The sequence below is a fragment of the Amblyomma maculatum genome, chromosome 1 (genome assembly GCF_055883805.1).
Source record: "Amblyomma maculatum isolate TAMU_Amacu chromosome 1, ASM5588380v1, whole genome shotgun sequence".
Classification (NCBI taxonomy): Eukaryota; Metazoa; Arthropoda; class Arachnida; order Ixodida; family Ixodidae; genus Amblyomma; species Amblyomma maculatum.
The window spans coordinates 114,316,809-114,460,987 of NC_139344.1; the positions used below are offsets into that span (position 1 = coordinate 114,316,809).

Consider the following 144,179-nt stretch of genomic DNA (forward strand, 5'->3'; position numbering starts at 1 on the left):
CTCGTACTAGGTGTTCTTACTGGTAGCCTCTCGCTCTTGCGCTTGAAATCTCCACCTTTGCCATCGATCATTCGTTCATTCCTCGCCGATGACGTGATGCTTAACGTTCTGAAGCACTCATCATATGAGGGGCGTCGCAGTGAAGGGCTACGGGTAAATTTAGAACCTCTGGGATACCCTTTAGTCTGCGCAGATATTGAGCGCGCTGAAGAGCACTAAAAAGGAAACGGCTGAACATTGCGGCAGAAAAACACCAAAAGTGGCGAAGAAAACCGAACGTGCTGTCCAGCTACAAAAAAACGGCTGCACAGCGGAGGCTTCTCAAGCCATGAAGACGGTCATGGAGGCCACGCACTATAGGTCCAAAAAACAGGAACGGCCGAAACAAAACAGAAAGGTAGAGAAGGGGGGGTTCGTGTTCAGTAATCGAAGGACCTGGTCAATATACGAGGGCTGCTACCCCCCTTTATGCGCAGTGCTAGAATTGCAACGCATTTTTAACATTGCATTTCACGCTTACATATACTATTGACGGCGAAGGAGACTCCATTTTTTTTTTGTGTGTGTGAGTGGGCGGAAGGTGGAAACAACCACCGCTCGTTGCGCTTCGCTTCGTCTTACTGAAGGATGCGCCAAATCGAAGTTGCTGCCTTTGTTACCATGCACCACTGTTATCTTAGAAGATCTGTAAACGTAACTAATTCAGCCACCTGCGGCAGTGCCATACAGAGGCAGGAAAGAAGATATTTGCCCGAAGACTATGAATGATGAAACTGTCAGACGCAGCTCTACAAGTCGAGTCCAGATTCCCAGTTTTGTCCATTTAGCCTTGCGGGACTTTGTTTTAGTTTGTCAGGTGCTTGCAAAAACGAAGCTTAACAGGGCGTTTTGGGACGTGGGAAGCGTCAACTAAGCGCTAACCGCTTGTTGCGATAGCGCACGGTGACGCGCCTCTCGATGGCATCGCGCGACGAGCTGAAGGCCACGGAATTGAGTATCCTGTCGCCATGCCGTTGCCCACCGCGTCACTCAGTTTCTTTGTTTGCCGGAAATTTCGCTCATCATCCGGAAGCAGCTCGTGAGACAAGTAAATAGCAGAACGCTCGACCGGTACATAATTTCCTATCCATAGTTTTCGCGAGGTAAATTTTGATTTTATTGCGCGGCTTCAGCGAAGAAGCTGCCAATGCGCGCTTTGTTCGCGCAAAGGGGTCTCATTAGTTAAATGAAAGCTTGGTAGGAGTAATGGAACAAGAGAGGCTGTTCTTGCGTATATATTGCTAATTATTATGGAAAAGAGTGGGAAAGAAACGTCCTCTTCGCAGCACCGCAGAATGTCGTTTGGCGCCACGGCGGTGTGTCCCTTTTAAAAGCAATCAATTACTGCAACAAATCTCATATTATCGTGCCTATAATGATGTTTTGTCTTAAAAACGGGGTACTGGCACAGTTATATTTCACTGATTACGCTAAAGGTCGAAAAAAACGACAAAACCCCGTGAAATATGGGATAAAATATTCTTTAGTTATGCGGTAACGTCATACTTTTCTAATGTTTCTTAGTGACTTTCTGTAGTTCTGTAGATTTTTGAGTAATGTTATGTAGTTTGTAGTTGTGTAGTACCTTTCTGTTGCAAGAACACAAAATTCTGATGCTATTAGAGAATTTTCAGTCGTCACTACAGGTTCACTGTCAAAAACCGTACAGAAGTTCTATTGTAACAACAGAAAGATTTCTGTAGTTTTTCTGACTGGGTACGTGTCAGAACCGTAAGAAGTCGGCAACAAAGCAGCGCTGAAAACGCGCCGCTCTCGGCTGTCGCCATCGCGCATCTCGTCGCCAGGAGCATCGCTTCGTAGAGCTACTTCTCTATCAATCACATTCTTGTGTTCTAAGCTTTTTTATTTCGAAAGCAATACTATGCCAGGTTTCGGCCCGTCGCGTAGTCCGTGACCGCAGTCACGAATGACCTTAAACAGCCGCGAAGAAGATGAAAAAGAAGAAGAACGCTCGGTCCCCCGCAGCTAATGCTTTCGCTCCATATTCGGTTCAGCAGCGTTGAACCCTTCTCAGTTGTTTTTTAATTACTTACTCATTTCATAGCTGTTCTTGCTCTCTCAAGCTAATATTTAGCAACACAATGGTTATATACGTTCTTTCATGGGCGTCTATTGCTCCAAAAGGGTACCACACATCCATCAATCCTCTCATGCTTGTGAGACATCAATAAACAAGGTCTAGTATCAGTAGCTGTTTCGGTCAAGGTTCCCAGCAAACGCCTAACAGTCTTGCTCGCCAAAAAGCGTCCGAGATCCCGTGAATAAAACTCGGTGCCGCGTGCTTGATCCGATGGGGCGCGCGGTAGCGTCAAGACGGCGCACTGAAACGGCGCTCAAGATTGGAGTCTGAAATTAGTGCGCAAGGCGGCTGCGCGCCTGCGCAGTAGCAACCGCAGCGATAACGACCAAGCCCCTATGCAGCGACTTGGAACGTCAGTCGCTTTCTGGCTTTGCGGGAGGGAAATGCGTGCCGCTCAGAGAGTGCGTCGTGCTTTCTACATATCTTTGCTGGAGGCCACAGCTACAAACGTGTTGCGAATCTCTCGGGACGCTGATCGCAAACGCGCTTGTCTACAGGATGCTCAAGACCCTGCCAACACTCCTTGCACACCATGAAGCGATCATTGTAACCCTTGCTAAACAGCAACGCAGTCGTTATCCACTCATGCATGGCAGCAGCCTTCTAAGCAAATGCATTAGTTTCTCCGCATTGCAAAATAAGAATGCGGACAAGCTGTAACGCTCATCGTCCGCATTATATATACAAGGGGCGCAACCGCCGTTTCATTTACCCATTGCTCTTATAATTATATATCATTCTTAGTTAGGACATCCTGGATCCCCGAATTTATTCCTGGTCTATGTTTGGCTGTACACAGAATTACGTTTTGTTTTTTTTTTTTTCTTTTGTCGTAGAAATTTTTTTTTTTTTCTTTTCATGTTCAAGCTCCTGTTACTCTGTCCTGATGTGTACCTGTCAGACATTGATATTTACTCCCGATAATAAAATTATATGACGAGACTGGAACCTCGTGCCACTCCCGTCATTTTAATGGGGCCAGACACGACGGCGGTACCGCACATTCGGATTCCGTGTGGGCTCGCACAACGGGATGCGCACAGTTGGCCTGCGCACAAGCAAGTTTAGTGTCCAAACTACAGTGTTTAGCGGAGGTCTTGTTTCTTTTTTTTTTTTTTTTTTCTGGGTCGAATTCGCGCAATGGCTACCATTTCCGGAACAATCTTCCGTTTCTCGCTCAAAGTCCAGCTATACTGCCCGCTTTTGTCGTGGCGGGCCCCGTTCGTCTTTCAACAAGAAGCCTGCGTTTGTATAGGCACGAACAACAAAGACTGTTCTTGGAAGAAAGGAGAACAGGGAGCGAATAAAAGGAAACAAAAATACATCCGTAAAGATTCACGTGCCCAGCAAGAAGGGAAGCGCGCTTTCTTCCAGCCTGTATCGGTAATGTGCCGTGCTGAAAAAAAAAAAAATGCGAGGTTTCTACTGGGATGCGCATGATATGGACAGCGCGCTGACCGGGCCTGTCGTCGCTGTGCGCGTGGGCCTGCCTACCTCCAGCCAGCCGCATCGCAATGATACGGCGGCAGGTGTTAATCACTGCGGCCGCGCGTCCGGCAAATGCTTCCCAGACACGACTCGTTGTTGGCTGCAGCTGTCGGGAGGTCACGGTCTGAGGCCACCGCTATACCTCCACCGTCATTGCACTTTTTGGGCCTAAGCGAGGAGACGCCGCAACAAAGTTTGCACTCGGCTTCCCGCCGCTTCTTTTTAACGTTGTCTCGCGCGAAGAGACAGACTCAGATGACGCGCTGTATTTGCTCGCTCTTGCGTGTGCCTCGTTCTTCAGCGTATGTTGAGTACGTAATGTAAGGAGAAAGCGAACAGGCAGTTGGCTTTGCTGGGAGGAAGCAATGCGTTTAGCGATAACTGCAGTGCACGGTCAGTGCACCGTCTCCACGCCTCCCTCGTCTCTTTTTTTTTTTTTCTTCTCTCAGCCAAAGAAAAAAATAGCAAGGAATTGCTTATGAACAAGCCCACTGCGCTCTGGAGAAAAGGATTCAACAAACGTATAACCGGCTGGTTTCTGGTTTTTCTGCAAATCCTCTCGTACGTTGTCCTTTGCGGCAGAATATTTCCCAAGCGGTCGTAAGCACCCTATTATTGAGGTGACGTGGCCGGGAATATGCTTACTGCTTCGCTCTTTCTCTTTTCCAACATTTTTGGTCTACTATTTCTTTGTCTTTATTTCATGATCACCCATGACTCAGATAATCTGCGCTCTGCCTTTACTACACTGGTTCTTTGAACCAGGATGGAGGCGTGTGTCGACGTAACCACCTGAGCAAGTTTATTTTCGCGGAAATGGCTTTTGTGCCGATCTTTATTCCAATTTAAAATCTGCGTAAAGATCCGTTACCATTCTAGCTTTTGGAATGGTTTAGTACTGCCGCTCCTTTCATATCGTCGCTTTAAAAAATAGATGAAACTTCTATACGGGGCTTTTTTGTTGTTGTTTCTATGCACGGCAACATGCCACCCAGGTGGTCCTCAAAGCTCGTGAGGACGTGGTAAGTGCGAAGCGCTGAGTTATGTCAAGAAATGCGCACCTGGCAGCCTCCATTGTATGCATCGCAGTGCATTGTTTTTATAAAAACGTAGAAACTTTACTTCGCAGCTTGCTAACTATGCTATTGAAAAAATCAGGGGTACAATGCATTGTCACCGAATAAAGGCTCGTAGTTGGCGAAAGGAATAAAATAGCGTAAATGTTTGCATGCTTACGGCCTATTTGCACGATTACACTGTTGTTCATTAGGTAATTTAAAATAAAGTAGATACCTGTGAAATATTTATTAAAGTCATCGCCATTAAAATCGGGGCAACCTTACACTTCAACCAACCAGAACAGGCAGGCTTTCATAAATACTACAGAAGAAAAAATCATATCATCCCTGTCAACCATACAATACATAAATCCGCAGAATATAAAAAATAACAATTAGTCATGCAGGCTAGATGAGCCGAATGGGAACTTATTGGAAGATGTGTGGCTGCAATTCAATCATAGTACTTCATAAATTAAGTAATAAAATGTCAATACTGAACGAATTTGGGCAAATAGACATGATCTCTAAAATGTTATTCACCGCTCTCTTACATAAGGTCTCCAAAGGCCCAGATTGCGATCAGTTTAGTGACCGCATCCGAACCACAGGAGCGAAATAACTAGAAGAATAGGAATTGGTTGGAGCGCATTTAGTAGGCATTATCAGATAATGAATGGCCGTTTATCAGTATTCCTCAAGAGAAACCATCTAACAGCCGTATCTTACCAATGATCACCTATTGGGCAGAAACGTAGAGGCAAGGAAATAAAGGTTCAAGTGAAATTGAGGACACCGCAGAGAGCTATGGAAAGAGAAATGATAGGTGCGAGGTTAATGGAGTACAGACACCTAATTTTTGGGTTCGTTTTTTGTCATTTGTAATGATGCGTAAGAGCTTACCGTACTTAGATCACCACGTGATATTCGCCTACGACCGCTGAAAAATTTATAACTGAATTTCTTTTCTCACCAGTTTTCTCTTTCTTTTTTTTTTTCACCAGGCGAAACCTACGCGGGGATTCATATACAGGAAGGTTTACGCATCATTAGCAACAACAAAAAAAGATGCCCCCAAAATTTTGTGTCGATACTCATTTAGGAGATAGGAAGTGCGCAATGTGGGTACAGGAACCAACGTGAGCTACTGATATTCTAGTCGAAATCGAGAAGAAATGAGCATTGACAGGAGATGTGATACGAAGGCAAAGTAAGCGACAATCTCTAAGTGGGGCTGCATTGCAAGCGAAGGCAAATAAGTTTAGCAGGCGGCGGCAGAAGGTTAGGTGGGCGGATGAGATTTGGAAGTTTTCTTGGATTAGGTGGTCACAGCTGGCACAGGACCGAGTAAACTGGAGGCATATAAAAGAAGCATTCCCCTCCGGTGGGTGTAGTCAGAGAAATCAAGTCATCATCACTGTAAATAATGATGATAACATGATTCTTTTACGATAACTGTCCTTGTTGACTCCCTTAACCAGCCATACAATGACTTTGCGACGGAAGTCTTTTTGGATGTAAGGTTATGTGATAGTGATTATAAGAAAGGTTTTTCTAATTTTTAGGCTAATTATTTCGGCAGAATGATTAGCATGTATCTCTTAACTATCAATCTGTAACAGGCTGTATCTTTTGAATTCCAGTAAAGGTGTTGTAGGAGGGAGTCGTTCACTACTCCTTCTCCAACTAGTAATCTTGACACCCATATTAATGTGCTTAATTGTATCCACCCTTCGAGGTGGCGCAGTGGTTACGGCGCTTGACTACTGTGTTCCCAAGGCCGCAGGATCGAATCCCGGCCTCAGCGGCCGCTTTTCAATGGAGGCGAAAAGCAAGGCGCCCGTGTGCTGTGCGATGTCAGTGCACGTTAAAGAACCCCAGGTGGTCGAAATTTCCGGAGTCCTCTACTAAGGCGTCTCTCATAGGCTGAGTCGCTTTGGGACGTTAAACCCCACAAAACCAAAACCAAAACCTTCCTAGCCGCATAAACTATATATCCCCTTATAAATAGCCAATGTTAAAGTCTGGCTCTATCGAAGAGGGGTCCGTATTGGTTCGAGCACAGATGGAGGAGAAAATCAAAACATAGAGAGAGAGAAAGCTGCTGACGGCTAGCTTTGCGCATCGTTTTATACAAAGGGGAAAATTCATTTTTAAATGTGGTTTTGTTCAATTTATGACAGACGCCTGAAAAAAGCAACTCCCACGCTCTGCCAGTGTTCCCTATTGTATCTGACGTAAAGCAGCTTAATATTTAACAAAACGTCGACAATTGTAATGTATGAATAATATTGGCAAAGCCACTGCAGTACCTTTTGAAATCCTGCAGGACAAAGCTGACGTTTGCTAACAGACCCGACGGGCCGGGGCCAAGGAGATTCTTGTAAAATGAAAGAAATGTAAACAAAATGTTTTCAAAGAAATGTTGGTCGAATAAAAGTCTTTTACTTGCATTACTACTACTACTACTACTACTACTGCTACTACTACTACTACTACTACTACTACTACTACTACTACTACTACTACTACTACTACTACTAAACTTTGTTTATTACGTAGCTCATTTTGTTTGACTTACCTGCACTTCAGTAACCGTTATATTTAAGTGTGAAGTATGTAGCACGTCACGACATACTGAAGATTGTTTTCTGGTCACCATCCCTCGAGCACCACAGTAATAGAACTGCCTTCCTGAAGCCATCTGTGGGGTGTCCATCAGTATTTCCGCACGGAGTATTTGAACGTTGTTTACTGTAAATCATTAATCAAGCGTTTGCTTGAATTTCTGTTTTTAATGCAAAAGCATTGGTGCCCACATTCTTGAATTTTGCCGAGGTATCGGTAAAGCCTACTCCGAGCAACCAGTCAGGAAGAAGAAAAAGAAACTCACCGACTGTGGTTTTACAATCCAGACTGAGGTAAAGACATCAGCTTCACTGGCCGCTGTGTTATTACCTATTATTTAAGATAATAGAAGTCAAGACACTAATGAAATGATGAATGTAATGAAGTTTCATTTCACACTCTTCGCCATGCCACCCTCACTCGTCTGCTGCATGCAACGGGAGAGCACGTCCAGGCACGCCTAGTGTTCTCCAGCGGTAACTATTACAATCTTCGTTGAGATCGGCAGGGATTGCTGCAGCAGCTACCACTGGGGGCAGCGCTTTGAGCAGCTTTCTGCTTCGGCTTTAGCGGGGAGCGCTAAATCCTTCGCGACGCGCTCCCACGGGAAGCGAGAGCGTCTTCGGTCGCCGTCAGCATGCCACAGCCGGAAGGAGGAGCGCCTCGAAAAGGAGCCCCATGCGCGGAGGCGAGAGCCCTGCGGCCGAGATCTCGCTTTTCCCACGTCGCATTGCCGCGGCGCTTGTCAGCCTCCTCAGGCACTTGCCATTGCTTTGTACTAAGTATTCGCGACGAAGGGACTGCGTTCCAGCCGTCCAGTGCAGGCCGCGTGAACTGTTTGCCCCCCGCACTTCCTTCACAAGGAAAGTGAGAGACGGGCAGAGTGAACGGAAGCTGTTCTTTCTGACGATGGAAGACCCCTTATTAGGTGGATTTTTTTAAGAACACTGTGACTTCCTACGGTGCTTGCCCTTGTATAGCTATCGGATAACATTAATCATTTTTATTACATGCGACAAAAAAGGAAAGAAAAGAAATCTGTGATCTTGAGCTAGCTTTAGCTCACGCGAAGTGATGTTCTCGATGGAATAAGTACGCTCGCAGCCATGCCAGCCACAAACTGAATGACGATAACTCTATATGCTACTTGCAATTGTCCTTCGGTGGTGCTGCAAGGCTGGTTTCGGCACTCCGTCAACGACGTGACATTCTGAGCATATCAAAGTGACAGCATCTAGGTTGGTCTAGTTCTAACAAAGGGGCTACAAAAGAAAAAAAAAAAGCAGTCGAAGCGGCGTATTGTTTCTCAATCCGTTAGGCTTGAAGTCTCCTCCGCCACACAGTGGATACCACCGTGAAAGTGGCCATGTGGATGCACCAGTGAAGCCCTTTAAGGGTCAGGGATGACAACTGCCTGCAAACGTTGTTCTCTCCAGAAGTTGATTACTTGATTATTTCTGAGTACGTTAACGTTTGTCCAGTGGCAGAAAACGTATTTACAGCTGAGAAAATTGAATTGAAATACATTTCCGCTGATCTGTTCACACTCGCGACGTCCTATACTGGAAAAGGCTGGTTGCCGCCATATTGAAGTAAATGGCGGTGCAGCGCAGTCGTTCGGTTCCATGCATAATAATCGGCGTCGAAGTATGCATTTTCTTTTCGAAGTCGTACGCTGATTGCGACGCCTGGGTGCCGTTTTTTGTTTTAGCTTATAGCAACTTCATTTTTGTTGGTAGTGATTCCTTTGAGATTACAAAACGGTATCATGTCGATGCAGGTCAAGTGCAGTCGGTCCTCAGTGTTCCTTAAAAAATGTTGCTTTTCAACAAGAAACTCCTCCCGGGGCTTTCACGCCAGAATTTTACTGTTGAGTCTCCGCGCTGTCACAACTACTCGGCTGGCAGAACGCCTATGTCTTCATGAGCGTACACAGCACACATGGCCACGTAGGCAGAAGGATGAGCTGTTCATGTCATCGGTGCGGTCAAGTTGGAAGCATACAAATATGAGAAAGATATGATAGACAAACTCAGTAGAATTCATATTTTTCGTAGACGCTCGATGGGAATAAATTTATTTCTCTAACACTCTGTCTTTTTATTTTCTTAGTACAAAGATTAGTTTGGAAACGCTGACTGCACTATTGCACCGTGTTCACTCAGTAATTCCGTTTCCTAATATCAGGTGACCTTGTTTCATTTATCCCTTATGCTTCTCTCCATAGTCAATAAACAGAGCTCCGCAAAGCACACTGCCACAGCATGTGATCGAAAAATACTATTGACAACAAAGCAAGGCTATGCAGCCATTTTTATTTTGCCCTCTAATGGTGAGGAAGCGATCAGGTTTACTGAGTGATCCGACTCTTCCAGCTCAGTGGGCTTTTTGCTCTTTCATTTTTCATTTTTTTTTTTCAAGGCTTTAAGAGCACGGTTCGAGGAGCTTTCTCGCGCGCAGCTTGAACATTTCTGTACTACACTTTTCCAGAATCTAAACTCTGATGGACTTTGTTCTTACCCAAAAGCGGCGTAACAAGATGCTCCCAGGTTTGCTGACTAAAAATTTTGTTTCCGTTGCACAGGTCGATGCTTCCTTTTTCCGTTGCGTGGCCGCCTCCATTTTGTAACACAAGAGAGGCGGATGGTGCTTCGCTTGCTGCCTATTTGCTTGCGGCTAAAAAGGGTAAGGGTATGGAGGTTGCTTTCGATGGTTGTTTCTTCAGAAAAGTTTGGCTAATGCCCGCTTACTGATAACCGAAGACTGACATGCGCCGTGCTCTCATCAGGTCCTTAGCGCTCGCAAGCGTTAATCCTCCAGAGTCGATTACATGTGCAAACACTTCGCCTGCAATGCATGTGCGAAAGTATGTAAGCACAGATTCATGCATATCGTCCTCCTGGCTAAGTGTAAAGGGAAGAGATGCAACTTTGTAAAGCAGCACCTCGGATCCCCCCCCCCCCCCAAAAAAAAAAAAAAAAAATGGTTTACTTCATGTACTGAGACTAAGAGTGAGACGAATGACTGCGATTAGGGACCCCCTTACCGTCTTCCAACGAGAGTAGCACAGGCAGGAAGACACAGGCATCAGTAAACATAAAAAAAAACATCTCTTGCACTTTCCTTGGTTTCAATGGCAATTATCTTCTTTCAAATGTATATCTCAAAGAGCCCTCTTTTCCCTACCCTTGTCCGCTCAGTAGCTGAACCAGGGCCTCGGTTCTGGCAGTAGTGATGTCACAGGGGCCATAAAAGGCTCAGCGACGATTCCGTCCGGCCCTTTCGATCGTGTTTCACGTGGCACCCGCAAGAACACAGGAAGTTCCATGTTCGCCACTTTCATTAAGGTTTGGTTTACACGTGCAACAAAAGCCCTCGAAAACAAGGTCACACACCCGCCGCCCTAGCTGAGTGAGCGGCGTACGCTACATTTGGAGGCCGTGGGTTCTGAGCCCATCTACGGCACTTGTTTGCTTTTACGGTGACAGCTATTAAGCGTCCGTTTCGAGAGATTAGCGCCATAACGGGAGGGTTGTTGCCACTGGAACCGTCTGGATGGTAGTTACTGTGGAACGTGGTGGGGGGCATATCGGAATTAAGCAAGTGTGGCTAGAGCGGAGGAATGCCCACTCGGAGGGTAGTAGCAGAAAAGTTTAATTTACAGTAACAGTTGTTATGCGCCGGCTCCCTGGGATCACGTCACTGCACTGTAGTGGTAATAGTATCAGTAGTCGCAATAGTAGCAGTAAGTAGTGGAAACCTGAAAAGAATGGTTTAATAACTATACATAAAAGAATTTTAGGGGGGCACTTTGTATCACTAATCTGCGAGAGGCGAAAGTCTCTATCGCGCGGTGGTCCGACGCCCTCCCCTACGGCACCTCTTCCTCTCTGTTTTCACTCCCACCTTCGTGATGACGCGGTAGCGTAAGCTACCAGCCAACATATAAAGCCCCGCTTTAACCGAGCCTCATGAAGGTGCCTGCGTGACCTAGGGATAACGTGAATGCAATGGCTTTAGCAGACTGATTCTGATATCACCCTCTCATATGAAAGGAGAGACCCAAGTTGGCAGCTCCTGCCAAACGTAATGTCAGGAAGCCCTACGTTCGGCCATATCAGCTGCCAGCTACCGTCTCCCACGTCGTCTTCTTGTTCTTCTTACTTTTCTTCTTCGTGATTCTTCTTCGTGACTTTGGATGTAACGTACAGACGGTCACCGCGAGTATGAGCGCATGTCGCACTAAACTTCTGTACCTAGATATATCGCGCAGCGAAACTACCCGCAAGCTGAAGCTGAATCTCGCGGTACGCAGGCGCGGCTGTCCTTTGATACTTTTCATCTGCTTCCCAATCAATTATTTTTCAGGCGTAGTATGGTTGCATAGGTAATTTGTCACTGCTCGACCCCCTAATTTAAATGAAACGATTTCTTCTTGTTTTATTTGGTTCCGGTGGCCGTTGGCTGATTTCATATGTACGTCTTAACGAGCTCCTTACTTCGACACCTTTGAGTTATCAAAACTATTTTCCTTTCATATTAAGGCTTTTTTTTTTCTATAACACTATAGTGAATACCGTAATTTAGCAACAATGCAAATAAGATAAAAATTGTGCAGAAGATCCACAAAAAATTGCAGCGCTCTAAACATTATTCAAGGAAGCAAAGCGATCAGGAGCACAGTCAAGAGGCCAGTGAGAACAAATATGACTTTAATTGTACAAGGGGCGGGTACAGGTGCGGAAATAAGTAAACGGAGCACGCTTTTAAATTCAAATTAAAATCGCGTCTACAGCACTGGAGATAAGAAAACGATATTTATCCATGTGAAAGGGTACTGGTGTCTATTGCAGGTTCGCACATAGTACGGCTGTAAGTTACAATTAGGCAACACGTGAAAAATTTTAGAAGGAAATAGAGTGCTCTGGAGTGCTCCGGAAATAGAGTGATCCAAAGCGCTCCAGAAAATAGGTCATACTAAAATAAAACAACCGTAAAGAATACCGAATGGCTCTAAAATCACTTAAGGTTGTTCTCAGAAGAACAAAAAAGAGCATGACAGTGTTGATTAGAAAATACATCCACGTAAAAAGAAAAAAAATGGTCCCCAACCTCTTTAAACCTGTCTGAGCCGGAACCGAATACAACTCTGAAAGAGAACCTGGAACTGAACCCGAAAAGCGTGAAATCTAACGAACTCCGAGAAAATTAGTTTGACAACAGTGAGACTGCTTTGCCAATAGTAGGAGGAAGCGGTCAGCCTACCACTAAATCCCGCTGAAATGATCATTTCTAAGGGACAGGCGCAGAGCTACGCTGAACGCTGCCAAATCGTCGTCGTTATAAATAATAATAATAATAATAATAATAATAATAATAATAATAATAATAATAATAATAATAATAATAATAATAATAATAATAATCAATCAATCAATCAATCTTTATTTAATGTGCGCAGGAACAACCATGTGGTCTTTGTGCTGCAGCACAAATAAAAAAAAAAGAAACAAAAATGAAAAAGCACAAACATGTTTACACACACAGAGAGAACACAAAAAAAAAAAAAAATAATAATAATAATAATAATAATAATAATAATAATAATAATAATAATAATAATAATAATAATAATAATAATAATAATAATAATAATAATAATAATAATAATAATAATAATAATAATAATAATAATAATAATAATAATAATAACGGTAACAGTAGTAATAATAGTAATAAATCTTTATTTAATGTGCGCAGGAACAACCATGTGGCCCTCGTGCTGCAGCACAAAAATAAATTTCACACAAAAGTTTTACACACGCAGAACACAAAAGAAACAAATAACACATGCAATGAAACTAAGACGAAATGAGTCACGGAAAGAAATCAATGAGTAGCATGTCTTGTATACACGGTGAGAGAATTGTAGAGCACATAACGAAAAAACGAAAAAAAAAATACAATAGATAGAGGAAAAAACAAATAACGTTCATCTACTATAGTAATATAGAGATATACATAAAACGCAACTAGTGTGTGGTGTCTAAAACACAGGCTAGAAATACAGGTAAATTCAATAAAGAAATAGAGCTGAACGAGGGACAATAAGATCTGAATATAAAGTTTAAAGTTAAAATATAAATAAGAAACGGATAAAAAGCAGTTCAAGATACAAACAGCATTGAATAGGAGAAAAAGTAACAAGTGAAGTAAATACAATATTTAGGCTAGAAAGTGGAAGTTATATGTGAGCTCTTGATCACGGAGGAAACGTCATTAATAAAAACAGAGAAGAGACGCGGGCCTAATAGAGAGCCTTGAGGAACTCCACTGGTTGCAGGGTAAACGAAGGAGGTCTGTCCATTGACACTGACAAAGCAGAAGCGACCAAGGAGATAGTTACGTATACAGGAGGGCTACGATTGAGACTTCGACGCATGAGAGTCGAAGCTTTTCCAGAAGTAATGAGTGAACAACAACTTCGAAAGCTTTGTTCAAATCACAGTACACAGTGTCAACCTGACCTCTTTGAAGGACTGCTGCAGAGGCACTTCACAAACGTAACTAGGTTGGTTGACGTAGAGCGACCCGATATGAAGCCATGTTGATTTGATATGATGACGTGTTTGAGATGGAAGGAAAGTACGTTGTGCAAAGCTAATTCGAAAAGCTTAGAGGTTGCACATAAATGAGAAATCGGACGATAATTGGAAACATCAGATTTGTTTCCTTACCTAAAGACAGGAAACACGCGTGAAATTTTCCACACGCGAGGAAAGGCAGAATTTTTCCAACCGTTATTAAATATAGCAGTCAGTACTGGTACAAAGATAAAACTGAAGGCTTTTATTATGGTGGCTGGAATGCCATCAGGTCCAGGAGACAAAGATGGTCTCAGACGCTTAAGACTCGCAGTTATTAACTTCTTGTCAAAGAGATCGGAATTAGATGGTGCAGCAGGTCGGAGGCATACGGAATCGCAGTGTGGAGGTTTGTATACAGAGGAAACATTTTGGGCAAAACTGTCGGCAACATCCCAAATTTCCGACCCCTGAGAGTCAATTTAGTTGATACTGGAATCCGATTTAAAGAAACGCTTGCGAACGTATCGCCAGAACTGACTAGGGCGATTTCAGGCACTCCTTTCTAAAGACTCAAAATAAGAGTCGTGGTCCCGCTTGTATAAGCGTTTGCAAAGAGAACGCAAGCGGCGAAACTCATGTGCCCAATTGTCAAACCCGGGGCGCTTCGCTTTACTGTTGGCCCGTTCAACTCCGGGGTTTTTTTGACATTCGAATATTGCAGTGAAACGTTTACCACAGGTTCTCCTCTCCGTCCTGACGCATTCTACAAAATTTGGGCGCCATACGATAATCCGTTCACGTGCAATACGGCTTTAAAATATGCCATTTTCATGGCTTAATTTGAGAGTATTTCTGCGGGGAACACTGAGTTTCTGACGTCACACACAGTATACAGGCGTTAATGTCCACTTCCCGCGTGATTATGAAATTGTGAGGTTTATATTGAACTACCTCAGACATTTTATGCAGTGCGTCATGATTGCCATACTTTATTTTCACCATCCAACGCACGTACGAGTGTTTTTCTAAATCTGAGTGTGACGTCACCATTTCGTCGACCGGGACGCCGTTTCTGGCCGTGAAAGCAGTTTCGGTTTCGGTTTGCTGTTTTTCTTTTTTTAAAATACTTCTAATTGGAATTTTGAAAAATGTTTTTTTTTTTTTTTTGGAGCGAGGACGTGCCGAGGAATGTAATTCAAATAAAGACACAAACTGATAAAAAAACCACCGGAGTTGCCCTTTAAGTTTTAACGCCGTTCTCAGTTCCATTGAAAACCAGAAAGGAAACTTCCTACGAGGAAGAGTATGCGGTGGTATGTACTGACGCATACCATCAAGAACTATTTCAGTGAAGCGACGACTTGTCCGTTGGCATCACTATATAATGTCATTTAAAAGGGACCAGTCGACAGAAGAGAAGAAATTGAAGAGAACGACGTAATCACCACGTACATACGCGAAACGGGGCGAATTCCCCGCCCGATCTGAATTAGTAGAAGGTGAGGCAGAGACAGAAGTAGTAACTAGAAGTGGAGGGTGAAATTTGTCACCGCGAGTCAGCGGTATGGCGGAACTCGAGACTCGAACACTTTCAGAATTCGATAGACAGATATCAAAAATATTACCACAGCCCCCCCCCCCCCCCTCCCCCTCCACTTTCGGCGCACTATTGCCGCTAGCGCAGTTCGCTCCAGTGCCAGATCTTGCAACCAGTAAAATGAAGTCGGAATGGTGGAGTTATCGCTGCTATGCTCTTATTCAGGATGTGATGATAAGACTTGATGCTCTTTATTTTTCCCCGACGCAGTGGCTGAATGGGTGCGTTTCCATGGAGGCAAACATTGATGGTCTTCCTTGAGTCACCCTAACAGTGGAATGTGACAGCATTAGAAGCAGCGTTGCTGCTACATGTTGCTTTCGTTGTAACCTAATGTGCTCGCTTGCCGATGGCCACATACTTCCTTGTCTTCCCAGTCGCACGGGTGTTGCCTCTGCAAAAGTATTTGTGAGCGCGTGTGTCCTTCCCACAGGTGCAGAGAGATAGTAGGTTGTGTATCCAACGCAGCAACTTCGAGTTGTTTAATAGCTTTTAATTGGCGCTTCATGGTACGTCACGTGACCTTGCGAAGCTGCAGTCCAATACGCCCGATGTATAGCGTGTTTCTTTCACTGCAACCCGACGTGCTCACTTTCGCATTTTTTTATTTATTTTATTTCAATTTTTAGCACCTGTAGCAGGCGGTATAGATCCAGCGACCTCGGGTTCTTTTGCGTTCCGGTGGCGTTGATAATGGCTCCATTCTAACCTGATACGCGGAGCCGTCTAGATACGGCTGCACACGATTAAACGCGGCCGCCAGATGGCGCACCGGGCCCGCCACCCTATGTGAACCTGCCAAGCAACGTATCCGAAAAATCGGCCATGTCACGTGATCTCGTGACGTCATCAACCTTGTGGTTAATGATGCAATTGCCTGTCACCGCGCGCCACCGGGTTTTTCTGCTCATGCGAACTCTACGATGGGCTCTGCCATGTGAGTGCGCGACTAAGAACGCTGAGATCGAAATTAATTCGGAGCCCTTGATTAAGTCATCTAGCATAGCTTGTGCGAAGATTCGGGGCCACGCGCCATGCCATATCATCCTAGCCATACCGCAGCAGGTCATTTTTAACGCAGCAGTTTGTTTAACGGCTGCAATTTCTGTTCTCTTTGTCCGTAGAGTTTTGCCATTTCGTCCGCACCATAACGAAAACAGGAAATAAAACACACGTGGAACTACATAGGTGGGAGTCGGATTCGAACCCATGGATCCGAGCAAGGCTCCTTACCGGCAAGTTCCTTACAAACGTTGCAGCTTTTTCATAGCGACAGCTGCTTCTGCGCCATCCCTCGAAAATACGCGGGCGTCCCTGGAGGCAGGCCGCGTCGCGTGCATTGTGCAAGTTCTATAGTATATGTCATCGAGTGCACGCGCAGTCGATGTTGTCAAACATGCATAAAAGTTTCTGGTGCGCTTTTTGCGTAGGAGCTTCGGGAAGGAGTTAAAGTCGTGGGGAGGGGCGCCCGGTCTTTAGACGCCACCAAACACCTAGAAATGCTTTCAGTGTGGTCCGCTCTTCAAGGAAGCGCGCACTAAAAAGCGCGACATGTCCGCAGGGATAGGGCTCACGACGGGGTCCGCTGGCCATAAGGCGCAGCCGCCGTGTCGAAATCTAGCGGGCACTTCGTTGTAATCTTCTGCCACAGCTCCACAGATAAGCTCGACAGATCGGGTGCATAAAGGTTTCTTTACTGACAATGTTCTGCGTCTAAGTATGTCAGCAAAGCACGGCGCAGTACGTACAGACGGCAAAACACTTGTACAGAACGAGTGAGCTGAGTACTCCGGTTTGCGAAAGTGAGTACAAAAACTTGGGAGGTAGTATTTAAGCTCCGCCCTTAAGGGTATAACGCAATAGCACTAATGGCTCCCTTTTTTCGGCTACTCCTCGTTGACGTCCATTTACTTTGATACTAGCTTAATCATGGTAGTCTTTTATTTGTGCTGCCGCGATTATCCCACATGTCTATTAGCAGGCAGCCGTGAGATACCATATTCCGTGGATAGACCACCCGAGATAAATATAAATCCCCGCTTTGATCAAACCATACGAACCTCCCTCCTCGATCTAGAAGAGGCGTGTCTAATATACCGGTTTCCATTGGGCGAACAGGACCAAGAGCAATGAGCAGCCAGAGCAGCGCACGAGAGCGCTGGGGACGCGCGTTCTCGTCTCCCCAACGGAACATTCACGCTGCTCGGAGAGCAGCGTAGCGAGGGGGAGCGCGTGACGTCAGGCGTCATGTGATAAAACTTTTCCCGCGCTCGCGTTGCCCGTATCCGCTGGCCGAAAGCCACCACTGCCGTCTTCCGCCATTTTTGCTCGGCCGCCCTGCCCGGGCTCCGGGCGAATAACCAGTGACGTCAAAAAGGTCACGTGACTTCCTCCGTTCTCCCTGTACTCCGCCGCTGGCGACCAAGGAGGTTATATAGAACTTATGTAAAGGTTCTATATAACCTCCTTGCTGGCGACGGAGCACCGAGTACTGCTCGGCAGCTCTCGGAACCTCAAAAACGCACCTCCTCTGCCAATGGAACACAACGCTACTGCTCCTGTTCGACCACTGGTAGGCGCCGAAACTCGCGGGAGCACTTTTAGTGCAGCTAAAAGTGCTCCTGTTCGCCCGATGGAAACCGGTATAACTCGAGATCCGAAAGTTCCGAAAAGCTGGATACCGTTCCCACTCTCCCATGCACATCTCAAGTGCTGTGCGATGTCAGTGCACGTTAAAGAACCCCAGGTGGTCGAAATTTCCCAAGTCCTCCACTACGGCGTCTCTCACAGCCTGAGTCACTTTGGGACGTTAAAACCCACAAACCAAACCAAACCAAACCAAATGCGAAATCCGAGTAACTCGACCATTTTATGTGGTATCGTGACGTCATACAACGCGACGACCGGTCAGTGCCTGGCCATGTCACCTGCCAGCTACCGCCTGCCAGAACTATACCCGTGACTTTTCGCTCATAACGCCGACATCGCCGATGCCCGATTAATGTTATCGCTTTAAAAATGCACTGCCCAGCAAGGAAAGAAAGGACGATCGATGCAATCCGATGAATTTATTTGAGCATGGTTGCATCCAGAAAGTTTCATGCAAGGCATTATATAAGCGTTTTGCCCTCTGTACTATCGGTAGCAAACTTTTTCGGGGCGTTGAACAGAAAACAAATTACAGCACAGCGCGCCGTGGTGGTGCAGTGGTTAGGGCGCTCGATGACTGTGCCCAAGGATGATCGAATCCAGGCCGCGGCGGCCACTTTTCGATGGAGGAGAAAAGCGATCGGCTCCCGTGTGCTCTGTGATGTCAGTGCACGTTAAGGAACCTCCAGATGGTCTGAATTTCCGGAGCCCTCCACTACGGCGTCTCTCAGAGCCTGAGTCGTTTTGGGACTTCAAACCCCACAAACCAAACCAACCAAATTACAAGACTGCGCTTAAGTCTGCTAAGAGCGGAAATGGCGGAGACCACTTTACAGGACTGTTCTCACGAACTGCATCGTCATTGTCGTCACTAATATTATCATCATCATTATCACCAATTGCAGTGTCATTGTCATCGCTACTATCATCCTCACGCTAGAAAGGCGAATTACGATCTCTTTCTCACGAGCTCGGCATGGATGTGCGCTCGGCTGGGGATAGGAGTGAGAGAGGTTGGATTACCGGTGCAGATTTTTTTATTGTGTCAACTGTTGCGGAAATTTCGCTCGACAGTTCCAATAAGCAGAGCCTTAAAAACTTATTTCAGCGCTATCACATAACGAAGGCGTCTGAAATGTGCCAAGGTATGAGGGAACATGCACACACATTATCCGCTCGTACACGACGTGGCTCCGAGATAAGGTCAGAACAAGTTTTTCTCCGAGAACCCGCGTCCCGTAAACTTCTGTTGCCGGTAGCGTATTCATTCCTTCCAGGCGTAGCACTGGGTAGAGCGCACTTTTTTTTTTTTTGTCATAATTTGAAGACAACGTGCCTCCGCTTCTTCGTGCATGTCATTAACGAGCAGTACGCGACAGCTGCGCAGTATCCAATGGGGTGTGTGAATCGAAGGATGCGGCGTGCATTCGCGCAAGGTCTGCGCCGTGAGTGCGCGGAGGCGGCTTGAGGCTCGCGCAAAGGCCGCGCGATCCGTCAGGCATCCCCCTCCCCCGCCGGCCGAGGAGCGCCAGTGGCGCGTGCAGGCGACACGCCTGGATATGGGTCGCGTCGCTGCATCTGTGGAAGGTACCGGGCATCAGCCGATGCCACGGGTGTGCGAGCTGCGCGCGCCTCGCGGTGTTCTTCCACAGCCTGCGCAACTGGAGGAAACAGACTGTGGCGCGACAAGTCTTCTTGGCGGTCTCGATGTTTTCGTCGTGAGGATGCCAGAGTTGAAACGGGGCGGAAGATGGGAGGGCGTTTCTTTTGATTGTTCGCCTCTCTTGCGTCCTCACGTGCTGCTGCTTCCCCTTTTCAATGGGAGCTTTTTACGAGCTATGAGATCTGTGGCTTTTGCACTTGTCGCTGTGCTATTCGGCATGCACAGCCCACGCGGCGACCTGTATTCGGAGCAAGGAGACCGAAAGAGGCGTTAAAGTTGCACAGAAATTTACTGGAATTGTAGACGGAACCAAGTAAATAACTGCCCAGGTTAGCTTTGTATCTTCATAGTCCGTTAACCTTAGAACGCCACTGCGTACGATACGCGTGAAACATCTTTTTTTTTTTCATTCTTTTTTTTTCAGAAAAAAAAAAGGAGTGTCGGTGTGCCATAAACACTAAACTACGAGTACTATGTGTACCCTCGCAAACATCATCTGAATTTGCCCTTCACTGCCCACCTAACAGCAAGCTGAAAGCCTAGCAGTCGAGAGACGTACAATCATGAGCAAAAATGGTATACAACACTCAGTCAGTGACAGTGCTCGGGAAAACTGCATCGAAATGCCATCTAGCGAAGCGTATAAGGGACAGCGACATCGGCACATCCATGTAGATAAAATGAGCACCGCCACTATTGTCTCGATCTTAGAGATGAAGTTGGCATGCAGATTTGTCGACCTCCGCCACCGGATGAGTGCTGTAAACAACTTCTGCTCACGACTGTACATAACATAACAGAACTCTACTTAACCTGGATAATAAACTAATTGTAATAACTTACTTAAATTAAATTTCTATGGTATTCGTGGTATTGCTTTAGATTTAACAAGGTCCCACCTGTTTCAATGGTGTCAATTTGGGCAAATTAATATAATTTCATCCTAAGTTAAACCTGTTCAGCCCCGCCGGGGTGGCGCAGTGGTTACGGCGCTCGGCTACTGTTCCCAAGGGTGCGGGATCGAATCCCGGCCTCGGCGGCTGCTTTTCCATGGAGGCGAAAAGGAGGGCGCCCGTGTGCTGTGCGATGTCAGCGCACGTTAAAGAACCCCAGGTGGTCGAAATTTCCGGAGTCCTCTACTACGGCGTCTCTCATAGCCTGAGTTGCTTTGGGACGTTAAACCCTACAAACCAACCAACCAACCTAAACCTGTTCATATTGGCGTTCTGCAGGGTAGCATCTTAGGCCCTCATCTGTTTAATGTCTTTATCAATTACATTTATAATGTAGACCAAGATAAGACATTTATTTTACATGCTGAAGACGCAGAAGCGTTGTTTTCTTCGAGTAATGCTGTAGCGCCGGTTACAGCTGCGAACTGCGCCCTCAAAAATTGATTACTTTGTCTGAGAATGGGTTGACGATTAACACCGTAAGGACAATTAACACTGTAAATAAATTAAGTTGCAGGTAAATAATAAGAACGTTTTTCTTAGTAACGATATTACATTTGGTTGTTCTAAAATCACACTTGTTAGTTATATTGAGACATTAGGTGTTTTCTTTAATCACTACATGTCCTGGAATTGTCATACTAACTATATAACAGGCAAGCTCTCTCAAGTTTCTGGTCTTCTTTTATTAAACACCTTCCCCACAAAGTAAAACTTCTACTCTATAACCGGTTTTTTTTTTTTTTTTTTTTTTTTTTTTTTTTTTTTTTTTTTTTTTACCCGAGCTATGGTTGTCTTGTTTGGGCACAGCATCTCCCACCAATATTATCCGCGTTTTTCTTCTGAAAAGACGGCTATTCGTGCTGGGTGTAAATTGCCATTTGACTTTCCAACTAACTCATTATTTAAAGACTTAAGTATGCATAAAGTGCCCGACCTCTTCAATTTTCGCCCAGCATTAACTTTTGTTAAAGAGAACAAAAAACAAAATGTGAATCTTATCAGGTCTATATAAAAACCTCACAAAATAGAAGTCGTTATGCTACCAGATTCCCGGAATATTGGTTTGTACTAGACCCCCGTACTAACTCTGAGAAACAAATACTTTCGTACAATTTGCCAACACTTGTGAACAAGCTGATTCATGATGGTATCGATATATTTTCATGCAGCAAGAACTCACTGCTAAGATATTTGGTGCTTATTAGTCTTTAACTTGTGTATAAGTATTTTCAATCTATTAGATCGCGTGTTTTTGATAACTAATGATGTATGAATACTTGTATCAAACAGCTTTTCTTCCTTTGTTCTTTTCTTCGTTTTTTTTTTTTTTTTGTTTGCTACACAAAACGTTTCTCTCTTTTTTTTTCGGCTACTGCTGAAATGTTTTAAGGACTAGTCAAGTTGCTCTTTTGCAACTTGTTTTCTTATATCCTCCATAACCTTGTATATTTATAAAAATAAAGCATTTATCTATTAATCTACACCCCGTTCCATTTTTGATATTTTTATTATTTATTTTTTTCGGAGCATCAACTCTGGCTGAAGAGACTCCCCACCGCCGTTATATCTCTGGGGAGTTGCTAGACGGCATGGCGGAAAGTGGACGTGGTATATTGGTTCAAATTAATGAAATCTTACAAAACGTTTGCCTTAAATTCTATTCACCCCCCCCCCCCCCCCCCATTTGCTATGCAAAAACAATGAAACGAATACGTACTTGCACCATCGTACCGCCTCATGAAGCGGTAATTGAGTCGGTCGTTGGCACGGTTCCGGTTCCATCGTGGTGGCCACTCGACGCGCCGGTGCGCAATGCGGCGATTGCACGAATCTCCCATGACGCACTGCAGACTTTCCGCCAGCGCCGTGGGTATACCGCGGGAATTGCGGACGTGGTCCATTGGTTCGACGAAAAGAATTCTGCATTCATTCGTGCGAATTAATCTGTGCGGTGTACTGACGTTTTCTTTTACTGTAATAGCGGCAAGGTTCAGCGTACGCTGCGGTACGAAGGGCTAATTCGAAGGGGCGGGTAGGGTTCGAAAGAACCGGGCTGATTGCATGAAAACCAGAGGGCCCTTACGTCGACGTCATTACGTGAACTTCATCTGGCTAACGATGATGATGATGACGATGATTATGAGGTTTTCAGTGCTGGTGATAGAACTGTTGCTTTCAAGTCAGCAAAAGTCGTCCTCCTTCGATTAAGCGCGGCACAATACAAAGATGATTCGTTCGGTTTGACACAAGTTAATGTCCCTTCCTTTGCGATGAGACTGAAGGCTCGAGGCGTCCAAGAGGTTCGAGGTGCTTTTTTTGTGAGGCTCAGTGACGCTGGTAAGGGCTTCCTCGCCTGCGATGTCATTTTCACCATTAGGTGAGCAGCATGTGGGCGCGTTTAGTCCATGGGGCGCAGAACGTGCTTTCTCTTCGGTTTCGGCGCGCCGCATTTGAGACATCGGCGGTCACATTGGCCGGATGAAAGCGAGGCGTGATGAAATCTATTCGTGTTTAAGAAAGTTCCCGTTAATTTTGCTAAGAGAAGTGCGAAGTGCGTCTGAAATATAACGGAATTATGAACCTATTAAATCGGGTGGGAACGACCAAACGAAACGATGGTTGACCCATTTCACGATATATTTTCGTACTCACACTGCTACTGCAAGTGTTCTACGCTGTGTGACAACATCGAGTAAATGCAGCGCAATACACCCATTTCGAGTGCTGAAAAACTAGGTGCACACGTTAAAATATTTGAGGTATTTCAGAACTCGATCCAGAGCGCTGCTGTCCTATAGAGTCTCTATGAGAGACAAGAAGGGTATGGAAGGGCGTTTCACAGTTTGTTACGGCCGAAATGGGAACTGCAGCTGGCGCTGGCAAAATAGAGGGAAGACCTATGATACCCACCGGAGCTCCATAACGATGTATGACTGGCCGATTTTACTGCTATCGGAAGCCTAGCTTGCCAAGGAGATGTAGCAGTCGTTGGTGTAATATACGTGCTGTGATGGTTCCTTTATAATTTTCCAGACGCCAGCTGCAGATTGCACTCTAGTGCCGTTTTGAGTTTAAAGCTACCAATTGGTTCGGAGGATACAATATGGCAAAATAGCAGCTCCGATTATGCAACTAATTAGCCGGACAATGACAATTGTTATAAATATGGTTTAAGGGGTTTGACGTCTCAAAGCAAATCAGGTTATGAGAGACGCCGTAGTGGAGGACTCCAGAAATTTCGACCACCTGGGGTTCTTTAACGGGCACTGACATCGCACAGCACACGGGCGCCTAGCTTTTCGCCTCCATCGAAAAGCGGCCGCACAAGCCGGGATTCGATCTCGTATCCTTGGGAAGCGAACCACTGTGCCATCCCGGCTAGGCTGTTGTTATAGTTAGATTTAGTGGCGCTCAACCGCGGGACTGAGGGGTCGGCTATATGCTTGGCTTCAAGGCTAGCACCCTGAAGCCTGAAACATTTTTATATCGTAGTGCTCAAGTTGAAAGCCAGCGCATCCAGCCGTATAGCACGCACCCGGTGATTTTGTGTTTACAGTGCTTAGTCATAAAAATACGTATCAAGGACTTCGAGAAATTCCGGAGTTGTCTCAACAGAACTTGTTTTGCGTTTGTTCTCATCGAAATCAGCTTAACAATTGGAAGCGAGTTATGCTCAAGACTTGTACGTCATTTCATTTTTTTTTTTTTTTTTTTTTTTTTTTTTTTTTAATGACAGGAGGGTGAAGACACCTCTCTGCTGTTGTGCCGAGTGCTTTGCCGGTTGGGTGCAGCCCGCATATGGGCGTCTCGCAGGCCCGTTTTGGCGTCTCACTCACCAGGGGCTACCTGACTGGGTGAATTACATTCCTCTTTTGGCTGTTCACATGTGACTTCCTGGTTGAACGCGGCCGCAGAACGAAGTGCATTTGTGAGCAGGTGCCGTAATTAATTGACGTGGTTTTCGTCTGGGGCCTTTGTAGGGCGAAGAGGGGCGGCATTCGACCGCACTGGAGGCTCGCAGCGCGTCGACCAAGTAGCCGTTTGGACGCTTACAACTCTTCGGAGTGCGCCGTTGAGGTGGCCGCCTTTATCCAAAGAGGGCACGTGAGAAAAAGAGCAAAGCCTCCATCTGCGTTCCCTGCGGATAGCTAATCAGGTATCACTAGTTAATGTGATAAACTACTAAGCTGAGCTCAACCACTTTTGTTTACTATGATTCATTTTATGCTGCATGTTTTAGTCGCAGTCTTGAAGGTTCCACTGATATGAGACTAATGCAACTTACGAAACTTGCCGTAGTGCAATAGGTATTGAGATATTTATGAATTAGTTTCATGCTTTTTCTTGCCTCAGTCGGAAGATATACGCTCAGCGGGCGTAGAAAAGCACTTCATCTGCTGCAATTAGGCAAATTCTGTAAATTACGTTCATTTCGAATCAGCACTTTAAGGACTGCGAGCATAAAGTGAATGATAAAATATAAGTAACAAAACGCGGCTAATCAGTCGCAGAAACTATCTTGTGTCCTCTGAGCTTAACACACGCTCAGTGAAGGCAGCATCCACGTAACCATCAGCGCCATTTCCTTTGCTTTTCTTTTTTATAAAGCTCTAAGGTTAAAAAGAATCCCCTTTTATGAATGTATTCGTTCCTTCCATAGTTGTGAAGATAAGCTCTAGAAAGCGAGAAATCGCTTACCCAACAATTTGCGTTGCAACCACTCCCGAAGCGGGCACAAAAGTATAGCGTATATTTCGAGCTAAGTATCTAATTACAGCGTCCGGAAGCGGCATACGTTTGAATGAAAGAGAAACGGTGCTTAACGTGCCAAATAAATTAACCGTGTCGTATTATGCACGTAACCACTGCCACCATATTACCACTCACCTTTATCTACTGTAATGTATGTGGGCTTAAGTTTCGATAGACGGCAGAACAAGAGAAAAAAGGCATTATGTGAGCGAAGCGCGGCGATTGTTAAACCACGAGTTCCAAGGCACAAAAAAAAAAAAAAAAAAAAAAAAAATCAAGAGCCAGTTGATTTTTTTTCTTTTTTTTTTTTGTGGTGTTGACGATGGTGAACGTTTCTGATAGATGCCCCTATTGGCGGCTGCAAAAGGAGGTGATCAAAGGAATGAGAGCATGTCAGTGACACTATCGCCAACCATCGTCCTTGGGATGAGTGCTTTAATCGTTTTCCCCTTCTTGATTTCTTTTTGTGTGTCGCCGCATAGAAAAAAAAAAAAAAAAAAGAGAAGAAAAATCATCCTTTCATTTTGCCACCGTCGCAACCACTCATATACAACAGCCACGTTTCAGCTCGGTACCAGGGCACCAAATTTCAAACGCACAGTACGGAAGTTCGACAGCGTCAGACAGCACGGCGCAGCAGATCAGACGCGATTAGAGTCCCTTGATGGGCTTTAGACGTGATGACAAAGCATGCGGTGCCACAGCTGCCGCTCCAAGAAATACTATGTCAAGATTTTTTTTTTTTTTTTTTTTGATACTCAAGTTTCGTTTTCTCACTCCACAGTACTGAAAGCCACTGCTGCTTAGAGAACAACTTGCACAGATTCTTAGCACCGGCAGTATCTCCGAGGAAAATTGAGAGAAAAATGCCAACAGAGAAAATTAGAAGTTCTGCCTGAATTCAAGAAAGCTCAATGACGAGGATTCTTTACGCTACTTCTAAGCCTCCAGTGGTTTACGATCCTATAAATGAAAGCTTTAATGTAACGTTCATTTACAAGTGCCGTCTTTGGGATTATCTAACAACATTTTTTTGCGCAGATAAAGTCTTCTAAAAGTAAAAAAAAAAAAAAAAACAATTACAGGGGTGCACTTAAATCTCCTTACGTGCATAAATCGAAAGCGTAAATTGAAGACCGATGTATTTCAGCGTTCACAACATCTTGTCATGTTTGTCTGAGGCTAGCTAGTGTGCATCTCTATATTACAACAACCTCAATCACGTGATTAGTTAGACCCACTCACTTGATAGGTCAATGACGTCATCAATAATTAACTTTATATATCTAATACGCTGACATAAGTTTACCGTTAATGGTGACCTAAATTCCCATTGAGGTGCGTTATCAGTTTTATCTATCTTATATCATTATAATTATCATGACTATCATGATACTAACTAGCAATCTGCACTCAATGTTGCTTTATTTATCTCATTATAATTAACAATTTTGTTAATGGTCTCGTTATCGTTAGTTGTAGTCGTTCTTATCATTGTTATCTCACGCACACATCTCGTGGTCACACATTTTGTCCGTGCATCCTGTCGATGTTTCTATTTTTAAACGACGAATTCGGGATAAGCAAACACGTGTACTTAGCGTTCCTAAACGCTGCAAATTCCGAATAATGCACCGACACTCTCAAATTATTTGCTCAGAATATTCAAGACTGGAATCTACTTGAGAATTATGTTATCTGCACGTCTTTATATGCTTTTCTGACTGCTTGTCAGCCTTAGATTGCGAATAAGTTCTGTGATTTGGAGTTGTTTGCTTCTTGTTGCTTATATTTTATATGACTGTCTCTCGAGATTGCTTAATTTCCTTTAAGATTAAGTTGTTTACAATAGAGTATTTTCATTGCTTCATTTCATCCACGGAACCAAACTGTATGCATTTTGTTTATTTCCCCGTCGGGGTGGCCTAGTGGTTGGGGCAATCGACTACTGTGCATAAGGATGTGGGAGCGAATCCCGGCCGCGGCGGCCGCTTTTTGGTGAAGACGAAAAGCTAGGCGCCGGTGTGCTGTGCGACGTCAGTGCACGTTAAAGACCCCCAGGTGATCGAAATCCCCGGTGTCCTTCACTACGGCCTCTCTCAGCCTGAGTCGCTGCGGGACGTTAAACTCCAAAAACCAAACCATTTCGTTTACTTCAGTGTCTGTAACGGCCATTGTTTCATTAGGTGCTCGAAATGCAAATCGTGCAATGAGTGCAAGTTTTAATTAGTTGCTTGTGAACTGTCTATATTAAATGCACTTCTCTCAGTGCTGACATTGAGATATGCCTTGATGATACGCCTGGAGATCGCAGGCTAATAACGAGGTTCGTAGTATAGAATTGCGGCATTGGCCAGTAAAATAACTATCACAGAAGAGTACAACATTAAAAAAAAGAAACAAAACGTATATTCTGGTCCGAAGTGGTTTGCCGTCGCCGTCTGCTCACTTTTTTTTTCTTTAGCGTGCAATTAGTTATAAAACACATGTATTTTTAGCATACAAAGCGGTGCTTGCGGCGCCGCAGGGGGCATTGAAGTCGTAATTTTTCTGATGTCACAGAGAACCCAATGAATTCGGCTCTCCGAATTACATGATCTCGTTCTGGCCAATGACAAAAAGGGAATGTTGTCCTGCCCCTGTCTCCCCCTGTCCAAGTGAGTTTGAGCAGCGTATAGCTGACAAGGCAAAGGCAGCTGGAAAGGGAGGGTGGGGCACGTACGGTACATGCATTCCAGTCACCTACTAGCATATAGGAGGGTGACTAGGAGTTTTTGCCCGTATATAAATTTCATCAGCCGATCACAGCATCCATTAGTTATATACCGGCAGCTTGACGCAGCACTTTTACCGTGCTCTTACGAAGAGAGCGACATTCAGCTTAAAGAGCATTAAAGAGATTTACTACTTCCGTCATGATTTCTTCCAATGTTTGTCCAAAACGCTCCATGCCATATCTGCGCGTATGTGGAGCGCCAAGACGAGGCAAGGGGCCGCGCCCTATACTTTAGTGGCCTGAGCACATCGTCCTAATATTTCACTTTGTACGTGCCGCTGAAGAAAAAGACGTCGTCCACGTCCACCGTGACATCCTGGTTGCGTCACAATTTGCTGTGACTGCTGGGCGAGCTTTTGTTTCCATTAGTGCCAGGGCAAATAAATGAAGGCAAGAAAAAAAAAAGGCAGCCACAAAAACAGCAGCGTAGCAACGGGAGCGTTGTCACCGGATAGCAAACGAAGAGATGAAGGCGCAGGGCGGGAGAGAATGCAGAGCAAGGATGCTGCTGGCGAGCGTGCCGCGCGGACCGAGCACGTACGTCTCGCCCCGCGGCGCTCGGCGTATACAAACAGCGGTCGTCGAGAGACAATGCCGGCCAGAAAAAGGGGGGAGACAAAAGAAACACCGGCCCCGAGGTACGCGGCGAGCACCTAGCGGATCGGGCCATGTGCCAGTATAAAGTCATCACCGTATAGCGCTGGTGGCACACTGGAGCGGCCAGCTGGGCCACTGTGTCTTATACGACGAGGAAGCCGAGACGATTTGCGTAAGGACTCCCTCCTCCCTCTCCGCATCGCGCTGCTGTCCGCACCAAGAGACTGGCACGAAGCGTGGGTGCTCGCGGATATCCCGCCGCGAGTGTCGCAAAGCGAGCGGCCCACCAGTTGAAAATAACATACGTAACGTGCGCAGGTCCCTCGGCGTGCTCTAGCAGGTGTAGATGAGCGAAATAATTATCCAGGCAATCAGAGAGGGGTGTTACATTCTGGAAAGGGACGCTTGCATGTGCCATAGATGCTCTCCCTTTGTTCCTCGCGATGTTTATCTTCCTTCCGCGGGCGTTTTAGCGAGCACTATTACGTCCTACACTGTTCTTATGAATTGCAACACCCCCCCCCCCCCCACTCCGTATTATATATATATATATATATATATATATATGCCTCAGAGAGCAAAATCCGCTTTTCTCTTTGGCGCTCTTCGTGATGGGGCTTACGTGTGCATTAGGCGAGAGAGCCAGTAACAGGTAACGTGACAGCCGTTTCTCTTAAAGGTCGGTACATAAACTTGACGACTGCGTCAATTGCAGGGATATGCGATGGGCATATGTCCTGCGGTGGGTCTATTCTGGATAATGATGACGACAAAATAAAGTTGCGTAATTGGTACCTTGGTTCAAAGATAGCATCCAGCTGTTTCTCAAGAGTATCTACAGAACTTGACCCTTTATTCACCAAGCCAATAATTAAACGTCGATAAGCTGAAATAAACTTCGGATGACTGAAAAGAATGCTGCAGACTAGGTCACGTGGCTGTCACACTCCTCAACACAACTGTAGACAGGCCTCAACCGCTTTTAAGAGCAAGGGTGCCTTTTTATTTGTTAATTTTTTTTCCGCGAACAACAAGGACGAAGAACGACTAAAAAGACGCCACAGAAGCTCCATTTGTTACCGGTAGCTGTGACACCTGGTCCTGTGTGTGTGTGTGTGTGTGTGTGTGTGTGTGTGTGTGTGTGTGTGTGTGTGTGTGTGTGTGTGTGTGTGTGTGTGTGTGTGTGCGTGCGTGCGTGTATGTGTGTGTGTGTGCGTGCGTGCGTGCGTGTATGTGTGTGTGTGTGCGTGCGTGCGTGCGCGCGTGTGTGTGTGTGTGTGTGTGTGCGTGTGTGTGTGTGTGTGTGTGTGTGTGTGTGTGTGTGTGTGTGTGTGTGTGTGTGTGTGTGTGTGTGTGTGTGTGTGTGTGTGTGTGTGTGTGTGTGTGTGTGTGTGTGTGTGTGTGTGTGTGTGTGTGTGTGTGTGTGTCAGCGCACATTTCGACGATGCAATCCGAGGTCGAAAAGGTTTACAGCCACGACTGAAGCACCCTGACCCTGCACTTACTGTCGTGGCTTAAGGCATCCTGAGTTCTACGATTCACCTCTGGATGTGAGTTGCCCCCCCCCCCCCCCCCCCCCCCCGCCCTCTCCCCTCATCTTTGCTTTGTAGCACGGCGGCGAAGCGCAACCGCAGGGTGGTGAGGAGGATGGCGAAGACGAGGAACGAGGAGGAGCGCGGCCCGTCTCGCGCGCAAGGGGGAAGCGGCGCAGCTGACCCGTGCGATTTAAAGAGAAGCGCCGCCCGGAGAAGGGCTCCATTTGCTCTCCCGAGGAGGAGCGGTCCGCAGACAGTACCACCACCGGCAACGCGTACGCCGGCGTTGTCCCAAGTGCACCCATCAGCTGGCCGCCCCGAGCTATCCGCGCCGCGCAAGCGTGCGTGCTCGGCCTGCTCCCCGGCGGCCTACAGATCCGCCCGTCGAGTGCCGAACCTCCACTGCTTCCCCGGACTGTTCTGCTACTCCGTGTCCGAGCGCGGATCCTTCTTCCCACGTCGGTGCACCAGTGCCACGAACAAATACACTTGCGAAGAAGAGCAAGGTGAGCGATTTCAGCTAGTCTCGCTGCGACATTTGCGGCGAAAGCCTTACTATGGACTGCAAGCTCGGTGGTTTGCGAGTGGGGAATATTTCCGTGGAAGCCGCTTCGGAGGTACTGTTCTGTGTTTTACTGGTGCGCAGGCAATTCCGAATGTCAAGAGAGCTTCTCACTGTGCCCGAAGCGCGACGGCGGAAGTTGCATCTTTTGGGAAATACCCACAAGACGCAGCTTCTGCGATGTGGCTCTGCAGGCTCCTCACTTACGAAGGCGCTCCTTGCTCCTAATCATAAGAGCTGACAGAATTTTACCTCTTAATTGCAAACATAGGCAACGTGTGGGCGCCAGCCGGAAGCGATAAGTTTTGGCGACCAGCCTTTTGAGAAGTCTTTGACCGCCGGCGTCTTTCAAGCTGCGTTTCCTTAGCCCTTGCACGGCCTGCTATCATCGGTAAATGGGCTCTATTTACTTTTTTTTTTTTTTTTTTTGCGCGGCTGTCAGTACGCCACGGCGAAACAAAACGGCGTAAAGAGTATTTTGCGGTCGACGAACGTGTGGCTTGTCGCTAACCGTTACCGCTTCAAACGATTGTCATAAACTCACGCCATCGCATAGTGAAAGCGCGGATTCGGTTGTGCGACTACGCCTTTTCCGGCAAAACTAGGTCTCCTAGAGAGTTGCTTTCAGTCTTCCAATTCGGAAATGCCCGCGACGATGACTTCTATATGTAATTTTATTGCCACTTCTATGCACGCCGTGGAAATGCATGCATTGTCACCGCACGACTTCTCGGGGCGCGGTGCGGTGGCTGTATTGTTTCCGATTACGCATTTTTCATCCGCCACTTTGAGCTATAGTCGCCAAGAAACAGAAAAACCTGTGGCATATTTTTGTGTGGCTACCTTAATGACGACTTTAATACATTCATGTGTGCATCGAAGTGATATTTGCCATTTGCAATTAACTCTGCGTATAGATAAATTGTACTCTGTGGACAGTGTTGTTCTTTTTTTTTCTTTAACACATCAAAATGGGTTGGGATCGCACTCAGAAGCGTTGTTCACTTTTCGTAAGGTTCAACAGCTGTATCGGTCTTGCTGTCAAAAAAAAAAAAAAAATCGTGATTGTAAAACCGACAGAAAACGAAATCGGCCTTCCAGTTATTCACCTCAAAACAATGTGCATTTCCTTTTACGTCCCTCATTAAGCTAGTCATTGTCACGCAACGTATCTCATACGAGGGCTCTATAAGGCAATGAGGTAGCATTCTTGTTTTGCCCACCTGGATACGACGACTGTCTTACTGTTGGAAACTTTGCGCACTCTTTCCTGGTTCCGGTTGATGCAGATGATTTCACTCGTAGTATATGTAGAATTGGACAATTTTTATTATATTTACTATCTTTAATAACTTTTTTTTTTCTTTGTTGCATTCTCTGTTCGCTAGGATGTGAAAGTTCCTACACTTGCCTGCGCGACAGTCGAGTGTGCGCAAGCATGTTTTTTGGCGTCATATTTACGCCACCGTTGAGAACACATATCACATGGGAAGCTGTAGATCACTATTGAGAGAGCAGGCGAATCAACCCGCAGCCTTTTCATCGGGCTTTGCCCATTATGTCTTTGTTTCGCGTCAATAGCGCTCACATATTCACCGCACACCGCCTTCGTAGTGGGATGTTTTGCTTAATTTAAGCAGCGTATTTTTGGCAGTGGTCGAAAAAGAAATAAAAATTGGTTGGGAGGCATAGTTTCACTGAATACGATTCCGCAAGTGTACTTTTTTACCGACTGCATTGTGCACGTGGGAAGAACTCGTCCAGACCGTTCACTTATTTTTTAATAGCCTTTATTGTTTCTGCTCCTTGCCTTTGTCGCTCCACTTTCCTGTCTTTGGACATGGTGCGTGTGCCTGCCAGTGCTCAAGACTTCTGCCGTTTTCCTTTGTTCCTTCTTTGCACATCTCGCTCCGCTTAACGTTTGGCGTCGAGCCCTGCGCACTTCACAGCTGTGCTCCTCAGCGACCGTGAAAGCGTACAAACATTCTCTCTCCACTCTTTCTTTTCGCTGTCTCTGTAGTGACGCGTGAACCCCCCACCCCTGTCAAAACGCACACTGGACCTGTGCGCGGCACTTGAAAGTTCAAGCGTTTCCTTTTGTCAAGCGGCTTCAGTTAACCACTCTGAGTTCGTTCGCTATCGAGATTACTTGATTCATTTTTATTACTTTTCCATTGTTTTAGTCCAGTGCCGGAGTTCCATGTCATACAGAGCCATTACTGTCAAGAAACTTCATGGTGAGCATGCAGCGGGAGCTAATTTAAAAGATTTCGCCATAGCGGACCACGCATGAATCCGCGTTCATACCTTCCTTTTAGCGAACCTCATGAGGTGGTTCCAACTTTGCCGGAAGGAAAGCTAAGGAGCGCTTACAGATGCAGTCATCTCGTCAAAGAAACGATGTGCATTGCGGCAATCCACTGCGACCGCGAGGCGCCCCCACGTCTGTCAGCCCTGACCTTGAACAAACTTCGCCCTTCACAGGAATGCCTACGAGACCTTAGGGCACATAGCAGAAATCGAGACTCGGCACCACTCTTAAACCACGTATATCTCTGTCGCAGACGTCGATGTGCTCTTGCTACTGGCGACTCTTTTGCAGCTTTTCACGCGTGCCGAAGTTATTAACTTTTTTTTTTCTATTTAATAGAACTGGATGGCATATTCCACAGCGAAGTAAGTGGCAAGTTTCGTGAGGAAAGGTTGTAACCCCACCTCTTCCTTCTCGCTGTCAGCGGGAGTGTCTTTCTTCCGTTCTTGTCGGGCCGCATGCTCACGGCACACTCGCCTAATCGCTAGCGTGTTGCGCCGTACGCATCACGATCAGATGATTGCGCCCACGTTACTGGGCGCCTGCGCGGCGTATAAGCAGCCCCAATGACATATCGACCCAATTCTTCGAGCCTGTCAGCAAATTAGTACCCTCGGCAAGCTGAGCTTACGGAAGCTCTCTTTTGTTGACCGTTGCGATTGTACGCACGAAGTCGCTCGCTCCGCTTGCTCTCGGCCCGTATTGCCCAGCGCGTAATCACGGCCTGCCCCCATCCCGTACGGCTCGCGCGCTCTAGCTTACGCTGCGCAAACACAGCGCAGAGGGCTGCCGCGCCTTCAAGCCCGGGAGCTGGCGCGGGTGATGGACAGGCGCCGACGCCCCCACGGGCGCCTCCGGTGATGCCAAGAACGGTCAAGAGCGCATCGGCGGTGCTACGCTTGGCTGCGAAACGCGCTCCGGCGTGTGTATAAACGCGGTTGACAAGCGGCCGTACCATAGAGCTGGGGAACCCCTATATCGAGCTTAGCACAGAACTACCCTCCCTCCGCACGCGCACGCTCAGAGCGCGGCCGAGGCAGACACGCACGGGCTGACCTTGACCAGTTGCCGCCGTTCCTTTCGGAGCACCGCGGTGTCGGCCGCTGCGGCGTGATTAATGCGTTCCGCTCCTGGCGGATGGATATTAAATGGCCACTGGCTCCCTTAATGCCTTAATATTTTCTTTTCTTTGCTCAGACTCTTACGGCTTCCGATACATTTATCGCTTTTTCGAATGTGATCCCTCGGGAGACCCCAAACTCCACATCTTGCAGGCGGAAGCTCGCCGCAGGCCCGCGCTCTGGTTGATTACTGGGTGTCACTTCGTCTCTGGTCAACCGTTTTACGATCGCCGAGCTTGTTCGTCGCGGCCGGTTGCATCTTTTGCCTCCGCATCCGAATGTCGCGGCACCAAGAGCAGCACGCGAGTGGGCTGCAACCGTATCTCGAGCGGTTTGTGTGCCACGGCCTGTACTACACCGTGAAGCATTGCAGGAGTCATTAAAATTTTTATGGCCGGTTTATTATCCTGCCCGAGTATACAGGTGCACTGTGTCGTTAACATTGTCGATAAAGTGCGACCAACTGTGTAGCTACCGGCCCCAAACAGCTGTTTGCAGTAAACAAAGAAAAACAGAATCACGAGAACACCAGTTCGAGACGGCTAATTGGTTTATTTTATTATCTCACAGCGCGCAGCACGTGTTCTTCGAATGTCGCGGCACATTTTTGAGCGCCACTTGGCTTTCAATGCGTGCGTTTAAAGGGAGAGAACATTAACCGTCTAATTTTTTTGCGGCGCAATGGAAAGCTACCAGTCTCGAGTTGTAGATTCCGTAGCGGTTTGGTCAGAAACACCGTAGAAAAAACCTACCGACAATTTTTCGATCTCTGCATGCGCCAGTTTTATGTAGTGCTGCGCTGGAGTCCATGGGCAGCGGCCGCGATGACAAGTTCGCGTCGCCAAAAGTGATGTAACGAAAACTAGTATAAATCTCACCCGCCAGACAGTAACAAGGTGTTTTTTTTTTTTTTTTTTTAATGTACAGTAACGTCCATTTCAGTTTCTACACAACGGCACAGGAACGTACAGCTAGAAGCAGTATGAGAGGAAACACGGGAGCGTGTGGCCTCCGCGCTTTGCAAAGCGCTGCGACCGACATGTGACAAGCAGCAGCTGTAAAGGCGCACGCAAAGTAAGCTTGGTCCGCTGCTCTTTCCGAGCTTGCCGCTGGTGCCACCCATTGCCGTCTGCTGTTGGTGACAGCGCTTTGCGAAGCGTGGGTGCCACGCTCTCCCGTGTGCCCTCTCATAATGGAACTGTAGCTGTACATCTTATCGAAGGAAGTTGAAAATAGTGACAATGGTCACCGCTTCATCCAAGGAGTTAAAAACAATGTGGCTCCATCTAGTGACAAATGCGATGAGAAAGGAGGGTGGTTTTTGTAGACGGGCCCGTCGGAGAAAGTGCAAAATAATAATGATAATAAAAAAAAGGTGAGCACTCTTCACTGAATAGACACTGCTGTTATAAAAACTAGAGGCATTTTCTCGAGATGCGGCCACGTAAGTTACTGCAGTGATGATTACAGCGTTTAACCACAAGAAGCCACTTCAGTCGTTTGTACGTGATTTTCAGTGCCGAATTAAAATTATGAATCTTCATTTCATGGATACTGTAGGGCTCGATCGATATTATACGAGGCAAGGTATCTTCAATTCCTCCTTGATCCCATTAGGTACATATTTTGGGTCAGTGTTCCGTCCTTGTAAACTAGCCCTCGTTACTTAGGAGCAGTGGATCTTATATATATATATATATATATATATATATATATATATATATATATATATATATATATATATTAGAGTTCAGTTCAGTTCACTCGTTCAGTCGTGTCCGACTCTTCGTGACCATATCACGCCACGCTTTCCGGTCTTTCACTATCTTCCTAACATTACATCACTTCATCTGCAGCGCCTCGAGGATGCCACCTTTCCCAACATCAAATCTTTCTCCAGCGACTCCTCTCTACTCATCAGATGACCAAAGTAGCTGAGCTTTACCTTTAGAATTTGACCCTCCAATGAGCAGTCAGGGTTTATGGTCGACAATATCGACTGATTTGATCGTCTGGCCATCCAAGGAACTCTCAGCAGTCTCCGCCAGCACCACAATTCAAACGCGTCAATTCTTCGGCGGTCAGCTTCTTCACAGTCCAACTCTCGCATCCGTACATCACAACTGGAAAGACCATAGCACGAGTTATACGGATTTTGGTTGGCAGTGTAATGTCTCTGTTCTTTACTAGGCGGTCAAGGCTAGCCACGGCTCTCTTTCCCAGAAGCAGGCGTCTCCTAATTTCATGGCTACAGTCTCCTTCCGGGGTAATCTTGGAGTCCAAGAAGAGAAAATCTCTCACAGCTTCCACTTTTTGTCCCTTGACGCTCCAGGACTTGATAGGGCAAGACGCCATGATCTTTGTCTTTTTAATGTTCAGTTTAAGCCCAAACTTCTCACTCTCTTTTTGTACGCGCATCAGAAGTCTCTTGAGTTCCACTTCACTTTCTGCCATTAAAGTGGTATCATCCGCATATCTAAGGTTGTTGATACGTTTCCCAGCAATCTTCACTCCGGCTGAAGACTCGTCCAGACCGGCAGCATATAGGTTAAATAGGCAGGACGATAGTGATATATATATATATATATATATATATATATATATATATATACACAAGCAGATAAACGAAGGGAAAATGAGGGTGCTCGTTATAATACATGACGAAAGAAGCCAACAGTCGGCGAGGCCAAGGAAAGCATTGGGGATTGTACTTTATTTTTTGTTTTAATTTTTACCTCCGTAATCACATAAATTAGTAATGTAATCTGCTTAGGGGAAACATAAACACAAAGCAGAAGGAAAAACAACGTGCCGATGGTGGGGACCGAGTAGCGTAAGAGGGTTCTAGCACAGCTTTCGCCCTCACTCTTGATCACGTTCTACGTGACGCTGGCGGTAACGCAGGGCGTTCCACGTCCACCGCTATGGTTGAAGGGTGGCGCTGGTGAACACTCTCAAGGTTCGTATACAGACAACATTAATGCCCAAGAAAGTAGTAGTGGGGACAGCGGTCGATGTAGCTCAGTTGGAAGAGCACCGGACGCGATACTCGGAGGTCGTGGGTTCGGTCCCCACCATCGGCACGTTGTTTTTCCTTCTACTTTGTGTTTATCTTTCCCCTAAGCAGATTACATTACTAATTTATGTGATTACCGAGGTAAAAAGTAAAAAAAAAAAATAAAGTACAATCCCCAATGCTTCCCTTGGCCTCGCCGACTGTTAGCTTCTTTTCTTCGTATATATATATATATATCCTTTTTTTTTTTTTCGAATAGCGTACTGGCTTGGTACTACGCAACTCAAAGGGAGGAGGAATGTAAGGTAATTTGGCAGGACAACATTTTCAAGACTCAGGTCTGGAACTTGCTATTCGCTGTTTCATATGTGAGGACGTTCTACGTTTGGACGCAGAATAGGGAATAATAGTGCAGGAACTAACAACGCGGTTATTACCTATAAAATAATTGCGTGTATAATGCGGCTCACTAAACAACCAAGGGGTTATTGGAAAGAACTCCAGAGGCAAGGTTGCACTGCCAAAGTTACTAGCTGCGAAGACTGCTCAGCTGGTGCCCCGAGGAATTTTTATGCCACATTCGCCATCGGCATTAATGACCTATATGTATCGAAATAGCAGTTGTGCACTCTCCGGCTTTCGGTTCGGGACGGGGAAAAGTGACATATATGAAAGATAAACATATAGCATGTGTTTATCTTACATATAAATATATATGAAAGATACATTATATGGGCTCTAAAACAGCAGCCGTTCTGGGAAACATCGCTAAATTGAGACACGCGACATATGAAGATTAGGGTTAAGGGGATGGTTAGACATGTGTCATCCGAGGAAAAAAAAAAATCAAGCATTACAAAAGGCATTCGGCGTCTTAAAGTAATATTAGCAGCACAACCCGAAGCAAATGTGCCTAGCAGTGCAAAATATTTCCGACCGAAACAGAATTTTGCATCCTGCATGTTTTCAATAAGCACTAAACATAGCAGCAGCGGTGCCGAATGGTGTAAGGTCTAGCAGCCTTTGGCTAAAGCTGTAACCCTCTTGGGCTGTGAACGAGAAGGAGAGAACAGGGGTTAGCGTGGCCGCGGGCCCTGGCGGAAATTCTAGGTTTTCCGTTCGCGGGAATGGCGAAGAATGAGAGCATCTGCTCACCCTTGGCACACATCAGAACGGGAATGCTCTCTTAAAATAAAGAATTGTTGCAGTTTACGTTCTGTAAGCTACGTCGCGGCAAACACTAGAAACAAGTATATTCCTCCAAATTCGTTCTACTTCCCGCACTGCGTCGAACAAAACGCACTGTGCGCCGGAAAGAACAAGACGTAGCCCCTCTTGTCGCACTATTTCTCGAATAAACTGTTGCCTTATTAAAACAGCGTGCGCCGGATGCAAGTGCAATTGCGCGTAACGGCACACTGCTCGCTATAGTAGCTTCCGAACGGGCTCGCCCGCGCGCGCTTCGAAGACTGCGCCGCAGCCGCGAGATGCGCGAGAGCGGGCGCGCTTTTACGTGGCTGGGCGCATTGTGCCATTAAAAGGGGGTCCACCATTACCGCTTCCTCGCATCACGGCGGCGTAATTTATAGCGCTCACGAAGCCCCGCTTGCGTAAGAAAGAGAGGAGGCGCGCGCCGGCCTGGCCCGAAAGGGCGGCGAAGGGTGCCCGTTCAGTAAGGCAGCAGCGAGGTGCGCCTGCGGCACCAGTCCTGTCCTTGACTGAGTTCCGAGGCCGCCCTTAGGCATGGCCCGCATGCGGCACGAACGCGGGCACAATTAGCCCGCGTAATGCACCCGCCGGCGCAGGAACTGTGTACGCACTCCCGTATTTCCTGTACGCATACTCCCTGGGTCTTTTATACGTCCTGCACGCTGATCGTACAACACGTTCGGTGCGCTTCCGTACACGATGTGTACTACTGTTTCATGTTGAAGCTGCCACTGCGTACGTTCCTGGCTCCTAAAGCGACAACCGGACTTCGCTATGCGCGGTGATGTACGGCTGTAAAGATTTAATGGACCTGATACCCGCTTTTATGACAAAGCCGCCCCGGTTCTTTTCGGATTGGCCCAGACTGCTTGGAGGAGGGGGATCGAGTAACAGTGCAAAGCTCCGAACGCGGACGTGGGAGTCAGTACTACAGCGGCTATAGGACGGCATTCTACTGACGAAGACTCATGCGTGCAAATTTGAGAGCACGAAACGAACAGGTCGAGGCGCTCCGTAATTGTTGTCGCACGAATTAGAGCCACAGGCTTAATTATCGAATCATCCCATCCGCATTGGAAACGCCTGGGCCAATCCAGCTCAGTTTTTAATAATGTCAAGATTGCGGTCGATGCGGGGTGCGCTAATTCTTGATACTCTGCTTTATACTGTCAATATCAAACTAGGCCTTTCAAAGCCTCTTCGAGGCTTGTGCAAGGTTAAAAAAAAAAAAAATCCCCGCATTTCTTCGAATCATTTTAGCTTTACTTCCCTCTCAACACTTTCATTGCAAAGGTCTGGGAAGTTGCTTATGAAAGTAATTTTTTTTTTCTCACACATCTATGGCTGCCCCATTACAATCATTGTATCCGCGGATCCTTCATTGAATGACATTGTGTGTTTTTTTTTTCTTCCTATTTATTGTCAGAAACGTCCCCCATTGGTTTTATACGACTCTTATCTTCAAAAGCAGATTTTTTCTACGCACCGGAAGCCTGGACAATTCCCATCAACATGTGCATAACAGTATCTTGTAGTATCCAACAATTGTCTCGCAATTAAATGTGGTGCCCTAGAAAGCTGGACTTGTGCGTCGCTGGTGCTGATTTTGTATTCTCATATTCACTACGTGTATACCATATACTGTTGGCAACGGGAAAAGAGGGAAAGAGAAAACGCGACTCTCAGTGCGTCTTGCGCGCACGGGAGCAGTTCTTTGGCCTTAGCAAGAGGTCCTGCTTCTTGATAGATGCGAGCGACAGTGTTGAAGTGCCGCCGATTCGACGGGATCTGCCGCCTGGCTGCGCACCTGCACAACGACCGTCCGCAACGCGCGCACGTAGCGTGCACCGCTTGACGGGTGTAGAGCGAGTGAAGGAGCTGCACGCCAGTAGCCGTTTCCGGCGTGCGTTCTGGAGCGAAGACGTTACCCAACGCGACCCGCTCGTCTCGCTAGGGGGATTCCGAAAACATCGCTTCGTGAAGGTGCGCTCGCCCTCAGCGACGCCTCCGTGCGTTCCGCGCTCACGGGGCCGCCCGTTGTGCACTGCGCGCGGTCGAAACATGTTCGGCGACGCGTTCTATAGACCCGAATAGCGGCCCTCCGCATACGTGCTTCGTGCTTCAGTGCGACGCACTGCGGTATGTTTCTGTAACGTAGCCGTCGCCCCGTGCCACCTTATTCATTCATTCATTCACCTGCTTTACGCTCATTATTTTTTTCTGCCGCCTTTCCTTCTTCTTCTTTGTTCTCTCTCTCATTCGGTGGATTTTATATTCACATCTGGCAACACCATGTTCTCTTCACATTCAGGAATCTGGGTCTAGAGGGGATAACAGGGTCAGTAATTTTGAGACTATCGTGGAAGGTTGCTTATGCGGTATCGAGGGAATAGAAACCGGGGACCCTGGTAAGCGTGGTATTGTTGTCCTTATACGCGCGTTCTACATCGCGCATTTGCATTGTACGCAACAGCTATTATCCACTCTGAAGTGTCACCTTATTATGGGGGGGGTATCAACCTGAACAAGTAATCATGCAACTTCGAGCTTGTTTAGATAACTTCTCGTTTTGCGCGTGAGACAACTGCTTTGATTTGTGTGAGTGCGTGTGTGTGTGTGTGTGTGTGTGTGTGTGTGTGTGTGTGTGTGTGTGTGTGTGTGTGTGTGTGTGTGTGTGTGTGTGTGTGTGTGTGTGTGTGTGCGTGTGCGTGTGCGTGTGCGTGTGCGTGTGCGTGTGCGTGTGTGTGTGAGAGAGAGAGACAGAAAGAGAGAAAGTCCATAGAATCGAGCAGGAATCTCTTCAACCGTCGTTGTGCCTGAATCCTAATTGGCCCGCAAGATCATGACGTCATAGTCTACGTGTTCTGGAGCGGGTAATTCAAAAAGTGCGAAAACACTACTTCGCATGGTCAAAGAATTGTGGCTTGCATATGCCGAGATCGGACGAAAAAAGAAACCGTCGGGACGTACGGATTCAAATCCACGAATTTCCCGTGAGAAGCAAGTTCGTATAACGCCCAACCGATTGACCCGCGTGTTAGACTTGAACACATTCTCGCACTGTGCACGTCGTCGTTTCCATTAACTTCCATCTGTGCACTAAAGTTCTCGTACGTCCTAATTGGTTTACCTACGTTGAAACTCTACCATTTTTGTTTGTTGTTGTTGCCGAAGTGAAATGGAGTAACGAAGACTCGAAATAAAACTTTATAAGGCATGTCGGAACTTATAAGAATCACAAGCGTGAAGAGGGAATGACGTATCGTACGATTAAACAAAAAATTAAGAAAGGGTGCACACCGTGAAAGGTTTTTTTTTTTTTTTTTTTTTTTTTTTTTGCCCGGAAAATCTAATCGGCGAAATGGAACAGAAAGTTAAGGCTAGCTTTGAAAAAAAGTTGTCTATGTCTGGACGCATGAAAAAAGTTCAAGAAACCAGTTTTCCACGTGAGATTGTATACGCTTCTTCACGTTTCTTCACTTTCGGGTGCTTACCTATAATATCCCGTTATAACAGCATTTACAGCGGAGCCCTTTGACTGCTAAGTATACACATTCCTTGGCTGTGTTTATTGATCGCACGCTTTTACCAGGGCCAGACGTGTATTTTTTTTTCTTATTTTGTTTTCTTTCACCATTAGACGCAGCGCCGCAACTGATGCGCCGCTTTGCACGCCCCGGTTGCGGCGGGAATGGATGGCTCCGGGAAACGCGCCAGCCGCAATCCTCATTAGGCGCGCGCACGAAGGTCCATTTGTTTGGCGGCCTGTAGGTCTCAGAGACGGTAGGATCTATTTAGCGGACTGCTTCGCGCTTTCGTCATTTTGAAAGCTCGGATTGGAAAACGAACTGTTTCTTGAGAAACAGGTGCGAAATAGCCAATTTAAGGCGCCCTGTGTGCGGCGGCTATGAGGAAGCGTATTATTATCCATGCGATGAACTTTAGCCGCTGGGACCGCGATTGAAGACACTCTTTGTCTTTCCGTGCTTCGATGGCTTGTGCGCGCCGAAACTGACTGATCTTTCTCATTTGGGCTGTGTGGCGCGTTCAAGAGGCAGTTAATGAGGGATTAATCCTTAACGTACCCGAGGAAAAATAAAATTAACGCGAAAGGGAAGACCTGGCGATCCGAGACATTGCGTAGTTTCGTAGATATCAGTCTAATTGTATTCAGCTTTAACAGCAGAGCTGTAACTGGACACCTCATGTATATGTAATTTAACATACCCTACAGGTGAGGTGTATGTACGAACTGCGACATATTATGCGAGTACTCGTGGAGGTGTCAGTAAGAACAGTTGTGTTTCGTAGTAAATTATGCCTGCATTCAGCGAGTAATTATAAACTCAAAATGACGTGTCGAAAAGTGCCTAGAAAGTCTCATTCCACATAGTCTAAAGCCGACAGTCATTGAAACCAAGGAACGCATAAGGGAATAACTACGCTTATTTTGATGTCAGTGCCTGTAGAATGCTTTTTTTTTTTCTTCTTGTAAATGCATAATGTGATCCTTGTCTTCTCACCTCTGTCCCTTCCAAATGGTTGTAACTCGCTGACTTGACCGCGCGCGTGCTCCTTTCTTCGCGAGGAGGCAGCGAGCATGCGACGCTGTATCTAGAGTACAGCTCTGTGCACTCGAAAATTGGACGCAGCTCTTTAATTTCCTTCCTGGGGCAGTTCGCAATGGCGCAAGGTCACCGCGGTTTGTGGCTCAGTAAGTGATTACCCGACGCGCTCGCTCGGCACAACTGGGCGGCTTACGATGCGCCGTGGCCCTTTTTTATTTTAATCCCCACCCGGGATCGACCCTGCCGCTAACGCGAGAAATATGCCACGCCGAGCGACACGCGTGCATGCCCACACCACACGCGTCTTAAAGAACGCAGGGGAACCGCGCACGTACTGCATGCCTTGTGCGCTTTGTGCGACTGCTTGCTTGGCGACCCCGAGACCGGAAGACCGACCTAGCGGCCCTCGTTACAGAAGGCGACCGAGCTGCTGCCACTGCTGGACGCGTCAGCAGGGACGTTGCAAAGCTTCATTCTTTGTCCCCGCAACAGGGGCCGGCGCAGAACAAACGCGCTGGAGAAACAAATGAGCCGACTCATCCCGGGAGGCGCTCGTGTGTGCGCACGGTTTCCAATCACACGCGCGCACTGACTCACACAGCGCGCACGCACACACGCAACTGGACACGTGGGACGCCGCTCCCCCGGGAAAACGCTTTGCATCGGGAATTAGCAAAAGGCCCATCTATCAACGCAACGGACACGCGCGCGTTGAACTGGGAAAACGGCCCGTTGTGTTCCCTCCGTCGCACGAGGCAAATGCGGCACGGCACGCAAAAACAACGGCGCGCCGTCGGCGGTCACCGCTGGACGCGCGGTGTTTGTGTGCGTGCATTTTCGCTTGCGGTGGGGGATTCCGATCGTGGGACGGGTCCGTTCCTCTGTTCTCTTCTTTCGGATTTGGCGATTTCGATCGACACTCGCTCGTCGCTTGCTGCCACGCCATTTACGAGGCCTGCCGGAGGGGCTGCCTCACGCTCCAGAGCAGGGCGGAGGACCCGCCGGAATTTATGCTCAACTTTGTTGGTCTTTGCATAGGGTTGGCTAAAAACTCCCAGTGGTTCACAGTCCGATTGGTTCGCGCAAACATGATTGTGTCCGAGCTTGCGAGAGCGTGAAGTGGCGCCGCGGGTGTCGGTCAAGGCAGGACGCGGACGTACAGCGGCCAGCTCGGTGGCACAGAACAAGCAAAAACCGGGAAGGCGCTTCCGCGTTCACGCGCCCGCTGAGCAGCAAAGACGCGTGGGCCCAGTGAGCGATGTGGACGGCGGGGTGAGCAGTAACCGTGGACAGCGCACCGGAGTAAACGTGAATTTTCCTCCAAGAGACGGGGTTGCTTGCCTGGCACTGGGAAGACGCCATTATGTCAACAGCGAGTCTTGCTCACTACACAAGCTTGGCTACCCATGTGTGTTTCTTGGACCTTGGTCGAAAATCGATTGTTCTCATCTCGAGCGACGAACCCGGGCCGTCGTGACGACAGCAGAACTGTATAATATTTCTTAACGCCCATAGCATCACCTTTAAATTTTGCCGCTGCATACCGTAGTTCTTGCTTCGTTATAACGGAAACAAAACCGAGTAGTGCTTTCTGAAGATTAACTTGCACAGAACAGTGAAGCTATACTAAGAAGCATGAACGCACACCTGGTGCAGTTGAATATATTCACTATCAGGTATAGTAGGCGGCAGTTGTGTCAACTTTTTATTGTGGAGCCGCCACAGCGTTGGGCGTTCCAAACTAAAAGCACACAAAAAAACGTTTCCGACACTCCGGCGCCGCTCTACCGGCCTCTGCGACATTCAGCGCGCCGCTAATATATCCGATATCTGAGACGCTTTGCAACGCCGTCCAACCAGAGCTCGGATTTCACCGACGCCGTGTCATCAAACGCCGTAGGTTCTCTCTTTCTCTCTCTTTCTCTCAATTTCCTTCTCTCTCTCTGATGTGTCGTGCGTGCCATGGTTGACAGTAGAGCTGCAATGACGTCACGTGAATGAGCTCTATAGAAAGAATTTGCACCGTGCCTTGAAAACAGCTACATTAAAAAGCAACGGTTGCAGAGCACAACATTACGCAAATAATGCGACAAAGAAAGCATAAGAAATGTAGCAAACAATAGTGGAAGTAAAAGAAGTCTTTCTTTTTCGACGTTAGCCTTCCCAGGGGGAATATGTGTCCCGTGCATGATGTTCTTGCGTGTGTTGCTCCGAGTCAATCGACAATCCGTGAGGGAGGCTACCGCGTATTGAAAATTGCACAGAACATACTTGAGCTCTCAATAAAGTTTATTCACTCACTCACTCTCAGTTCCCCACCACCCGCAAAATGAATGCATTTATGATCGGCTCCTCACATTTCTCCTTTCCTTTTATTTCCTTGTGTTACAAAGCGCGTCGCTTTAACAGTAGCCCCAAATATATATATGTATATATATATGTATATATATATATATATATATATATATATATATATATATATATATATATATATATATATATATATATATATATATATATATATATATATATATATATATATATATTTGTAACTCGCATATCAATGCATGCTAATTGAACAGCTGCAATGAATACAGTCTTGTTACGGCTTCCGTGTCAGAGATGGACTAGTATTCTCGACATTCCTTCGGCAGCACCAATATTCGTACAAACGCTGTCGTTTTCGGCGATACTTCCGCAAGCTGCATGCAGCTGCCGTCCGAGGTCAGCGCCGACTCACTGCCGTGAGATCGCATCTCGTGGATGACCGCTCTTGTTTCATTCCGTGCCATCATGCGTCGGCATCTCCGTAAATTAGGCACCCGAGGTTTTGACGCGTTCACTCGCCTGACAGCCTGGCTGCTGAAGGCGGTGCCTTGTGCACACTGAAGGACGCGTAGCCGCTCATTACGTGTCACCTCCGCGCTCTCACTCGGACGGACGCATCGCTTGCGGTGTCCTGAGCGGTAGAAGCGCGTGGCTGGAGATTTAGACGGTGTTCCAAAGGGTATCCTGCTCAACCTGTCTACCGTGTGTATATTTGTAGCAAAGTAGCTCGACATACGAGGATTCGCACCCTCGTAGTCCCTGCAGCACTGGACTAGCTGGATAGCGTTCACTTGTCTTGAGTCTCTCTCTCTCTTTCATATTCTACGTTGCAACGCGACCTTTGCATGTATGATAATTTGATAGATAATAATAATAATAATAATAATAATAATAATAATAATAATAATAATAATAATAATAATAATAATAATAATAATAATAATAATAATAATAATAATAATAATAATAGAGGAACTGCGTAAAATTGCCCACCATCCCCCCTCTCCCCCCTTTTCAGCTCTAAATATCTTAAGTTAAGACAAACATTTGCTCTAACCTTTCTAGACATTTCGATCTTTAGGAAAGGCGTAAGGGCTGCACTACCTTTGTGCGCCGAACTTGACAGGATACCAGTCGAAATGATTGTTCGAGAGGAAGAGGGAATTTTGAGAAGGAATAGCCCGACTAGACCTTTAATCTCTTCCATAGCTCGATGATTTTAAATTTTCCATAAGTTCCCAATCGTCTTCGTTCGAGCACACGTAAACGTAGCTATCTTAGCAGTGACAAGTAAACCATGCCGCCTGGTTATTTTTGCAAGGGCGGTACATTTTAGGCCTCCCTTCCTTCTTATACAATGCCCGCTATAGCAATTTAATTATAACGCGGCTCTCCATATTACGTTGCCGTGTTTCGTCGCATCGGATTTTTGTCGCCTGTTGACCTGTTGGGCGACTTCGGACGATACCAAAGGGTTATCCAATTGCTTTTCTCCGAGTTTCTGCTCTATGTATTTCGTCCTTTAGCAATATACAGAAACCTTGGAGAGAGAGAGAGAGAAAAAGCACTTTATTTTCACCCGTCAGAGTATGGGTGATCGGGCGATATGCAGCTTCCCCTTTCACCGTCTATCTCCCCCCTAGACGTTGGCCGGACAAACCTTGGACAAACTTTGGGAAAGAGTTTTCTAACCTCATTATAAGAAGCAATATCAGGCTCCTGTTTACCTAACGTAATGAAGGTGTAGGGTTTGTCACACATTTTTCACATTCCAGTTTCTTCTTCTTCTTTTTTTTACATGTTGTACAACTGCCTCTTAACAATGAATGTATCCACGGATCCCCGCCGAACTCGGCAGGCTAGTATGTTTTTTTAAGGCGAAAGCCCCTCCTGGCTCATGGCCTCAGAAATGTTCGCAGGAGACGTTCGCGCGAACTGGCACTTCGGTTTGACTCCCTCGAGGCTGACTGCGAACGTCAAGGAAACGTAGCCTAAGCACTGGTTCTATAGCGCTCGACTCGAGCATCCTCCAACCTCAAGTATAACACACCCGGCTCTAGACGACGCGAAGCTGTTCAGGGCATTTTGAAGAGGGAAGTCCCAGGAGGCGAGCCAGCCGCGGGCAGCGGCGGCGGGAAAGGGACTGCAAGGCTGTGTGGCATCGTGTCAGGCAGTGTTGTATATTTGTGGGGATATGTACCGTTGCGAATAAAATTTGCCAGGTATGTGAAGAAGCAGCAGCAGCAGGTGTCAGAAGTAGAAGAAGCGAGCGCCGCCGGTTCTGCGAGCTGCACGTGCAAAGAAGAAGGAGCGCGGCGTCGGCCTGCTTGCGCCGTAGGTAAGGTCAAATCTGACCCACCGATGACCTTGGCTCTTGCTAGGCCGGCAATTGGATTAGAAAACATTTATTGTCAGCACTGAACGATATGTGGGCACTAAACCTAGGTGGCGTCTAGTCCGTGGCTCTCGGCGACCTTATGAGCCCAGTCAGTAGCCCGGACTTGCGTCAACGGGTCTGAGCTGGCCAGTATAGCCTTCCACTGCCTTAGAGAAGGGACTGGTGGTAGGTCCGCCGGAGTGGCGGCGCTTTTTTTCGACTCCGTAATATTTTATCGTATCCGGATATCTCGCCGCATTATTTACAATTTGAATTGTATTGTGTTTGGTAGATGTGAGAAATCATTCTACAGCTGAAATCGAGCCGAGCCGCTATCCCTCCGATCCCCAGCCGAGCGCGCAAACCACTACTCCATGCCGGGCTCGTGAAAAACCGATCGTAATTTTCCTTGTCCAGCGCAAGGATGATAGTAACGATGACAATGACGATGCAGTTAGCGATGATATAATGATTATAGTAGCAATGATAATGCTGTTGCAGTTAGTGATAATGATGCCAGTAGCGATGAGAATGACGGGGCATTTAGCTGACAATGATGATAGTAGTGATGATGATGATGATTATAGTAGGAAGGATAATGACGATGCAGTTAGTAAAAAAAGTCCTGCAACGTGCTTTTTTTGTGATTTTCGCTCTTAAGTAAACTTAAGCGCAGTTCTGTAATTTTGTTTTTGCTACGTATTTTCAATAACGCATCCCGTTGGTTTTCTATGATAGTTGTAATTACTCGTCGTGAGTGCAGCGCAAAAGCTAAGTGTGAATCGAATGGAATATGTTTCGTATACTGCCAAGGTAAACTGCTGGTGAACCTTGGGAACCATAGTCAGAAAAAAAAATTATTAGAAGTGCGGAATTAAAAAATTTTCAGCTGCAAAATAAATACAACGAATAACGAAAATTGGTTGCGAATAGAATATTTCCAATTATTTCGAAATTAGTACAGATAATAATAAATAAGAGAAAACGTTCTGCTACAAAACAAAGCTATAAAAATTTTTTTCACCCATCATCATCATACTTTATTATATCTGTAAGCTCTACCAGGCATTAACTAAAAACAAGCAGAAATAATACAGTTATCACCATGCTTACAGTTATTTGATAAAGTTTTTCTAACAGAGAAAAAGTGTCATCTCACAATTTGGCTTATTGCTAACATGGAAAGGAAGTTTACTGAATGGTCATATAGAACTGTGATGTAAAATGCCTTCTCACTGGAAAAGTGACATCAGCGGTCGGTTAATGGCGATCCGAAGTACTGACAAAATTCAGCAAGAGGGTTCGGGAAGCAGCAGAAGGACAGCAACCTAGCTAGACTCCCTCCCTCTCGACGCCCCAAGAGAAAGCGTCGGATGTGGAATGCCGCCCGGAACTCAGTTCACGACGACATGCAGACCGCTTATTCCTCGCGTATCGATTCAATCGGAATGCAAGCCTCATGACGGGCCTCAAACACTCAACCAAACAAACGCTCTCACGGACCGCGAAGGCGGGAAAACGAAACCCTGCTCTTCGCTGTACGTGGTGCGGTAGCGGGGGCTGGACTTGAGCCCCACGCTTCTGTGGTACAATTTTTCTCGTCCATTGTGGCCTAAGATGCGTAGTTTTTAGGTTCTGACAAAAAAAAAAAAAAATTGAGAACGATCAAAGCGGTCCCTGCTAAACAACCTCAGCAGCGCACGCGGGCCGCAGCCACAAGCCGGGCAGCTTCTGTGCACGAGCGTATGGCGATACTGTAAACGAGATGATAGGCTCACAACTGCATCGTGGCTAGACACACTGACGTGCCGCGTGATGCTGCGCTCCGTTTTGTGATCGACGAGCGTGCGACGACGGCCGTCAGCGCATTACTGCGCGGGCTTTAGCCGCGTGCTGGCAGTCGCTTTTCGCCGAGGAAAGAGCAAGCTAAAGTTTGGAAACATCGCGACGTTTCACTGCCAATTTAGGTCAGTTGGAAATCCGTAATTTCTTAGCGTTAGAAGGTTCAATAATCGGCATTTTCTCTCGAAGGCGGTGTGAATGTAATCGAATAGCAAACACTACTCGTAAACAATACGAAAAATTCCAGGAGTACCCTTAAGTCTGCTTAGGTGCACTAGTGCGGAAGCATTTTGAGTTCTGTCACTCCGCTTGGCGGATTCGCCCAACATGCGCTAGCGAACCTCGACCGCACTCGGCCAGATGACCGATGTGTATGGCGTATTTAAGATACGGTGTGCTGCAGTGGGAACTTGATGAGGAGGACGATATTTACAGAACAGCGACAGTTTTACACAAGGTGTGATCGACTGAGGCGATAGCACAGTGATAATAATAATAATAATAAAAAAAGCTGCGACATTGGAGTGCTCTCGAGCCATGAGCCAGGGAAGCTAACCTGTTCGTCATGGCGCTAGTTGAAAACCCAGTGGCGGCGATATTTTTTCTTTCTTTGTTGACAGTTGGTGTGGACACGCTCTGTCCACAGTTCCCGTCCGCACCATGCAATAACGAGTCGAGAAATGATTTCGCTTTTGAAATTTTCCGCCGTTTCCTCGTAATTATTTAAATTAGAACCGGAACCCCGTTGTTGGTTTTTTGTGGCAGACTTAATTACTCGTTGTGAGCGCAGGATACATCGAAAGCATCGCATCGAAAGCTTAGACCATTGCCATCAACATTTGCATAACAATATCTCACAATATTCCACAGTTGTCTCACAATTAAAGTGACGGCACAGAAAGCTGGACTTGGTCTCCTATCATCTGTTGTCCTCCCACGATACAAGGGCGCCCCTCGGTGCACTCCCTAGCTCTTGGCTGCGGAAACACGCATTGGGCTTTGACAGTTCATGCCAGTTTTGTGTATAGACATGGAGAGTAACAAGCCTTGAGTCGCTATATCGTCCGCTAAATACTCCCTCCATCCGGTCTTCAAACAACACAAAAGTGAGGGTATGGATGCTTGGTCATTGCTGACCCGAAGCGTACTGATTAATATGATTTGTTTATGACCCACGTCTTGAACTCAGGGCACTGCATGATGGGATGACTCCCAAATTTACGCTACATATACTCATTCAGTCAGGAGCATGTCGAGAGAGTTCGGCTAGTACAATCAGCCGCGAAACACTACTTTTCTTCAGGCTTTCACGACGCTAAAATTTTGCTAAAATTACTAAAAGGAAAAGCTAAAATAATACATTCGCCTAAAAGAACACTAAAATTTTATGGACTCTTTATTATGTGACTCCAAGGCCCGTCGTCAACAGCTTACCGATGACGGTGCAGTCCGGTAATGATAATAAATGGGAATGAGGAAATTATTAGTAAATGCCTCACAATTGATGTACATGTACTAACTCAACACGTTGGGAAGAAATGAGTGAGAGGAGTGAAAGAAGATAGGGAAGGAAGAGAGAAAGGGGCGATGCGTTGTGGGAGGCTATAAAATAATTTCTACCGCTCAGGGTTCATTACCGTGCGCTAACATTGCACAGCACACTGACGCCTTTTGCATTTCGCCTCCACCCAACCGCAGCTACCGCTGTAAGAATGTGACCGTGTACATAAGCTCCTGAGCCACGGTGCGGCGGGTGCAGTCGGACATGGGTCAGGTTCTGGTAGAGTCACGTGACGCGCAGAGCACAACTGCGCATCTAGGTCTGTCTTGTGGGAGTGTACTGTTAGGCTGTTAGCCGCACCAACAGCGCGTAAGAAGATGGCGCGTAAGAAGAGGAGGCGAGGAGACGAGTAAGCGTCCCTTACACCATGTCGAAAGAGATCGACATGATGTCGGTCTCGCGCGGCGCACTGCTGCGCCTTCGGGGAGGAAGAAGGAGGAACGGCCGCACAGGTCAGCAAGCGGGCGCATCACCGTCTCCTGAGTCATTCACTGAAATCTCCCAGCGCACGGCGCCTCAAGACACGCCGAGTGGACACGGGCCCCTGCGCTCCCATCGGCGGCGCCAGCGTGCGCCTCCGCTTGCCGTGATTCGCGGTTTTCGGCGCAGAAGCCGAAGGAAGGCCGCTTTGCGAATGTCGTTTTCTCTCGTGTAGTGCGTCGTTTCCGTCCCTTCAGACTTTATTTCTATTTAAAGTCCTTTCCGGGCATTCCCGGCGCTGCTAGAAAAACGCGACGCTCCGCGACGCTCAAGAAGAAGTGGGAAAGAAAACCTGCCAATGCAGCGCTACTGCATGCAAGCGAATGTGCCGCCTCGGCTTCTGTTTCGTGGCCGGTCCCGCTGTCACCGCGAAGCGCGGCTTTAGACAAACAAAAAGTGATTACGGAGGAAAGAGACGGCCGTAAGCGCCCTTCGTTGTTCCTCCCCAAGACAAAATTAGGTACCCCATGCATGACGTGTTTTTGAGGGCTGAGACGGAGTTGTTGAGGGCTGGTATTCTTCGAAAAAGGTGAAGGCTGACAGAAGTAAAAAAAAAAAAAAAAACGTTTACGCCAGTTTTCAGGAACTGCAGTGGCGCTTACGCAGTGCTTTACTGAACACTAATAATGCGTAATGCTACTGGAGGTGCCTTTCCTCATCGTCGTAACGCCTGATTCACCAGCCCACTGCAGGGCAAATGCCTCTCCATATCTCTCTCATTTAACCAGGTCCTGTGCCAGCTACGTTCGCATGATCCCCGCAGCCTTCCTTATCTCACCCGTCCACATAACTTGCCATTCTATGTTACGCTTACCTTCTATTGAAATCCAGTCAGTTATTGTTACGGCATAATTCAAGTCACGTGAAGTGAGGTTGTTCGTTCAGGCCTGCTGGCTTCAAATAGCAATGACCAGACGTCTACTGGGAGAGCACTTCCGACGCTTTCTTTGGTCTTTTTTGCTCACTCAAGACGTCAGTTAGGATCCGTCTTCATATGCGCGTGCTCCACAGAGTGTGAGGCTGCCACTGAACTTGCGCCCTTTTCCGTTCTGCATTTCATGAGCGTAGTACTTGTTCACATTCGAGGTCTGTTTTCGCATCCGAGCATCCGCGGAGGAGGAAGAGGGCGATAGACATAGAGGACAGCTGCGGCGTGGAGAGTCAGAGACTACAAGTCCGTGCCTTACGCCTCGTGCTACTTTCGTGGCACCTAATAAACGCCTCTGAGGAAATCACCCTAAAATTCGTCAGACCCTCCTCCGCCCGTTTTGATCGCATTTCACCAGTCGCCCTTGCTGCTTAGTCGTCGGTAGAATATACGCTTCCCCGACATTGCATCAGATGACTTCACCCCCGAAACCAATAGAAACAGTCGACACCGCAAAACCTGCGCATCGACACCCAGTCTTCAGCAAGCGGTGCATCGTGAAAGCGATTGCGCGCATAACTTTGCAGTAGCACGCCTTTACCACAATTATCAAACAACCATGAACTTGCCGAAAAAAAAAATAAAAAAAAGCTCGGAATTTTTTGCATTGTAGGAAAACCGTGCTGCTCTTTCGACGAAGTTTCCTGTCGCGGAACTCCGAACGTAGCATATTTCATCTTCCTGCTGACAGACCGCTAATAAGCAAGCAAGTGGCTCGGAACGGAGGAACAGGCCAATCTTGTGGTACCGTAGTCGGAGCTGACCGACATGCGCCCTGTGCTTTCCTTGCTTTCGCTCTGTTTTCGCCTCGAAGCGATTCGCCGACGTCAGTGAACGGCCAAACTCGCATTACATGAGTCCCGCTACGACAGCCCACGTAGTATGCGATTGGTCGCCGCCGGGTCTGCGAGCGGAAAATGGCGAGCTGCGGAGACGCAGCTGTGCGCGCTTCGTCTGCCGGTGGAAATAGTTTTGAGCCGGAAATGCGAGCGATGCTCGGCCGTCACGGCTCAGGGGTCTGCCAGCCGAACCAGAAAAATGACGCCCAGCGTTGCTGTCCGCGCCCCACGGCAATGGACACAAACGAGACCCACTCCTTGTTTGTTTGTTTTTTTTTCCACCCCGCAGTCGTAAAACTTAGCCTGAAACGGGGCAGAGGCTGCACGACTAGAGAGCGAGGGTGCGCAAATGTGTGCACGTCTGTCTGCCCTTTTATTTGGCAAGCGTTCCGTTCCGTTTTTGTGTGCATAAGATATTGCAGGAGCAGGGTGCATCCATCGCTGGACGCAGATAGCCCGCTCTACGTATTATGTAATTCTCCACAACGTTTCAGGGAAAGAAATAGAAACGAAGGGACGAGGGGAGGGGTAGCTAAAAACTCTCTGGCAGTGGTGTTCTTTTTCTTTATACCATGGGCACCACGTGCGTTTAATGGCGAATCGAGGGCGGAAGGAAATTGCACCTGCACAGTTGCACTCTCAACTCCTCGGCTGGCTTACCAATCTGACTGCTAATCACACGGGGCGCCCCGAGGCCCAAATTGCGAGCCACGCTGCTTAGCGCGGGCGCTACGCAGGAAACTTTGAGCATGTGTATACCCGTCCGGCCGAGGCGCGCGTCCTCCGCATTTAGAGCTACTTCGCTTTTATTGTCTGCACGGAGGAATGACTCGTTAACACAAATTATTTCGCGCGCCAGGCAGTTAGTAAAGAAAACAAAGCAGACTGAGGCGATGACGGTCGCTGCGGTCGAGTTCGCATTGTTCTGCTTCGACTTCTCGAATTCCGCGCCAAGCTTTCGCCCTATACGACTCTTTTCGCTCCCCTCTGAGCGTTCATGCGCAGTGCGTGTTTTCCACTTGGTATCCAGGTGGCATCAAAATCGAGTGATCAAAGCAAGCGCAATAGATATTTTAGCACTCCAGAGCGGTTACGAAAAGTCATGCGTCGCCATTTTTGTTTGTCCATACAGGTAAGTAATCAGAGTAAATCATTACTGTTTTAATCCCTGAATATATATCTGAAGACGACGATACTTAGCATGTCAGCATTTTGTGCAGCAGGTGGTGTTAATTTGAATGAGGATTGGCTCACGACGCTGTCCACGGAACCTACGGATCGGAAGCCAGAAGCCGTAAGAGGTGCTCGTATTCCTTTATTACCAGAGGTTGCTAGGGATTCCGGGGATTATTCTGGTAAAAATAAATAAATAAGTAAAAGATTAAAAAATGCTTGCCACTTTCTTGAGAGGCTTCCTGCAGATGCATTTGCACAGAAGCGGCTGCCATTCTCATATGGATTTTTTGAAGCACCTGCATTCGCACGGTGTTTCCGGTTTGCGCAGCTTTGACCAGTCCGGGCATTACCGCACGCTCGGCGGGAATGCACCTCAGAGCTGTGAAATGAGAGAAGGTCCCTGGGCGTTTCACGGCGAAGCTCTGTGCACTAGTTTGAGTTACATCTGCAGTCTAAAAAGAACAAACACAAGAGGCAAGGAAGCAAGATAAAAGGATGCACCTCACGAGGCTGTCCATTTGGAAGCGAGCGACCGCTCAGCGAAGGCGCTGAGGCGGGCGAGCGCATTTTCCCGGCTGCAGCGGCGGCTTCCGGTTACGTAGTCAAGCCCCGAAACACGCGCGCAGGCCTCGCACGCAAAGAGAGTACAAACTGCCGTGTTGAGACGAAGCATGTGTTCTCACGCAGGAATTCCGGACTCCCGGAGAGCGAGCACAGATCGCCATCAGCATGAGGAGGCGGCACTGTGTCACGTTACTCGTACTGGCCCACGTCACGACGCTCGTATCGGGTGAGTGCCGGACGCCGCTTTGGCCACAACCAACTAGACTGCCTTGGCCGGTCGGGCGCGCGTAGCGCACGCCTCCGGAGAAGCGCACTGCCGCTTTTCAAATCGGCCAGTGCGCAGCCCCGGCCCCAAGGTGCTCGTTTTGTGAACCTGCAGGTGACATCAAGAAGGGCCGAAAGCGTACGCAGAGGCGATGACAGATGCTCAGCCTTTATGAAAAGTTTGGAGCCCACGGGATTTGCTTCCCGTAGTGGGGCTGCTCTAGCATTCGTGGAAGTACAACCCGTTAGAGGGGGTAGGACCGAAAATGTTCAGGAGGTTCGAAGGACTGAGAATGCCTTACTGCCCACGCTATGTGGCTCAGAAGAAAACCGGGCTCTAAACGTATGTATGACTAAGGCTACATGCAGGGCACGTACACCTCTCTGTAAGCGCATTCACACATGCGTTAGAAATTCAGAAATGTTTAGCCGTAGTGCGGCAGCAATGCTCTCGTAGACAGATCCTAAAACCCTTTTTCATGTCGTTAAACAGGCAGCCTATAAGGAGGTTTAACAGGAGCCAGTGTGTATCGCGCCTGTGCAGCGTGGTATCCCTGTTACATCCAATTCTAAACGGGGCAGGTAACTCGAGGTTATGCTGGACTGTGTACGTGCCGTGTGCTCGCTGCTGCGGCTCACAGATTCTTTTCTCGAATCACATATGGGAGCTGCACCGGTCCTGTGATTTGTGTCGTCGAATTAAGCCCGCCAGTGCGGTGATGTTGTTACTTCACCGTATAGCGTCCAATTGATGCTCGGATCATAACATAATTGATTGCACATAGGACTTGGAACGCTCGCGAAATTTTCGTTGAGTTGACAATTTTGTCTGGGAGGCGTAAGTGCACCAGTGCATCATACGTGCTTAATAACAAAAAGAAGAGCGACAGAAAATCAAAGAAAGATCGTAAAAAGTAACAAGTTTGACGGATGGAAAGGGAGCACAAAATTTGTGAAAAAGCCTTGTCTGTTCTGCATTGCACACATATAACAAGCAAGCATCTTGGCTAGGACATCGGTCCAATAAAGATAATCAATCCTTAGCGAAAATCAAACGCAATGTTTCCTAATTCCTCGCGAAAAAAAAAATCCATAATATTGTACGATTGGTTTTTCGATCGGTAATGTTCCAAGCGGAGAGAATAACTAATAGTGTCGGGAGACGTTAATCGCTCATTTATGTCTGACCTCACGAGTTTCATATGTAGCGTAATTGGCGACACAGTGTGCTTTAGAGCTATCTTCTCAGTATTCGCGCGCTCAGCTAGGAACAGGGATGTGGCCATAGGCTAATGTGGGATAACGTGTCATGCGCACGTGTGGGACCCTGAAGAGTATACGGGCGCTCAGAGCAAAGTCCATGTACAGGTGACCGAACCAGGAGGGGTCACACCAACATTTCCTGTCGCTCACGCGATGGCAAGTTGCGTACTGCGCGCTGCGTGCTCACAGTAAAATCAGAGTCTCCGAGTAACTTACATAATTTCTTAGAGAAACGACTTTTGAGGTGGTACTGATGCCTTCCTGAGTTCGTGTGGAATCAACAGGGCGTCAATATGAACCCAAAGGATGTTAGATCTGCTCATTAACTGTCAAACTAAATTTCTCTTGCTCTTTACCTAAGTTAATTTATGCTGGAGAATTTCAGTGGATTTCCCGTTGTTACTTTACAGAGAATATGAATAGCAAATTTGGGCCCTTAGACGTATCGTCTGGAACATGGCAATCGACTTATTTTGAAAGGGCGTGCTCTCTAGCGCACTGCATGTATCATTATATTGGAGGTAACTTCCAATATAAATCACAATTTACCCGAAAAAAGGCACATGTGATTGTTATGGGCAATCAATGGAACATGGAAACGGCTATGGCTTTTTTGTTGTTGTTGTTGTTGTTGTTGTCGTTGTGGAGGTACGAATGAAGGTCTTCAATAGCAGAACGTTGCACGTGAACCTGGTTAACAGTACTGCAGGCAAAATAAATTACCAACCACAAGAGCAATTGATCTGATTTAGATAAACCATAGTTCACTACCTGCATACGTCGGGTTGCCCTTGTGGAGGACGTGATTCCGATTAGAAGGCGTTGTACCTTTAGCCAATTCTTATTGCAGCATTGAACGTGAAATTTCTCTATACTCTAAACAGGTGGGTTGTATGTGCGTATAACACTGAATACGTATGTATGTGTTTAAGTATGTATTCTACCGAGTGGCGTCTTTTTTTTTTTTTTTGCCCGTTTTAGTCAGTCAAGCATGATATATTAAACAATAAATAACTAAATAACTAACCTTCTTTTTTTTTTCAATTTTTGATGTTAAGAAGCAATAGTATGTTGCGAAATTGGAGGCCGTAAACAGCAAAGGTGAGCCAGTTTTTCATTTGTTTTTAATTGGCATTCTGCTTCATGTTATGGAAAGTAAAAAACACGTATTTGAAATCTCGGTGAGTTGGCTTTCCGACTTTGCATATTATTACAGCGCGGCAAGCCGATGAACACCGGAGAATATAGAGAAGATGGCCGGTGACTGTAAGATGATTTAATGAATCGCGGCGAGCCTGGAGCGAGCGCTCCTGCCCGCGCCACTGCCCGCTTCCTCCTCGTCCGTAACATTACCTGGGGCCACCGAGCCCCGGCGAGCCCGGGAATGAAATTACATCAATCATTTGTTTCGTGTCAAATACAGGCGCTGCTTTTTGTGTATTTGATAATGTTGAAGAAGTTAGCGTGGCTTTGGTCGCGTTACCACGCGTAACGACATCATTATTCAGAGAGGAAAAGTTATAGCAAAAAAAAAAAAAAAAAAAAAAAAAACATCAAGTGCTATATTTTTTACAGTGCCATATTTCGAATGACCCTGCTGATTAAGAAAATTTAAAAATGTAAAAAACGGGGTTCATCTTTAATGTAGACGGCCTTACATTTCGTAATATTGCCTCTGGAAATTAGAAATTAAAATGGGATTAAGAAATTCTAGTTAATCAGTCACCTAATCATTAATCTCTGTCACGTACATTGTGTCCATCTTGGTGACACTTGCGCAGACCACACATGCATGTATGTCGTAGTTGTCACAACTTCGTAAAGGGTTAAAAAATATCACCCGATATGTACTACATGTAATAAATGTGTGCGTCTAGCCAGCCCCCGAATGGGTGTTCGCAGTTAATAGATAGATAGATGGATTTATTGATAGGAAAAGGCAGAGAGGTTGGCCCGAATAATTCAAATCTGGCCTGCTACTCTGCACTGGGGAAGGGGAAGGAGAGAAGAAAGAAGGTCATGATGGGTGACGATGTGGGAGAAGGCATATGAAATATATATACAGACGCAGCATCTTGCTTTACAAACGTGAATCAAGTCCACTGGCGCTCAAATAACGGCAAAGAGCGCGCACTGCCTGGATGCCCTTCCCCTTGTCCTGCCAAGCGCCCAGCAGCAGTTCCTCCGACAGAGGCCTCTTGTCTAAACGCTTCAAGGAAGCAGCTAGCACATTTCTTTCGTTCGCATACTCTGGGCACACCAATAATACATGGTCCACAGTCTCTGGGATGCCACAAGTTAAACATTCCGGTGAGTCCATCTGTCCAATTAAATGTAAGTACTTGCGCGTGAAAGCCACGTTTAAACGAAGTCGATGTATCAAGCATGTCTGATGACGCGGAATATCACGCGGAACAGTAAATTTAAATGTTCGATCAAGCTTTCTTAGACGCATGTGTCGGGCGTCTGGTTGAGCCCAGTAAGTCGCTATAGCAATATTCATACAACTCTTTAGAAGACACGTCGTATCCGCTCTTGAAAAAGGCACAGCTGTTTGGAAGCCATTGATGAGAGCGCTTTTCGCTTCAACATCGGCCTGCTCATTCCCATGGAGGCCGCAGTGGGCAGGGATCCACTGAAACATTATCATGTGGCCTTGCAGCTGGGCAGATGTGATGAGCTCCGTAATGTTTAGTGCCAGGGACTGATAGGCAGTGTGGCGTAAGAAGTTTTCCAAAATTTGTAATGCAGTCTTCGAGTCCGTGAATATACACCATTTTTGAGGTGGTTCCCCACATATATAGCGAATAGATTCCCGAATGGCTACAAGTTCGGCAGCGGTTGATGTAGAGTTATGTCCCAAAAGGAAATGCAGAGTCGTTTTCTGAGCTGGTATGACCACAGCTGCAGCGGATGCCTGTGCTGACACAGATCCATCGGTGTATACGTGAATATAACTGGGATATTCTGACCAGATGTGTGCCAGAGTAAGTTGTTCGCAGAGTAACGTTCGCAGTTAACGTTAAAACTACAGCTTTCAGGAATAAAGTGTGAACGCTCGGCAATCGGTAGTTCATGGCATATACGAGATTCGAATGAATTCGTTTTCTCTGAAATCATATACTCAATTGAATCAGCCTAATAATATCAACATGTATAAAACATTAAAATAATTAGAAATGATAGTGAGAATGACCATCCCGACTAAGGTGGGTACTTTTCCATTTAAATTCAACGCTGCCACAAAGTTCAGTCCACACCAGTCCTTCCTGGTTTTAACCCAAATTCAAGATGGCACGTGAGTCTCCGCAGAAATTCAACACGACTTCAAGAAGGATTTTTGTAAGGAATAGCCGTGGACCTTAAAAAAAAAAAAAAAAAAAAAAAAAAAAAAAAAAAAAAAAAAACACTGAGAATGAAAATCAATGGAGACCGCAATACATATATGCCACCGTGCACTGGAATTGTCATACTCTTCACATTGTTTGACACTTGCGATCTCGTTAACAACATTCACCAAGATTTGCCACCAATAACGCTTACTTATCCCCAACAGAGCGTATTAGTTATGACAAGCAAGCTGCCTCTTTTTCCGCATTGCTAAACCAGCTTTCTACTACAATGAAACGCTCTGAATCTGTGCTGTTTTGAAGCAAACTGCATTCAAAGTTTATGGCCTTACCGGAATTTTTTCGCTGATACTTTATGTGCGTCATTCGTATCTAGTTTTTTTTTTTTTTCTCTTCACACTGGTTTTTTCTTTCCTTTTGCTCTAAACCGCTGTTTTCTTGCTTGCATTTTAATTTTTGAAACTACCGATTGGAACTCCTATACACCCTTCGTGCTATGCGTCCTCCTTCTGTACATTTATTTATGTAAAGTTTATATCACCAAATAAACTTCTCCTTTTTCTTCTTCTTCTTGTTTCTGCCCCTTGTTCTCTACTTCTTCTTCGTCTCTTCTGCTTCACCTTATTCTTTTTTTTTTCTCCTTCTTCGTTACTCCTTTTGCTACTTTTCCTTATTCTTTTTCTTCTCCACTCCTTTCTCTTGGCCTTTTGAAACTTCTTATGCTTCTCTTTATTATTTTACTACCCCTTCTTCTATTCCTGTTGTTGTTTACCGAATAACATGTGGCCCATGTCCACACAGGGGGATCGTCCAAGAATTGGGCAGCAGAGAGAGCTTTAGATGTATATTTACATGATAAAAAAAATGATTGGCAGGATAAAAGACAAGAAACGAAACGGTAAAATAAATTAAATAAGAAAGGAAAAGTCATAACGCACGCGGTAGGTTGACGCTGGGATCTGTAGAACAAGTAATATTAGGAAAACTTAGCCAGTCAAACGACTTGATTCCAGTACGAAATTTTGCATGATGGTAAAAACAGACCTGTGACTGAGGCCAAAGATGGTGGCGACAAATGATGATAAAACCGAGCTACTTAAACGGCGGCCAAACTGTTGCAATGGCTTTACCAAAAACCGTGCGGCAAAACAATAACGTGCGGGAAAACAATAAAAAATAATCTAATGATCCCTGTTCACCGCAAAATGCGCAGGCGGGAGAAATTTCCAAACAAGGCCTGTGAAGGTAAACATTTAGGGGTGGGATACGGCAGCGCAGCCTTGTTAAAGGGACGTCAAGTACCGTGGATGGCATAATTTCGTACTTCAAGAATATTTGAGATGCAGGAACTCTTGCTACTGCTTACCTGCTCCTTCTTCATCTTGTTCTTCTACCTGATCTGCTTCTCCTTCCTATCCTACTTCTTCTTTTCCTCCTCCTTATCCTTCTCTCAACCTTCTGCTTCTCCTTCTTGTTCATCTTGTTCTTGTACCTGATCTGCTTCTCCTTCCTATCCTACTTCTTCTTTTCCTCCTCCTTATCCTTCTCTCAACCTTCTGCTTCTCCTTCTTCTTCAATTGTTTGCGAAAGGAGTTGCGGCTGCTTCTCTAAAATAGCCTTGCCTTGTCCCAGAGAAAAGCTAGGTAGTCGCGCTGACTAGGGATTTCAGCCGCTACTGTATTTGTGGAATTAAAATATATCGGAAGTAATGGATGTCAATGCTCAGGAAGATTTCACTCAAAAGAGAAAAAAAGACTGCAGATATTTATCACGGTTAAGCCTAGTTATCCTAGCGTAAGCTCTGCTCAGCATGACCACACATCAGCCTGCGCCGAAGGTTTGGTTTGGTTTGTAGGGTTTAACGTCCCAAAGCGACTCAGGCTATGAGAGACGCCGTTGTGGAGGACTCCAGAAATTTCGACCACCTGGTGTTCTTTAACGTGCACTGACATCGCACAGCACACGGGCGTCTTGCTTTTCGCCTCCATCGAAAAGCGGCCGCCGAAGCCGGGATTCGATCCCGCGTCCTTGGGCACAGTAGTCGAGCGCCGTAACCGCTGCATCCCCCCGGCGGGGCCGCCTGCGCCGAAGCGTTGACGCACTCGGACGCACCTCGTCCATGACAAGACTGAGCGACCAATGGCCGGCGAAGCAGTTGTTCAACTCCCGTCTAGTCACGTGGTCAGTGCACGTTGAAGAACCCCAAGTGGTCGAAATTTCCGAATCCTTCCACTGCGCCGTCCGACGGCTCAAAGTGAAACACTGAAGTGAATGACCTGGAACTCAAGTGGTCGAAATTGCGTCGTCTCTCGGCTCAAGGTGAAGTTTGCGGTATGACCTTGAAAGTTGCAGTGGGCAGTGCACACGCTCTAAATGAATATTGTGCATGTATAAAGTAGCCTTCAGCGGTCGCTTGGGTTTGGACATAAAGAGGCCCTGAGGATGGGTTGAAGGATCACGATGACCATGCCGGAAGCACACATGCTGGCATCTCTCATGAAGCGCAGCTTACGAGCAGAAAGATAGCGACCTCAATCTTTCTCGGTGTAAACCTGTGCTTCGTTTTATGGGGTTCATTTGGTCGCGCAATTTCTTTTACAGAAGAGTGCTGCGTGACTGACCACTGCATGAGCGTTGTATGCAGTCAAGATCGTCAACCAGACGATAGGCTGATTGAGCTGTGAGACGGGACAGATGCAGGGCAGTTACGATACGCTTTGACGTGAGAGCGGTTCTGTGACCTTTGCCACTGGAAAATGAATTTTGTGTAGTTTTGATTGCTTCCTTCTACTGTTAGGTGGATCGCATCTCAATCGTCGAATCGTTTTTTGTGTCACTGGAGCGGAAAGAATGGTTTTGCATCGTAATGCGCATTGCTGATGAGACAGAAACAGACACTTCATACATGCATTTAATAAATAGGCAATATGAAATATCCTAGATCTACAAATATGACACACACGAAGAAATTTGTCGTTCCAAAAGACACTTACAGGACCAATACAGATGCACCAAAGTTAAATTGAGATTAGCCCGCATCCACGTCGACGATTAGGTCGCATTGCCCTGCAAAGTATAGAACTTCTTCCAGGCATTCACCCTCAGCGACAAAACAAAAAAAAAAAAGAAGAAGAAGAAGAAGAAGAAAAAAAAAAGTCGACAGAGGGACTTCATACTGCATGCGGGTTTCTAGTGAAGTATTTTGCATGTATTGGAAGTTCGTTAAGCTTGTGCGAAGTTCTTTCTGCGTTCAGTGCGTGTGTATGCGCACTGGACGTAGACTGACATGCTTCAAGCGGCGTATGGAAGCGATAATCGCTGAAACCTCGGTTTGCAGACATGCAGTTGGAGATACATACGTCATTGGTTCAACACCTGTAGCGAGCTAGCCTCCAGCTATGCGTCGAGAAATCGTATGACGCCACCCGAAACGCTGTACGACGAACGGTTGAGCTAAAATTGTGATACTAATTTCGGAAAAAGTGGTGCCGCATGGAAGTACACCAGTGGTGAGTACGTATAGACGAACGACGTGGATTGTCTGGAGTGGTGCTGGCCTCGGTAGCAGATGCGTCAGGTGCATTCAGGTAATGCATCGCGTATGCACGGCTTGGTGTGTGCCCGCCACATAGCAGCTTGGTGGCATCCTTAATTTTTCTTGCTGTGAAGTTGATGATGAGGTATTTTCCTAGCCACTTCTCCGGCGCGTGATTCTTCCGAACGCCCTAACGGTCTCACGTCTACTGTCGGACCCTGTATACACACTACCACATTCGACCGACCACTAGGAGACAGACGACGCAACATTCTTTTTAGCGTAAGTATAGTATCACTAGAGTAACGACGATAGTAGACCTCCGAACTACGAACAACAACAGCCGTAGCTGGTGAAACGGCGCGCCCTGTCATAACCACGTAGGCCGAGGCGGTACACACAAAGCCTCCCTCTTCTGGGCAGCTGCGATTCTCCCTCGCACTATCGCAGCTCGCATCGCGCGATAGCAGGAAAGTGCTCCGCGAGTACAACACTTGGCGGAGCCAATTTACACCCACGGCCTTGTTTGTGGAGGGCTATCCGTGCGTGCATTGTTTGCCGCAGGAGGAAGGGTAGGAGAAGGGCAGGTGACACGAGAGGCCACGACGGCAAAACGGCGGCCGATTGAGGAGAGACGCTCGCGAGCAGGGGCAGCCGCCGAAGAAAATGATTCGCGTGCCTACGCTCGGCGGCGCCGTCGCATGCGAGAACGGTCGCGGGTCATTGCGTCGCCTCCGGAGCCAGTCAAGCGGGCCGATGTTCCTCCGTTCCGAGCCAGTACGGACCAAAGACGCCCCCCACGCGGAAATGAATGTCTCCGATTCCGGAACTGCCCGCTGCTCCGCTTATCTCGCCGCGGGGAGCATAAGTGCCAAATAATGAGGGGCTAACTGCTCGTCTCGGGCCAGATGAGCGGCCCAAAACTACTGCGTTGACAGTCACGCTCGTTTCCACGAGGCGGGCAAACCGCTGTCGAAGCGTTTAGGAGCGCGGTCTGTCAGGCCAAATGTAGCTCACTGCTGCAAGCGGCTCGCGTGGTAAGAAGGAAAAGGGAGGGAGAGTCGCTTTCCTGACATGCCGCGACAGCGTCTGTGTGGGCTCTTGACGACTTTCGAAGCACTTGCTTCTTTAGGAAAAGTCACCGAGCTCTCGTCATTGTCCGTGCAGTCAGAATGTTTGCAGCTGAATGAAATTAAGAAAAAATAAATAAATAAACCTCACCCTCGAGCTTTGTGGCCCCGGCTCAGCCTTCCAAGCTTTGTTAGTAGTTACTTGTTGAACTTGTGTGACCTCCTGTCTCCACCACTGGGCCAATAGTGCGCAAATGAATTTTATTAATGCGAAAATATTACTTGTCCAATTATAAGAAAACGCGGCGGCATTCGATGATGTTCGTGCTCCCGAGATGGTCATAAAAATCCCAGCGGTGACAAGAAAATAAGGTGGCGTCATCAAGCGACTGTGGATTGGTCATAAAAATCCCAGCGGTGACAAGAAAATAAGGTGACGTCATCAAGCGACTGTGGATGAACACAGCAAGCCCAGCATCCCCGACGCATTACTGGATGCATCCAAACCCATCGAGACCATCACCTCTTCAGGCAATATTATACAAGCCGTTAGTCTATGTGGTATATACTCGCCACAGAACTACCTCTATTCAGCCCCACTTTTCCCAACATTCTTGTCAAAATTGTGATGAAGCCGTTTACCGTCAACAGTTCAGGATACTACCATGCGATTTCTCGTTGCATATAGCATGCATGTGCTGGTGAAGTTGGAGGTTAGCTTGCGACGAGGGTTCGAACCAACAACATATGTCCCTCTAATTGTACTGTGCCTTCAAAAACGAGGTTTGAGACGCCGCGTGAAGCATGGCATTCTACGCAAAATAACACACACACAACACCCCCCCCTCACACACACACACACACACACACACACACACACACACACACACACACACACACACACACACACACACACACACACACACACACACACACACACACACACACACACACACACACACACACACACACACACACACACACACACACACACACACACACACACACACACACACACACACACACACACACACACACACACACACACACACACACACACACACACACACACACACACACACACACACACGCGCGCGCGCGCGCGCACACACACGCACACACACACACACACACACACACACACACACACACACACACACACACACACACACACACACACACACACACACACACACACACACACACACACACACACACACACACACACACACACACACACACACACACACACACACACACACACACACACACACACACACACACACACACACACACACACCGACTACACAGCAGAAATACCTTAAATACACGTCGAAGAAAGGAAGTTCGTTTGAAAAAACATATACGGGGATATAATGCTTTCGCTTTCATGCACATAAGTAGTCACAAGTGAACCTGCCGTTCTTTTTCCAAATTTTTTAAGCTCGAATTAATTAATTTATTAAAATATATGCCTAACGTAGAAATAAGACTCGCTACTACACAATAAAAGCCATTTCGTACGATGTCGTAGCTGTTTTGCACCTCTACTCTCACGCGAAAAATCGCCTACCACCGTGTCTCTTGAGCTTCCCTGTTAGTGTAGGCAAGAATTTTTTTTTTTTTTTTTTTTTTTTACCGGAAGTACACATCCAGCTTCTCGAGAATGAAAGTTTGCTGCTGCGATGTGCGCAAAAGGACTGATGTGCCTCACCTGTGATCGCTCGAAGAGATCTCCTCCACTATGCGGCTGCAGACTTTCATAATTGCAGGCTGTATGCTTCACATTGCCTTTCGTCGCAGTCTAAACGTTTTGAGGGGCTTTTCTATAACTGTATAAGATATATCTTTAAATTTTTCTTCCTGACTTTAAGTTGACAGGCACAGAACTTACTACCTGCTTGTTACATACATTCCATGCGTGTAAAGCTAAGAGAAAAGCTGTGCTGAAGGAGAAATCGGCAAATCGTCCAAAAGTGCACTTATGTAGTTCACACGTGTACCGTCCCGGACGGCGCTTCACCGGAATGCATTCAGGGTCTAGCGGTGCAGTTTCTGTGTGTGGCGCTAGATGGGTTTAATTGTGGCTTTGCAGAGTGTGATGAAAGTCGTGTTACTCTGGAATTCTTTCAGAGTTCGATGCATTTTGCTAGGAATAACCCTACATATGATCCAGAGTAGTGAGCTCTTACCCCCCCCCCCCCCCTTTTTTTTTTTTTCTCGAAGAATGTGTATCCCTCTTAAATTCTGCTCCAGTCGCATAGAGGACGGCTAGAGTAATCGTGGTATAGTTTAACTGCTTCATGAACCGCTATGCACCGTTAACTGAGAATAATATGCGTTATGATTTTTAGTCATGACATTCCACCATCATATACCACACTGGTTAATAGTGGGCTAATCGTATCCTATACAGTTCGGTGGTCAAGTGTGAGTCTTATCGGAAGGCCTCATCGAGCTAGGCGATAACGGAAGAGAACTCTGTCGAATGAGATGCGTCAGCTCGTTCTCCACTAGTCTGCCGTTACAGTTAATTTGATGCGGCCAACCGGTTCACGAGCCCCTATCATTCTTCGATCAAGCGTTCGTGCAAGCGGCGAACATCATTAACGAAACGCAGAACGAAATGTGCGCGCGAACTTCTAAAACCTGTAATTAATGGTGGCAATGAAATGGGCTTAACGAATAGCTCACTTACTTCCATAAAAGACAGACCAATCAGAGAAGGCGTGTAAAACCACTTCGCGCAACTATAGGCGTCCCGACGAAAGAAGGCACTGCAGTTCCGCACCTTCGCTGCATTGTACGGCGCGAACAGGCGCCGTATCGTGATCTCAGGCATTCGAGGAGAGTGTTGACCGGCGCACATACAGTTTCCCCACATAACTCCACTGCTAAAGACGCCTCGTGCACGCACTAGTAGTCGCGGCTGGGAAGGCAAGAGCTTCGCGTGACGCTAAACGACGTTGCCAAGTGGTTATTTTCTGTCTCTACCTAATTTAGCCTCTCGGGCGCTGCACTTGAAAAGTAAAAGTGCAAATTCTACATTAAGGCCTCCACTTTCAATTTGGATAGGCGATGAGCGAAAACTGAATAGGAAACAGTCACCAGCTGTTACTTGAACATAGCAGCAAACACCAAGTGCGCGGCCGTATGAATTCAAAATCGTAGATATGCATAAAAAAAGAAAAAAAAAAAAACGAAGTGCGTTATCTCTGCTTTTGCAACACCTGTCGAAAAGTGAGTAGGTATATGAACGACTTTATATTTCCATACAGTGGGACAAATAAGGACTCGAAGGAATCCGGGCCGCTTCATAAGCACTGTCAGAACGAGCGCCGTCATGGCGACTTCAGCGGGGGCTGAACGGCGCTGGTGCACTTTTTTATTGGCTGTACTTAGGCCGCGCCTCGGAAATATGCCCTTAAATCTGCACATAGTTCAATCCTTCGTCGTGGACAAGAGACCCCTTCAAAATGGCTGTTATCCGCCTCGCTCGTTGCAAATGGCTCAAATTCGTAAAGCCGCGATGGTCGCTGACCGCGGCAAAATGTAATTTGAAGCATGCATGGAGCAGTGCTTTTCGAAAGAAAGCGAGAAAGAAGAAATGTTTTGTGCGGAGAAGACAACAAACAAAATCGAAGTACCACGCTATCTAGTCTTAGCGGCGGTTCCCCAGAGTAATCGATCACGATAAGTGGCCGCTAAAGGCCACGCGCGTGAGCGCGGCCGCCGCCGAGGTACTAGCTGAGAGGAAGTGGGTGGCGCCGGGCTGACCCTGACTCGGCGAGAAGCGGTGGCCGTCGCCTGCTGACCCGGCGGCCCTCCCCCGTCGACCTTGCCTCGTCACCCACGACCGGCCGCCGAGACGCAGCGCCCATTGTTTCCGGCTGGCTCCGTTTCACTCCTCGTTTCATGTCCATTCACACGACCACGGTGCGCGCCGGGAGTCCTCTCCCAGCACTGGGTGTGTGGGCCACCCGGAACTTTCTCAGGCTTGTCGGCGTCATTAGCACTCGCGAAGAACACGGGCGTCGAAATGCTCATTACGAGCAGCGGCAGCGGCGGCACTCCCGCTGGCGGCGCGGCCCGCGCGTGGTGCCGAGATGCACCAGCCTGATGAGCGTACGCTGTCACTGCACGGTGATGTACGCTCGCGGGACCCTCCTCCGGCCGGGGGCCGGCCGCCAGTGTGGGGCGCCACGTGGGGCAGCGCGCCCAGCGCCCAGGCTCGGCCGCGTGTTAATGACGCCTCTGCGCCGGAAACATGGCCACCATCGCTACCGCAGTGAGACTTCGCGTGTCGTGCCAGGAGGCCTAGAAAACGTGATGAAAGCCATGGCGTGCGTGAAACTCACTGGCGGTGCGCGAATCGCTCTCGTCCATCATTCGGGCAAGAGCAAGGAGGGGGGGGGGGGGGGGGGGGAGGGCGCCGGGCGCCGAATATATAGAGAATGTGGAGAACGGGCCTAATTTACAGCTCTCATGGCGTTCTCGACGGACAGTCATGATCACCAAGATGGGTGCCCATCTCAACGCAGCCTTCGCTGTTCTTGAGACGTAGTGCTCGTAAACATTAAACGGCTCATGCTGGTCATTCATCTTGAACATATATGACCGGACAGTCGTGCTGGGAGCAATTCACAACATAGGTTCATCGGGCGAGAACAAATTTCTGAAGACATGCTCGCTGGAGTGCGACCTTCTTGCGTCATTTTGCAAATGTTTGCCCACCTTTGTCTTGCTTGTTATGGCAAGCCTACGTGAGTAAACGACACGTCACTGTTGGTTTTCTCTCAAGGACACACACATGTTCAGGTATACATACATTGTTTTTGATGTTGTAGGGTTCACGAAACAGTCTGTCCGCTCAAATATAAAAAGATATACACACGGTTCGAGTAAAAGTGCAAGCTGCAGCATCATGTTTTACGAGATTTGGCGTATGTGTTCATCATTGCGGTATTTGTAGCAATTTATCCTCATATATCCATATTTCAGAGCTGATGCCGCACTGCTGGCGACGATGGAAATGCCGATAAGGCTAGCCATATTTGCTGACGGAAAGTAACCTCCAATCGTTTGCAAACACGTTTAAAAAAAAAAAAAAGTAAACAGGAGGATAAATATGTGGAAAGACAAGTGCAGAAAAAAGCGAAACGGCGCGAAGTGAGCGAAGTGAAAAATAAAGGGGAATAACCGAACAATTTGTTCGTTCGCACGCTACATGAGGCAGGCGGCCAACACCGCCGCATATGCAGCTATAGGCTAGGCCGAGATACTCTGCCTCACGGCGCTGATGCCATGCGTAAAGCACCAGAGATACGCTCTCTTTGTTTTCTAACGACTGTTGCAACGATAAATGCGAATCGTAAAATGCGTATATAGCTTAAACCACTCGCCTAATAAAGCTGAAATATGGCGCACGGATAGCATGCAACCGTCTGTGGTTTTTTATATTAGTTTGGATCATGTACTTCCCTGATTCGATTAGAAATAACTCGAAATACGCGTCGTCTGCAGCATCGGCGACCAAAAAGAAGCCTCCTTTTCCTCCTTTTCTCGGTCGCTGATGCTGAGAATGGCGTGTATTTGGAATTAAATGTGATAGAATTAGGCACGTATCTCATTCAAATTGGTATTAAAAACGATAAACGGTTGCATGCTATCTGTGTGCCAAATTTGAGCGGTAATAAACGAGGGGTTTAAGGTATATAGAAGCGTTTTACGGTTCGCGTTTAGCGTTGAAACAGTCGTTACAGAGATTTGGCAGATTCGCACATTTTGCAGAAATAGATACTTGTAAGATGAGGTTTGAGATTTATCACACGCGTAAACCAATAACCAAAGCAAAAAACAATGATAAAGGCAAATTCAAGGAAAACAAGGATGACGTACTGAACATGCCGCGAAATACATGACCCAGACGGGGGCCTTGACGCTTTGTGTTCCTCGTTGTTGATAACTTAAAAGATTCATGTATATATCTATCATATTCTTCTCGCAGAGTATAGTATATATATATATATATATATATATATATATATATATATATATATATATATATATATATATATATATATATATATATATACACGGGGTGTCACTTTTTCGCGATCTTTGCAGTGACAGGTTCGGTGTGTTCGACTGTGAGATAGCATCTACTCATAGCGAAGAATTCACACCGATGACGTGGTAATTAAGGGGAGAAGAAAAGACAAGCGTAGCAGGGGCTGCAGGTGGGCGGATGAGATTAAGAAGCTTACTGGGATCAAATGGAGGCACACGGCAGGGTTAATTGGTGGGATATGGGAAGGGCCATTGCACTGCAGTGGACTCAGTCAGGCTGATGATTATGATATTTATAAATTACGATAATTATAATTTACATAATCCTGAAAATCAGTTGAAACTATTATTGATTGTCATGCGTATCAGCAATTCTTAAGTACCAACTAAGATTTTGCCATTTTCTGTCAACTGGGCACAACCTGAAAGGCTGAAATATACCTTCCCATAGAGAGATAGAAGGAAAGAGAGAAAGAGAATTTTATTTCCATGTAATATTAAGGGCCGAGCATCTCATAGACCAGGATCACTAAAGTGAACTGGTTCACTGGCCCGAGGCTCACCAAGCTTCGGCACATTGAGGGAGAAAGGCATGAAGAATGAGGGGACCGAGTGACAAATGCCAGGCGAAAAGCAGCGTTCTGAGAAGAGTACGTGATGCATACCTCGGAAATGTCTCTTCTGTGTGCACAGACGTACAGTCGAGCTAAATATGACACAAATCGTGAAGGGAGCAGCGAGAGTGCGCACTGCGGTTCATAGCGCTTCAGTGCGCTAAGCAGGCAGGAAAAGTGATGAGAATCCTCTTCTTTCAGTTTTCAGCTTCATTTATCACTTGTTTGTAAGCACCAGTCCGCCTGCAATGGCCTGTGCCTTGAACCACGATCATAACTCGTGCGTTGCATGTTATATTTAACCCAACTATCCTCTCCTAGGAACAAGAGGCATTTACCTACTTGCACACTCATACGTGGCAACAGTTATTTCGTTTTGTGTTTTGAGCATGGCTTACGCAGAACTTTGTGCTTGCCTGCGAACGATATATACCGACCTATGGGCATTGGACACAATGTCGACAGTTCATTCATTCATTCATTCATTCATTCATTCATTCATTCATTCATTCATTCATTCATTCATTCATTCATTCATTCATTCATTCATTAATTCATTCATTCATTCATTCAACCTGTGCTCCTTTTGATGTGTAACCGCGGAATCCTCACTGGCGCAGGTAAGGTGAGCTTCGAGAAGCTGACCAACCTCGACTTCGCGGGCACAGCGTACTACACGATCCGCAACCTGTCGTTGTACGAGTGCCAGGGCTGGTGCCGCGACGAAAAGGAGTGCGCGGCCGCGGCTTTCAGTTTCGTGCTCAACCCGCTGGCGCCCCAGCAGGAGACCACCTGCTTGCTCCAGAACAGCACACAGGCGCGCAAGCCAACCGCCAGGCCCCAGCGGGCCGTCAATCTATACTACCTTGTCAAGAACCATATACGCTCCGGTGAGTCTGTCTGGCGACGCCACGAGGCACCTTGGATTCCCAAGTGCTTTATATTGCAGCCACCTGTAAGCTTGACTGACGGAGCCGTCGATAAGATGTATTCGTTTCTACGATCGATGCAGTTAACTTGAATTTGTGCTCTGGTAAACAAGCTTTGGACAAAAACAGTGGTGATATTAACGCTGAAAAATAATTGCATCCAACTTGTTCCTCGCATTTCATTTACCTACTTTTATAACGGGTCTTCTGACTCGTCTGCATCTCCTTATATGTCTGGGACCACAGTAAAAAAAAAAAAAAAAAAAAAAAAAAAAAAAAAATAATAATCGCAGCGCGGTGTTGGAGGAAGGGTGGAAACAGATTGTTACGGCGGAAACGTTACCTTAATATGAACGGCGCGAGGAGCCAGCTCCCCCCGTCGATCTTCCGCGAGCTCCAACCGTCTAAGTACCGGGATCGTTTACGCGCGCAGAGAAAATCTGCGACCGGCTGTGGTCGTTCGAGCGCTTCCCGAACAAGATGGTGCGTGGCCACGACACGGCCGTGCTCTTCACGGCCAGCAAGGACTCGTGCCTGGCGGCCTGCCTCAACGAGGACCGCTTCGTGTGCCGCTCGGCCGAGTTCAACTACGTCACGCTGCAGTGCCATCTAAGCGACGTGGACCGCCGCTACGCAGGCGTCCAGGAGAAGTACGGAGACGCCATCGGCGTCGACTACTTCGAGAACGCTTGCCTCGAAGGTGTCCGCAGCATTTTGTCTTTTTTCGGTAACAGTTATGTTGCGTAGTAGCGCTGTAATTTGTAGTATAATAAGTGTATAGGCTTTACCGTCGTTGTGCCGGTGGTGGAGCTCGGTCTCGTGAGCTCTCTTAAGAATGCCTTAGAGTCTTACGTTCGCTACGTTGGAATCTTTTTTATTGATGTCATGTGAACAGGGCTTCTTTTCCGTGCAGCCATTCTCTCTTAGTTTAGCACTGGTCGGTAAGTTATTTATCTCTTTATTTATTTATTTCACATTACTACAGGTCTTATCTAAGCCCGAGAAGAGGTAGAAAATGAAAAAAAAAAAATACAGGATACATTTCTAGCAAGCGCGAGAGCCATAGCACATAATGTGCCCATACAACTATAACAAGCATGTCAGGTATGAAGAAGAGCTGAACAATGGCAAATGGGGTACGCCTCAGGTAACATGTACAGGGGGAGTCAAAAGCTCCCAGGCCGCAGGTTTTGCTTCTGGTCAGTATATTCTGACACGTGAGATCCCATAAAGCTATAAATGATCTCAGAGGTTAGAATAATGTTTCTTCTACCCTCCACATGTATTTTGAGATTTGTGGCCGTCGTATCTGCCTGACTCTACTGCTCAGAAGCAGACCACGTGGCCTGGGAACTTTTGACCCCCCTGTACATATCTAGGGCGTCTTTAAAAATTATTTGTATCAAAATGTGTTTAGGGAGCTAGTTCCAGTCCTCAAATAGTACGATTAAAAAACAACAACAAAAACTGCACTTTAACGCAATACTTCTTGTAAATATATGCCGAATAGTGTTGGTGATATCGGGGAGATATGTGTTTTTAATTGTTTTATACACAAAGGTACTCCCATGTTTTTATCTCTTGGGTCAGAATGTTACGGAAGTATGCAGCATAGTTTAATTTTCTGCTCACGATGCTATTGGGTTCAAGAGCTCAGTGGGGGAATCGAGTCTAATTCTTATCTGGCATAGTTAAACCAGGCAGCATTTCTGCGAGTGGTTTCCAAATGATTGATGTTCTTTTTTCCGTGCGGGATCTCATACATCACTTACGAATCGTCGTTACTTCGAAATGTGTGGATATATTGGGTTAGCCCTTTGACTACTGATCGCGGTCCATTTCTTGATAGACTGGCTGAAGCGTTAGCGCGATCTAAGCAAGCGACGTGCAAGCTACCTCACACGTCGAACCCCCCATGTGTTCGTAATATAGCTTTTTTTTTTTTTTTTTTTTTTTTTTTTTTTTTTTTTTTTTCCTGCTGCGAACAGCGAGCGCTGTCTGCTCGGGCATGAGGACATACGACTTCGCCCAAGTAGGAGTGTCGCAAGACGTGGTGACGCATTATGTGGACCTCAACTTCTACCCGGATAAGGAATTACTGGTGAGTCCCCTTGCCATACAGGTTTCAAATGTGAGAGCGATATTTATGTTTACTAGACCACACTAAAATAAAGAACTAAAGAAGCACATCAGCAGGGATTCTGCATCGCCACATTCATTGCATCTAAATGGGTTCGCAAGCTGGTCGGTATTTGCAAGAAACTAGGCAGAAGTTTTTCATAATTTGCAGTGCACACTCGAAGTTATACAACTACAAGTTCAATGGACGCCTCAGTGCATGTAAATATAATTTATATACGTTCAAGGTGTACGTTGTGAGATTGTGCGGCGTGCAACTTCTAGATCGCTGATAATTACACTGCATGTATCTATTTCACACTGCTTCCTGACATAGAGATGAAATTATATATTTTTTTGCTTTATGCACTGTACTGCGTTCCAAACACTTTTGAACTCAGATGTACTTTGTTAGCACAGCTTTAGGTAACAGTCCTATTACCTGCATTTCTTAGACGTAATGGTAAGGAAGAAAGCAGTTAATATATCGAAATAAAATGGAAGCAAATTAACAAAGCAAGTAATTCTTTCATTTTTAGGTTGGTTTGGTTTGTGAGGTTTAACGTCCCAAAGCGACTCAGGCTGTGAGAGACGCTGTAGTGGAGGGCTCCGGAAATTTCGACCTTCTGAGGTTCTTTAACGTGCACTGACATCGCAGAGCACAAGGGCGCATTGCTTTAAGTTTCGCCTCTGCCGAAAAGCGGCCGCCGCGGCCGGGATTCGATCCTGCCCCCTTTGTTTGAACAGTCGAGCTCCCTAACCACTAAATCACCCCGACGGAGCAATTTTAAGTGTTTTCAAGTTAAAAACGCACCTGGGTATTTTATGGCATATGCCGTTCGGAGCATTTTTATTTCGGCTAGGCTTGGAATTTATACCAAAAGCGTTAGAATGCCGCAGAACAGCGCCTGTATAACAGGCACCACCTTACAACCTTAGCGAAAGATTTCCAAGTCGCGAGGTCAAAGTCTCGGATCTGGAAAGCCGGAAAGTTTCACCCCCACACTTCCGGAATTTTGGGGTGCCTGCCACGAATACCGCTTAGCATTCCATGGCTGTGAGCTAAGCAAGCTTTTAACGAGGCTGGGCCAGTGCATTCACTCGTAAGCAGTTGCAACGAAGCGTAGACAAAAGGCGACGCGCATACGCACAGCTCGTAATTAGGTCCTTCCAAGTAATTGTACTGTGAGGAGACCGGTTAGTACTGCGACGCTGTGTCAGAAACGTAGGTAACGCGCCGAGTATATAACGCGGCCCTGCCCTGTGCTCGCGATACTGCAATTATGTGGTGCTAAAGCGGTAACTCCGGTGGCACCTAGTTGTCAAAGCATCACGCACTTAAATATAGCTCGTGACTGGCTCGACACTTGACTCTGGCCCTTGCAGCAGCTCGGCCTTGTAATTGAAGGTAGCGCGAAAAAGACCAAAACAGGGCAAAAGGTGCTACGACACGAAGAACGTTCTTTGTGTCATGCAGTCTTTTGCTCTGTGGTCGTCCTTTTCAAGCTACCTTCAGTTACAACGGATGAGTCACCAAGCACCCAGCACCAAGTTTCATTGAACTATGACACATTGCGTGATAAATCGGCAAGCCAGGACCCCCGCCAAACTAATTTAGCGGGCAAACGGTTTTTATCGTGTCGCCCCTGATTTGGCTGATGCCAGCAGTATAGCTTCCAGGTTCGTGTCGGCGAATTTTGAGATGCAGTATGCTGCCGGTGCTTTAAGGACTGTTAGTACAAATACATGTAATTGATGAAGCCTTAGCTCTCCACATCAAGATATATGTGGTGAAGAAGCAAGTTTTTGACGTGTGTATCGACATCAAGCAGCTACCGCGCAGATTTTGTGAACTCTGCCGCGTTTAAATAAAAACAAAGATCAGTGGCAGAATGAAGCAGGATTCTATTTTTTTTTTATAAGGTATTGGATTTAAAAATGCTGTAAACGTCACAAAATTATTAGCTTGCTTCCCGAGATTGCAAGATGGCAACTGTTCGAAAAAATGACGCCACAATTTGGGCAAGAAAAGCTCTCGAATATTTGGCTAATAGATAAAAACATCTTTTCCTCGCAGCGCGCTAGGTTACGATCTTTATACAACTACAGCATAACTGCTTCTCTTAAGGGAGTAAAAGTAAAAGTTGAGGCCTAACCTTCATTTCAGGCGCTTGGACAACTTCCTGTCTGAACGCCTGCATGTTTGTTCCTCGCCATGGTTGTTGCAAGGCATAATGTCGCAAATTTATAGCACTCTCAATTTCTCGATCTTTAGCGACTATTGGTAATTTTTTTTTTCAGTAGGCCCTGTATATATAAAATTGCTGTCATAAAATCCATACTGTAGCCTTTCTAATTAAATTCATTAATTTCCTATCGCGGGTATACTTGCTGTAACAGTTTTTCGCGTTAACAGCATATTTATAAAGAAGGGATAACTTGGGACGCATTTCTTTTTATATTCTCTGCTTTGGTCGCTATCAAGCAGTTAGTGCAGCAATACGATGTAGACATTTTTTGAATGGCCACGGGCAAGGCGGATCATTTAGAAGGAGAATATTAAACTCATAGTAGAGCATGTCCCTTGCTCTATGGGGGCTTTCTATGTGTCGGCGGAAGTTCCTGGGAAGTAGGCTAAAACAGGGATGACGATCCAGTATTTGAGAATCAGAAGCGGACCTGCACGCGTCCTTGCGTGCAAGGCCAAGCGACGTCAGCGAGCAGGTCATCGGGGTAAGAATTATTCGTCGTTTTCTGCCACATCATATCGCACTGCCCACAACCAGCTTCTGAGCCATGAACGAGTGATCAATGTAAAATTAAGGCAAATGCGGGATAAGCTCCCGACGAACGTCGTCCCGCGAACACTAGTGCCACTCTCTCCAGACCAGGTGCATGCGAGTATGGTGCGTCCAAGAACGCTGGTATTCAGTGCCTCTTTCGTCGCCTCAGGTTCGAGTGCGTACCGTCTGCGGTAACTACGCAGGTTGGCTGAAATGAACGCAGAAGCAGACTCGGTCGCGTCGCGCCTCGGTGTCCAGCGAGTGTAGGCACATGTGTTTCCGGATCGGACGCCGTCGTCTGCGGGACAACGGACGATCTTGACCGTCAGGGGCGGCTGGACAAGAACGCTTCTCGCCACCGGCGGCGTCTCGCGCCGATTCAGTTCACCGCACACCTCTTTCAGGGAGCGCGCACAAAGACGGCGACTAGGCACGCCGGCTGAACCGATCAACGCCGCGACCGGCGTTTAGGTCAAGCGAGAGCGTGAAATAACGGTGCGCACTTTCCTGCGGAAAGAGGAGGCGTCGCTTCGACACCACTTGTCGCTTTCTTCCCCTCACCTCTCGTGCAGCGACATCGCCACGCGTTGTAATTGCTTCGCTCCAACGTTTTGATACGACGCCAGCTACGCAACAACCCCTTCCCACCACTTTGCACTCTCGAGAGGCACTTTCTTCTCCCGCGTTAGAACGGCTGACGCTCGCGCTCGCTATAGTTGTACACAGGTCTACGCGTCTAATAGCGCAGGCCTGTCGGCGACCGCAAAAACCGCTGTCGTCGCCAGCTGCCCATTGTAATGCGCAACGGGCCACCGATAGTGTACAATTCAAGTCGTGCACCTCTCCTTGATTAACAATGTGGGAACGGTCGTCGCTGCGGATAACGTGCTGGAAGTGCCCGGACTCGGAAACGTGTTTTGTCCTGCCGGTTTATCCAAATATACACGGTACGCAGCACGGCACCAGGCCTTCGATTCGCGGATGGCTCTGACTGGTACTCGCCGAAGGGATTTTGGCCTTCTAGCTGATTTCTGCTGAGCCGCTCACTGTGATCCGGATGGACACAGAGAGGTCCGTCTGACCCTAAAAGGGGAGGAAAAGTAAAGTGCAGTGATTTTGGCGGAACATCTCAATGATCGTCTATGACTCGAGCCATAAATATGCGCATCAAATTCTGTCAAATGTAAATTGTAACTAAGTTCTACTTATTATTCTAGAAAATTGAGTGGACAGTCGGGAAGGTGACTAAGCAAAAAAAAAAAGCCAATTCGCTCTTGAAGCTGTTTCAAAACTAGAAATGCGTTCCCCTTTAGCGTGGAAAAGGACAATAATACTCATTGTTTTTATGCACTACTTCTGCATTGAAAAAAAAAAAAAAAAAAAGCCGTTCGTATGGCGAAAGCCGATTTGTGCCGTGTAAAAGAAGTGCGCACAGTGCGACGGTTACCTTGGCCAACGCAGACGCTTATTTAGAGCATCGGGAGGTATCGCCATAAGTAAAGATAAGCGCCTACACGCGACAGTCATTCAGAGTTTAAAGGCGAACCGGTGCCGCGCTATGCGGCTAAGAGTTGTCCCCTTTGTACAGTAAGCAAGGATAAGCAAATGAGGAGCTTGCGATAGCACACATATGAAGCAAACAGTCAATGGAACCAAGGAAAGCATAGAATTTTCGCATTTTGTTTTTGTTTCTGAGCTGATCAATGCGTAATTGGTGTAAACGTTTTTTAACCTGAAGGTTGAGTAGAAAGTAGGAGAACAAGTAACCACATGCCAGTGGTGGAGTCCGAACCCCCTAACCTCCGCATGTCGCGTGCGTTGCTGAGCCAACAGAGCTACAGCGGTGGCTGTAATGTCTTCTAACTTTCGGGTGTAGTTATGAGGCACGTAACCCAATTTTGAGAGTAGACCACCGCAGGCGGACATGGGGAGGTCAGGGGTTGGGACCCCCCCCCCCCCCCTCCCCAGTGGCATGTGATTATGTTTCTTCTACTTTACAATTGTCTTTCAGGTAAACTATTAATTTCCCAACGATCAGAATCAAAATAAAATAATCAAAAATTATCCTATGATTTTCTCAGCTTTAGTGGCTATTGACTTTACTTGATAGTTCATCGTATACGGGTAAAATGTTAATGAAGGACGGCTTGCACGTGCAGCAAGTCACATTTATGTACACCAGAATCTGCTTGCTCGAATTGTTATAATGCTGGAGGGCTCGAAGGAGAGGCTGCAAAATAGGAACCAGACAAACAAACCGCTTTCTCCCGTCGATCGCTTTCTTGCGTCTTCCTCGTACACATCTCAGTAATGCGACCTAATTAACAATCTCTCTCACGAAGCTATAATTTCGCTGCTGTCAGGGTATATTTGAAAGCTCCAGATGTACCCGGTAAAGAGTATACTGCACACTTTCCTACCCAAATGAAAGTCGACCGTTCATTTCCCTCCTCTCCGTTGACTTCGCTTTGGCGACCGCAGGTTAACAGCAAGTCGGAGTGCCTACGTGCCTGCACGGTGGACAACGACTTCGTTTGCCGCTCGGTTCTGTACAAGCCCAGCCAGGACGGCACGCTGCAGGGCTCGTGTTCCGTCTTCCACGTCGACCACCTTATGCTGCCGGACGGGGCAGCCACCTTCGCAGGCTCCAGCCCGCCGCTGCCGTTGCTCGACTCCGGCGAAACCAAGGGCATCTACCTGGAGTCCCGATGCACCAGTGAGCGCCGGTTCTTAGGCGGGATCGAAAGGGTCCGTGATACATGTGCGGGCCTGGGGGTCCGGCCAATAAGCAACTTCGGTCCGTTGCTGAAATCAGCGATAAGCAAATGGAATGCGCAGCCGACTCTCGATAAGTAAAAATTGAATACGGTCGAAAATTCGCTCGAATCAAGGAGAGCCTTTTATTACCAGTGATGCTGATGAGAACAATGCGTCATCTATAGTAAACTGGAACTTCGGATTAAGTGAGCTCGAATTAACGAGAGTCTTGCTATTTGCATATGCGCGGAAGACCATATTTTTGAGCGAGAAATGAAAGTTATGAGGAAATGTTATGGAACTAGTTTGCCTGCAAATATCGAACTTGCTCCAAAATGCGCGCCTCCTGTTCAGCTGTTCGCGGGCTTGTAGAAGTATACATTGGTAGGCGAAGCGTTGAAGAAACAACATGATTCCAACTAGGCAGTTGGAAGCATATATTGTTCGATTGAACATCGCCAGTCGTTGAGCAGAGCGCATTTCGTTGGATCACTGTCGCGTGGTCAAGTGAAAGAGAAGTATTTTTACCTTGGCCCCTTGCTTGAAGACACCGATACCGGCATTCTGTGCTCATGTTGAATCACTGTTTAAACATTCGTTCACAGAATTACTGTACTGCCGTGAGAATGCCATCACTAATTGGCGGGTAGAAGTATTTTTCTTACTTTGTGAAAAACAAGCACAGACTTCTGTAAAATTAATAAAATTAATTATACATTTATGCATGCCAACGCAGGAACTGAGGGGCTTGCACCATCAGCTGGTGCAGTGTACTACTGTTTTCGATACAATGCAAAAGGCAGACTTTAAAGATGTCTAAATTAAGCCACGCGGCTCTGCCCTCTACCCCATGGCTCTGCCCCATGGCTCAGCCCCTCAGCCCCATGGCTCTGCGCCATGCTCTTTCCCATGCTCTGCCAGTGGCCGCTCACAACTTGCCATGTTTCGTCACAGCTGGGGCTGCAAAGCTAAACTAACCACCAGCGCTTTTCAATCTTTAGTTACGCGCAGACAAGCGTTGCAAAAGACAAAAGAGAATAAAAGCGCCTAGCACCAGTTTCTTTATGGCGCATTCAAGTGCGTATAGCGTCGCTGCTGACCCCGGCGAGGCAAGAAGTGGCTGCTTTATGTGCTCCCCGACTGACGCGATGCATGTCCCCCTTTGCGTGTTGCCCGCAGACAGCACGAGGCAGTACACGGCCAAGCCCAGCTCGCTGAAGAGCCCGCCAAGCGAAACGAGGACGTCAACCAAGTCGCCCGTCTTCGCTGACTCTCCTGACCCTTCGTGCGACGCGTACGGCGTCTGCTACGACGGTGAGCTCTGCCATCTGACCGGCAATTAGTGGCGCTCTTCCGACGAGCTTGTTTAGCACGTCCAAAAGGAGCGTGTAAAGCACGCACGCACAGAGGGCGCCTCCTGGGATGGCGTTACTGCGGCCTATTACACGCTGCGCCCGAGATAAGACCGGCAGAATTGGTTGGGAGAAGCAAACGTTGCGCACTTTGTTGAGACAGGATTATACAGGATCTGCCCCCTCTCTCTCCTGCCCCCCGCTCTTCCCCTCCTTCCTATCTCTCCTATTTTATTCGGGAGTTTACTTCCGCTATATAGCCAAAATTATTTTCTGCCATTACTCAGATTTTGGCAGATGGATAAAAGAAGGATCAAATCAATGATGCGTGAACCCATATAGTCAACCCCAACGCCAATATTGCTCTGGTGAATAGTTGTCAAATTTTCGAGCCACCTCAGCGATTTCCTAGCTAGGTGCCAGCAGCGCTGTTGACAATTTGCACCTTCAATATCCTTTTGCCCCTTCTACAGCCGCTTTTGCTTTTGCGCAGTAATCAATTCATCCATCAAGCAATAATAATTATAATAATGAGCGCAAGCAGTTTTTACCTACAGCGTACAGAAATAGCGAGATCCTTCTGCGTCACTTTCCCTCTCCCTCCTTCTCTCCCCTGAAAGGGGAGAAATGATTTCTCTTTTTCCATTTTCTCTTGCAGTCTGAGGCTTCATATGCCAATAGCGGGCAATTTTTTCGATAATGGGTTTTTCGATGCGAACGCATTAATAAGCAACTGGGAGCAATGTAGCGCAAATGCGATAAATGCGAGTATATTATATTAAAAAGCTAAGCAGAAGAAATAAGAGACGGAAGTTAAATTATTGGGACAATTTAGCCTCCGCGAAGCCGTACAACATTCTGTGACTAAAGTACACATTGCGTTAGACTTCCCTTTCGAAGAAAAGCCCAGCGTCCGTGGGACGATAATTTCCAATTGCTTAGAGGGTCTGTGACGTCACACCCCTCACGGTGCACGCCAAACGTGCACTCTGCCATTTAATGAAGTAAATTAAACTACCTGTGAAAAAAAAAAAAATGGTTTGTTATTAAGGGAATTGTGTTGCTTTGCTACTGCATCGAAAATGAATAGTGTAGCTGTCGAGTCGAATATGAATCGACTAGTGATAAAATCGAATGTTTGTTGCAATAGCCGCTACCTTTGCGAATATTCGTACAAAACGAGCAACTGTGCAAGTATTGAAGTACCTATCACCGGTGGTGCTTCGTTTAGGTGCTATAAATTATGCGGAGTTTTAACCACGGCTGTTAAAACACTCAACACCAACTCCATTAAGGGTCAAGTTAGATGTGTAGAAAAGTTACCTTTTTTTCCATTGATGCGGAAAAATAATAAGCTCGATCCACACCTCGGAACATGAGGTGGGCGATGCGGGCGGCAGGTATACGTCTGAGGAGGGAAAAACAAATGCACGATGTTTAACGTGGCTTAATCTAATATACCGTGCGAAAGCACTTGTTTGGTGTAGTTTATCCTGGTAGATGGTAGGTGTAAATGACATTGTCCCTGTCTTCTCGCCACCGTCTGCCAGAATTACGCTTATGAGGCGGACCGTGGTGGACCTAGTTGCTGCAGAGCGACGTGAACCTGAAGCCAGGATTTCAACAAGCAGTAAGAACTTGACAGCCTAACGTAGAAGCAGCATGTCTAACTCGGGATGCAAGGGTCCTGGACGGCTGGATTCTGATCTCGCCTTCCCATCTCAATGGCGAACTTAAACCGGGTGTCCCAGCTAGCTTGGACTAAGGTTTTCTGAACTTGCCTGAGTCCTGCCGTAACATCCAGCTTAAACACGTCGAGTTGTTCTAGTTGGTATATATTCATGATGTAAACAGCGCAAATAGCAAATAACATTGGAAAGAAACACAGGACGAGCGCTGTGCCCTCGTCATGCGTCACTTTCCCATGTTATTTGCGCTGTTTATATCATGACCATTAACGTTGTCCCACGAATATACACGGTAACGACGCTGAACCGCATTTATCGCTCGCATACCGATTGCTGTAGAATGGCACGTTGCGTCGGAGTGGAACCTGGTTTAAAGCGATAGCCTTGACTCCCGTTCTGCGGAAGACCCAGCGTTGTCCAGTCGGACTCTTGTGTTTCGCAAAAATCCTGATTGATTGACATGGCCATGACGTCACTGCCACGTTACTTGCGCGGGAATTTCAAATACCCCATAACGCTTCGTGAAACGCGACGTCACGCGTTGAGCGAAAGTGAATAAAACAAGACATTAAATGTCAATTGAAGGCCACCGCATGTCCCAAAATGATTTAACTTCATAAAGTAATCCATTTGGCTTTAGAAGATCTTCAAGCGGAATTTATTGCCTTGGCCTTTGGTAAGTGTGCTGGACACGTTAGCGAATATACCCCGCAAGGAACGCTTGTACGCCTTGAAACAAACAAGGGTTTATATATATATATATATATATATATATATATATATATATATATATATATGGTTAGCCTCCACGTTTCAGCCCCATAGGTGAGTACAGGCAAGATGCAACTGTTGTATACTTTCCTCTTGAGCGATACCGGTAAGCTGCTAGTCATAATCTGCGAGTGCTTGCCAAATGCGCTCCATCCCAATCTTATTCTTCTTGATATTTCCTTTTCATGGTCCGGATCTGCGGTTACTATCTGTCCTAAGTAGACATATTCGCCTACTATTTCCAGTATTTCGCTACCTAATGTAAACTGCTGTTCCTTCCCGAGGCTGTTGAACATTACCTTAGTCTTCTGCATATTGATTTTCAAGCCTACCTTTCTACTTTTTCTGTCTAGGTCCTCAATCATTATTTGCAGTTCATCCCCCGAGTTGCTTAGCAAGGCAATGTCATCAGCAAATCGAAGATTACTGAGGTATTCTCCATCTACCCTTATCCCTAACTGCTCCCATTCCAAGTCTCTGAATACTTCCTCTAAAAAAGCTGTGAATAGTACTGGGGAGATTGTGTCTCCTTGCCTAACACCTTTCTTTATGGGAATTTTGTTGCTTTCTTTATGTAGAACTATGGTTGCTGTGCAGCCACTATATATATCTTTCAGCACTTTCACGTACGGCTCGTCTACCCCCTGATTTCGCAATGCCTCCATCACCGCCGAGGTTTCAACTGAGTCAAATGCTTTTTCGTAATCAATGAACGCTATGTATAAGGGCTGGTTATATTCCGAGCATTTTTCTGTCACCTGATTGATGGTATGGATATGATCGATAGTAGAGTACCGTTTCCGAAACCCTGCTTGATCCTTTGCTTGATTGCAGTCTAAGGTTGTGCTGATTCTATTAGCGATTACCTTAGTAAATACCTTATACGTAACAGACAGTAAGCTGATTGGTCTGTAATTTTTAAGGTCCTTAGAGTCCCCTTTCTTGTGAATGAGGATAATGTTTGCATTCTTCCATGCTTCCGGTACCGTCGACGACACCAGGCACTGCGTATACAGGGTGGCCAGTTTTTCTAGCACGATATCCCCCCCCGTCCTTCAGCAAATCTGTAGTTATCTGATCCTCTCCAGCTGATTTCCCCCTTTTCATAGTTTCTAGTGCTTTCTTGACCTCGTCCTTCGTCACTGGTGGAATGTCTGACTGTTTTTCCCTACCGCCAATCTCATTACGGTCCTGACTACTTTGGCTACTGTAGAGATCTGTATAGAACTCCTCGGCTACTTTGACTATCTTGTCCATATTAGTGATGACGTTGCCCGCCTTGTCCCTTATCGCATACATCTGGTTTTTGCCTATGCCCAATTTCTTCTTTACCGCTTTAAGGCTTCCCCCGTTCTTTACAGCATGCTCAATTTTCTCCATGTTATACTTCCTTATATCGGTCACCTTGCGCTTATTGATTAGCTTTGATATCTCGGCCAATTCGATCTGGTCTGTTGGATTGGAAGCTTTCATACTCTGCCGTTTCTTAATCAAATCTTTCGTCTCCTTAGACAGCTTGCCGGTATCCTCTCTAACTATCCTACCGCCTACTTCTACCGCGCACTCAGTAATGATATCTCTGAAATTATTGTTCATTGCCTCTAGGGTAATGTCGCCATCCTCAGTTAGAGCTGAATACCTATTCTTTAGCGAGATCCTGAACTCTTCTGCCCTCCCCCTCACCGCTAACTCGTTGATGGGTTTCTTTCTTACCAATCTATTGCGTTCCTTCTTCAGATTTAGGCTAATTCGGGACCTCACCATCCTGTGGTCACTACATCGAACTTTCCCGATTACCTCTACATCCTGCACAATGGCGGGGGTTGAACACATTATGAAGTCGATTTCATTTTTAGTCTCTCCGTTAGGACTTTTCCATGTCCATTTCCGGTTCTTCCGTTTGCTGAAGAAGGTATTCATGATTCGTAAGTTATTGCGCTCTGCAAACTCAACTAGTAACTCCCCCCTGCTATTCCTAGAACCAATGCCATAGTCACCTACTGCCTTGTCTCCCGCCTGTTTTTTCTCTACCTTGGCATTTAAGTCGCCCATTAGTACAGTATACTGCGTCTTTGCTTTTCGCATTGCCGATTCTACATCTTCATGGAAGCTTTCAACTGCCTGGTCATCATAACTACATGTAGGTGCATAGGCCTGTACAACCTTCAGTTTATACCGCTAATTAGGCCTAATTACGATGCCTGCAACCCTCTCATTAATACTATAGAATTCATCAATATTACCCGCTATATACTTATTGACAAGGAAACCTACCCCTAGTTGTCGCCTCTCTGGTAAACCTCGATAACACAGTACATGCCCATCCTTCAGTACAGTATATGCCTCATTCGGCCTCCTAACCTCACTAAGCCCTATGACATCCCATTTCATGCCCTCTAGTTCCTCTAACAGCACTGCTAAACTAGCTTCACTAGCAAGGGTTCTAGCATTAAACGTTGCCAGGGTCAGTTTCCAATGGCGGCCTGTCCAGCGGAGCCAGGCTTTCTTAGCACCCCCTGCTGCGTCACAGGTCTGACCGCCGCCGTGGTCAGTTGTTCCGCAGCCGCTGGTGACTGAGGGCCGGGGTTTTATGGAGCTTATCATAGGAGGTTGTGGCCAATTACTGCACCAGGGTGGCCAACTCCTGTTCTGGTGAGGGAGTGCGTTGCCGGAGGTGTTTACCGGCATTAGGTCGCACCCCAAACCTGTATATGCAATTCCATCGACACGCGGATTATTTTTTTTTTTGTCATCCGGTGGAGAATTGCGCGGCACCGTGATTTGAACCCCGGTCCTCTTGCATGCGAGGCGGATGTTCTACCGCTACGCCACCGCCACCGTATATATATATATATATATATATATATATATATATATATATATATATATATATATATATATATATATATATATATATATATATATATATATATATATATTGTCCCAGCTAACTTGGACAAAGGGTTAAAAAATTAAATATTTGAGATGTCCCTGGAGAACCAGTTGCATATACAGCTGGCAGTCGTCTTGCGCACCACAGGCAATTTCTTGTGTTTTTCGTGGTGCCTTCCATGCCAAGTGATATCTTACGACTGTATGCTAATGAGGATGTTTATAATTAGAGAGGATCGCAGGCCTCTTAAAGCGGCGCTCAAGTGTTTCCCTATATTTTTCGAACAGTCATGGAAGAAAAATGCTCCGGCAGACCCCATTCCAAACTTGCGTGAATTATAGAGAAAATATTCGAGAAGTTTAGCGCATATTAATTTCGCTTTGAATAACTTTTCAGATGCACTATTCGAATGGTCGGACAACCGACTAGGGGGTATTCGAGTCACTATTCAAAATTTTAGTATGTTGCACTCCTTTTTTAGTGGAAGGTATGGATCCAACTTAGGCTCGTTGTTTCGCAAAACGAGTGCTCCATCCCAACATCATGTATACACAGATGGATCTAGCAGCAATAAAGCTAAACAGTGGAGTTACCGACGCAACTGGTATCATGAAGGTACACGACGAGGGTGGGCGTCTCCACCTTGCAAACCGCCAGCTGCGCGCCAGCAAAGAGAGGGGATGAGAAATCACCGGGTGAGGTGAGAAGAGCACAGTGAATGGTTCGATAAGGTGAAGCAGTAAAAGCTTTCACACAGAGGGATCCCCACACGCTACAGCCTTCAGTTCTAAATGTGGTTGTCAATGCGTTCTGCCCCCCCCCCCCCCCCTCTTTTTTTTTTTACCACAGCCAGAAATGCAGGTTTCGAGGGCTAATAGATGCATGTCGCAAAATACAAGTATTGGCCACTTTTGCCCTTGCACGTAAGGACAGTAAACATTTCAGTTACTCAACGCGACAGAAGAGTATGCATGTAGAAGCGTGGTCCGTATTATTCTGCCCACTACTGTAGGTACAATATGTTGAGTAACAAAGCGAAGCGCGCCAAAGAACTGCCGCTTGTCGCTTCGCTCAGGCTCTGTGTTTGTAGAAAATTTCGCCTATCACCCGGAGGCGCCTCGTGAGGCAGCCAATCGCAGAACGCTGGAGGTAGGTAACTTCTGACCTTTTTGCGAGTGAAGTTTGTTTTCCTAGTGCAGTTTGAGTGAAGAACCTGCAGACTCTGGCTTCGTCTGAGCCGTGCAAATGAGCGCATCGAGATAATTCAGTGAAAGCTTAGTAGGATAATGCAGGACAAGAATGGCTGTTGTGGCTAGATTTGGTTATTATCGAAATGTGCTGGAGAATCCACCTTTTGCAAGTCTCGGCGCCTGCAGTCTTGCACCACTGAGTTATGTCCCTTAGAAAGGCAAAGCATTACGAACATTTTCATTAGGGCTTTTATGTACTACTACATGCTGTTCAGTCTTATAAAGTGGATACTAGCATGGCTATACGTTCCTGGTGGTTGATCGAACGGCGAGCCGGCGGTAACAGAGTTAACAGTAAAAACGCACCCCTCTATCGTTGAGTCCCGTCACTTCGTGTAGGCGTACTAGCGGCAACGACTGTCATCGCCAAGAAGCATCGCATCATGATGTTTCAGCTTAACTGCACATCAACACATTGGGGCCGTATTCCATAACTTGGAATGTTCCCTTGGCCGGAGGTCAGAATGACGGCATCAGACGAAAGCAGCGAGCAGCCAGTCAGAGAAGTTACAAGATGGGGGTCCCTCCGTAAATGGTAGCCATTCCTATTCGCCTACCTGGCTTCTTCATGAAGCTAATTCTGAACAGAAGTGCGGTCGCTGATGAGCCAGTGACACTGTCGCCACTGATGCTTGAAAGCGGAGGCTTCGTCGACCAACCAATGCCAGAGGACCAAACGGATCCGAAATTCAAGATGAAAGCTTATAGAGGATTCCTTTTTCAAAAAGCACACTCACGTGTGTCGTGTTTTGCATGCATGCATCGATATTGATGCAGGCAATAATATTTCGTTTCTTTTATTACAAAAGGAAAGGCGTGCCACAGGGAGCACATTAGCGATTTTCTCTTCAAGGCGCCAGTGTTGACACTCTGGGTCAGCTTGAAATTGACGAGCACACGCTCGACGTAACGGTTATGTATTTTCTTAAACCAGATCGAAGACCACTCTGCGCACTGAGCCTATATACTACTACTGTCGCCTGATGCATGGCTGCAAAAGCGAAGACGTTAACATGGGCAAATTAGAAACGGGTGCTCGCACTGACGGAGCGTCGGAGTCGCTCCAACACGACGAACGCCCGGGAAAGCCTGCGGCAGTCTCGCCGCCGGTGGCCGCCTTGCGAAGCACGTCTCGGCCACAGGGACACAGCGGCGGGCCACCACAACGCCAGTGCTTCGTCTTGATTATGCGTAATCACGTCGGGCCGGTGGCGGCTCACGTCCGGCGCGGGATAAGCGAGTGAGGCGTCGCTGTGCGTGGGTTTCGCGTGTTGCCTCGCGAGCCGCGGCCACCGGAGACGCCGCGATCAGCAAAGCGCACCGACCGGAACAGGCCGGCCCCCAAGCGCGGCGAAAGAAAGAGTACCGTTCGATTGCTTTGTCGCTGTCCAGAGGCCGGCGCCGTGGACAATGCGCGCAGTCCGAGCCGCGCGCGTGTGTGCGCTAGCGTGGTAGGGCAGGCTTCTGCGTAGCAAACCGCTACGAGTCGGCCGACCATCCATCATGACGCTCTGAACGAGAGCGGCTGCATACGGAAGCAGTCGACAAAGGCCGGCCGTTTACGCGCTTGACCGACATCACATTGGAGGGCAGTGGCGCGGCGCGGCCGCTTCGAGAGAAGCCTCAGGAAACCGACGCGCATCCGAGACGCTCCTGGCCATTCTGCAGCCGGCTCTAAGGCGCCCCCGCCGGAGAAAGGTGAAACCCGCCGACCCTAACGTCGCCAATTGTTCGCCGCTGGGTGCTGCTCTTCCGCCTCGGGCGCACCAGCCTCCGCTTTCCGCCTGAGAATCCTCCTTCCACTTCTCCCCTTTTTGTTTTGTTCTTTTCAGTTTGGCCGCCCATAGGGTGAATCTGCAAAGCGCTCAAGCTGCGGTTCTGGCGGCTAGTGTCTCATGGCCCCGCTGTTGCCGATTCGCCGCTTGATTTTAGAGACGGCCGCAACCGATGGGGTGCGATGGGTCTTGCCACCGTATATTGTGCGCTGCTGCAGATCCTCCCAGCACTGCAAACGTGTCCGCTTTCCCGCTCTCGTCCTAGGCTGGAAGCCACGCAGCTGAGACGCCTTTCTTAGTTATAGAAAATGCTGGCTTCTCCAATGGGAACTCATCTCTGTAGATACGCCCAAAAGCGTGAGGACCGACTGACCTACGCTTTCGCAACTTTGTTGTGAGTTGCCTATAAGTAAATACCTTGTCCACTCCTGCGCCATCAGCGCCCATTAGCACTACTACTTGGCTTTGCGTCATTGTAAAGGTCTATGTACCCTGGAAACGAAGCTTTCATAGACGCCTATGGACTCCTCAGCGCCCCAGGGTGCTGGGGATCCAGTAAAAACCATGACGTTGAATGGCGACACGCTTACGTATGTAACTAACGCGAATTATTAAGTGGCATTTTTCTGGACCCCTTGTTGTATTTAAGCAAGCCAGAAACTCTTTCAAAGGGGCCAGACTCAGCATAATTCTTACTAAACATTTTTTCCCAAGTACTTTGCCGCCGAATACAGTAAGATACGACGTACAAAACGCTGGAGTAGCCGCCAAATTCGCATTATTGTGCCCGACATGTATGGCTGATATATATTCGTGATTTACTGCATCAACCATACAAATACAATAATAAAAGTACAGCAACAAAATTTACGACTCAGCCAGCACTAACTAATATACCTATATCAGCGGCCATACGTAAAGCAGCTTTCATTCACAAGGGCTCACGTTTGAAAGTTCAGCGATAAAAAATGTAGTGTGGCACCGGTTGTAAGTCAACACTGTCACAATGTGCAGAGGTGCATCGCTTCTTCGCAATGCCGTGACCTGAATTACATATATCGCCAAGCGCTTCGAAAGAAACGAGAAGCGTGTCACAACGGTGCAAGAAGGTGCTGATCGCACGCGGTACGAGAGAACGTCGGACCGACAAAACTGGGATGCAGCGGGGTATTAAATCTACTAAACAGCAATGACAGAGAACTAGTGTGCAAGACGAACACTTCGCAACCGGCACATTTTGAGACAGGCAAGCTAACTTTGTACCATTCCTGGGAGAACAGTGCAGACACCAGCGGTAAGAAACCACTTAGTTGCATGCTTCGCAAGCACCGCAACCAGACCTGCAAAGCCACGCATCCGTTGCAAGCACAGAGCCGGGGAGAAATAAGTGTGTGGCAATTACATTACAAAATTCAGCACAATTTTTTTAACAAAACATTTTATGTCAATCGCAAATTTAGGTATCGTATATTTAACCTTGTTTTGTAGGAGCGCAGCAGTCGAATTAGTAGTTTAATCAATTCTCTGCGTGGAGTGCGAAACAATAAAGAGAAGGGGGAAATTTTCAGCGCTTCGAATAACAATTATTTCACCTGACAGAAGATTTTTAAAGCGTATCAAACTATTATTTCAAGCGTAAGTAGAGGTAGAATTTTTTTCTCACCTGTTTATTGTTAAAAAAAAAAAAAAACACGTATTGGATGCCTTGCCAACAGTGAAAATTTAATTAACTATTGAAGTGATAAACGAGGAAACTCTGCAGGTGTACACGCTGACTATACAATGAGCTGGAGAAAATGTAATGTAGTTAATACTGAGGAAGCAAGCGAAACAAAGGCAAAAAATAAACAACAGAACATGAATGTTGATTACACCGGCTCCAACAATGAGCTGTTCTGTCAAATATTTCGCATTGACTGCATGTATCGTGGGTGATCCACTGCAAGCGATTGTATATTTTATATAAAGCATCCATGGAGAAAAGCGTTATCGTTGTTTGAATAGTAATCGAAGCCCCGATATGGAAATCAACAACACACTCCTAAAGTGGACCACGTTCATAGCTCAGGCCCCCTCAAGACTGAATGGACTCTCCTTTTGTTCTTGTAACTGCTCATATTTTTCGTTGTGACTCATATTTCGTTGTGCCAGCCAAATGGTACAGATTCTTATCTAGGCTTTGGAGGTCGCTGGCATTGCAAAATCTTCAGGTATTGTAGACTGGTACTACAGCTAGCCTACACCAGGTACTTCTGCTTCCAATCTCAGAGTTAGCTAAAACATCATGCACGGTATATACAATAGGTAAGCGTATACGTATACCTCGTTCGATATGGAATGTCGTGCGGGCGCTTTGAAACTAATTTCCATTTTTTGATTCACCAGTGCAGATGCTTCAGCAACAGTTCAACTGAGCACAGATAACAGCTATTGTACACAGTTTTCACTTCGTTCAAAATGTCATTTGTAAGGCTTTCTTGGTGTACGTAGCACCTTGGGCCAGTGTTTACACACTCTTGTATCCGCGCCAGCTGTTCGACACTATAGGGAATGATGCTCGAATAGCAAGTGGGGCTGGCTTCGTTTTCAATAGTCCCGCCGCGTATAATTTGGTGGCATTTTCATACCAATTCTGATTCTGTAGGCGATCAATTAGGGCATCAGCGACCTTTCCTTTACCTCACTTTATAGTTCCGAGGTACAGAATGTACGAAACCAAACGAAGGGCAGGAGCTAACGTCAAATACAAAACTGGGCAAACGTCCCACATATTTGAATGGAAGTACCAACTTCAGAGACAGCCATAAAATTATGGGGTTAAGCGTGACTTGAACCTAGCGATAAAGTGGAAGCAGGGGAGCGTTGCAGTGATATCCTCTGTAACACCGCCTTTACAATCCGCGTTTTTTTTTTCATAAGTTTTCTTTAAGTTACGTTATGGGGAAAGGAGGCGCCTTATACTTTTGGGTGGACGCCTTCAAATGGTGGACACCTACACGTAATCAGCTGTAGGTGTAGATGTTTTTTCTTGTAAATTGTAAACTGTTTTTATAAGAAAGGAAAGGCGCAGTATCTGTCAGACTTGAGGGAGAGGAGGAAGGTGGGAATGAAAGCGGAAAGAGCGAGAGACCCCGTAATGGAGGGCTACGGAGTAATTTCGGCCACCTGGGGGCCTTTAACGTGCGCTGACATCGAACAACACAGGGCTTCCTCTCCGTTTAAGTTACGTTTTGGAGGAAGAAAGGCGCAGTAAACTTTTGGGCGGACACCATGAAATCGTGGACACCCACACTTAATTAGGTCAAGGTCACTCGAAGGTCAGAAATAGTGCCGCGCGAAGACTGGCTTACCTAATGTAGTGAAGCTTTCGTTTCGATTGTAAATTGGTTTATAAAAAAGGAGAGGTGCCGCATTTGTCAAGGTCACTTGAAGGTCAGATTATCAGACACGAGAAGCATGGGTCTACCTAGAGTAGTGAAGCTTTCCCTTGAGTGGTGGCAGGGGTTATAAAACTGATTAAAACTTCGAAACTAAGTAATGTGAAAACGTTTTCTGAATGTTTCCAGAATGTTCATAACGTAAAAAAAAACCTTTTTTACTAAATAAATTGAGATTTAATTGTGTCCTCAAGCCTTGCACTGATGGGACGCGGACAGCCTTTGTGCACTAGCGATGATAGCAATCGTCGAAATATTTTGAGAAGGTGCGATGGCGGCCGTAAGGAGAACTTTGATATCGCTTCCGTGATTCTCTGCTTTTTCCGGGTTATTTTTTATTATCAATATTGTTTGCGCCTTGAGCTGTTCGGGGTCTTTACCTTCATTTGGAAACAACTTTTCTATAAGAAAATTTGAACTTTCGTGCTAATGCTTAAATTTTCCTGAAAACTCCTGAAGCTTCTCTTTTCCGTTCTGACCGAATTTTAGAATGGAAAACGAAAAGCTCCTCAGAATGGAACGTCACTGGTTGACACGCGCATAGGACCAAGGAAAATACAGTTTTAAATCAGTACGTCTCCAGCGTTTGTCTTTGAGCAAAGAAAAATTATATTTTGGCTTCAAGAAAAAAAAAATCACCTTTCTGGGACATATTACACTTGCGGCGTCTAACTTCCGCTTCTATTATTGAGCAGTGTTCTGATGCATGTCTTATACTCATTCAGGCGTTTTAGAAAGCTGTTTTTAAATAAAGTAGAACGCAGAAGGCAACCAGTCTAAAAAATAGAGAAAACCACAGCTCATGCTTGTTATACGCAAAAAGCAAAGGAAGCCAACCAAATATTGAAGCACATATGGATTTTATGATGTTGCATTTGCCGCGCAGAGTAGATTTAAGCGAGCCAAGTTGAAAAATCTCGCGTGAAACAAATTAACTTTTTGTTATTGAGTATTGATTAGAAAATCAATACTCAATAACAAAAAAATGAATTTAGAAAGTGCAGCGGTGGCGTAGCGGTAGAACATCCGCCTCGCATGCAAGAGGACCGGGGTTCAAATCCCGGTGCCGCGCGATTCTCCACCGGATGAAAAAAAAAATCCGCGTGTCGGTGGAATTGCATACACAGGTTTGGGGTGCGACCTGATGCCGGTGAACACCTCCGGCAACGCACTCCCTCACCAGAACAGGAGTTGGCCACCCTGGTGCAGTAATTGGCCACAACCTCCTATGATAAGCTCCATAAAACCCCGGCCCTCAGTCACCAGCGGCTGCGGGACAACTGACCACGGCGGCGGTCAGACCTGTGACGCAGCAGGGGGTGCTAAGAAAGCCTGGCTCCGCTGGACAGGCCGCCATTGGAAACTGACCCTGGCAACGTTTAATGCTAGAACCCTAGCTAGTGAAGCTAGTTTAGCAGTGCTGTTAGAGGAATTGGAGGGCATGAAATGGGATGTAATAGGGCTTAGTGAGTTTAGGAGGCCGAACGAGGCATATACTGTACTGAAGGATGGGCATGTACTGTGTTATCGAGGTTTACCAGAGAGGCGACAACTAGGAGTAGGTTTCCTTGTCAATAAGTATATAGCGGGCAATATAGATGAATTCTATAGTATTAACGAGAGGGTTGCAGGCATCGTAATTAGGCTTAACAAGCGGTATAAACTGAAGGTTGTACAGGCCTATGCACCTACTGTAGTTATGATGACCAGGCAGTTGAAAGCTTCTATGAAGATGTAGAATCGGCAATGCGAAAAGTAAAGACGCAGTTTACTGTACTAATGAGTGACTTCAATGCCAAGGTAGGGAAAAAACAAGCAGGAGACAAGGCAGTAGGTGACTATGGCATTGGTTCTAGGAATAGCAGGGGGGAGTTACTAGTTGAGTTTGCAGAGCGCAATAACTTACAAATCATGAATACCTTCTTCAGCAAACGGAAGAACCGGAAATGGACATGGAAAAGTCCTAAGGGAGAGACTAAAAATGAAATCGACTTCATAATGTGTTCAACCCCCGCCATTGTACAGGATGTAGAGGTAATCGGGAAAGTGCGATGCAGTGACCACAGGATGGTGTGGTCCCGAATTAGCCTAAATCTGAAGAAGGAACGCAACAGATTAGTAAGAAAGAAACCCATCAACGAATTAGCGGTGAGGGGGAGGGCAGAAGAGTTCAGGATCTCGCTACATAATAGGTATTCAGCTCTAACTGAGGATGGACATTACCCTAGAGGCAAGGAACAATAATTTCAGAGATATCATTACTGAGTGCACGGTAGAAGTAGGCGGTAGGATAGTTAGAGAGGATACCAGCAAGCTGTCTAAGGAGACAAAAGATTTGATTAAGAAAACGCCAGAGTATGAAAGCTTCCAATCCAACAGACCAGATCGAATTGGCCGAGATATCAAATCTAATCAAGTGGAGAAATATGGGAGAGGCCTTCGCCCTGCAGTGGGTATAATCAGGATGATGATGATGATGATTGATTGATTAGAAAAAAAAACAGCTAGGTTCAATTTCTTTTTCTTTTTGTTTTCTAGAACCCACGTGAGCCAGTTCGAATAGGCGGGAAAAACCGCTTTGAAGCTGCAACTGAATACGAAAAAAACTTGGTCCAGCACCCTGTTTGATTTATCTTCAAGCTCTGCATTTCATCCTCTCCCTGAGTGGTGATCTCTGCCAATGTGTGCTTGGTAGTGTTTACGTTGGGTTTACCATTAGACTACATCATCATTTAAAATTCTAGCTGAAAAAAAATTGTCTTGCTTTACCTACGGGCTATATGCGTTCGGATCCTTGAATCACATGGAATTCTTAAAATCAAAAGAAAAAAAAACATTGATTCGGTTTTATTTTAAGTCATAAAAATTATTTTGCAATACCTCAGCTCTGCTCTTTCCGAACCCTTGGTCTCGTTCTGACCTTAAATGTAAGAATTCTCTTCTTCTTCTTTTTCCTTCTTTTCTTTTTTTTTTTTTCGTTTTTCAGCCAGAACTACCGCCAACAAGCGCGCAAACGGAAGAGAGACAAGCGCGGTCTCTCTAGCAAATTTACTAGACCAGAAAAGGGCGACTTCGCGTCACGTGCATGCCCTCTGTCGGAATCGCACAAACGTTTGCGCACGCACGTTAGCACTCACGCGAGGACAGCACGAAAAGACGGCGCAATGGTGTCGGCGACTGTGAACATTAGGGACTCTCGACACGCGGTACGAACACTCCCATTCGTCGCATTGGCTTCACGGCAGTGCTACCTCTTATGCCGTGAAGTCAGCTTTAGCGAAAACTACAGCAAGCTACATGGGGAAAAAAGTAAAAAAGGCCTTTATAGAAAATTTTGTTTGCGAGGATGTTTGTCTGTGTAGCCTGATTTAGTTACTCCACACACACACACACACACACACACACACACACACACACACACACACACACACACACACACACACACACACACACACACACACACACACACACACACACACACACACACACACACACACACACACACACACACACCACACACACACACACACACACACACACACACACACACCACACACACACCACACACACACACCACACACACACACACACACACACACACACACACACACACACACACACACACACACACACACACACACACACACACACACACACACGCGCGCACGCACGCACGCACGCACGCACGCACGCACACACACACACACACACACACACACACACACACACACACACACACGCACGCACGCACGCACGCACGCACGCACGCACACACACACACACACACACACACACACACACACACACACACACACACACACACACACACACACACACACACACACACACACACACACACACACACACACACACGCGCGCGCGCGCACTTTCTGTAATTAATTAATGACTGACTGAGGTAACTTAAATTTTTGATCATATCGCTAGTGTAGCTAGCTGACAAATTTCTTTTAAAATATTCCTAAAACCAAACAACACAACTGTACCGATCTGCACTTTCTTGTAGCGTTACGCTATTGCAGAAATCTTCTCCAAACTGCGAACAGAAAACGCGCAACACTGGTGAACTGCAAGATTCATAATAGCAACGACTCGCGTGGTCGATGGTCCATTTTCATGCTGCGACAACGTGCAGTCGGCAGCACAAGTTTTCCACATGCTGGTAGAAACAGCGAAACCATCCAAGCCAGTATTCCGAAATACCTGCAGTTATGAGGGCACGTGCATGTTTTATTTCCTGGTATTTATAAGCTACTAAGTTACGTGAATCACTAAAGAATTAAATTTTTCCAGGGCACATACATTCATTAAACTTCTGCTGGCAACTTGCATCGAGCAGTTCAAAACTGCTCCAAAAGCCTGGGTACACTTTAATGCGCATGGTGCCCCGCCTCGCAAGTGGTCGGCCGATTTCCCCGTGCTGAAAGCGCGTAGGTAAGGGATAGACCGAATCCAGCATCATGCGCTCGGTTTATAATTATATAGCTTATCCCGTTTGTTCCCAAATGTGCGCAAGGTACAATCAAGCCGTTTATTTGTGTCAAAATACTTGCTCACAGACCTGGGCCCGCTTGCACAAAACAATCTTAAGACTGTCTTAGCTAAGTCCAGACTTAACTGGAGTCTAAAGAATAGGCCACTAACATGGCCGCTTAAGACTAGAGTCAAGACTGGGTTTCAGTCCTGACTTGAATAAGTCGCTTGTATGATTACGACTCTAGTGCTGTCTTGGTTAAGACACAAGGACGCCAGGTGTCTAAGTAGAGAAATTAGGGAAATACAGGGATGCGCTGGCACTGTCCCTGCTGTAAGATGTACACATTCCGTCAATTTTGCGTTGTGTAAAATCCGTGTCATTGCTTTTTGCGGCTTAAGATTGTGTTACGAGGAAAAATGCCCCAAGTGGTTGCTGAGGCCGTTCTGGGAAGCCACTCTGGTAAACATGAACCCGAAGCGTTCGACGTTCGGAAAACAAGCCGTCTTAAATAAGCTTGGTCTTTCTAAAGACACCATTTAAGTCTGGACTTAGCTCGGACTTTATAGTGCAAGCCGGCCCTGTTGTTCGCCGTGAACTGGTTTAAAAAGGGTATTATTGCCTATTGCTGCCCACGTGTTGCCGAAACGTACGTTCTTTCCTTTGCTCACCAAGGTCTATTGTTTGTAGTGTCCATTCAGTGCACAGACGCCAAGATCGTGGTGTACGTGAAGACGAGCCGGCCGTTCCACGGTCGCATTTACGCCATGGGGCGCAGCGAGACGTGCAACACGAGTGTCCGCAACAGCCAGGCTTTCCGACTGGACCTTTCGCTCACTGGACAAGACTGCAACACACAGTCGATGGTGCGTACGCATTCTGAAAGGCTCCATGCACAGGTGCGCTGTTGCGAACAGCATTCTGCATCAGACCCACGCTCTTTAACTGCCACTAAGCTTATGCTGCTTAGAAAGACATTGCAATAAGTTACACCCGTGCCCGCGGCTACAGCTGGCATGGTTCCGCAATCCAGCCACGTTAGCATGGTAATCTTCATAGTGCAGTCAAGGTAAACAAAAATTAAATAGAAATGCTGCTGTGGACGCCTGAGTGTTAATACGAAGCACTGACAGTTATCAAACTTTTAAACTTATATTTTCAGGCGCATACATTGTAAAGCACCTTGTCCTCTGTTAGGCGGCGTATTCGAAGCACGCGTTTCAAATAAATGCTCGACCGGCAGGCGACACACCTAAGATGTATTCGGCGGCCCTTGCGAAAAGACCCTTGACTCCCAGTTGCTCAAGCGTAGGAATGACGGTAACCTGGGATCATCTGCTGAGTCTTGTCTGTGGCGACTGCGCTTGCGCACATCAAATGATGGCGGAGTCTTCAGGGCGTAAGGTAAATGGTGGAAGAGGGCGCTGTCGTGTCCTGCCTCACAAAGTTTCTCAGCACAACCACTCCTACATTGTACTTGTAAATTTCATCATTGTCTTACTATCCCAAAAAAAGCCGATAAAGGAGCAGAATAAACGCTGACCTTCAGTTGACACGTTTTTTGTTTCTGAAGCAATATGTAACGTATCTATAAGGAAAACACGATCGTCAATTTTTTTTTGCCGAGGACAAAGCAGAAATAGCTAGTTATGATTGAAAAAAGAAAGAACGAAGGTCTAAAAGGCGTCACGACTGAAACCAAAATACCAAGAGAAACAAAGGCGTAGGAAAAAAAAAAAAGAAATGTCTTCTCATGACGCTGCCTTACCTTCCAAAGAGTTGTTCTTTGCCGCGTGCCTTCATCTAAACGCGTTGATGGGCTCTCAGCGCAGGATATTTATTTAAACGTTTTCTTCTTTGTTCCCAGGGTGGCGTCTACACGAACACGGTCGTGCTGCAGCATCACAACGTGGTGCTCACCAAAGCTGACAAGGTGTACAACGTACGCTGCACCTACGAGACTTCGTCCAAAAACATCTCGTTCGGCATGATGCCCGTGAGGTAGGCGACCCAGCGCGAGTTGCTGTCCGCAACCCCGCCCCTTTTTATCGGCGTCCTCTCAGCAGGCCCCTCGCGGTAACTGGAGCAGTGATCTCGATTTCAGAGACCCTGACACCACTCAAATAACGGCCTCGCCGGAGGCGCCGCTCCCCAAGATCGTCATCTTCGGCGTCGACGGAAGGGAAGCGTCCACCGTCAGGATCGGCGACCGGCTCACTTTCAGGATCGAAATACCCGAGACCAGTAAGTACGCTTAAAGTTAATTCGTAGTTAGGCATTTGGTGCTGTAGGAGACGCCGAACGCAGCCAGCTCGGATTGACTAGGGTAGAAAAAAAAAAAAAGAATCTAAAGATGATTTCGATACTTCCTAATTCGAAATTTGAGCACAGCTCGCTTAGCAGCAACGACAGAAAAAGCATTTACATCGGTTGCGTCGCTCGTTCTTGTTCTTCTTGAAGGGCAACGCTGTGAGTGTCGTGACCGGTGTTTAAAGCGTTTGGAATATTTTTCAACAGAACGTAAGGAGAGAGCGCGGTAGCGAAGAGTGACAGAAATAGAGAGAGAGAGCGAGGAGAGAGGGAGGGAAGGTTTAGATCTTTTGTTTATGCCGGCCTCGATGAGGCCCGCAGTCTTCCCGGCGGGGGCCGTCTCAGGTGTCCGATGAGGGAGCGGCGCGGAGCTCGTGGCTCCTCTGCTTCTTCTTCTGAGAAATCCTCTGGCTCGTGGTTCCCTTTCGCTCGGCCACACCGGCACCAACGACGATGTGGCTCTACCGCCGAAGGGGCGCATAAGAGCTGCGCTTTGAAAAATCACAATTCGTGTTATTTACTGCCGTCACACTGTAGCCACTCTTGCGCGAAAATGACGGTGGGTGACATACGACTAGGGACTTAACTATGTGACCACTCTCGGAGTTTATAACTGTGCAGTTTATAGTGAGATTTTACCTACGCGGTCCCCGAAAATCAGAGGGAAGCGCGCAGTAAATATCGAAGGACAGCTGCCATTCCCTGCCCCCATCGGATTACCTGCCACTGCATTAAACACGGCGGGCTGTAAAGACGCAATTGGGCTCAGCTCCTAAAGAAACTGTTTCTCAGCGGGTCGCCGAATGTATGTTGGTAACATTACAGCAGGGTTATTGTAGCGGGGAAGAAAGTTGTGATACAACTGTTAAGTGACGAAATCTAGGAGCACGACAAGAAGGAAGAACAATTTTACCGTCGTCTAAACGCCGCGATGAAAGCGAGCTCTTCCCCTCAGAACAGGTGTGCTGTGCGTAGCCTTTAGAAAAATGTCACTCATGGTGAAAAAACGTGGCGTTTGCATCAGTGCCGCTAAAGTGCTGCTTATGCATAACAACATTCTGGAGGAGCTCATGAAAGCATGACTTGAATTTAAATCCCGGGGTTATCCGTGAATTGCAGAGCACAGGCTCAGATATCCCGGTCGCACCTGTGCGCGGCGGAATGCGACCAGCGATAAAATGAGACGGCGTTCAGCCAGTATACTTCGCTGTGTGTGTGTGACTCGTTCTATTGGCACCTTTTTCGGCCAATATACGACGCCCTCCAAATTCCTTTCTCTCGGGGGCCGGTTTATACAGATCAAGAGGTCATGTTTACGAGGCCGTTAACCTCTTAAGTCGCACAACTGGCGCCATTTAAAAATCTGACGATTGAAAACGCAAAAAAAAAAAAAAAATCAAGACAGATTTTTATCTCTACAAAGTGTTTTTTTTTTTTTTGCATTTTCAATCGTCAGTCAGTTCTGTGTCAGTTTTGATTATTTATATTTCTAAAGATATATTCAAATGTGATATAGAACTGCTTTGCACAAAGCGAATAACTTTGTACGGCCTCATAAAACGAGTGTTTTTCCGCAGCAGCTGTACAAATGCAAGCGTACATTGGGCGCTATAAAGAGAAAAATTTGGCGCAAGACACTCGAAATGTAAAGTAAAGACGTTTTCAGTGTGTAGCCGCCCTTCCCTGTAAAGCAGTGACTGCGAAAGTGCTCAGTGAACACCCTCTGTTTTTCTTTTTTTTTTTTAAGCTCCCTACGGCATCTTCGCGCGGAGTTGCATCGCCATGGCGAAAGACGCGAGGAGCACGTTTGAAATCATCGATGAAAGGGGGTACGAGTGCTTCCTTTCATTCGCTTTGCTCTGCTCGCTTAGAGCGCCGTGTCAACCTCGCGTCGTGTCCTTCTTGCAGTTGTCCCGTGGACCCTACGATCTTCCCCGGCTTCATGCAGATCGACAGCAGCCTCCAAAGTTCTTACGAAGCATTCAGGTTCACCGAATCCTACGGCGTCATTTTCCAGTGCAACGTGAAGTACTGCGTCGGCAGGTGTGAACCGGTGAGTGTTTTCTTTTTTTTTTTTTTTTTTTTTTTGCGTGTACATAATATCTAGTAAACCCCCGGTCCCCAGTTCCCAGCGGCTGCTGAGCAACTGACCCCGGCTGCAGTCAGACATCTGACGCAGCGAATGGTGCTAAGAATTTCTGGCTCCGGAAAATTGGAAACTAACCATGGAAACGCTTAACGCTCGAACCCTAGTTCATCATCATTCGGAACATACTCCCTGCAGGGCGAAGGCCTCTCCCATATTCCTCCAATTAACCCGGTCCTGTGCTAGCTGCATCCACTTGACCCCTGCGAACTTCTTAACCTCATCCGCCCACCTAACTTTCTGCCGCTCCCTGCTACGCTTTCCTTCCCTTGGAATCCAGTTTGTTACCTAAGCGACCATCGGTTATCCTCTCTTCGCACTACATGTCCTGCCCATGCCCATTTCTTCTCCTTGATTTCCACTAGAATGTCATTAATTAACTCGAGCTATGCAAAAAAAAAAAAGTCAGTATGCATAAGACTAAGGTAATAATCAACAGCCTCAGTAAGGAAGAGCAGTTAACAATATGTAGCGAAGGACTGGAAGTGGTAGGCGAATATGCCGTCTTAGGACATGTAGTAACCGCAGAGTCAGACCAGGAAAGGGAAATAACCAGGAAAATAAGATTATGCTGCAGTGCATTGGGCAAGTGCACGCAGATTATGACTGGTAGCTTACTGGTATCGCTCAAAAGGCAAGTATACCGTGTGTGTGTGTGTGTGTGTGTGTGTGTGTGTGTGTGTGTGTGTGTGTGTGTGTGTGTGTGTGTGTGTGTGTGTGTGTGTGTGTGTGTGTGTGTGTGTGTGTGTGTGTGTGTGTGTGTGTGTGTGTGTGTGTGTGTGTGTGTGTGTGTGTGTGTGTGTGTTGTATAAAGGTCCAAAATTCCTACTCCCTGGGGCTAGATTCTCGGCTACAGTGAACACTAGGAAAGAGGCAAACTGCTTCAATTTGTCTAAAATTAACTAATTACGTTAATTAACTTTCTAAATTTTCGCTCTAGAGGGCATGTTGTATTCGCCGCTCGTCGTAGAGGACGAGCTCGTTCGGCATATAGCATAGCTGCGAAAACAAATTTTCTTTTAAAAAATTGCAGCGCGCGTTACAATGTCCCCAAATGTCACCTTGATGGACAATTTGACATACTAGCACAGCGCTTGTGGAGTAGATCGCTCCACCCAAAGATTTCGTCACTCTGCCGGCATCACGTGAAAGCCAGGCGGGCACGCGGCGATTCGTTGTCAGCCATGTTTGTCAGTTTGGTTTCGGCCGTGGCCACGCTCAATGCACGCAGTCACTGCGCTTGCAGCCCGGCCTTAAAGCGCGCATTGTCCGAGCGATCTACGCCGGGTGCGTCCCTGGCGCTTGTGTTCTTAGGTGAAACCGCCTAACAGGGTCACATTTGTTGGCCTTGTAACGCCCGCTACAATTTTTTTTTTAAGAAAATCGTTTATCTCGGCTGTACTATTTGGGCGACGAGCTCCAATTCTCAAAATGCAACGTTCACCCCGAAATGAAAATTTAGAAACTTAATTAACGTATTTAGTTAACGAACTAATTGAAGCATTCTACCTCTTCCCTTGTGTCCGCAGTAGCCCCCAATACAGCCTTAGGGCTTAAATTATTCTAAAGTCAGTTACCGCTTTTTTTATATTTTTGGACCTTCTAAAGAAAAAAAAAAACCGGTATAACAGTTGCTTCTCACTTGTACTCACATATAGGGCTAAAACATGGAGGCTAAAGGAAATGGTTATACTGAAGGCTCCGCCATCAGTATAACGGGTCCGCGAGCTATGGTCTCGCCCGACGAGTGAAAAACAAAGTCTTTCTTAAAAACGCCGGTTTATTCCGGATCAACATAAAAGTATTAAATATAAAAGAAAGAGCATTGGACAAAACTGCGCTGAAAACATGCCGTCGAAGTGCGCGAGAATGGACTATCAAGAACAAAACGGAACATGGGTCAGGGCTTTACCGCGGTAATACAAAACACACTGCGGCGCGAATAGGGCGAGCATGCAATAAGGCCATAGCGTTGACGACGGTACAAAAACATTGCTTCTCGATCGCGTGGCAGCACTCACTCTGACACTCTTAAGGCATTCTTGTAGACCCCGCTCCGTCGTCCGTGTACAGGGTGGTCTTAAATATGTGCGAACACTGCGAATAGCGTGGCCTCGCTCCGCGGTGCGTCAGCGCATCTGACGCGGCCGCGCATAGAAGCTAAGTAGCGCAAGCGCACAGGGGCTTGGAGGAGGTGCTTCGAGTGGTCGACTTCAGCATGGAATTGCACCGTGTTTCTTTACTGAGAAGCGCACCTAACTGTGTACTGGCAGCGGTCAAACGCGCCGAGATAGCGTTATCGCGGTTCACTCACAGCAGCGTTTGCTCAGTCCTATGGAAGGCTATCAATTGGCCTATTATACTAGCTTGAGCATGGCAATGCCTTATCCTCCGGTGAGGCAGATAAGCTCCTGCAAATGGGTTCTAAGCTAGTCTGCCTTAGTGAGTGGTACTCGGATGATTTGACAAAGTTCGTTCCATGACATCTTTATGTTCATCGTCTGACAATCGGCAAGATATCAATTTTAAATGTACGAAAGCCACTTTTTCCTTTGTTGCTTAATAATTATGCTGTTCCAGTGATAAAAATACTAGCAGTGTAAACACAGTGCGCTTTCACGCTGCGGCAGACGACACGAAGCACCGCCTCCGGGCCCTATGGCTAAGGGCAATAAATTGGATTACAAGGGAAGGAATGCGTGGCAGAGGGCGACACAAAGTTAGGTGGGCGGATGAGGTTAAGAAGCTCGCAAGGGTGAAGTGGATGCAGCTAGCACAGGACCAGGTTAGTTGGAGTAATATGGGAGAGACCTTCGCCCTGCAGTGGGTAGTCTGGCTGCTGCTGCTGCTGATTATGATGATGATGACTATCAGAGTAAAGTAACATATGCGAAAACAGGCTTCCTGCGAAGCGTTGCCGATACCTTAATTGCTTTTTGTTGAAAGACTAAATGTCTGAAATTAAGTTGATACGTTGAAGGGAAAACATCTACATATGATTCAGGTCATAGGCTGGTTTTAGTAAAGCGCAGTGTCATCGACGGCGTCTCAGCCAATCACAGGTGGCTTATTTGCAGATTTTTATGGGTAACTATAGCGTTTCGCAGATATAACTTTCATGATAAAGTCATAACATCTGACAATTGTTGAAAATAAAGAAGAAAACGAAAGTTATAATAATGAGAAACACTGTTCCCTAGCTAACTCTACTGCTTTGCATATAGGTTCGTCCTGTGTCGTTCCTTTCAGACTTATTTCCTACGGTAGCAGGTGCCCTTCAGTTTCTTGTGTAGTAACTCTTGATTATCGCTATTCATGATAGCAGTCCCAAGAAAGCTATATTGATGGTCAAGTGCAAATGACTCATAACGCATAAGACATGGACACAGCATAACGCTGTGTCCATGTCTTCATGACTTTGTACACCCCACTGATTTCAGCAACTCTTGTTTCTTCGATATTGTGTGTGCCTGAATCGACTCGCGGCGAATTGGAAATTGACATGCATTAGCTCCACTTTGTTAACAACGCAACGCCGTAAGCGTTAAAATGACCTATCCGGGAAAAACTTGTCTGTGCCGTTTCTCCCTTCGCTTCTACCGACGCAGAGTGTTTAAATTGCTCACCAGTTAACTTTTTATTTTCTTCCTTTAAACATAGCATGACCGCTCTATTTTTTCCACTCACACAATACAGGTGTTTGAGTACAAATGATGCAGAAGTGAACGTGCAGAAGTAGCAGAGGCATACCGTGGTCGTCATCACGCAGGTTGTCTGCACACACGGCCGGGAGAACATTGAGTCGTGGGGACGCCGAAAGCGGTCAGCCCGAAGCGGGAAGAGGACCTCCGAGGAAATGACGCTGAGCCAAGAGATTCTCGTCTTGGACATCGGTGACGAGCCAGCAGCTAGGTCCATGACCGAGAGGCCGCCATCAGTCAATGGTAAGCAAAATGCATCTGGTCCAACCGCCGCCTTGACCTCCTTGCGCTCTTACGCGAATTTGATCACGCGGAAACAGACAGGGCTCTCATATCAGCTCCGACATTTCATCAGCGGGCATCTCATGCTTGCGAAGCGGGCGATCTCGGCACTTTTCACTTCGGAAGGCCAACGTATCCATCGCTGCGCTGTTTCGCAGTGCCCCGCACTGCCTGCTGTGTATCGAACAAGCACTCTTGGGGCGAATTCGCGCAGCTCCGCGGACTTTTCGGCGCGCGAACTTTCCGCGAGCTCTACGACCCGAACATTGTTGTGGAGCTAATAACCCATCGCAACATGTTGCATTTCTCAAAAGTTAGTTCCGCGGTTCGCCAAATATGGAGCGCGGTATATATACGCCTAGCGTCAGCCGTCGGAGGCGGGCCGGGCCGGTCGCCGCAGACTTTTGCTGCCTCTTCGAGCCCGAGTGAAGTCTGCGCGCCTGGTTTTCTGCTCGTGCGCGTCCCGTGCCCCTAAAGTTGCGCCGAAAGAATGCTCAAGGGAATAAAAGTGCATGAAAGGGAAAATATCGCCACCGTTACAGCTCGCATGGGACGATCTCTTGTTCATATGCTCACTAAGTGTTTGCTGAGGAGTCGATGAGACCCAGTTGCGTTTTTACTGCAGGCTGATGGTGACAAGTGTTTGCCCAGTCAATATTCTTTATCGTTTGGTTATCATGCTAAATACTGGAAGTGCAGATTTTTTTTTGTGTGTGTGTGTTTTGAGGCAGTTGCGTCGGGCTTGCGGTTGACTAACGCATGCGCGAGCTTGTGAAAAGCCAGCGAAAATAACGCCGCGGAAAATAAAAAAATGTGGGGGTTTAAGCATGGCTTGAACCTAGTGATAAAGCGAAAGCTGTGAGTGTTGCACCGAATTTTTCTGCGGACAGCTTGATTTAATGTGAAGCTGTCACAAGGCTCGAACGAACCTTCTGTCCTAGCAACTCGCTGTTGTCGTTTCTCCTTCTTTTTCTTCTTCTTTCCGCCTCCAACTCCTGGCTCAGCTCTCGGTCTATACCACGTGACAGTTGCTAGGCAACGGTCGATGGCTTGAAAATCTAGCGCAGTGTAGCTTTTGCTCCAAAAGATGCACCTAATATGTGCAACCGATATAATTGCCGATATTCGTGGTTGATAATATACTGCTTTTTGTATTTGTACAAGCCTTCGGTTCCTATGAGCCACTTGGTAATCATGAAGGAAATCTGAAAGGTTGTAAAGATTACTTTAGCGGATGCGACGCTAGACCTCTCAATCGGTCAAGCGTCGCAGCCGCAAAATGTTAGCAAAATGATTTTGCTAGCTGCCCATATCGTAAAAAGCTAAATACTCAAATTCATTTCAACAGAGCAATTTGTTGCTTTTGAAAAGCGCGACCAGTCTGATAAAAAGCGCGCGATAGAACTCGATGAAAAAAATGTTTTGGTTAAACTAACCAGGGCAGCATTTTTTTTTTAATGTTTGCATTAGAAGACCTTTCGCATTCGCTCCGCATGGCATAGTATAGACAATGCTTACTGTACAGTCAGAAAGTGGGGAATAACACGATCTGCCGGGCTATTTGGCTGCGATCCATATGCATGCCAGCAGCGCGAGCACAATTCTTCCTAATTGTGTTCGTGCTGCTGATACATATACATAAAGAAAGTCGGGTACAATCCGACCCGCGATGTTACATCTCACGCACCATAATGAACTGAGTCCGGGGACACCGCCAAGAAGTTGTAAAGACATCTGTGCTTGCGACACTGAATATGAAGAGTGAAGATGACATATTACAATAGGCAAATACACCGTGATTCCAAATTTTCGTATTATTGACAAACATGAAGCCGCACTATAGTCGAGAGCGCTCACAAGTTCAAACATTCGAGCTTATTAAACAGCGCCTACAAGTCTGGCAGACTGTCAACATTTAAAAAATCTTGCAGACGAACGAATGGATAATTTCAAATCATAGTGTTGTTGATAATCCGCGATGCCCACCTTTCAAAGTCATTTTCAGGTGCGAGTTAACGGTGGGATGGCAATGATATCCGAGAGAGGCACTGGCAAGGATTTTTGTGGGCCTTCAGCCGTCACCTGCTTTTCAAAAGCCAGCCTTCCAAAAAGAATACAGAGTTATCCACTCACAGTTTGGCTCTGCGTCCTGAACGTGGCCTTTTCCCACCGACTTTTGTTCTCTCTCTCTCTCTGTAAAAGCGCGCTTACATCGAAATGCGGACGACCCGCCGCACATACACACAGAGTGCCACTCTCTAGCTGCGAACCATGAACGAGATGACCACGCCTGAAAACGAACAATAAATGACGTTCAGGAGGACAAAGATGGAAGAAAGCAAATAAGCACTTTTGTTTTAAAACTGAACACATTGCGAATAGCTTTATTTTACTCGTTGAACAGCCACGACCCGCACCTGTCGCTATTCACGAATCAACGCGTCGCCAGATCGCATGCAAGAGCGCGGGTTTGGCCTATCCGGCGTGCTTCTTTACGTCACAGAAGTTAATGTGAGCAATAATGCAATAATGCCTTCGGGCGCTACAGGACTCGGTAATAAATAAATAAATAAATAAATAAATAAATAAATAAATAAATAAATAAATAAATAAATAAATAAATAAATAAATAAATAAATAAATAAATAAATAAATAAATAAATAAATAAATAAATAAATAAATAAATAAATAAATTCGTGATTATCTATATATACGACACGACGCACGCCAGCCGCCTGTTGCCGGTATAGCTATATGAGTAGCGTCGCCGCTAATAAACAGCTGAAGTCATCTCGGTGCGTAGAATACCTTGCTTCATTTAAGAAAATGAAAACAGCTGGTTAAGTTTCACTAAAAAAGTAGGCGGATTTTCATACCTGAATGCAATAAAGGCTGTTAAATTAGATAAAGTGGCTTCCGTATTACTTTCAAAACAATCATTGTAGCTTCTAATGTTGTGCACTATATCACGCATATGCGTCGCGTAGTATTTAGCTTTTCGGAGCAACTTCACCGAACTGGCTGCTCAACACTGAGGGTAGGCTGTCATAATTACAGAGCAACTCAGGGACACGAGTGCATCCATGCTGCAGCAGAGATAAACCATCTGAAGTTGCTAAAATCTATCAAACCCTATAGCCGCGTATAAATTAGGGAACGGTATGCAGACAGACTAACAAGAAGATGTGAAGGAAAATTACCTTATAAAACCTACGTGGTGTTTTTTTTTTGTTGTTGTTTTGCAACAAATCGCAGAAAAAAACTGCAAGCGTGTCGAGAGGGGATCTGCGGATATATTGATGGCTATGGCACAAATTACAAAATGTGATAAAAATGCATCCGTAAACAACTTCCCGTTAAAAAAAAAAAAATGCGGTTATCCAGAATTTACGGGTGTGAGTGAAGAACGGTAGCTTTAAATTGTTTTGCACACACTGAGTGTAATGTAGCAGAACTGGCTTAGTAGACTAAACAATGTACGTGCAGTTGTGCGAAACACAAATAGCATTTCTAGGTTTAACCACTCATAAAACAGGCAGAAAGAACCAATGCATATTTCTTAAAACATTCTTGCATGCACTTGATGTGTACATCCAACGTAAACTATTTCTCACAATATTTCTTCTCGATGCAACCGCTTCAGAAAGTAAACGCTGACGCTTCGGCGCTTCACTTGTGTACTCAATGCTTGTACGACACATTCCATGCAGGACGCAACTTTCCCGGTGGGCCCTTCAGTGAATACGCCAGCAGACTTTATGAGAGCAATGCACCTTGTCAATTCTTGCACCGTTCTTTCATTTTTACACACATATTAGGATAAACGAGGCTAGCACGTTTTCCCAGCATATTTGTGAAGATACACTTGAAAAACTAAACACTTAGGTTGTTTGTCTCAGAGCAAGGTCACTGGGGAGAGAGCGTTATTGTTAGTGTCCCTTCGCCGACATGTTTGCGAATTGCGATGCGCCTGCAGTTTCATTAACGGTGCTTTATAAATGGGGGTGTACAGCATGCATTCCACGCTTCGGCGTTTCTGTACACGTGTTTGGCTATATAGTATACCCGCTTTACTAATTATTTATGACGAACATTCATGACATCGATCTAAATACTTAAAGCACTCACGCGCCGTTGCATTCGTCGCGCGTGTATATCCCGTCACAAATATCGGGAGAAGAAAAGGCCCGGTACACAAAGGGAGACGGCACTTGTCTATTTCAGTTCAGTCGTTCAGTTGTCTATTTATGCCATGTCAAAACTGTCAACCGTAATTTATGTATACATCATACATTAAAGGTGGACAAGCTTATTTTCTAGGATAAACCCCAGGACGTACAGCCTTTGTCAAAAGTTTAGAGCCCACGGAGTCTGTCTGTTAGCCGTGCAGGAGCGCTCCTTGACCATTCGTAGAAGACCTTCCCGTTGAAGAGGGTAGGACAAAAAATATTTTACCTTCAAGAGGTTTGGAACTATGGGAATGCATAGCGGGCTGCATGGTGTGACTGAGAAGCAAACCCCTCTAAATTCGTGACGAAGACTGTACCTGCTATCACATGAATGGGGAAAGCATATGCTGGAATTTCGTCCAGACTCACGGGTTTTTCCACTGTCGGTGAGTCGGCACTTGCAGCTAACTGTCGCACTTTTTTCTGACCTTGCAGAGTCTCTCAGCTACCAGGAGACAGTAGAGCTCATGGACAAGTGCGCCTCGAAGAACTCCGTCATGGCACTCAGCATAACGGCGTCAACCCTGCTCGTGATATACATCTGCACTGTGGCGTACTTCGTCGCACAGAGGAAAGTCAAGTCCATAACATGAACAAGATAGCTCTGATGGCTTCGAACTCGTTCGAAACGCAACAACGACTGTGTATAATCTCACCTTCTGTATATCTACTTTAAGTGGACGGGTGCCTTTATACACGTTTTCATGTACTTGCCACCGTCGAAACACATCGATCTTCCGCCCAAAACCTCTGAATCTGTGCACAGCTGGTGAAGGTGGAGCTGGCGGTTCTGGGTTTCAGCCCTCGCGAACAAGATTCTCATACGAAATGTACTGTTGCCTCGATGCATTCCGCCAAGCGAAGCAACGCGAATAGCTCGTAGTAGTGTTTTAGCCAGTGCCTGTGCACTTGTGAGCGCATTGAGTAACAGAGCTTCGAGAGCAGCTGTGCCCATCTTCTGCAAAGCGAAAGGCAGTGCCCTTTGTTAGCCCCGTGCTCTTGTGTTGATTTTACACGACTTCGGTAAAATCAAATGTGTACGCCATGACATGCCATTTAGAGCTCATGCGTGTTCGTGTCTAGATTCCCGAAAAAGTGCGGCAGGCAACTCTTCAGTTGCCCAGAAAAAAAAAAGCAGCGAAAGTTATTGTAACTTTAGGGACCATTGGATGCAACTTCGAGAGGTGCGACAAGAAATACAATCATGGAAGCGGCAAGTCGAAAAACTGCTCCAAACGGCATGCGCGTGAAGCTCAGCAGCATGCTCAGAAGCGAACTTTTTTTTTTTTTTTGTCAGTTGCGTCTACCGGCTTCGCAAACAGCTAGGCGCGATGGCAGCGCCTCTCTGCGGATCATCGTCTTGTGCGCATATGCACCCTAGCTCAGTAGGATGCGAGGCAGCGTACCCTCCATCCATATTTATCGGCTTTGAAACTATAGCATTCTTGGGATCGAAATTTTAATTACGATTACCACCATAGTAAACTTTTCGTTTTGGCTTCAAAATGCCTCAGGTATAAAACATGCTTCAGTATACAAAGAAAACAGGAAAGGCAAAAAGGTGCGCGATGTTTTTTACATCTTTGCTTTGAACGTGTGCGTGTTTGGAGAGTGTGTCCTTACGGCAGGGTAAAACTTACAGCAGGCGCTATCTCTTAAGCTGCTCAGCACCTTGTGCGGCTCAGCCGATCCTAGTGCGGTATGCGCGATTTAGAAACGTCCTCAGCAGGCCGCTGCGGTGGATGGCGGTGAGTTGTGCTGGGGTGCACTGTCCGCGTTCCGTCTTACTCGCCAGGGGCTGCGGCACTGCTGCAGCTTACTTCACTTATTTCACTAATATCATTGCGACATATTTCAGAACAAGGTTGTACTACTTATCTGGATTCATTGCACGCAAGACTGAATTGAAGCTTAGAACAGTAGCTAGGAGTTATCGCTTGATGCTAGCTCGGTGTTGCGGCGGCTCCACTGTTTTCATTGGGCGCAAATTAAATAGCGCACCTACTATTTACACACGCAACTGCTTCGTCGAGCACCGCAAGCTTATCAGGTTACCTGCGTGCGTACAAAACCAAAGAATTTTCTTGTACCGAAGTAACTGACAAAACAATGGTGAGCTCGAACCGAGAAACGTTATGAAACGTATCGTTGAAGTTAGGCGTGCGGATGATGGAATTGAATTGCTTTTTTCGCGCCCTCGGTTTATGCTGTTTCTTTTTTTGTATCTTGGTCCCACGTGCACGTCGCCACAAGGCTTGACGAACATGATGAGACATGCCAAGGTGCCACTTTCATCAAAGTTGTTGCTGCGAGCGGCACTCTCGGTGGCTAGTGTCATGACTCCAAGGGGACCTATCGCACCTAAGGCGAAGCATTGTGTCGTCTATACTGGAGATTGCATTTAGCACTTCTGAGCTGCGTGTGAAGGGAACCTCAAAAATAGTCGCATTATCGCTTCACGCTTGCGCAAGTTTGTATGTCAGACAATCATCCAAAAAAGCTCACAGAAAAGCAAAGTGTACCAGGCTGGTTTGAAGCGCACCACTGTTGGGTAAGAAAATGAGGTGTGTATGCGTGGTTATCTTGTGCAATGTTCGGTTTAAGCATTCATGTACTGCGATAGGCTCATAGTGTGCTTTTCTTTTTGTTTTTTATCTTCTCTCTTTGTCGCGTGAGCTTGGTTCTGGCAGCTTGCTCACACGCCAGTATGCGTACTGCAAACCTGCTGCGATATGTTCGAATGTGTGATGGTATAGTCTGTCGTGTTGTGAAGTGTTTCTTCTGTCACCAAATAACCTGTGCCCGCAAACTACGATAAACGTTGAGTCGGCAAAGTGCGAGTACAATTCAACCCCCCCCCCCAAAAAAAAAAAAAAAAAATTAATGACTTGATACCACCGATCCCGTTACAACTGCCTTACTGTGTAAATAGCTTGATGTATGAATTTCCCGTGTGTGCATGTGAACATCGCTTTTAGTTTTTTTTGATCATGCGAAGGTTTTGTTATAGAAAGCTGCACGAAATCGAAGTCAACATTTCGTGCAGCCATGCGTTTCGTGTTGGGGTCCTACAGCTTTCGTGTTGTTCATGGCATTTCTTTTCTATTTCATGTTCACTAGCGCGCTATTTATTTATTTATTTATGTATGTCCATACAAATCAGTGCGTTCATGAAACGTTAGGTCATGATTCCTGAAGCAACGCATGGCCACTTTTTCTTGTTCAATTCACACGTGCTGCTTCACTTTTCCGTGAAACACGAGACAGGAGTGCACGTTTCACCATGCGGTGGCGGGTTGGGTGCGTGATGGGAAGCCAGCCTTCGACATTTCTTCCACGTTCTCTTCCTATTCGGTGTGGCTTTAATGTGCGGCAGGTCAACGGGCCAATGTGGGCAGCATAACAGGCGCATATGCGCTGGCCTTGTCGGATGTTTTTGAATAAAGTCAGTGTTGAGAAACCAAACAAGTTGCTTGATTATCACTGCTCCTCACACATCGCAGCTTTGAAACACATGCGAAACAAACCTATTAGAAGCCGTCATTGCCGTCTGACATCCCCTATAGACCAACACCGTGTTTACAAACACGGCGCCGCAGCCGACTGGTGGGGGAAAATATGTCCATAGGAATACATAGAATCCAAATATTCCAAAACAAATTTCTCATTTCACGGGGCACCTGTGATGTCGTTATTCGGTACAAAGCAACTATGAACATCCTAGAACAGATCGTCAAAGTATGCAATCTCATTACCGAGGCGAAGTATTTTTAAAATACCTCGAAACATGTGGGGGTATGAGTTGGGAGGGCGGCCTGTAGAAATAAATGTAAACACAACTTACCGGAACATTTTTCTCATTTCGCAGAGCATCAGAAGTGGTGGCCGGTCGTTAAACGTTGACTAGCGCTTTGAAGAAGTGTGTGATAAAGTATGTGCATAATTACGGAGGCAGTTTACTTTTAAAACTCCCCGAATAACCTGTGTTATGAATCCAGACACCGCCAAAAGGCAAGCTGGATGTAGCGAATCGCGCAGTTTTGCTTACAGTCTGATATGCTGCCGCATAGGGTAAATAAGCTTGATAATACTGTCGCTCCAGTGATAGGTCTTAGACAGAATTACATTTAAAAGCAGTGGTGAGATGCCATACGACAATATGGACCGAACGAGATTCGCGCATTGCAGCAGACGACAGCGCAGCTGGCGATACCCACACAGCGGCCGCCTCCAGCTCCGGAGTGTCTGCTAGCAACGCGCCGGTGGTGCATGGTCGTCTGCAACTGTGCGCGGTCAGTTTATCGTGCTGTGAACGGTCCCGCAAGTCGTCAGACTTGCATTACTTGCAAGAGAATGTAGTGTGTCATGCAACATGACGTCGGGGCGTCTTACAAGACGTTCACCAAAAAATGAGAAGGGTTCAACGCTGCTGAACCGACCAAAATGTTGCAGTAAGTTGCGTTTACATGTATTTCTATGGGTCGCCCTCTCCCGCATACGTTTCGCGGTGTTTTAAAGACACTTCGCCTCGGTAATGAGAGTTCATACTTTCACGATCTGTCCTACGATGTTCACGGTTGCTCTGTGCTAAACAACGACATCACAGATGACCCGTGAAATTAGAAAACTGTTTTGGAATATTTCGCTTCCATGTATTCCTATGGGCGCTAAGACTACTTTTCACCCCCAGTCGGCCCACGCTTGCGATAGAAGCGCCACCGCATGGTGCTTACGTCACATATCGATGTTGGTGTATTGCTTATTATTTTCAGAATACACACAGTAAAGTCGCGGATCTTTCAGAGATCATCCGCCTCATGGTTGCAATGTGGCGTTGTTTCATACTGAAGCAAAATTGTTTATCGTTTTGTGTGAAAGCGTTGAAATTGAACTACAAAGTAGGATTAGCTAAAGCTTTATTGCAATTCGCGTACATTTGCACGGGTGGCATTATTAATATGAAAGCATATTGTTATGCATGCAACAGGGGGGGGGGGGGGCTTATTTAAAGCGTAGAGCCTGATATTTCCCAGGGCACACCAGATCCAGATCTCTGCCACTCTCCAGCTTCTTCCTCGACTCTCTCGAGATGACCCAATTCACCTGACACTTCCCTCTTCGTTGAACGAAGCATCCAGGGTGAGCTAAGCAGGCTGTCTAGATGGAAACGTTTTTAGCCGAGCGACATGCACCACCTGGGTCTTGCGTGAGCATCGGCCACTTTCAGTGCGGCGTGATGTCACAGTTGACGTCACTCAGGCGCTCCAGAACAACAAAATAAGGGCCGCTATAGTGGGGCAGGAGCTTCTGGCATAAACTGCGCTTGCGTAGCGGCGTCCATAGCCACATTAAATCACCGGGGACATAGCAGACATGCGGACGTCGGTTGTCGTAACGCGCTTTGAAGCGCGCCTGGGAGTGCATGTAGTATGCGCAGGCAGGCAAAGCACCGAGCTTCTCCAGCTCGATAGAGAGTGGCGGCGATAGAAGGCTCTTCGTAAAGAGAGAAAGGGGGGGGGGGGGGGGGTCAAGGCAGCTGCGGGGTATGCAAGTGTGCAGGAGGTAGCCAGTGGTCTCATTCTGCGCAGTATTGTATGCATATGCGCAGTGAAAGGGAGATGTCCTCCCAGTTCTTATGATCGGAATCAACGTACTACACAGCCAACATTGTGGTAAGACTACGGCTGGTGCGTTCTACGAGCCGGTTTGTCTGAGGATGGTACGGCGTTGAAGGCCGAAAATTGCAGGCACAGCGACGAAGTTGTTCAATGTCATCAGCTCATCAGCTGTAAATTGGCATCCACAGTCACTGATGAGGGCGCGAGGCGGGTCGTGTCGGATAATGAGAAATCGCAGAAGGAATAGGGACACATCGGAAGCAGTGGCTGACGATATTGCGCTGTTTCGGAATATCGCGTGAGGTGGTCAACACATGCGACTATCCATCGGTTACCGTTAGAAGACCGAGGGAATGGGCCCAAGAGGTTCATGGCCTCTTGCTCAAAGGGTGCGGTCGAAGGTGCTACATATTCTGTAACGGTCCTGGTGGACGTGATATAGGGAGCTTGTGTCGCTGGCACTGTACACAACTGGCTACATAACGCGGAATGGCTTGACGCATTTGTGGCCAGTAAAATCTTTCCTGTGTGCGGTATAGGGTCCGGCCAACACCTAAGTGGCCAGAAAGTGACGTCGTCGGGCATCATTTCAAGAACAGGAATGCGGAGATTTTCCCGCACGACGAGAAGATAACGCGTACCTCCGGGGGTGAAATTCCTTTTGTAGGCAGACACAACCACAGAAACGGGCACCTGACGAAGCACGAGCAGCCTTGAAGAGCGACGTCGAAGTCTTGCCGTTGCGTTGTTCAGTCTTGAAAAGGTGATGATCAGGAAAAGTTGGCGATGTAGGCGCAATGTAGTCATCAAAGTTGTCCCTGTCGCAACCAGTTGCTGAAACCGGCAAGCGCGAGAGACATTCAGCATTGGCGTGTCGACGGCCGCTTTTGTACTCCACATTTAAGTTAAGCTCTTGTAATCGCAAAGCCCATCGGTGGATCACGGAGGTTTACGAGCCAACACAGCGAATGATGGTTAGCGAGGATTGTAACATATTTCCATACAGCTAGGCGGCTGTTATGCTCTTGAAAGGTATTGCCGAAGATTGCAACGGCGTCCAAATAACACAAATAAATTTGCCGCTTAAGTCCTTGTAAAATAGTGTCCATGAATATTTCAAACGTGGCAGGAGCATTGCGAAATCCAAAGGGCATAAACCTCATAAAGGCCGTCAGAGATTACAAATGCCTTCTCTTCTTTGTCAGTTGGGTGCATCGGTATTTGCCAGAGCCAGATCTCAAATCGACCGGGGAGAAGACCAACATCTTGGTGTGCGCTAGTCGGTGGTTCATCTTAAGTAAAGGGATATGTAGCGAAAAGAAAAAGAAAAGCTGGGACAGAAGAGAAAGATACAAGCAACAGGGCAGGCGCAGTGCCAGTCCTGCTTTTTTGTGTCTTTCTCTTCTGTCACTTTTTTTTTTCTTTTGCGCTGCATATACACTTACTTAGAAGTAAGACGCTGAGTGAAGGAGTCGATTGCATCGTACATGCGTGGAAGCGGATGCGCGTTTTTTTTTTTTTTTGCCACAGCATTACGTTGACGATAGTCCCTATTGATTCGCCATGAATTATCATTCTTCTTAACCAGGATAATTGGAGCCGCTTACGGACTTGAAAATTCCAGGATCACACCATAATGGTGCATGTCACAAACTTATTCGTCAATGATCTGACGTTCGGTCGGCGATACACGAACTAAGAGGAACATTACTGAGAGGAACATAGATAGCAAAATTTTTGTTTTTTTTTTTGTTGTGTGTTTTGTCTTTGCGATGACGTGCAGGACATCACAAAGCACGAACATCCATGTGGATTGTGCGAAAAGCAAGAAATAATGTATTTACTTGATTACTGAAACAGAGACACCAAATTTTTGTTGTGTGTTTTGTCTTTGCGATGATGTGCAGGACATCACAAAGCACGAACATCCACGTGGATTGTGCGAAAAGCAACAAATAATTTATTTCCTTGATTACTGAGAGAAACAGAGACACCAAATTTTTGTTGTGTGTTTTGTCTTTGCGATTATGTGCAGGACATCACAAAGCACGAACATCCACGTGGATTGTGCGAAAAGCAACAAATAATTTATTTACTTGATTACTGAGAGAAACAGAGACACCAAATTTTTGTTGTGTGTTTTGTCTTTGCGATTATGTGCAGGACATCACAAAGCACGAACATCCACGTGGATTGTGCGAAAAGCAAGAAATAATGTATTTACTTGATTACTGAGAGAAACAGAGACACCAAATTTTTGTTGTGTGTTTTGTCTTTGCGATGATGTGCAGGACATCACAAAGCACGAACATCCACGTGGATTGTGCGAAAAGCAAGAAATAATTTATTTCCTTGATTACTGAGAGAAACAGAGACACCAAATTTTTGTTGTGTGTTTTGTCTTTGCGATGATGTGCAGGACATCACAAAGCACAAACATCCACGTGGATTGTGCGAAAAGCAAGAAATAATTTATTTACTTGATTACTGAGAGAAACCGACACACCAAATTTTTGTTGTGTGTTTTGTCTTTGCGATTATGTGCAGGACATCACAAAGCACGAACATCCACGTGGATTGTGCGAAAAGCAACAAATAATTTATTTACTTGATTACTGAGAGAAACAGAGACACCAAATTTTTGTTGTGTGTTTTGTCTTTGCGATGATGTGCAGGACATCCCAAAGCACGAACATCCACGTGGATTGTGCGAAAAGCAAGAAATAATTTATTTCCTTGATTACTGAGAGAAACAGAGACACCAAATTTTTGTTGTGTGTTTTGTCTTTGCGATGACGTGCAGGACATCACAAAGCACGAACATCCATGTGGATTGTGCGAGAAGCAAGAAATAATTTATTTACTTGATTACTGAGAGAAACCGACACACCAAATTTTTGTTGTGTGTTTTGTCTTTGCGATTATGTGCAGGACATCCCAAAGCACGAACATCCACGTGGATTGTGCGAAAAGCAAGAAATAATTTATTTCCTTGATTACTGAGAGAAACAGACACCAAATTTTTGTTGTGTGTTTTGTCTTTGCGATGATGTGCAGGACATCACAAAGCACGAACATCCATGTGGATTGTGCGAGAAGCAAGAAATAATTTATTTACTTGATTACTGAGAGAAACCGACACACCAAATTTTTGTTGTGTGTTTTGTCTTTGCGATGATGTGCAGGACATCCCAAAGCATGAACATCCACGTGGATTGTGCGAAAAGCAACAAATAATTTATTTACTTGATTACTGAGAGAAACAGACACACCAAATTTTTGTTGTGTGTTTTGTCTTTGCGATGATGTGCAGGACATCACAAAGCACGAACATCCACGTCGCTTGTCCGAAAAGCAAGAAATAATTTATTTACTTGATAACTGAGAGAAACACCAAATTTTTGTTGTGTCTTTTGTCTTTGCGATTATGTGCAGGACATCACAAAGCATGAACTTCCACGTGGATTGTGCGAAAAGCAAGAAAAAACTTATTTACTTGAATACTGAAAGAAACACCGTGTGTTTTGACTTTGCGATGTTTTGCAGGATATCACAAAGCACGAACATCCACGTGGATTGTGCGAAAAGCAAGAAATAATTTATTTACTTGATTACTGAGAGAAACCGACACACCAAATTTTTGTTGTGTGTTTTGTCTTTGCGATGATGTGCAGGACATCACAAAGCACGAACATCCACGTCGCTTGTCCGAAAAGCAAGAAATAACTTATTTACTTGATTACTGAGAGAAACAGACACACCAAATTTTTGTTGTGTCTTTTGTCTTTGCGATGATGTGCAGAACATCCCAAAGCACGAACATCCACGTGGATTGTGCGAAAAGCAACAAATAATTTATTTACTTGATTACTGAGAGAAACCGACACACCAAATTTTTGTTGTGTGTTTTGTCTTTGCGATGATGTGCAGGACATCCCAAAGCATGAACATCCACGTGGATTGTGCGAAAAGCAAGAAATAATTTATTTACTTGATTACTGAGAGAAACAGAGACACCAAATTTTTGTTGTGTCTTTTGTCTTTGCGATGATGTGCAGGACATCCCAAAGCACGAACATCCACGTGGATTGTGCGAAAAGCAAGAAATAATTTATTTACTTGATTACTGAGAGAAACCGACACACCAAATTTTTGTTGTGTCTTTTGTCTTTGCGATGATGTGCAGGACATCCCAAAGCACGAACATCCACGTGGATTGTGCGAAAAGCAAGAAATAATTTATTTACTTGATTACTGAGAGAAACAGAGACACCAAATTTTTGTTGTGTCTTTTGTCTTTGCGATTATGTGCAGGACATCACAAAGCACGAACTTCCACGTGGATTGTGCGAAAAGCAAGACATAACTTATTTACTTGAATACTGAAAGAAACACCCTGTGTTTTGACTTTGCGATGTTTTGCAGGATATCACAAAGCACGAACATCCACGTGGATTGTGCGAAAAGCAAGAAATAATTTATTTACTTGATTACTGAGAGAAACCGACACACCAAATTTTTGTTGTGTGTTTTGTCTTTGCGATGATGTGCAGGACATCACAAAGCACGAACATCCAGTGGATTGTGCGAAAAGCAAGAAATAATTTATTTACTTGATTACTGAGAGAAACAGAGACAGCAAATTTTTATTGTGTCTTTTGTCTTTGCGATGATGTGCAGGACATCCCAAAGCACGAACATCCACGTGGATTGTGCGAAAAGCAAGAAATAATTTATTTACTTGATTACTGAGAGAAACAGACACACCAAATTTTTGTTGTGTCTTTTGTCTTTGCGATGATGTGCAGTACATCCCAAAGCACGAACATCCACGTGGATTGTGCGAAAAGCAAGAAATAATTTATTTACTTGATTACTGAGAGAAACAGAGACACCAAATTTTAGTTATGTCTTTTGTCTTTGCGATGATGTGCAGGACATCACAAAGCACAAACATCCACGTGGATTGTGCGAAAAGCAAGAAATAATTTATTTACTTGATTACTGAAAGAAACACCGTGTGTTTTGACTTTGCGATGTTTTGCAGGATATCACAAAGCACGAACATCCACGTGGATTGTGCGAAAAGCAAGAAATAATTTATTTACTTGATTACTGAGAGAAACCGACACACCAAATTTTTGTTGTGTGTTTTGTCTTTGCGATGATGTGCAGGACATCACAAAGCACGAACATCCACGTGGATTGTGCGAAAAGCAAGAAATAATTTATTTACTTGATTACTGAGCGAAACCGACACACCAAATTTTTGTTGTGTGTTTTGTCTTTGCGATGATGTGCAGGACATCACAAAGCACGAACATCCACGTGGATTGTGCGAAGAGCAAGAAATAATTTATTTACTTCATTACTGAGAGAAACAGAGACAGCAAATTTTTATTGTGTCTTTTGTCTTTGCGATGATGTGCAGGACATCCCAAAGCACGAACATCCACGTGGATTGTGCGAAAAGCAAGAAATAATTTATTTACTTGATTACTGAGAGAAACAGACACACCAAATTTTTGTTGTGTCTTTTGTCTTTGCGAAGATGTGCAGTACATCCCAAAGCACGAACATCCACGTGGATTGTGCGAAAAGCAACAAATAATTTATTTACTTGATTACTGAGAGAAACAGAGACACCAAATTTTTGTTGTGTCTTTTGTCTTTGCGATTATGTGCAGTACATCCCAAAGCACGAACATCCACGTGGATTGTGCGAAAAGCAAGAAATAATTTATTTACTTGATTACTGAGAGAAACAGAGACACCAAATTTTTGTTGTGTCTTTTGTCTTTGCGATGATGTGCAGGACATCCCAAAGCATGAACATCCACGTGGATTGTGCGAAAAGCAAGAAATAATTTATTTACTTGATTACTGAGAGAAACCGACACACCAAATTTTTGTTGTGTGTTTTGTCTTTGCGATGATGTGCAGGACATCACAAAGCACGAACATCCACGTGGATTGTGCGAAAAACAAGAAATAACTTATTTACTTGATTACTGAGAGAAACAGACACACCAAATTTTTGTTGTGTCTTTTGTCTTTGCGATGATGTGCAGGACATCCCAAAGCATGAACATCCACGTGGATTGTGCGAAGAGCAAGAAATAATTTATTTACTTCATTACTGAGAGAAACAGAGACAGCAAATTTTTATTGTGTCTTTTGTCTTTGCGATGATGTGCAGGACATCCCAAAGCACGAACATCCACGTGGATTGTGCGAAAAGCAAGAAATAATTTATTTACTTGATTACTGAGAGAAACAGACACACCAAATTTTTGTTGTGTCTTTTGTCTTTGCGAAGATGTGCAGTACATCCCAAAGCACGAACATCCACGTGGATTGTGCGAAAAGCAACAAATAATTTATTTACTTGATTACTGAGAGAAACAGAGACACCAAATTTTTGTTGTGTCTTTTGTCTTTGCGATTATGTGCAGTACATCCCAAAGCACGAACATCCACGTGGATTGTGCGAAAAGCAAGAAATAATTTATTTACTTGATTACTGAGAGAAACAGAGACACCAAATTTTTGTTGTGTCTTTTGTCTTTGCGATTATGTGCCGGACATCCCAAAGCACGAACATCCACGTGGATTGTGCGAAAAGCAAGAAATAATTTATTTACTTGATTACTGAGAGAAACAGAGACACCAAATTTTTGTTGTGTCTTTTGTCTTTGCGATTATGTGCAGGCCATCACAAAGCACGAACTTCCACGTGGATTGTGCGAAAAGCAAGAAATAACTTATTTACTTGAATACTGAAAGAAACACCGTGTGTTTTGACTTTGCGATGTTTTGCAGGATATCACAAAGCACGAACATCCACGTGGATTGTGCGAAAAGCAAGAAATAATTTATTTACTTGATTACTGAGAGAAACCGACACACCAAATTTTTGTTGTGTGTTTTGTCTTTGCGATGATGTGCAGGACATCACAAAGCACGAACATCCACGTGGATTGTGCGAAAAGCAAGAAATAATTTATTTACTTGATTACTGAGAGAAACCGACACACCAAATTTTTGTTGTGTGTTTTGTCTTTGCGATGATGTGCAGGACATCACAAAGCACGAACATCCACGTGGATTGTGCGAAAAACAAGAAATAACTTATTTACTTGATTACTGAGAGAAACAGACACACCAAATTTTTGTTGTGTCTTTTGTCTTTGCGATGATGTGCAGGACATCCCAAAGCACGAACATCCACGTGGATTGTGCGAAAAGCAAGAAATAATTTAGTTACTTGATTACTGAGAGAAACAGACACACCAAATTTTTGTTGTGTCTTTTGTCTTTGCGATGATGTGCAGTACATCCCAAAGCACGAACATCCACGTGGATTGTGCGAAAAGCAACAAATAATTTATTTACTTGATTACTGAGAGAAACCGACACACCAAATTTTTGTTGTGTCTTTTGTCTTTGCGATGATGTGCCGGACATCCCAAAGCAGGAACATCCACGTGGATTGTGCGAAAAGCAAGAAATAATTTATTTACTTGATTACTGAGAGAAACCGACACACCAAATTTTTGTTGTGTCTTTTGTCTTTGCGATGATGTGCAGGACATCCCAAAGCACGAACATCCACGTGGATTGTGCGAAAAGCAAGAAATAATTTATTTACTTGATTACTGAGAGAAACCGACACACCAAATTTTTGTTGTGTCTTTTGTCTTTGCGATGATGTGCAGGACATCCCAAAGCACGAACATCCACGTGGATAGTGCGAAAAGCAAGAAATAATTTATTTACTTGATTACTGAGAGAAACAGAGACACCAAATTTTTGTTGTGTCTTTTGTCTTTGCGATTATGGGCAGGACATCACAAAGCACGAACTTCCACGTGGATTGTGCGAAAAGAAAGAAATAACTTATTTACTTGAATACTGAAAGAAACACCGTGTGTTTTGACTTTGCGATGTTTTGCAGGATATCACAAATCACGAACATCCACGTGGATTGTGCGAAAAGCAAGAAATAATTTATTTACTTGATTACTGAGAGAAACCGACACACCAAATTTTTGTTGTGTGTTTTGTCTTTGCGATGATGTGCAGGACATCACAAAGCACGAACATCCACGTGGATTGTGCGAAAAGCAAGAAATAATTTATTTGATTACTGAGAGAAACCGACACACCAAATTTTTGTTGTGTGTTTTGTCTTTGCGATGATGTGCAGGACATCCCAAAGCATGAACATCCACGTGGATTGTGCGAAAAGCAAGAAATAATTTATTTACTTGATTACTGAGAGAAACAGAGACAGCAAATTTTTATTGTGTCTTTTGTCTTTGCGATGACGTGCAGGACATCCCAAAGCACGAACATCCACGTGGATTGTGCGAAAAGCGAGAAATAATTTATTTACTTGATTACTGAGAGAAACAGACACACCAAATTTTTGTTGTTTCTTTTGTCTTTGCGATGATGTGCAGTACATCCCAAAGCACGAACATCCACGTGGATTGTGCGAAAAGCAACAAATAATTTATTTACTTGATTACTGAGAGAAACCGACACACCAAATTTTTGTTGTGTCTTTTGTCTTTGCGATGATGTGCAGGACATCCCAAAGCACGAACATCCACGTGGATTGTGCGAAAAGCAAGAAATAATTTATTTACTTGATTACTGAGAGAAACAGAGACACCAAATTTTTGTTGTGTCTTTTGTCTTTGCGATTATGTGCAGGACATCACAAAGCACGAACTTCCACGTGGATGGTGCGAAAAGCAAGAAATAACTTATTTACTTGAATACTGAAAGAAACACCGTGTGTATTGACTTTGCGATGATGTGCAGGACATCACAAAGCACGAACATCCACGTGGATTGTGCGAAAAGCAAGAAATAACTTATTTACTTGATTACTGAGAGAAACAGAGACACCAAATTTTTGTTGTGTCTTTTGTCTTTGCGATGATGTGCAGGACATCCCAAAGCACGAACATCCACGTGGATTGTGCGAAAAGCAAGAAATAATTTATTTACTTGATTACTGAGAGAAACCGACACACCAAATTTTTGTTGTGTCTTTTGTCTTTGCGATGATGTGCAGGACATCCCAAAGCACGAACATCCACGTGGATTGTGCGAAAAGCAAGAAATAATGTATTTACTTGATTACTGAGAGAAACAGAGACACCAAATTTTTGTTGTGTCTTTTGTCTTTGCGATTATGTGCAGGACATCACAAAGCACGAACATCCACGTGGATTGTGCGAAAAGCAAGAAATAATTTATTTACTTGATTACTGAGAGAAACAGACACACCAAATTTTTTGTTGTGTCTTTTGTCTTTGCGATGATGTGCAGGACATCACAAAGCACGAACATCCACGTGGATTGTGCGAAAAGCAAGAAATAATTTATTTACTTGATTACTGAGAGAAACCGACACACCAAATTTTTGTTGTGTCTTTTGTCTTTGCGATGATGTGCAGGACATCCCAAAGCACGAACATCCACGTGGATTGTGCGAAAAGCAAGTAATAATTTATTTACTTGATTACTGAGAGAAACAGAGACACCAAATTTTTGTTGTGTCTTTTGTCTTTGCGATTATGTGCAGGACATCACAAAGCACGAACTTCCACGTGGATTGTGCGAAAAGCAAGAAATAACTTATTTACTTGAATACTGAAAGAAACACCCTGTGTTTTGACTTTGCGATGTTTTGCAGGATATCACAAAGCACGAACATCCACGTGGATTGTGCGAAAAGCAAGAAATAATTTATTTACTTGATTACTGAGAGAAACCGACACACCAAATTTTTGTTGTGTGTTTTGTCTTTGCGATGATGTGCAGGACATCACAAAGCACGAACATCCACGTGGATTGTGCGAAAAGCAAGAAATAATTTATTTACTTGATTACTGAGAGAAACAGAGACAGCAAATTTTTATTGTGTCTTTTGTCTTTGCTATGATGTGCAGGACATCCCAAAGCAAGAACATCCACGTGGATTGTGCGAAAAGCAAGAAATAATTTATTTACTTGATTACTGAGAGAAACAGACACACCAAATTTTTGTTGTGTCTTTTGTCTTTGTGATGATGTGCAGTACATCCCAAAGCACGAACATCCACGTGGATTGTGCGAAAAGCAACAAATAATTGATTTACTTGATTACTGAGAGAAACCGACACACCAAATTTTTGTTGTGTCTTTTGTCTTTGCGATGATGTGCCGGACATCCCAAAGCACGAACATCCACGTGGATTGTGCGAAAAGCAAGAAATAATTTATTTACTTGATTACTGAAAGAAACACCGTGTGTTTTGACTTTGCGATGTTTTGCAGGATATCACAAAGCACGAACATCCACGTGGATTGTGCGAAAAGCAAGAAATAATTTATTTACTTGATTACTGAGAGAAACCGACACACCAAATTTTTGTTGTGTGTTTTGTCTTTGCGATGATGTGCAGGACATCACAAAGCACGAACATCCACGTGGATTGTGCGAAAAGCAAGAAATAATTTATTTACTTGATTACTGAGAGAAACCGACACACCAAATTTTTGTTGTGTGTTTTGTCTTTGCGATGATGTGCAGGACATCACAAAGCACGAACATCCACGTGGATTGTGCGAAAAACAAGAAATAACTTATTTACTTGATTACTGAGAGAAACAGACACACCAAATTTTTGTTGTGTCTTTTGTCCTTGCGATGATGTGCAGGACATCCCAAAGCATGAACATCCACGTGGATTGTGCGAAAAGCAAGAAATAATTTATTTACTTGATTACTGAGAGAAACAGACAGCAAATTTTTATTGTGTCTTTTGTCTTTGCGATGATGTGCAGGACATCCCAAAGCACGAACATCCACGTGGATTGTGCGAAAAGCAAGAAATAATTTATTTACTTGATTACTGAGAGAAACAGACACACCAAATTTTTGTTGTGTCTTTTGTCTTTGCGATGATGTGCAGTACATCCCAAAGCACGAACATCCACGTGGATTGGGCGAAAAGCAACAAATAATTTATTTACTTGATTACTGAGAGAAAACGACAGACCAAATTTTTGTTGTGTCTTTTGTCTTTGCGATGATGTGCAGGACATCCAAAAGCACGAACATCCACGTGGATTGTGCGAAAAACAAGAAATAACTTATTTACTTGATTACTGAGAGAAACAGACACACCAAATTTTTGTTGTGTCTTTTGTCTTTGCGATGATGTGCAGTACATCCCAAAGCACGAACATCCACGTGGATTGGGCGAAAAGAAACAAATAATTTATTTACTTGATTACTGAGAGAAACCGACACACCAAATTTTTGTTGTGTCTTTTGTCTTTGCGATGATGTGCCGGACATCCCAAAGCACGAACATCCACGTGGATTGTGCGAAAAGCAAGAAATAATTTATTTATTTGATTCCTGAGAGAAACAGAGACACCAAATTTTTGTTGTGTCTTTTGTCTTTGCGATTATGTGCAGGACATCACCAAGCACGAACATCCACGTGGATTGTGCGAAAAGCAAGAAATAACTTATTTACTTGAATACTGAAAGAAACACCGTGTGTTTTGACTTTGCGATGTTTTGCAGGATATCACAAAGCACGAACATCCACGTGGATTGTGCGAAAAACAAGAAATAACTTATTTACTTGATTACTGAGAGAAACAGACACACCAAATTTTTGTTGTGTCTTTTGTCCTTGCGATGATGTGCAGGACATCCCAAAGCATGAACATCCACGTGGATTGTGCGAAAAGCAAGAAATAATTTATTTACTTGATTACTGAGAGAAACAGACAGCAAATTTTTATTGTGTCTTTTGTCTTTGCGATGATGTGCAGGACATCCCAAAGCACGAACATCCACGTGGATTGTGCGAAAAGCAAGAAATAATTTATTTACTTGATTACTGAGAGAAACAGACACACCAAATTTTTGTTGTGTCTTTTGTCTTTGCGATGATGTGCAGTACATCCCAAAGCACGAATATCCACGTGGATTGGGCGAAAAGCAACAAATAATTTATTTACTTGATTACTGAGAGAAAACGACACACCAAATTTTTGTTGTGTCTTTTGTCTTTGCGATGATGTGCAGGACATCCAAAAGCACGAACATCCACGTGGATTGTGCGAAAAACAAGAAATAACTTATTTACTTGATTACTGAGAGAAACAGACACACCAAATTTTTGTTGTGTCTTTTGTCTTTGCGATGATGTGCAGTACATCCCAAAGCACGAACATCCACGTGGATTGGGCGAAAAGCAACAAATAATTTATTTACTTGATTACTGAGAGAAACAGACACACCAAATTTTTGTTGTGTCTTTTGTCCTTGCGATGATGTGCAGGACATCCCAAAGCATGAACATCCACGTGGATTGTGCGAAAAGCAAGAAATAATTTATTTACTTGATTACTGAGAGAAACAGACAGCAAATTTTTATTGTGTCTTTTGTCTTTGCGATGATGTGCAGGACATCCCAAAGCACGAACATCCACGTGGATTGTGCGAAAAGCAAGAAATAACTTATTTACTTGATTACTGAGAGAAACAGACACACCAAATTTTTGTTGTGTCTTTTGTCTTTGCGATGATGTGCAGTACATCCCAAAGCACGAACATCCACGTGGATTGGGCGAAAAGCAACAAATAATTTATTTACTTGATTACTGAGAGAAACCGACACACCAAATTTTTGTTGTGTCTTTTGTCTTTGCGATGATGTGCCGGACATCCCAAAGCACGAACATCCACGTGGATTGTGCGAAAAGCAAGAAATAATTTATTTACTTGATTACTGAGAGAAACCGACACACCAAATTTTTGTTGTGTCTTTTGTCTTTGCGATGATGTGCCGGACATCCCAAAGCACGAACATCCACGTGGATTGTGCGAAAAGCAAGAAATAATTTATTTACTTGATTACTGAGAGAAACCGACACACCAAATTTTTGTTGTGTGTTTTGTCTTTGCGATGATGTGCAGGACATCACAAAGCACGAACATCCACGTGGATTGTGCGAAAAACAAGAAATAACTTATTTACTTGATTACTGAGAGAAACAGACACACCAAATTTTTGTTGTGTCTTTTGTCCTTGCGATGATGTGCAGGACATCCCAAAGCATGAACATCCACGTGGATTGTGCGAAAAGCAAGAAATAATTTATTTACTTGATTCATGAGAGAAACAGAGACACCAAATTTTTGTTGTGTCTTTTGTCTTTGCGATGATGTGCAGGACATCACAAAGCACAAACATCCACGTGGATTGTGCGAAAAGCAAGAAATAATTTATTTACTTGATTACTGAAAGAAACACCGTGTGTTTTGACTTTGCGATGTTTTGCAGGATATCACAAAGCACGAACATCCACGTGGATTGTGCGAAAAGCAAGAAATAATTTATTTACTTGATTACTGAGAGAAACCGACACACCAAATTTTTGTTGTGTGTTTTGTCTTTGCGATGATGTGCAGGACATCACAAAGCACGAACATCCACGTGGATTGTGCGAAAAGCAAGAAATAATTTATTTACTTGATTACTGAGAGAAACCGACACACCAAATTTTTGTTGTGTGTTTTGTCTTTGCGATGATGTGCAGGACATCACAAAGCACGAACATCCACGTGGATTGTGCGAAAAACAAGAAATAACTTATTTACTTGATTACTGAGAGAAACAGACACACCAAATTTTTGTTGTGTCTTTTGTCCTTGCGATGATGTGCAGGACATCCCAAAGCATGAACATCCACGTGGATTGTGCGAAAAGCAAGAAATAATTTATTTACTTGATTACTGAGAGAAACAGACAGCAAATTTTTATTGTGTCTTTTGTCTTTGCGATGATGTGCAGGACATCCCAAAGCACGAACATCCACGTGGATTGTGCGAAAAGCAAGAAATAATTTATTTACTTGATTACTGAGAGAAACAGACACACCAAATTTTTGTTGTGTCTTTTGTCTTTGCGATGATGTGCAGTACATCCCAAAGCACGAACATCCACGTGGATTGGGCGAAAAGCAACAAATAATTTATTTACTTGATTACTGAGAGAAAACGACACACCAAATTTTTGTTGTGTCTTTTGTCTTTGCGATGATGTGCAGGACATCCAAAAGCACGAACATCCACGTGGATTGTGCGAAAAACAAGAAATAACTTATTTACTTGATTACTGAGAGAAACAGACACACCAAATTTTTGTTGTGTCTTTTGTCTTTGCGATGATGTGCAGTACATCCCAAAGCACGAACATCCACGTGGATTGGGCGAAAAGCAACAAATAATTTATTTACTTGATTACTGAGAGAAACCGACACACCAAATTTTTGTTGTGTCTTTTGTCTTTGCGATGATGTGCCGGACATCCCAAAGCACGAACATCCACGTGGATTGTGCGAAAAGCAAGAAATAATTTATTTACTTGATTCCTGAGAGAAACAGAGACACCAAATTTTTGTTGTGTCTTTTGTCTTTGCGATTATGTGCAGGACATCACAAAGCACGAACATCCACGTGGATTGTGCGAAAAGCAAGAAATAACTTATTTACTTGAATACTGAAAGAAACACCGTGTGTTTTGACTTTGCGATGTTTTGCAGGATATCACAAAGCACGAACATCCACGTGGATTGTGCGAAAAACAAGAAATAACTTATTTACTTGATTACTGAGAGAAACAGACACACCAAATTTTTGTTGTGTCTTTTGTCCTTGCGATGATGTGCAGGACATCCCAAAGCATGAACATCCACGTGGATTGTGCGAAAAGCAAGAAATAATTTATTTACTTGATTACTGAGAGAAACAGACAGCAAATTTTTATTGTGTCTTTTGTCTTTGCGATGATGTGCAGGACATCCCAAAGCACGAACATTGACGTGGATTGTGCGAAAAGCAAGAAATAATTTATTTACTTGATTACTGAGAGAAACAGACACACCAAATTTTTGTTGTGTCTTTTGTCTTTGCGATGATGTGCAGTACATCCCAAAGCACGAACATCCACGTGGATTGTGCGAAAAGCAACAAATAATTTATTTACTTGATTACTGAGAGAAACCGACGCACCAAATTTTTATTGTGTGTTTTGTCTTTGCGATGATGTGCAGGACATCACAAAGCACGAACATCCACGTGGATTGTGCGAAAAACAAATAATAGCTTATTTACTTGATTACTGAGAGAAACAGACACACCAAATTTTTGTTGTGTCTTTTGTCTTTGCGATGATGTGCAGTACATCCCAAAGCACGAACATCCACGTGGATTGGGCGAAAAGCAACAAATAATTTATTTACTTGATTACTGAGAGAAACCGACACACCAAATTTTTGTTGTGTCTTTTGTCTTTGCGATGATGTGCCGGACATCCTAAAGCACGAACATCCACGTGGATTGTGCGAAAAGCAAGAAATAATTTATTTACTTGATTCCTGAGAGAAACAGAGACACCAAATTTTTGTTGTGTCTTTTGTCTTTGCGATTATGTGCAGGACATCACAAAGCACGAACATCCACGTGGATTGTGCGAAAAGCAAGAAATAACTTATTTACTTGAATACTGAAAGAAACACCGTGTGTTTTGACTTTGCGATGTTTTGCAGGATATCACAAAGCACGAACATCCACGTGGATTGTGCGAAAAGCAAGAAATAATTTATTTACTTGATTACTGAGAGAAACCGACACACCAAATTTTTGTTGTGTGTTTTGTCTTTGCGATGATGTGCAGGACATCACAAAGCACGAACATCCACGTGGATTGTGCGAAAAACAAGAAATAACTTATTTACTTGATTACTGAGAGAAACAGACACACCAAATTTTTGTTGTGTCTTTTGTCTTTGCGATGATGTGCAGTACATCCCAAAGCACGAACATCCACGTGGATTGTGCGAAAAGCAACAAATAATTTATTTACTTGATTACTGAGAGAAACAGAGACAGCAAATTTTTATTGTGTCTTTTGTCTTTGCGATGATGTGCAGGACATCCCAAAGCATGAACATCCACGTGGATTGTGCGAAAAGCAAGAAATAATTTATTTACTTGATTACTGAGAGAAACCGACACACCAAATTTTTGTTGTGTGTTTTGTCTTTGCGATGATGTGCAGGACATCACAAAGCACGAACATCCACGTGGATTGTGCGAAAAGCAAGAAATAATTTATTTACTTGATTACTGAGAGAAACCGACACACCAAATTTTTGTTGTGTGTTTTGTCTTTGCGATGATGTGCAGGACATCACAAAGCACGAACATCCACGTGGATTGTGCGAAAAGCAAGAAATAATTTATTTACTTGATTACTGAGAGAAACCGACACACCAAATTTTTGTTGTGTGTTTTGTCTTTGCGATGATGTGCAGGACATCACAAAGCATGAACATCCACGTGGATTGTGCGAAAAGCAAGAAATAATTTATTTACTTGATTACTGAGAGAAACAGAGACAGCAAATTTTTATTGTGTCTTTAGTCTTTGCGATGATGTGCAGGACATCCCAAAGCACGAACATCCACGTGGATTGTGCGAAAAGCAAGAAATAATTTATTTACTTGATTACTGAAAGAAACAGACACACCAAATTTTTGTTGTGTCTTTTGTCTTTGCGATGATGTGCAGTACATCCCAAAGCACGAACATCCACGTGGATTGTGCGAAAAGCAAGAAATAACTTATTTACTTGATTACTGAGAGAAACAGACACCAAATTTTTGTTGTGTCTTTTGTCTTTGCGATTATGTGCAGGACATCACAAAGCACGAACTTCCACGTGGATTGTGCGAAAAGCAAGAAATAACTTATTTACTTGAATACTGAAAGAAACACCGTGTGTTTTGACTTTGCGATGCTTTGCAGGATATCACAAAGCACGAACATCCACGTGGATTGTGCGAAAAGCAAGAAATAATTTATTTACTTGATTACTGAGAGAAACCGACACACCAAATTTTTGTTGTGTGTTTTGTCTTTGCGATGATGTGCAGGACATCACAAAGCACGAACATCCACGTGGATTGTGCGAAAAGCAAGAAATAATTTATTTACTTGATTACTGAGAGAAACCAACACACCAAATTTTTGTTGTGTGTTTTGTCTTTGCGATGATGTGCAGGACATCACAAAGCACGAACATCCACGTGGATTGTGCGAAAAACTAGAAATAACTTATTTACTTGATTACTGAGAGAAACAGACACACCAAATTTTTGTTGTGTCTTTTGTCTTTGCGATGATGTGCAGGACATCCCAAAGCATGAACATCCACGTGGATTGTGCGAAAAGCAAGAAATAATTTATTTACTTGATTACTGAGAGAAACAGACACACCAAATTTTTGTTGTGTCTTTTGTCTTTGCGGTGATGTGCAGTACATCCCAAAGCAGGAACATCCACGTGGATTGTGCGAAAAGCAACAAATAATTTATTTGCTTGATTACTGAGAGAAACCGACACACCAAATTTTTGTTGTGTCTTTTGTCTTTGCGATGATGTGCCGGACATCCCAAAGCACGAACATCCACGTGGATAGTGAGAAAAGCAAGAGATTTTTTTTATTTACTTGATTACTGAGAGAAACCGACACACCAAATTTTTGTTGTGTGTTTTGTCTTTGCGATGATGTGCAGGACATCCCAAAGCATGAACATCCACGTGGATTGTGCGAAAAGCAAGAAATAATTTATTTACTTGATTACTGAGAGAAACAGAGACACCAAATTTTTGTTGTGTCTTTTGTCTTTGCGATGATGTGCAGGACATCCCAAAGCACGAGCATCCACGTGGATTGTGCGAAAAGCAAGAAATAACTTATTTACTTGATTACTGAGAGAAACAGACACCAAATTTTTGTTGTGTCTTTTGTCTTTGTGATTATGTGCAGGACATCACAAAGCACGAACTTCCACGTGGATTGTGCGAAAAGCAAGAAATAACTTATTTACTTGAATACTGAAAGAAACACCGTGTGTTTTGACTTTGCGATGTTTTGCAGGATATCACAAAGCACGAACATCCACGTGGATTGTGCGAAAAGCAAGAAATAATTTATTTACTTGATTACTGAGAGAAACTGACACACCAAATTTTTGTTGTGTGTTTTGTCTTTGCGATGATGTGCAGGACATCACAAAGCACGAACATCCACGTGGATTGTGCGAAAAGCAAGAAATAATTTATTTACTTGATTACTGAGAGAAACCGACACACCAAATTTTTGTTGTGTGTTTTCTCTTTGCGATGATGTGCAGGACATCACAAAGCACGAACATCCACGTGGATTGTGCGAAAAACAAGAAATAACTTATTTACTTGATTACTGAGAGAAACAGACACACCAAATTTTTGTTGTGTCTTTTGTCTTTGCGATGATGTGCAGGACATCCCAAAGCATGAACATCCACGTGGATTGTGCGAAAAGCAAGAAATAATTTATTTACTTGATTACTGAGAGAAACAGACACACCAAATTTTTGTTGTGTCTTTTGTCTTTGCGGTGATGTGCAGTACATCCCAAAGCACGAACATCCACGTGGATTGTGCGAAAAGCAACAAATAATTTTTTTACTTGATTACTGAGAGAAACCGACACACCAAATTTTTGTTGTGTCTTTTGTCTTTGCGATGATGTGCCGGACATCCCAAAGCACGAACATCCACGTGGATTGTGCGAAAAGCAAGAAATTTTTTTTATTTACTTGATTACTGAGAGAAACCGACACACCAAATTTTTGTTGTGTGTTTTGTCTTTGCGATGATGTGCAGGACATCCCAAAGCATGAACATCCACGTGGATTGTGCGAAAAGCAAGAAATAATTTATTTACTTGATTACTGAGAGAAACAGACACCAAATTTTTGTTGTGTCTTTTGTCTTTGCGATGATGTGCAGGACATCCCAAAGCACGAGCATCCACGTGGATTGTGCGAAAAGCAAGAAATAATTTATTTACTTGATTACTGAGAGAAACCGACACACCAAATTTTTGTTGTGTCTTTTGTCTTTGCGATGATGTGCAGGACATCCTAAAGCACGAACATCCACGTGTATTGTGCGAAAAGCAAGAAATAATTTATTTACTTGATTACTGAGAGAAACAGAGACACCAAATTTTTGTTGTGTCTTTTGTCTTTGCGATGATGTGCAGGACATCCCAAAGCATGAACATCCACGTGGATTGTGCGAAAAGCAAGAAATAATTTATTTACTTGATTACTGAGAGAAACCGACACACCAAATTTTTGTTGTGTGTTTTGTCTTTGCGATGATGTGCAGTACATCCCAAAGCACGAACATCCACGTGGATTGTGCGAAAAGCAAGAAATAACTTATTTACTTGATTACTGAGAGAAACAGACACCAAATTTTTGTTGTGTCTTTTGTCTTTGCGATTATGTGCAGGACATCACAAAGCACGAACTTCCACGTGGATTGTGCGAAAAGCAAGAAATAACTTATTTACTTGAATACTGAAAGAAACACCGTGTGTTTTGACTTTGCGATGCTTTGCAGGATATCACAAAGCACGAACATCCACGTGGATTGTGCGAAAAGCAAGAAATAATTTATTTACTTGATTACTGAGAGAAACCGACACACCAAATTTTTGTTGTGTGTTTTGTCTTTGCGATGATGTGCAGGACATCACAAAGCACGAACATCCACGTGGATTGTGCGAAAAGCAAGAAATAATTTATTTACTTGATTACTGAGAGAAACCGACACACCAAATTTTTGTTGTGTGTTTTGTCTTTGCGATGATGTGCAGGACATCACAAAGCACGAACATCCACGTGGATTGTGCGAAAAACAAGAAATAACTTATTTACTTGATTACTGAGAGAAACAGACACACCAAATTTTTGTTGTGTCTTTTGTCTTTGCGATGATGTGCAGGACATCCCAAAGCATGAACATCCACGTGGATTGTGCGAAAAGCAAGAAATAATTTATTTACTTGATTACTGAGAGAAACAGACACACCAAATTTTTGTTGTGTCTTTTGTCTTTGCGGTGATGTGCAGTACATCCCAAAGCACGAACATCCACGTGGAATGTGCGAAAAGCAACAAATAATTTATTTACTTGATTACTGAGAGAAACCGACACACCAAATTTTTGTTGTGTCTTTTGTCTTTGCGATGATGTGCCGGACATCCCAAAGCACGAACACCCACGTGGATTGTGCGAAAAGCAAGAAATTTTTTTTATTTACTTGATTACTGAGAGAAACCGACACACCAAATTTTTGTTGTGTGTTTTGTCTTTGCGATGATGTGCAGGACATCCCAAAGCATGAACATCCACGTGGATTGTGCGAAAAGCAAGAAATAATTTATTTACTTGATTACTGAGAGAAACAGAGACACCAAATTTTTGTTGTGTCTTTTGTCTTTGCGATGATGTGCAGGACATCCCAAAGCACGAGCATCCACGTGGATTGTGCGAAAAGCAAGAAATAATTTATTTACTTGATTACTGAGAGAAACCGACACACCAAATTTTTGTTGTGTCTTTTGTCTTTGCGATGATGTGCAGGACATCCTAAAGCACGAACATCCACGTGTATTGTGCGAAAAGCAAGAAATAATTTATTTACTTGATTACTGAGAGAAACAGAGACATCAAATTTTTGTTGTGTCTTTTGTCTTTGCGATGATGTGCAGGACATCCCAAAGCATGAACATCCACGTGGATTGTGCGAAAAGCAAGAAATAATTTATTTACTTGATTACTGAGAGAAACCGACACACCAAATTTTTGTTGTGTGTTTTGTCTTTGCGATGATGTGCAGGACATCACAAAGCACGAACATCCACGTGGATTGTGCGAAAAGCAAGAAATAACTTATTTACTTGAATACTGAAAGAAACACCCTGTGTTTTAACTTTGCGATGTTTTGCAGGATATCACAAAGCACGAACATCCACGTGGATTGTGCGAAAAGCAAGAAATCATTTATTTACTTGATTACTGAGAGAAACAGACACACCAAATTTTTGTTGTGTCTTTTGTCTTTGCGATGATGTGCAGTACATCCCAAAGCACAAACATCCACGTGGATTGTGCGAAAAGCAACAAATAATTTATTTACTTGATTACTGAGAGAAACAGAGACAGCAAATTTTTATTGTGTCTTTTGTCTTTGCGATGATGTGCAGGACATCCCAAAGCACGAACATCCACGTGGATTGTGCGAAAAGCAAGAAATAATTTATTTACTTGATTACTGAGAGAAACAGACACACCAAATTTTTGTTGTGTCTTTTGTCTTTGCGATGATGTGCAGGACATCACAAAGCACGAACATCCACGTGGATTGTGCGAAAAACAAGAAATAACTTATTTACTTGATTACTGAGAGAAACAGACACACCAAATTTTTGTTGTGTCTTTTGTCTTTGCGATGATGTGCAGGACATCCCAAAGCATGAACATCCACGTGGATTGTGCGAAAAGCAAGAAATAATTTATTTACTTGATTACTGAGAGAAACCGACACACCAAATTTTTGTTGTGTGTTTTGTCTTTGCGATGATGTGCAGGACATCACAAAGCACGAACATCCACGTGGATTGTGCGAAAAGCAAGAAATAATTTATTTACTTGATTACTGAGAGAAACCGACACACCAAATTTTTGTTGTGTGTTTTGTCTTTGCGATGATGTGCAGGACATCACAAAGCACGAACATCCACGTGGATTGTGCGAAAAGCAAGAAATAATTTATTTACTTGATTACTGAGAGAAACCGACACACCAAATTTTTGTTGTGTGTTTTGTCTTTGCGATGATGTGCAGGACATCACAAAGCACGAACTTCCACGTGGATTGTGCGAAAAGCAAGAAATAACTTATTTACTTGAATACTGAAAGAAACACCGTGTGTTTCGACTTTGCGATGTTTTGCAGGATATCACAAAGCACGAACATCCACGTGGATTGTGCGAAAAGCAAGAAATAATTTATTTACTTGATTACTGAGAGAAACCGACACACCAAATTTTTGTTGTGTGTTTTGTCTTTGCGATGATGTGCAGGACATCACAAAGCACGAACATCCACGTGGATTGTGCGAAAAGCAAGAAATAATTTATTTACTTGATTACTGAGAGAAACCGACACACCAAATTTTTGTTGTGTGTTTTGTCTTTGCGATGATGTGCAGGACATCACAAAGCACGAACATCCACGTGGATTGTGCGAAAAACAAGAAATAACTTATTTACTTGATTACTGAGAGAAACAGACACACAAAATTTTTGTTGTGTCTTTTGTCCTTGCGATGATGTGCAGGACATCCCAAAGCATGAACATCCACGTGGATTGTGCGAAAAGCAAGAAATAATTTATTTACTTGATTACTGAGAGAAACAGAGACAGCAAATTTTTATTGTGTCTTTTGTCTTTGCGATGATGTGCAGGACATCCCAAAGCACGAACATCCACGTGGATTGTGCGAAAAGCAAGAAATAATTTATTTACTTGATTACTGAGAGAAACAGACACACCAAATTTTTGTTGTGTCTTTTGTTTTTGCGGTGATGTGCAGTACATCCCAAAGCACGAACATCCACGTGGATTGTGCGAAAAGCAACAAATAATTTATTTACTTGATTACTGAGAGAAACCGACACACCAAATTTTTGTTGTGTCTTTTGTCTTTGCGATGATGTGCCGGACATCCCAAAGCACGAACATCCACGTGGATTGTGCGAAAAGCAAGAAATAATTTATTTACTTGATTACTGAGAGAAACCGACACACCAAATTTTTGTTGTGTGTTTTGTCTTTGCGATGATGTGCAGGACATCCCACAGCATGAACATCCACGTGGATTGTGCGAAAAGCAAGAAATAATTTATTTACTTGATTACTGAGAGAAACAGAGACACCAAATTTTTGTTGTGTATTTTGTCCTTGCGATGATGTGCAGGACATCCCAAAGCACGAACATCCACGTGGATTGTGCGAAAAGCAAGAAATAATTTATTTACTTGATTACTGAGAGAAACCGACACACCAAATTTTTGTTGTGTCTTTTGTCTTTGCGATGATGTGCAAGACATCCCAAAGCACGAACATCCACGTGGATTGTGCGAAAAGCAAGAAATAATTTATTTACTTGATTACTGAGAGAAACAGAGACACCAAATTTTTGTTGTGTCTTTTGTCTTTGCGATTATGTGCAGAACATCACAAAGCACGAACTTCCACGTGGATTGTGCGAAAAGCAAGAAATAACTTATTTACTTGAATACTGAAAGAAACACCGTGTGTTTTGACTTTGCGATGTTTTGCAGGATATCACAAAGCACGAACATCCACGTGGATTGTGCGAAAAGCAAGAAATAATTTATTTACTTGATTACTGAGAGAAACCGACACACCAAATTTTTGTTGTGTGTTTTGTCTTTGCGATGATGTGCAGGACATCACAAAGCACGAACATCCACGTGGATTGTGCGAAAAGCAAGAAATAATTTATTTACTTGATTACTGAGAGAAACCGACACACCAAATTTTTATTGTGTGTTTTGTCTTTGCGATGATGTGCAGGACATCACAAAGCACGAACATCCACGTGGATTGTGCGAAAAACAAGAAATAGCTTATTTACTTGATTACTGAGAAAACAGACACACCAAATTTTTGTTGTGTCTTTTGTCTTTGCGATGATGTGCAGGACATCCCAAAGCATGAACATCCACGTGGATTGTGCGAAAAGCAAGAAATAATTTATTTACTTGATTACTGAGAGAAACAGAGACAGCAAATTTTTATTGTGTCTTTTGTCTTTGCGATGATGTGCAGGACATCCCAAAGCACGAACTTCCACGTGGATTGTGCGAAAAGCAAGAAATAACTTATTTACTTGAATACTGAAAGAAACACCCTGTGTTTTGACTTTGCGATGTTTTGCAGGATATCACAAAGCACGAACATCCACGTGGATTGTGCGAAAAGCAAGAAATAATTTATTTACTTGATTACTGAGAGAAACAGACACACCAAATTTTTGTTGTGTCTTTTGTCTTTGCGATGATGTGCAGTACATCCCAAAGCACGAACATCCACGTGGATTGTGCGAAAAGCAACAAATAATTTATTTACTTGATTACTGAGAGAAACAGAGACAGCAAATTTTTATTGTGTCTTTTGTCTTTGCGATGATGTGCAGGACATCCCAAAGCACGAACATCCACGTGGATTGTGCGAAAAGCAAGAAATAATTTATTTACTTGATTACTGAGAGAAACAGACACACCAAATTTTTGTTGTGTCTTTTGTCTTTGCGATGATGTGCAGGACATCACAAAGCACGAACATCCACGTGGATTGTGCGAAAAACAAGAAATAACTTATTTACTTGATTACTGAGAGAAACAGACACACCAAATTTTTGTTGTGTCTTTTGTCTTTGCGATGATGTGCAGGACATCCCAAAGCATGAACATCCACGTGGATTGTGCGAAAAGCAAGAAATAATTTATTTACTTGATTACTGAGAGAAACAGAGACAGAAAAATTTTATTGTGTCTTTTGTCTTTGCGATGATGTGCAGGACATCCCAAAGCACGAACATCCACGTGGATTGTGCGAAAAGCAAGAAATAATTTATTTACTTGATTACTGAGAGAAACAGACACACCAAATTTTTGTTGTGTCTTTTGTCTTTGCGATTATGTGCAGGACATCACAAAGCACGAACTTCCACGTGGATTGTGCGAAAAGCAAGAAATAACTTATTTACTTGAATACTGAAAGAAACACCGTGTGTTTTGACTTTGCGATGTTTTGCAGGATATCACAAAGCACGAACATCCACGTGGATTGTGCGAAAAGCAAGAAATAATTTATTTACTTGATTACTGAGAGAAACCGACACACCAAATTTTTGTTGTGTGTTTTGTCTTTGCGATGATGTGCAGGACATCACAAAGCACGAACATCCACGTGGATTGTGCGAAAAGCAAGAAATAATTTATTTACTTGATTACTGAGAGAAACCGACACACCAAATTTTTGTTGTGTGTTTTGTCTTTGCGATGATGTGCAGGACATCACAAAGCACGAACATCCACGTGGATTGGGCGAAAAACAAGAAATAACTTATTTACTTGATTACTGAGGGAAACAGACACACCAAATTTTTGTTGTGTCTTTTGTCTTTGCGATGATGTGCAGGACATTCCAAAGCACGAACATCCACGTGGATTGTGCGAAAAGCAAGAAATAATTTATTTACTTGATTACTGAGAGAAACAGAGACACCAAATTTTTGTTGTGTCTTTTGTCTTTGCGATTATGTGCAGGACATCACAAAGCACGAACTTCCACGTGGATTGTGCGAAAAGCAAGAAATAACTTATTTACTTGAATACTGAAAGAAACACCGTGTGTTTTGACTTTGCGATGTTTTGCAGGATATCACAAAGCACGAACATCCACGTGGATTGTGCGAAAAGCAAGAAATAATTTATTTACTTGATTACTGAGAGAAACCGACACACCAAATTTTTGTTGTGTGTTTTGTCTTTGCGATGATGTGCAGGACATCACAAAGCACGAACATCCACGTGGATTGTGCGAAAAGCAAGAAATAATTTATTTACTTGATTACTGAGAGAAACCGACGCACCAAATTTTTATTGTGTGTTTTGTCTTTGCGATGATGTGCAGGACATCACAAAGCACGAACATCCACGTGGATTGTGCGAAAAACAAATAATAGCTTATTTACTTGATTACTGAGAAAACAGACACACCAAATTTTTGTTGTGTCTTTTGTCTTTGCGATGATGTGCAGGACATCCCAAAGCATGAACATCCACGTGGATTGTGCGAAAAACAAGAAATAACTTATTTACTTGATTACTGAGAGAAACAGACACACCAAATTTTTGTTGTGTCTTTTGTCTTTGCGATGATGTGCAGGACATCCCAAAGCATGAACATCCACGTGGATTGTGCGAAAAGCAAGAAATAATTTATTTACTTGATTACTGAGAGAAACAGAGACAGCAAATTTTTATTGTGTCTTTTGTCTTTGCGATGATGTGCAGGACATCCCAAAGCACGAACATCCACGTGGATTGTGCGAAAAGCAAGAAATAATTTATTTACTTGATTACTGAGAGAAACAGACACACCAAATTTTTGTTGTGTCTTTTGTTTTTGCGGTGATGTGCAGTACATCCCAAAGCACGAACATCCACGTGGATTGTGCGAAAAGCAACAAATAATTTATTTACTTGATTACTGAGAGAAACCGACACACCAAATTTTTGTTGTGTCTTTTGTCTTTGCGATGATGTGCCGGACATCCCAAAGCACGAACATCCACGTGGATTGTGCGAAAAGCAAGAAATAATTTATTTACTTGATTACTGAGAGAAACCGACACACCAAATTTTTGTTGTGTGTTTTGTCTTTGCGATGATGTGCAGGACATCCCACAGCATGAACATCCACGTGGATTGTGCGAAAAGCAAGAAATAATTTATTTACTTGATTACTGAGAGAAACAGAGACACCAAATTTTTGTTGTGTATTTTGTCCTTGCGATGATGTGCAGGACATCCCAAAGCACGAACATCCACGTGGATTGTGCGAAAAGCAAGAAATAATTTATTTACTTGATTACTGAGAGAAACCGACACACCAAATTTTTGTTGTGTCTTTTGTCTTTGCGATGATGTGCAAGACATCCCGAAGCACGAACATCCACGTGGATTGTGCGAAAAGCAAGAAATAATTTATTTACTTGATTACTGAGAGAAACGGAGACACCAAATTTTTGTTGTGTCTTTTGTCTTTGCGATTATGTGCAGAACATCACAAAGCACGAACTTCCACGTGGATTGTGCGAAAAGCAAGAAATAACTTATTTACTTGAATACTGAAAGAAACACCGTGTGTTTTGATTTTGCGATGTTTTGCAGGATATCACAAAGCACGAACATCCACGTGGATTGTGCGAAAAGCAAGAAATAATTTATTTACTTGATTACTGAGAGAAACCGACACACCAAATTTTTGTTGTGTGTTTTGTCTTTGCGATGATGTGCAGGACATCACAAAGCACGAACATCCACGTGGATTGTGCGAAAAGCAAGAAATAATTTATTTACTTGATTACTGAGAGAAACCGACACACCAAATTTTTATTGTGTGTTTTGTCTTTGCGATGATGTGCAGGACATCACAAAGCACGAACATCCACGTGGATTGTGCGAAAAACAAGAAATAGCTTATTTACTTGATTACTGAGAAAACAGACACACCAAATTTTTGTTGTGTCTTTTGTCTTTGCGATGATGTGCAGGACATCCCAAAGCATGAACATCCACGTGGATTGTGCGAAAAGCAAGAAATAATTTATTTACTTGATTACTGAGAGAAACAGAGAGAGCAAATTTTTATTGTGTCTTTTGTCTTTGCGATGATGTGCAGGACATCCCAAAGCACGAACTTCCACGTGGATTGTGCGAAAAGCAAGAAATAACTTATTTACTTGAATACTGAAAGAAACACCCTGTGTATTGACTTTGCGATGTTTTGCAGGATATCACAAAGCACGAACATCCACGTGGATTGTGCGAAAAGCAAGAAATAATTTATTTACTTGATTACTGAGAGAAACAGACACACCAAATTTTTGTTGTGTCTTTTGTCTTTGCGATGATGTGCAGTACATCCCAAAGCACGAACATCCACGTGGATTGTGCGAAAAGCAACAAATAATTTATTTACTTGATTACTGAGAGAAACAGAGACAGCAAATTTTTATTGTGTCTTTTGTCTTTGCGATGATGTGCAGGACATCCCAAAGCACGAACATCCACGTGGATTGTGCGAAAAGCAAGAAATAATTTATTTACTTGATTACTGAGAGAAACAGACACACCAAATTTTTGTTGTGTCTTTTGTCTTTGCGATGATGTGCAGGACATCACAAAGCACGAACATCCACGTGGATTGTGCGAAAAACAAGAAATAACTTATTTACTTGATTACTGAGAGAAACAGACACACCAAATTTTTGTTGTGTCTTTTGTCTTTGCGATGATGTGCAGGACATCCCAAAGCATGAACATCCACGTGGATTGTGCGAAAAGCAAGAAATAATTTATTTAC

General features: G+C 45.1%; 1 protein-coding gene across 2 annotated transcripts; it reads left to right on the forward strand.

Moving 5' to 3' along the window:
- The first annotated feature begins 49,749 nt into the window (after positions 1-49,749).
- On the forward strand, positions 49,750-112,608 carry tyn (trynity). 2 transcript variants are annotated; one of them, XM_084588831.1, is made up of 14 exons: positions 49,750-49,885; positions 55,432-55,534; positions 72,094-72,363; positions 72,836-73,102; positions 74,391-74,503; positions 79,785-80,019; positions 81,240-81,374; positions 98,409-98,584; positions 99,586-99,719; positions 99,808-99,962; positions 101,776-101,857; positions 101,937-102,081; positions 105,944-106,118; positions 110,823-112,608. In XM_084588831.1, exons 2-14 carry the CDS (start codon positions 55,474-55,476, stop codon positions 110,978-110,980), a joined length of 2,106 nt encoding a protein of 701 aa, XP_084444957.1. In that variant the 5' UTR covers positions 49,750-49,885; positions 55,432-55,473; the 3' UTR covers positions 110,981-112,608. The 2 variants fall into 2 exon arrangements, with proteins under 2 accessions (XP_084444957.1, XP_084444958.1); XM_084588832.1 differs by lacking the exon at positions 49,750-49,885 and having other exon boundaries at positions 55,097-55,534; positions 99,823-99,962.
- The last annotated feature ends 31,571 nt before the right edge of the window (positions 112,609-144,179 follow it).

Excerpts from the sequence above, each read along its gene's own strand:
- tyn (XM_084588831.1), top strand. The coding sequence starts at position 55,474 with ATGAGGAGGCGGCACTGTGTCACGTTACTCGTACTGGCCCACGTCACG. Across the intron at positions 73,103-74,390 it reads CGAGAACGCTTGCCTCGAAG|CGAGCGCTGTCTGCTCGGGC; the intron begins GTGTCCGCAGCA and ends TGCTGCGAACAG. Across the intron at positions 99,720-99,807 it reads TTCGGCATGATGCCCGTGAG|TGATCTCGATTTCAGAGACC; the intron begins GTAGGCGACCCA and ends TAACTGGAGCAG.